Source organism: Ostrinia nubilalis, chromosome 14, assembly GCF_963855985.1.
Source record: "Ostrinia nubilalis chromosome 14, ilOstNubi1.1, whole genome shotgun sequence".
NCBI classification, from domain to species: domain Eukaryota; kingdom Metazoa; phylum Arthropoda; class Insecta; order Lepidoptera; family Crambidae; genus Ostrinia; species Ostrinia nubilalis.
In genome coordinates, this window is record NC_087101.1 from 10,407,808 (window position 1) to 10,551,986 (window position 144,179).

At 38.0% G+C, this 144,179-nt stretch overlaps 9 protein-coding genes and 4 long non-coding RNA genes across 18 annotated transcripts; 4 read left to right on the forward strand and 9 right to left on the reverse strand.

Moving 5' to 3' along the window:
- Window positions 1-3,340: 3,340 nt before the first annotated feature.
- Window positions 3,341-18,225, forward strand: LOC135077863 (uncharacterized). Its single transcript, XM_063972402.1, has 5 exons — window positions 3,341-3,484; window positions 6,255-6,340; window positions 6,951-7,148; window positions 17,809-17,938; window positions 18,155-18,225. The coding sequence occupies exons 2-5, from the start codon at window positions 6,260-6,262 to the stop codon at window positions 18,223-18,225; spliced, it is 480 nt and encodes a 159-aa protein (XP_063828472.1). The 5' UTR covers window positions 3,341-3,484; window positions 6,255-6,259.
- Window positions 18,226-18,666: 441 nt separating this feature from the next.
- On the reverse strand, window positions 18,667-25,629 carry LOC135078131 (uncharacterized). Its single transcript, XM_063972716.1, has 4 exons — window positions 25,263-25,629; window positions 23,740-23,967; window positions 22,541-22,670; window positions 18,667-21,830 (listed from the first exon to the last, which is right to left on the reverse strand). The coding sequence occupies exons 1-4, from the start codon at window positions 25,335-25,337 to the stop codon at window positions 21,700-21,702; spliced, it is 564 nt and encodes a 187-aa protein (XP_063828786.1). The 5' UTR covers window positions 25,338-25,629; the 3' UTR covers window positions 18,667-21,699.
- A 2,650-nt stretch (window positions 25,630-28,279) lies between these two features.
- LOC135078139 (uncharacterized) lies at window positions 28,280-70,772 on the forward strand. Its single transcript, XM_063972726.1, has 23 exons — window positions 28,280-28,375; window positions 28,446-28,635; window positions 31,569-31,677; window positions 32,091-32,260; window positions 36,299-36,459; window positions 37,763-37,916; window positions 38,806-38,973; window positions 39,358-39,415; window positions 39,679-39,899; window positions 40,160-40,262; window positions 40,525-40,652; window positions 40,745-41,032; window positions 41,478-41,639; window positions 45,646-45,768; window positions 46,290-46,565; window positions 47,874-48,094; window positions 50,664-50,847; window positions 51,259-51,454; window positions 51,775-52,359; window positions 52,694-52,875; window positions 55,878-56,070; window positions 70,007-70,120; window positions 70,611-70,772. Exons 3-23 carry the CDS (start codon window positions 31,632-31,634, stop codon window positions 70,679-70,681), a joined length of 3,804 nt encoding a protein of 1,267 aa, XP_063828796.1. The 5' UTR covers window positions 28,280-28,375; window positions 28,446-28,635; window positions 31,569-31,631; the 3' UTR covers window positions 70,682-70,772.
- Window positions 56,445-58,611, forward strand: LOC135078141 (uncharacterized). Of its 2 annotated transcripts, XR_010258571.1 has the most exons (3): window positions 56,445-57,407; window positions 57,750-57,872; window positions 58,236-58,611. It is a non-coding gene; the product is annotated as an uncharacterized LOC135078141 (long non-coding RNA). The 2 variants fall into 2 exon arrangements; XR_010258570.1 differs by lacking the exon at window positions 56,445-57,407 and having other exon boundaries at window positions 57,414-57,872.
- Window positions 60,314-62,002, reverse strand: LOC135078140 (uncharacterized). The gene is made up of 4 exons (XR_010258569.1): window positions 61,817-62,002; window positions 61,525-61,696; window positions 61,060-61,182; window positions 60,314-60,690 (listed from the first exon to the last, which is right to left on the reverse strand). It is a non-coding gene; the product is annotated as an uncharacterized LOC135078140 (long non-coding RNA).
- Window positions 62,625-65,158, reverse strand: LOC135078142 (uncharacterized). Its single transcript, XR_010258572.1, has 3 exons — window positions 64,660-65,158; window positions 64,169-64,385; window positions 62,625-63,634 (listed from the first exon to the last, which is right to left on the reverse strand). It is a non-coding gene; the product is annotated as an uncharacterized LOC135078142 (long non-coding RNA).
- A 51-nt stretch (window positions 70,773-70,823) lies between the features above and the next one.
- LOC135077864 (uncharacterized) lies at window positions 70,824-74,475 on the reverse strand. 2 transcript variants are annotated; one of them, XR_010258527.1, is made up of 2 exons: window positions 74,415-74,475; window positions 70,824-71,959 (listed from the first exon to the last, which is right to left on the reverse strand). It is a non-coding gene; the product is annotated as an uncharacterized LOC135077864 (long non-coding RNA). The 2 variants fall into 2 exon arrangements; XR_010258526.1 differs by lacking the exon at window positions 74,415-74,475 and adding an exon at window positions 73,147-73,214.
- A 55-nt stretch (window positions 74,476-74,530) lies between these two features.
- LOC135078326 (symplekin) lies at window positions 74,531-89,025 on the reverse strand. The gene is made up of 16 exons (XM_063972925.1): window positions 88,797-89,025; window positions 88,475-88,668; window positions 88,038-88,233; window positions 86,550-86,731; window positions 84,762-86,320; window positions 83,870-84,115; window positions 83,340-83,561; window positions 79,437-79,543; window positions 78,649-78,751; window positions 78,205-78,323; window positions 77,153-77,296; window positions 75,865-76,068; window positions 75,368-75,757; window positions 75,053-75,220; window positions 74,637-74,804; window positions 74,531-74,539 (listed from the first exon to the last, which is right to left on the reverse strand). The coding sequence occupies exons 1-16, from the start codon at window positions 88,842-88,844 to the stop codon at window positions 74,531-74,533; spliced, it is 4,059 nt and encodes a 1,352-aa protein (XP_063828995.1). The 5' UTR covers window positions 88,845-89,025.
- A 681-nt stretch (window positions 89,026-89,706) lies between these two features.
- Window positions 89,707-95,945, reverse strand: LOC135077866 (uncharacterized). Its single transcript, XM_063972407.1, has 4 exons — window positions 95,746-95,945; window positions 95,206-95,418; window positions 90,654-90,783; window positions 89,707-89,860 (listed from the first exon to the last, which is right to left on the reverse strand). Exons 1-4 carry the CDS (start codon window positions 95,830-95,832, stop codon window positions 89,739-89,741), a joined length of 552 nt encoding a protein of 183 aa, XP_063828477.1. The 5' UTR covers window positions 95,833-95,945; the 3' UTR covers window positions 89,707-89,738.
- Window positions 95,946-96,097: 152 nt separating this feature from the next.
- Window positions 96,098-99,374, reverse strand: LOC135077865 (uncharacterized). 4 transcript variants are annotated; one of them, XM_063972405.1, is made up of 4 exons: window positions 99,042-99,374; window positions 97,489-97,701; window positions 96,588-96,714; window positions 96,098-96,305 (listed from the first exon to the last, which is right to left on the reverse strand). In XM_063972405.1, the coding sequence occupies exons 1-4, from the start codon at window positions 99,138-99,140 to the stop codon at window positions 96,187-96,189; spliced, it is 558 nt and encodes a 185-aa protein (XP_063828475.1). In that variant the 5' UTR covers window positions 99,141-99,374; the 3' UTR covers window positions 96,098-96,186. The 4 variants fall into 4 exon arrangements, with proteins under 4 accessions (XP_063828475.1, XP_063828476.1, XP_063828473.1 ...); XM_063972406.1 differs by having other exon boundaries at window positions 96,610-96,719; XM_063972403.1 differs by having other exon boundaries at window positions 96,588-96,719.
- A 1,327-nt stretch (window positions 99,375-100,701) lies between these two features.
- On the forward strand, window positions 100,702-107,623 carry LOC135077867 (uncharacterized). The gene is made up of 4 exons (XM_063972408.1): window positions 100,702-100,967; window positions 102,190-102,357; window positions 103,951-104,095; window positions 106,815-107,623. Exons 1-4 carry the CDS (start codon window positions 100,881-100,883, stop codon window positions 106,988-106,990), a joined length of 576 nt encoding a protein of 191 aa, XP_063828478.1. The 5' UTR covers window positions 100,702-100,880; the 3' UTR covers window positions 106,991-107,623.
- Window positions 107,624-107,956: 333 nt separating this feature from the next.
- On the reverse strand, window positions 107,957-111,193 carry LOC135077869 (uncharacterized). Its single transcript, XM_063972409.1, has 4 exons — window positions 110,975-111,193; window positions 109,592-109,747; window positions 109,129-109,303; window positions 107,957-108,430 (listed from the first exon to the last, which is right to left on the reverse strand). The coding sequence occupies exons 1-4, from the start codon at window positions 111,080-111,082 to the stop codon at window positions 108,288-108,290; spliced, it is 582 nt and encodes a 193-aa protein (XP_063828479.1). The 5' UTR covers window positions 111,083-111,193; the 3' UTR covers window positions 107,957-108,287.
- Window positions 111,194-112,570: 1,377 nt separating this feature from the next.
- LOC135077870 (uncharacterized) lies at window positions 112,571-114,970 on the reverse strand. The gene is made up of 4 exons (XM_063972410.1): window positions 114,817-114,970; window positions 114,269-114,409; window positions 113,838-114,027; window positions 112,571-113,144 (listed from the first exon to the last, which is right to left on the reverse strand). Exons 1-4 carry the CDS (start codon window positions 114,922-114,924, stop codon window positions 112,990-112,992), a joined length of 594 nt encoding a protein of 197 aa, XP_063828480.1. The 5' UTR covers window positions 114,925-114,970; the 3' UTR covers window positions 112,571-112,989.
- Window positions 114,971-144,179: the final 29,209 nt, after the last annotated feature.

Sequence of the window (144,179 nt, forward strand, 5' to 3'; positions counted from 1 at the left end):
AGCAATTTATTGCGGGAAACATTCGATGAGCGCATAATTTCACGCAATGGATCTTTGAATTTTCCTCCACAATCGGGTGATCTCACACCTTTGGATTATTTTCTCTGGGGATATGTGAAGTCCACTACTACGCAGATAAACTACGGAAATCAATGCCAACATTTGTCGCGTTATTGCCGATGTATGGCCCCAGTTGCTCGAAAATGAAATTGAAAATTAGACATCTCGATTACGCTACATTTGAGCCAACCGTGGCACCCTTAGGCCCGAAATCATTTTGAAGCATAAATGGCATAAGAATACCTTTTAAACAAAACCAATACCATGTGAATAAAATATAGTTTTATGTATTTTATTTCATTTTAAAGTTCTATACCTCTAAAAAAACACCTTACTAGGTTGAGGCAAAATTTTCTGTTTGGTTTGTTGTTTAGTGGTAAGCCTTGTTCTAAGTCAACCTGGCTAGCTGCAACCGTGTCTTAACTTAAGTATGACCCCATAAAAGAAAATAAACAGCATTATTGTATTTCGGCAGTTGGAGGAAAGAATGCCAGTTTCTCTGTGATTGAAGTTCGAATAAAGCTTGCTTCCAACTTTGGTCTTCTTTCTTCATCACTTCCAAATCGTCGTTGACGAGTGAAAACCTCGTAAGTCTATTTTTTACCAAAAACATTTCAACGCACATTTCGAGGTCACCTATATTATATTTGAATGGGATGATTGTAGTGCCATCTATCGCGTTCAATGAAAACCTCGCGAGTACTCGGTGTCTGGTGTTTTTCGTCTCTCCTGAACAAAATTGTTTTCGCTACTCCCGGGGTTTTCACTTTTCATTCGTCAACGACGAAATAGGGATCCACCACGCTCACCACGCTGCGAATTTAGTTTATTTATTTAATTTAGGCAGTGCATCTTCGTATGTTTTTTATTGGCCTGCAATTATGTATGACGTAGGTATTATGACGAACAAAACTAAAATGAACAGAACAAATCTCATAATTGCGGAGTTAAGAATAAAATCAATAGAAATAGTAATTACATTTATCTTTCGCTCCCTTCAAGTAGGTAGGTAGGTATGTACCTAGCAGCCAAGCGAGACACAAAAGAAATCAATTGTTACCGTGGTCTTATTTATGGATAACTTAGGCTGGGTTACACCATTTTATTTTAACTTTTGCAAATGTCGAAAATCTGTCAAACTCCATACAAAAAACACCGGTCATTATCTTAGTTACGGTTAAAATAAGTTGGTGCAACTCAGCCTTAGGATTCCACGAGTTAACATAACATAATAAAATAAGTGTTTTCAAATACAAAGTTTCAAAAGTTGACACAAATTTTAATTAGCACTATTTTAATGTGAAAATCCAATGAAACCATAATCTAAAATAAGTTCTAGTGGACTCTGGTGCCATCTACGAAAAGCTTTACTGGTGAGAGCAGGCTTTAAGGTAAAAGAAGTTGGTAATGTTTCAGAATAATTTAGAATTTTTACGTTCGTCTGTCTTCTTTCTTCTGACAAAAAATCCACGTGAGCGAAGCCGTATAAAAAAGCTTTATTCATAGCTTTACAAAACGGGATTTAAAATACGCTTTTGACCTTTAGTGACGTCAAGAAATAACCAGTTGTTTTTCGCAAAACGGAATGTAGGAGCCATAAGACGAACTTTTAAAGTATTTGTTTGCGGTGTTTTCCTCATACATATAATTTTGTTGTTTATTATGAATGGCATTATGGATCCAGCATCCGGTTTTATCTAACTATGAATAATTAACTTTGATAATAATAGCTTCGTGTTGAAATTAGTTATGAAAGTGGCATTATTACCATAAAGCATGTTAAAGTAAAAAACTTTTTGTACGTGACTGATAAAATGTATGATGCATTAAATGTTCCATTTCATGTAGGTATTTTATGTATGATGTAAATTAGAAATACCAAATAACAAAGGTCATCAATTCTGATAATTTCGCTTCGTTACTTTGCGATGCGATCATGCGACGCATTGCTGATAGCGTCGCGTAATTTCCTTTCAATAGTAACGCGCTACGTTACGATGCACAGTGCTACTGTGGTACTACGGCACTACGTTACAACGCACAGTGTTACTGTGGTACTACGGCACTACGTTTACGATGCACAGTGCTACTGTGGTACTACGGCACTACGTTTACCTTGCACAGTGCTAATGTGGTACTACGGCACTACGTTTACGATGCTCAGTGCTACTGTGGTACTACGGCACTACGTTACGATGCACAGTGCTACTGTGGTACTACGTACGTTGCGTCGTCGGTTGCATGAATGGCAGCGTGGTGATACGTTGCATCTTGTTGTCTTGCGTTGTGTAGTGATATACATAATGAATGTTTACATAATTTCATAAAAATCTCCTAAATCCCAAAATCAATCAAAAAATAAATGATGCATTTACTTGGTATAGTGGTTCAGAACAGACTACTATGCCGAGAGGTCCCGGGTTCGATTTCCGGCCGGGCAGAAATTGAAATGATAGCTAGCACCTTTATCACAAGCATTTAATTGCTTACTTTGGGGTTAGATGGCGCTGTGTGAAATCGTCCAAAGATATTTATTATTTATATAAAATCTCCCAAATCTCAAAATTACTTAGTTAAAATGATTTTTAAATGTAGTCACACACAACCTACTCCGGTATAGATTAGCGTTTAAAGAAAGATGAAGCTCGGGCGGTGCTGCTTGTACGCCTACCTATAGAATATTACAAATACCTACTTACAGCTATTTTCATTTTACGTCTCTAAAAGTAAATGAACTTTTTTTTTCATGCCGAGACTTTCTCCAAAGGTTGAGTCAGACTTATTGATCCCATAGCTAGACATTTAGACGCCTTGGGCGGCCATAGAATAATATTATACAGACGTGCAGACAAGAGATGCGTTATGGAAAGGTTTTATACCTACGTAAAAATGTTTTAGTGGCGGACTTGATCTCGGGTGGCATTATCTACCAGAGTAGAAGTAACTCTGTCTGTCTTGTTTTCACGCCTAAACCACTGAACCGATTTTGATGAAATCTGGCATAGAGATAGATTCAGTCCCGGGAAAGGACATAGGATAGTTTTTGTCCCGGTTTTTGAAAATTCCACGCGGGCGGAAAGCTAGTAATTTAATATTTATCTTATTTTAATTGAACTATGCCTACATGTTGTTCTTGAGAATAAGTCTTTAAACCTAAAGTATAGCCTATGTCCATTGTGCCCTCCACCAGTACAAGCTATGCTTAATTTGGCAGCCGATATCGCTATGTAAGATATATTACATTTATTTAGGTCCTTCACGGTCTCCTCTGCTCGGGTTCAAGTTTATACTCTTTGCCAGCCGTCGGGAGCGATGCCTGCCACCCACTGGACCACTAGAACGTACACGACTGTGTCGCCGACAGCTGGCATTCGGGGTAACAAGCATTACTAAAAAGTTCCATTACATCGGACATCGTTAGCAGGTAAGTCTGAATTAAGATTGTACGACTAAATTGTGTTGTAGGTAATAACTAATGTTCTTTGTTCTTTCTCAATCCTGTCTCATTGCAAGTGCGTAATATGTGACATGAAACACACATATGTTGTGATTTTCCATTGATTAACATACATTTCACACTAGCCAACAAAGGTCTATTGTAATGGGTTTTCATTTACATTTACTTACATTTACATTTACATTTACATTTACCCCCTTACTAATAAAACTTACACGCTCGTTGAACAGTGTTTTAAAGCGACGTTTAGTATGGAAATGTCATTATAAAACAGTGTTCAACAACTGTGTAACTTTTTATTAGTAAGGGGGTTAATGTTTTGTTAATATGTTAGAAAGTCAGTATTTTTTACCTTTTCGAGGTCTTGTCTGTCGAATGAACAACTCAACGGACAAAAAGTTTATTGCAACTAAAGCGCCATCTAATCGCGTTCGTTATTTTAAAATTTCCTTACTTCATCCATCATCAGTTTGATTGGTCCATCATTTTTAGTTTACCTAAATGCTTGACTGAAATGTAAAATAACTGAATACAATACTGTTTTAAGTGTAGTGTAACTTTATTAGCATTCGTGTTACTTACTAGTTTTCGAATGTTTATCTACAAAATGATTTTAAATTTATATTAATGGCAATTAGTTTAGAGCGCCAATCTGCGTTTGTTGCCTAACGCCTAAACTATGCTTAACTATTCATAATCTATGTAAACACTTATTAATTTATTCATGAAGGTCAATCGTAGTAACTTGTAGACGGTGACTCATCTTACACCCTTTCCATCAACCCCGGTCCCACGAGGGGATAAAATTAGATTGCAAATGTAGCGTTCAAGCCGACTGAGATATCGTTGAAGCAGGTTTTATTACACATTTATTAACTACTCCAATGGCGAATAAATTATGTGAAATAGTTAGGTTAGGTTAGGTTAGATAATCCCCGCGGAGCGAGAGCGCGAAGATGATCCAAACGCGCCCTCACTCCGGCGACGGCGGAGGGGTCAGAGGAGGCGACAGTATGATCGCCTCCAGTTTCCTCTCCTCGGTGATGGCCAGCGGGCCGGGGGCGTGGGGGCGCCCTCGCCTGCATTGCACAGGCCACCACCACCGTCGGACGGGAACAGCTGTGTGCTCCTAGCTGCTCCCGTCGCCCCCCGTCCTGGGGGGCCTGTAGGGCCCACCGTGTAGGCGGGCAATCGCCGGGAGGGACTGTGGTAGTGAAGGCTTTGTCCGGAATCCCACAGTTCCTTCCCACTTAAGGCGAATGACGGAGCACCGGGGTCTTTTTAGTGGGTATGCCTTTGTCCTTCTGACTTGGTGAGCCCCACATAACCTACCCTGTCCCCGCAGGATAGGTATGCAATTCAATGCATTTTTTCCCCGAAAAAAAAAAAAAAAAAAAAAAAAAAAGGTTAGATAATCCAATCGATCACTATCAAATGTAGGAAGGTTTGTGGTAAAACAAAAATTGTGTTGTAATTAGCTTGATTGCTTGATCGAATTTTATAATTTACACGTTATTTAATATGATAAAATATAACTAAACATATCTACCAGAATCTTAGGCCCGGTTTCCACGACTACGCGGAGAGAAGCGGAGCCGAGAGATGACGTATTTCGAATACCAATCAGTTTTTCACGAAAGCGGAGAGGAGACGAGAGGAGGTGTTTTTGAATACATTTACCAATCAGATTTCGTTATTTCTACATTTCCGTTCAGCTTCGGTGGATATTGATTAATTTATCGAGTGAAGAGAAGACGATAATATGTTAATAATAATAATAATAAATAACTTTATTAACACACATTTATTTAGGCTTAAAGTACACTAAAATAATTAGATTTTCAGCAGGTAGCCCTATCGCTATTGCACAATTTGCACATCCCTTCCGGAAGTGCCTGGCGAACTCAATTTTCTATAAAAGACTTCGGACCGGGCGAACTTATTTTGATTTGTCGGGCGGACTCGAGCGGCGCGGGCGGAATCGAGCAGGGCGGGCGGGCCTCGCGCGGTAGGGTTACCACGTTCAAAAACCGGACTGGGTCGGACATTTTACCCTAAAAGCCGGACATTCACTTATGGGTTAATCTGGCACTGCCTACATGAAACATTAGGTAGATTTATGTTAGCCAGTGTCTTATTCCAAAGTTAGCACATAAGGCCCTGCAGCCACATAAAAGCCTAAAAAAAGCCGGACAGGCCAAACGAGATATAATTTGGCCGGACACGTCCGTAAAAAGCCAAATGTCCGACTAAAGCCAGACATCTGACAATCCTTGGCGCGCCTCATCCCCCATTGCCTTAATTCTCCCAGTACCCCGCACACCCTAAAGCTTTACGATTCGAGGATAGCAATAAGTGACAATAGACTGACAGCTGACAGCTACGCACAGGCTGTGCGGCACAGCTCACATCTCTTCTCCTCTCCTCTCCACTTTCACCGGACGACGGACCGTCAAAAAACGGATATCCTTTGTTTGCTCTCAATTTCTCGCAACCCTATTATGTCAGATGCATGTGCACACGTTCATTATAAACCATACACCACCGCTAAATCCGGCGAAAAAATCGGGCCGTCGCGTTGTCCGGTCAAAAAAACGGATGTTTACAAGCAGCCTCATTAACGTAACGTGTCGGGTAACGGGTTTATTCGTCCAAGCGTCAAAGTAAAAAAATGTGACTTCTTGTAATTTCAATAGAGGCTTTAATTTTTTAATCATTAACCTTATTTATGTTTCAGATAAAATGGGACTTCCACAACTGAATTCGTGCTGCTTCTTTTTTGACCTAAAAACTGGGACGATCATATGTGGAGTCATAAATTCGGTAAGAGTTTGGACTTTGAAATTTTAATTGAGTACATAACAGACGTCATTTATTAGCATTATATTATTATCAATGGCACGTCTTAAAGTAAGCCATTGCTATCTATAAAGAAATAACAATAAAATTAATAAATGTAGCTTGTTCCTAACGAGTCACACAGTCACACTCAAACGAGTAACATGTTAAGGTTCAGCCAAACCAACGCGATCAGCCCGCGTGCGCGATGGCGATGCTGGATGGGAAAAAAATCGCTAAGTATTCGCTTGAACGCGCTATTCTAAGGAACTAAGCTGAATGTATCAAACAAGGCTGTATGTTTCTTTAATAAAGATAAATAAAAAAAACTGTACCGATTACAAAAAAAAAATATTGGATAGCCCATTTACCGAAGGCTTTAGGCTATAAGTATAAACATCACCCTAAAGCCAATAGGGACGGAGCAGTAAAAATAAATGTTGCAAAAACGGAAAATATTACTATTTTAACGCGTACGAAGTCGCGGGCACAGCTTGTAGTAAGATAATCGCGCTTAAAAGCTCATTGACACATAAATATCATTGTGAGCTAAGAAAGAACACACTTCAAAACAACTAATAAGTATTTTTTACAGATTCTATCCTTCATTATGTTGGTCGCCTTGATAGTGACTGCTGCGATTTTCGGGAGCCTGCAGAGCAACGAAGAAATTAAAAACGACCCGGATGCTGAAGCGTACATGACCGGTCTATACGTCATATCGATCATACTGGTCCTCATGTACTTGGTCAAGTTCCTCTCTGATTTGGTGTTCGTCTATGGCGTTTTGAGGGTATGTTGTCTATCTATTGTTACCGATGATGTAAAGACAGTTGATCTGTTTTCTTAAGTTTCAGCCAAACCTACTCGATCACACGCGATCAGCCGGCGTGCAGCGATGGCGACCAGACTTAAATGCGTTGATCGCCATCGCTGCACGTCGGCTACTCGCGTCGCGTGTCTAATGTCTTCTTCTTCTTTTCGTGTCGACAACAAACCTACACAGTGTTAGCCCAAAACTCCGCCACAGAAGTGGCGTTGTCAGTAGCACTCATCAAATCCTCCTGAGTGCAGTTGCTTGGGCACTCAGGGCACGACATCAGGTGCTGCATCAACTGGGGAACAAAACCGCACCTGCACTCCATGTTTAAGTCATCCAAGAATCCCCACCTGACCAGATCGTCGCGTGTGATCGCGTTGGTTTGGCCGAACCTTTAAAGGTTCGACGAAACCAACGCGTGCAGCCCGCGTGCGCGATGGCTATGGCGATGGCGATTAGACGTAATTGCATTGATAGCAATAGTCATCAGTAATGGTTAAGTAGACCCGGAGGTTGTCTTGAATATATAATAATCAAAAGATTGATAGAAGAAGTGACTTCGATTGAAAGCTACCCCTTCGGCCGTTAAGGAAACCGAAGTTAGGAAACTAGTTTCCTAAAAGCCTTTTTTTATACTTCTACGTAACTGGTTTCCTAAAAGGCTTTTTTTATACTTCTACGTAACTGGTTTCCTAAAAGTACTATGTTTCTGTTATTTCAGCCGCCTATGAAACTATAACCGGATTTACCCTCCATCCAGTACCCTTTGGCCGTTAAAGTAATAACTATGTATGTGACATTAATTAATAATAAGTATTACCAATCTATTCAAGAATAATAACAAATTCATTAGTCTAGTAGGCACTAGGCACGTATGCAGCCAGTGCATTCCCAGTATTAGACGAATAATAGGTACAGATAGAGATATGTCAATTGTCAATAATTGTCAATAATTAGGTATTACAAAGATAGATGCAAGTATCACAGGATCCGCCGAGCCAAATGGTGGATCAGTGAACTTCAGCGTGCTATTAAATCCACTGATGGATCGAGATAGTAGATCCTACTGGACAGAGGGCGGATTTAACTACTCGACCAATTTTGAAATATTTGGATATAATCAAAACACTTAAAACAAAAAATAATCCATTTACTTAAAACATTAATAAAACATAAATACTCTTTTTGACATGAAATAAAACTAAAATAAAATATTAATCAACTTAAAATAAAAATGCATATGGAGCAATAACTTCTATACAGTGCCCCACAGTTATTAGTCCCTTTTCCAAATCATTTAATTATTCAAAAAAGCCTTTTAGGAAACCAGTTACGTAAAAGTATAAAAAAAGCCTTTTAGGAAACCAGTTACGTAGAAGTATAAAAAAAGGCTTTTAGGAAACTAGTTTCCTAACTTCGGTTTCCTTAACGGCCGAAGGGAAAGCTCAGTTACTTATTCATAGTTATATACTTATGGTAGATGGTTGGTAGGTAGTTAACTGGAGGTAACGCCTTCAAATATGTTTCATTCACTTGCCCGTGTCTGTGACAAATAAAACGGAAACACGTTTGGTATATTATGTCAGGCGCTACAAAACCATTTAGGTAGGTTACTTGGCATTGTAGGATTATGTATTTTCGTAGTATCAGTAGTTCATGTGTATTATTTATTAATTTGTGACAATTTTATAGCATAATTTTCCATGGAGAAGGTTTGTAAAATATTGAAGTTATAACATGATTACATGACCAACCCTGCATTGCTATAGTTATATGTACCTATAACCCCCATATTGATCAATGACCACCATATTCTAGATTTGGTTTATAGCCAGACATTTACCTCCTAATGTCTGGAAAGCCATATAAAATGACCTCACCAAGCAAACTTCCAGCCATAGTAGGGAATTTAGTGCAAGAACCCCTCCACTTTGGTATAGAAGGGTCATTTTTGCACCAGTTGTTCTTTGGGTGCTCCTGAGTAGATTTCCGTCGGTAGACATCGGGAGCCCCCCCTGTGGTAGCAGGGGGAGGGGGGGCAAGTTTCCTTCTGCCGCGCTTCACTTTAAGGCCCATATCTTCAAAACTATGGGTATTAGGGCAAGTGTGGTGTCATTTTCGGATAATTAAAAGATGGCGAATTCATTTCTAGAACAAACTTTTTGCCTTTTCATACAAAAAAATAGAAATATGGAGTAAAATTCACAAAAACCAAAAAGTACTTTTTTAAATAAACGTCGTTTACTTTTAAACCACTGGAGATAATCTAATAAAAAAAATATGTCCTGAAAGCTACATTTATCAGGATTATAAATATGTACCATTGTATGGTACTTTTTTGAAAAAAGTAGGTGAAAAAAAAATTTTCTTCAGGACACAGCGGGCGAATTTTAATGCGCGTCGGAAAAAAATATTTATTTTATCCATGAATTCATACTATTTGGTTCATAAGCAAGTAAAGATTATTATTTTAGAATTTATTTAGAGTTCCTGGCACATCATGCTACCATGATTTGTATTTTTTCTTCAATAAATTTTGAACTGTATGTGTAAGACATAAGGTTGAAAATAGTTTAATTACATTGTATTAATGAAAATATCATAAGAAGAAAGCACTAAATAAAGAACTTTAATTTGTCTAAATGTCTAATGATTATTATTATTATTTTAATTAACATTTTTATTTCTACATACTATTGTACCAGTGATAACGGAAAGGTAAGTGACGTGAGGAAAGTGAGAATTGATTATTATCATAGTACGGGAGATTATTTTTAACACAAAGGCTACAGCTGTGACCATTATAGTTGTTTTTTCAGACAGGACCAGCTTCTGCACTACTTCTTGCACTTTACATCTCACCATTTCCAGGCAAGCTTCGGCAGTTACGGGCAAATCGGTCCATGTAGGCTCCATGTTGCTATCGACTCTGGTCCACACCCAACCAGTCGGATAAAAGGAAGACTGAGTCGGTTGCTTGCAACTGATCCTATACGCGAACCCCTTGAATTACTGCCAGTAGTCAATGCTGATACAAAGCTGTCTGGGTTATTTTATGTAGGGTCACACCTAAGCGTAGTCCACAGCGATCCATTAGGATCTTTATTCTCCCTTTTTTATACCCTATCATCCAAAAAAATCCTATCCATTAGTAAAGTGAATTAAGCGTTTGAGTGAAAGCCACCTAATAGTCTTCTGATGCCGGATATGCTGACCCAAGCAGACCCATCCTTACAGTATTAAGTGTTTCATGGACTCCACATTGTATTCCACATGCTCGAGAGCTTCTGTTGTTAGGCCCATTTTTTGGGACATGTGATTCGTTCCATAATGCCCTGTTTGCGTACCTGTAATTGCTTGGGCATACCTTTGAAAAGTTTTCATGACCCTGTATTTCCCTTTAGGAATGATTTGGAGAGGCTTATATCGTTGGGAGCTTTCCCATTCAGCCCTGTTATTCTTGGATATGGCCATATTATGGCCATGAGGTACCTAAGCTTTTAGATAAAGGTACTATCAGTTCTGACCCAATAGGTATCGTCTCTGACCCTTGTCTATCTATCGCTAGACTGTCGGCTCTCTCATTGCATTCGATCCGTGTATGTCCAGGTATCCCACATTAGGGACACTTTGTCATGCCTTCAGAGTTTGTTCATCTTTAAGATTGCATCTAGAATACCTAATTCTAGACTCAACCTTCACTGAGGCGATGGTTTTGTTTGAGTGCTGCCTGGCTGTGGCTAAAGATGTAAATATTGCGTTTCTTACGCCCCTGTTTTTAATGCACACATAATTATAGCGTAGAATTCAGCTTGAAATACTGTAGCAAACCTCCTTAAACGTTCACTGTGTTTATTACTACGTGCTTGACTATGAACGAGTGCTGTAAGTGCACACCGACCTAGGCAGTTTTATATCAGTATATCAAGGGCAGTAATTATGTCCTTATGATTTTTTCAAATTATTTAAAATTTAGTAGCGTATAGGGTCAGTTGCAAGCAACCGACTCAGTCTTCCCTTTACCCGACTGGTTGGGGGTGGACCAGAATTGATAGCAACATGGAGCCTACATGGACCAATTGCCTGTAGCTGCCGAAGCTTGCCTGGAAAGAAGTAGCGCAGAAGCTGGTGCTGTCTGAAAAAACAACTATAATGGTCACAGCCGTAGCCTTTGTGCTAAAACTAATCTCCCGTACTATGATAATATCAATCCTCTCTTTCCTCACACTTACCTTTCCGTTATCACTGGTACAATAGTATGTAGAAATAAAAATGTTAATTAAAATAATAATAATAATAATAATCATTAGACGTTTAGACAAATTCAAGCTCTTTATTTAGTGCTTTCTTCTTATGATATTTTCAATAAAAAATGTATTTAAACTATTTTCAACCTTATGTCCTACACATAGAGTTCAAAATTTATTGAAGAAAAAATACAAATCATGGTAGCATGATGTGCCAGGAACTCTAAATAAAGTCTAAAATAATAATCTTTACTTGCTTATGAACCAAATAGTATGAGTTCATGGATAAAATAATTATTTTTTTCCGACGCGCATTAAAATTCGCCCGCTGTGTCCTGAAGAAAAATTTTTTTTCACCTAATTTTTCAAAAAAGTACCTTACAATGGTACATATTTATAATTCGGATAAATGTAGCTATCAAAACATATTTTTTTTATTAGATTATCTTCAGTGGTTTAAAAGTAAACGACGTTTATTTAAAAAAATACTTTTTGGTTTTTGTGAATTTTACTCCATATTTCTATTTTTTTGTATGAAAAGGCAAAAATTTTGTTCTAGAAATGAATTCGCCATCCTTTAATTATCCGAAAATGACACCACACTTGCCCTAATACCCATAGTTTTGAAGATATGGGCCTTAAAGTGAAGCGCGGCAGAAGGAAACTTGCCCCCCCTCCCCCTGCTACCACAGGGGGGGCTCCCGATGTCTACCGACGGAAATCTACTCAGGAGCACCCAAAGAACAACTGGTGCAAAAATGAGCTTTCTATACCAAAGTGGAGGGGTCTCCATACAAATCATTGCACTAAATTCCCTACTACCAATTATTTCGAACCAATTAAGATTTTCGTAGTCGAGACGGCGCCGCGTGGGCTTCTTTGAAAAAAAGTTAGCCCGAATGATTGATTTTCGCAGTTGTTTACTTTGATAGCCATAAACGCAGTGGCCAGACATAACTACAATCTACACTAATATTATAAAGAGGAAAACTTTGTTTGTTTGTTTGTTTGTTTAGTTGTAATGGATAGGCTCAAAAACTACTGGACCGATTTTAAAAATTCTTTCACCATTAGAAAGCTACATAACTCACGAGTAACATAGGCTAAATTTTATTTTGGAAAAAAATAGGGTCCCGTAAAATATTTGGGATTTTCATAAGACGTGGAAAAACGCCATCTATCGTCATTGGTTAAAATCTTCTTGCGCCTGACAAAAATTTTTGAGGTACGTAAATATTCATGAAGGCAAAGCTGTCAAACGCCATCTATCGACATCATTAGTAAATTAGTAACTAAATATTACATGTACTATGAATAGCGCTGTTCGTAAATAATATTGAAAAATTAATAAATAAAGATATTTTATGTAACTGAACCATTCACTGTATGTACCTATTTGAATCATTCACTGTGTTTAAACGAGCAAATCAAAGTGTTAATTAGTGACTTTTTACAAACTTCCTTGCAAATTCTTACTATGTGCCGCCATCTACCGAGATGAATATTAGGGTACGGTTCAGCGGCGGACAAATGGGATGGGCGCGTGGGCGATTGTAGTTAAATAGGATAAGAATTACCTACTTCGTTTTTATTTTCTGTATGTAATTTGTTAATTTTTTGGTAGGGTCTTTATTTTAATTACTTAGGTTGGTAGGTACTTACTTATTTGATTTTAATGATAACTACTATAGGTACGTATAATTTTAGTAGAAAGAAAGGTCATTGAATGACTAAGTGACTCACTCACTCATCACGAAGTCTCAGAAACTACAAGTCTCAAAAGAGTTCTCAGGGGTTAATGGTCTATTCCACCTGGCTTTGATCACCAAGATGATCAAAGTGGACTCCAGTTAAATTATATTTTTAGTGTTCTTTGATCACCATAAATAAATCATACCTCTGAATTGTCACATACATGTCCAATTTGTTTATTGCGGTTTTTAGAAAATATCAAAAATGTTACAAAACAAAATATGTAGTACAACAATTGGACATGTGACTATTCAGAGGAGGTGTGATTTGTTTGTAGATGATCAAAGGACACTAAAATAATAATTTAACTAGAGTCCACTTGGCTCACCCAGGTCATCGTATCCGTGGGTGATCAAAGGCACAGAATAAATTCAAAGGACACTAAATTGTCGCTGTAAGTCCACTTTGATCACCTGGCTAATCAAAGCCAGGTGATCAAAGTGGAATACACCTCCTTTTAGAACGTAGGTAGTTACTAAGACGAAATTTTGCAAAATTCAACCCTTATGAGAGTTAAAAAGGGGGTTAGAAGTTTGTATTGCAGTCCTCGGTTTTTAAAGTAAGAGACTTGAAAGTTAAAGTGTATGCTCACTATGATCTCTAGATATTGTGGAGGTGTACATATACTGTTCGGTACACTGTGGTACTGTGTACACATCGGTTTGCCGACGATATTGTGGTCATGGCAGAATCGTTGGAAGATCTTGGCACAATGCTCGAAGACCTTAATCGATTTTCCCAACAGGTAGGCCTGAGGATGAACATGGACAAAACGAAGCTTATGCCGAATGTCCATGTTGCGCCATACCCAGTTTCAGTTGGGAGCTCAATTCTCGAGATTGTCGACAAGTAGGTATGTCTACCTCGGACAAACGATCCAGCTAGGTAGGTCCAATTTCGAGAAGGAGGTCAATCGTCGAATCCAACTCGGCTGGGCAGCGTTCGGGAAACTACGCAACATCTTTTCGTCCAAAATACCTCAATGCCTGAAGACTAGAGTGTATAACCAATGTGTGTTACCAGTGATAACTTATGGCTCGGAAACGTGGCCTCTCATCTCACTATAGGCCTTATACAGAAGCTCAGCTGCACAGCGTGCTATGGAGAGGGCTATGCTTGGTGTTTCTTTGCGAGATCGAATCAGAAATGAGGAGATCCGTAAACGAACCAAAGTCGCTGACATAGCCCGACGGATTAGCAAGCTGAAGTGGCAATGGGCAGGGCACATAGTACGCAGAACTGATGGCCGATGGGGCAGAATGGTTCTGGAATGGAGGCCGCGTACCGGAAAACGTAGCGTGGGACTTCCACCTACAAGGTGGACCGACGACATCGTAAAGGAAGCAGGGAAGCGCTGGACGCAGGCCGCTTCCAATCGATCAACATGGAAAGCATTGGGGGAGGCCTATGTTCAGCAGTGGACGTCCTATGGCTAAATTGGTGGTGGTGGTGGTGGTACATATACTGAAAATGTATCATTAGAAATCAACTACGGGGGCTAAGGAGATAAAAGGAGGGTTGGAAGTTTATATTATGAAAGTCCTATGTGTTTAAAGTAAGAGAGTTGAAATTTTAAATGTATGCGCTATAGATGCTAAGAGCGGATTTTACGAAACCCCACCCCTAATGGAGTAAAACGAGGTCCACGCGTACGAAGTCGCGGGCGGCCGCTAGTAGTAACATAAAGGTATAATAATACTATAATGCCTATGTCTTTTGTGCAAAAGTTCGCTTGGCGGATTTTGACGTGGGTGTAAGTTAGGTTAGGTTAGCTCATTAATTAGTATTGTTATAAGTACATTATAAAGAGTCATGGTGCAGACATGCAGCAGGTATCCACAAAGGTGTACGTCACTGTACGTAGTAACTGTATATTTAGCCGCAGACTAGTATAGACTTTTTGTCGACCAATAGTTGGGGTATAAATGTGCGCACATTGGTATCGGCCGATTTTTCATACAAATTAGAATCGGGCCCAAATAATATTATAGTTTATAGTAGATTTTTGTTGATTTGGTATTTATTTTATTAACTAGCGGCCGCCCGCGACTTCGTACGCGTGGACCTCGTTTTACTCCATTAGGGGTGGGGTTTCGTAAAATCCGCTCTTAGCATCTATAGCGCATACATTTAAAATTTCAACTCTCTTACTTTAAACACATAGGACTTTCATAATATAAACTTCCAACCCTCCTTTTATCTCCTTAGCCCCCGTAGTTGATTTCTAATGATACATTTTCAGTATATGTACCACCACCACCACCACCAATTTAGCCATAGGACGTCCACTGCTGAACATAGGCCTCCCCCAATGCTTTCCATGTTGATCGATTGGAAGCGGCCTGCGTCCAGCGCTTCCCTGCTTCCTTTACGATGTCGTCGGTCCACCTTGTAGGTGGAAGTCCCACGCTACGTTTTCCGGTACGCGGCCTCCATTCCAGAACCATTCTGCCCCATCGGCCATCAGTTCTGCGTACTATGTGCCCTGCCCATTGCCACTTCAGCTTGCTAATCCGTCGGGCTATGTCAGCGACTTTGGTTCGTTTACGGATCTCCTCATTTCTGATTCGATCTCGCAAAGAAACACCAAGCATAGCCCTCTCCATAGCACGCTGTGCAGCTGAGCTTCTGTATAAGGCCTATAGTGAGATGAGAGGCCACGTTTCCGAGCCATAAGTTATCACTGGTAACACACATTGGTTATACACTCTAGTCTTCAGGCATTGAGGTATTTTGGACGAAAAGATGTTGCGTAGTTTCCCGAACGCTGCCCAGCCGAGTTGGATTCGACGATTGACCTCCTTCTCGAAATTGGACCTACCTAGCTGGATCGTTTGTCCGAGGTAGACATACCTACTTGTCGACAATCTCGAGAATTGAGCTCCCAACTGAAACTGGGTATGGCGCAACATGGACATTCGGCATAAGCTTCGTTTTGTCCATGTTCATCCTCAGGCCTACCTGTTGGGAAAATCGATTAAGGTCTTCGAGCATTGTGCCAAGATCTTCCAACGATTCTGCCATGACCACAATATCGTCGGCAAACCGATGTGTACACAGTACCACAGTGTACCGAACAGTATATGTACACCTCCACAATATCTAGAGATCATAGTGAGCATACACTTTAACTTTCAAGTCTCTTACTTTAAAAACCGAGGACTGCAATACAAACTTCTAACCCCCTTTTTAACTCTCATAAGGGTTGAATTTTGCAAAATTTCGTCTTAGTAACTACCTACGTTCTAAAAGGAGGTGTATTCCACTTTGATCACCTGGCTTTGATTAGCCAGGTGATCAAAGTGGACTTACAGCGACAATTTAGTGTCCTTTGAATTTATTCTGTGCCTTTGATCACCCACGGATACGATGACCTGGGTGAGCCAAGTGGACTCTAGTTAAATTATTATTTTAGTGTCCTTTGATCATCTACAAACAAATCACACCTCCTCTGAATAGTCACATGTCCAATTGTTGTACTACATATTTTGTTTTGTAACATTTTTGATATTTTCTAAAAACCGCAATAAACAAATTGGACATGTATGTGACAATTCAGAGGTATGATTTATTTATGGTGATCAAAGAACACTAAAAATATAATTTAACTGGAGTCCACTTTGATCATCTTGGTGATCAAAGCCAGGTGGAATAGACCATTAACCCCTGAGAACTCTTTTGAGACTTGTAGTTTCTGAGACTTCGTGATGAGTGAGTGAGTCACTTAGTCATTCAATGACCTTTCTTTCTACTAAAATTATACGTACCTATAGTAGTTATCATTAAAATCAAATAAGTAAGTACCTACCAACCTAAGTAATTAAAATAAAGACCCTACCAAAAAATTAACAAATTACATACAGAAAATAAAAACGAAGTAGGTAATTCTTATCCTATTTAACTACAATCGCCCACGCGCCCATCCCATTTGTCCGCCGCTGAACCGTACCCTAATATTCATCTCGGTAGATGGCGGCACATAGTAAGAATTTGCAAGGAAGTTTGTAAAAAGTCACTAATTAACACTTTGATTTGCTCGTTTAAACACAGTGAATGATTCAAATAGGTACATACAGTGAATGGTTCAGTTACATAAAATATCTTTATTTATTAATTTTTCAATATTATTTACGAACAGCGCTATTCATAGTACATGTAATATTTAGTTACTAATTTACTAATGATGTCGATAGATGGCGTTTGACAGCTTTGCCTTCATGAATATTTACGTACCTCAAAAATTTTTGTCAGGCGCAAGAAGATTTTAACCAATGACGATAGATGGCGTTTTTCCACGTCTTATGAAAATCCCAAATATTTTACGGGACCCTATTTTTTTCCAAAATAAAATTTAGCCTATGTTACTCGTGAGTTATGTAGCTTTCTAATGGTGAAAGAATTTTTAAAATCGGTCCAGTAGTTTTTGAGCCTATCCATTACAACTAAACAAACAAACAAACAAACAAAGTTTTCCTCTTTATAATATTAGTGTAGATAAAACATTGAAGGTAGGCACAGTCACTAGAAGAAAATGTATTTGAAAATTCAAACCATTGACTTGGCCCGTGGACCAAGCTAAAAGTGGGCCAAGTCACTGGAAGACTTATTTAAGTTTTATTTTGAAACCTTTACAGGAAAATGCAGGCGTCATCAAAGCGTACCTGATCGTGTGGCTTGTGTTCTTCCTGCTGTCAACCTTCCTGTTCTTCCTACACATCGCGGATTTCCACGCAGCTACTATCGTTACGGAAATAATTTACACGGGTGAGTTGTCTTATAGATTAATAAAGCCTAGATATACAATAGATAAATAAGCGCTAGAAAAGTGAGGCAACTCAAGTGAGCCAGAATGGTCCACCAAAAATCCGAAAATAATATTTTTAACGCAGAATAGTTCGGGCTTTTACCATTACTGCTGATAAATCTTAGATTAGCTTATAGTAATGGGCATTGACAGTGACGTATCTGTATCTTTTTCAGGACTGAATCTGTACGCATTGCTCTTGGCCAACAGTTTCTACAAACAGCTCAACTGTCGAGAAGAACTTTAGATTTTGGACGGATAATTAAAAAAATGACAACACAGTTTTTTCTGCCCAGGCTGTTCATTCATACCGGATAGTTGAACCATTTTTAGGGGTTTTTATGAAAAATGGTTTACCAATAGTTTTTTTTTGTTAAGTATTCTTATTTTCACTGAAAAAAGGCTCAAAAGTGTACTTTACCTACTGTAAAATAAAAAATCTAAAAATACTTTTACCTACCATGAAATTGACCCATTCGTCAAAACTGGTAGAATAAAATTTAAAACCTTTATAATACCGTTTTACTAAACGTTTAATGAGAGTGTTTGAAAAAGAAAAGCTAATTGCTATTGGCCTAATATTACAATAAATGAAGCTTACTTTTGACACTTCGTAAATTATTTTTTTTCCTTTGTTAAGTCGTTTGATCATGGCCAGTATATTTGTGATGTTAAAGAAAAATGCATGTAATTTTTTAGTAAAATATATTTATAAAAGCCTATTTACACAAGTACCTTAATAATTAACGATACTGATTATTAGATTCACACGAAATTAGTCAAAAGCTTTGGGATTCATTTTAATTTAAATACACTCAAAAAGTGAATTTTATTTTATTTCTATTTTGCAACAGCTTTTTTTATAATTAATTTAAGTATAGACATTTTAGTGACATTCCGTGTGAATCTAAATTGTCAATTATTACTATTTAAGTGTAGGTAAAAGACGTAATTTAACAAAATAGAAAAAGGGCTTAATAAAATATGCTTATTTTATAGACAACATACCTCCCTACTATTTTTTATTCCATTTTACTGTGGTATCATATAATTATGTTCCTTTATAATCATTATGAATTTAATTAGCTGATACGAATATGAACATACATTTCACTAATGTCCGTTTTCACCATCAATCCCTAATTTTTATGTGACCCCTATGTCAACAAAATTCCTGTTATTTGTCACCATAGGGGTCACTTAAAAATTAGGGATTGATGGTGAAAACGAGCATTAGTTTTTTTTATTACGTTTATATTTCTTATTATTAATCTTCATCTTAATGGTATTTATTGAAATGGTTTATAACAGGACGCAGGAACATAATTGTTATTAAATTTTTTAAGCGTTAAAAGTTGCATCTCAAATCTCAAACCAAATTATAAATAACTTGAAAAAATTTAACTGCGGCGGGAAGCGAACCCACGATTTAAGGGTAGGTTAGTACCTAACCTTTTTTTTCGGGGAAAAATGCATTGAATTGCGGGTACGGAGACAGATCCCTACGGGGACAGGGTAGGTTATGTGGGGCTCACCAAGTCAGAAGGGCAAGGCATACTCACTAAAAGACTCCGGTGCTCCGTCATTCGCCTTAAGTGGGAAGGAACTGTGGGATTCCGGACAAAGCCCTAACCTACCCTTAAATCGTAACTTTAATCGTTGGGTAGTCCCAACATTGATGAAACAATCGCTGACCGTAACAGCGTATTATACACTAAAATCCAGTGTCTAGTAGCTCAAATGGAAGAGCGAGCAGTCGCCCGACAAGCGAAAGGTCGGGGGTCGGGGGTTCGATTCCCGGCTTAGGCAGTTCGACATTTTCGAGTTATTTATAATTTAGTTTAAGGAGCATAATTTATGTAATAGGAGGCATTTTCTTGCATTTTCCGTATTAATATCACCCAAAAATATAGTTATTTTAACCATTTACTATTGTCCTAATAAATAACAAGTGACAACTAAATATTGTATCCTTAATAATAACAATAAATGACGTAGTTATTTAATAATTTGTGCCAACATACCTTTTACTTCAATTTAGGTTTTAAGGAAAATCTACATTTTTAGTCAACATGTTAGCAACCGGATTTGTATGAGTGTTTTAAATTATGGAAATCGATTGGTTTTATTGGATTTAACCAAGTTTAATAGTCACGCAAGTGTCATACTAAAATGTTTGTTATTATTACTTTGGTACCAGCTGATTCTTTCTACAAATTGGTAGACGACCAAAATATCGGCCGACTAAAAGTCCGTAGTCGCATCGTCGCACATTTCTGGTGGGAACGCAGCCTTATGCAGTCGATTTGATCAAGACCAACATTATGTTCTACTCAAATTCTTATGTGACTAGACTGCTTGTGTACCTTATAATCTACGTATAATTAAATTACTGTTAATTTTGTTGTGTAATCTTAACGTGCTCGTGTAAAGTTGAATGAATAACCAACTTAGTTATAGGTATTTGAGTCTTCCAGCGACGTACCACTTTTAGTTTGGACCACGAGCCAAGTCGCCGGTTTGAATTTTTAAATATTTTTTCTTCCGGCAATTGGGGGCACTCTCAATGTTTTATTGTTTAAACACCAAATCAATAAAAATCTACGATACAATCTTAGAGTGAGCCCAGATGCCGGAAGAAAAAATATTTAAAATTAATTAATTATTTGTTACTGATAATAAACATTTGTCATTTCTTTTCATCTGGCTGTCAAACCCAATTCCTCAATCTTTAAAATTTCAATCTGGTGACTTGGCATGTGGACCAACTTATAAAGGGACCAAATCGCTGGAAAACTCATTACACTTACATGTACCTGTAAATAAATATTTATATAATACATGTTACAAATGTATGTCTGTTTATGCCACTAGGTAATGTATTGTATACCTGTCTGTTATTTCAAATAAAATAAACGAATGACAAAGTGTTTTTCTCGTATAATGCTAAATAGGTAACCTACAGTTACTTATTTCAAAAACATAACATGACACCTACATATCACTTGAAAATAATAATAGGGGTAAATCATTATTTATTTCAATTTCATTATTATATTAAGCCCATATTTTCTTCAATGATAATATTCGGTTTTTTGGTTTTATTCTTTGGTCAGCAGTAAATGCAAATTTCAATTAAATTCACCACTGTACATGCCTACGGCTCATTCACTTTTGCTAGTTTGAAGTTTATTTTCAATTTTCTGCAGCTCGTTCCAAATGGGCTGTAGGCTTGTAGTCCGACTTGGTGAATTACTAAAAATACTTCGAGTTTATTCACATAAAATAACAAAGCCTCATTTGAATTCACTTAGGTTCTATTGCTATATGGCACTTAATTGTAACTTTTCAGTGTTTAAATAAAAACCCTAAAGTCTTAGACTGGGTTGCATCATCAAACACCAAAAGTCTGTTAAAATATACTTACAAACAACACAAAGTGTGTAAAGTGAAGTGCTTATTATTTGTGTGAAATGTTAGGTTTAGTTCCGATGTTGATTAAGAGATGGGGCTGTACCTACCATTTAATTTCGCGGTATCATATTTTTTTTATAAACAAGCTATTACAAACAATATTAAAGAAACCTGAGGCATTATTTCTAGTGCTTTACATTTACACTACATTTAAGTATAAAACTTCAAGTTTCTACTGGCGCGAGCCATACACTGGTATATTATACTGTACGTGTACCCTGTGTTCATTTTCTGTGGTTGTCCATACTTAGGCCCCAGTCTCTATTAGTACATCAAGGTCATCACCTCCAGATTGGTTGATCGACTGCAGAAACTCCTTGCCAGAGAGCAGAAGTTCGTAGAACGTGTTCACCACCACCAAAAAATGGATGTAGATTACTGAAATAGGTAAAAAAACCTGAATTATTATATTAAGTAAGTATTACAAATAACATATGTAAAAATAAAGTGTAATGTGTAAAAAGAGTGAGTTAAGGGACATGTTTTTATACTTTTGATAAGTATGTGAAAGGGTATAAAAAAGCCGCCTACAGAAGAATGTAATTCATATAATTATATTAGAGGCTTTTGCTATAATTATATCTTCTGGTTATGATGATTCATAGTGAAGAAGCCAAAATCTTCTTAACCGCAATTTAACTGTTCTCTGTCACAAAGTTATATTCGTTATCAAACAACTTTTGTTTATTCTGCACTCGATTACGTAGCTAGGTAGGTTATTATGTCTTCGTGAGAACTTATACTGAAGTATAAACGATAAGTATTTATTTTTAGATAAAAACTGCTATCACGGAAACGACCGCGCCTTAATGTGCATTAAAACTGGACTAAATAGTCTAGACCTAAAAAACTGATACAGACAAAGTATAAGTAGGTACTTTAACTTGCTCTTAAAAAACAACAACAGCTACTATCCTCCAATCTGGTCGAGTTAACAGCGCACCTGGCAGCCGTGACGTCACATCGACGCTCTGGTATGGTACGGGGCGAACGCGGGAAGGTGTACGGGAAAGGGGAGGGAGAGTCGCATTCCAGCATGGTGCGCAGTTAGCTCGATCGGGTTGTATTAAAAACTGAACCATACTCACATGATAAACCTATCAGAATGAGGGCAAGCCACCACGAGGTTTTCAGCAGCAGAAGCAACGAGCCCAAGATGGTGAAGAATGTCACAAAGATGCCATAGGCGAAGTACGACAGCACCAGACCAGATAAACGCTGGAAAACAAAACACGCAATATTAGGTAGGTTCTGCCGAAGGTGCAGCAGTACGTAAATTAGAGATAACCTCAGGGACAGTCTGTTTCAAGAGGGATTCAACTCTAGGTATACCTTTCTACTCTTAATTTTATGTTGGATTCAAAAAAAGGATAGTGACTCAAAATAATGCTTTACATTTGAAAGATTAAGTAGGTTTAATATTATTTTCAAGACAACACTAACCAAATACATCTATGAATCAGTGATAAGTCATAATACTTAAGTACTAATCAAAGGTTCTTTATACGTGAAAACAATAGAAAGTCCTGACTGTGAAATTTTCACCAATTGTAGAGACCTTACCTTTCATAAAAACTTAGGTAGGACAAATTCAGAATTTTTCCTTTCAATCTTTAGGCAATTACAGACGTATTACCTAAATAAATAAATGTAAATAAAAATAAGGTCCTGAAAGACATTTCCTCATACTGCCTGAAGTAGGTATGCAGCAGAAGGCTTTATAAAATGGATTAATACGTTTGCTATCAATTGTTTTGTGGTAATGAGCAGCAGACAATTAATACAGCGGGTCGCAAAGCCACGATTTTTAAGTTTTTAAAGTGTTGTGATTTATAAAACAGCAGTAAGTTTATTTGTCTCATTATAAGCAGCAAAGATACTTTTGCGGGAGGTGCCTGGATGCGGGCGGCGCAGAACCTTGGGGGAGGCCTTAGTCCAGCAGTGGATATCTTTCGGCTGAAACGAACGAAAAATACTTTTGACCCAGGAATGGTCGTTGTGACAATCGTTGGAGATCTTCGTCAAGCAGTGGACGGTACATGACGGTACTATGTTGAAACGAAGGCCACCACTGTATCTAATGCTGATGACTTCGGACCGACTATTCTCGTAACTCTCGGTTTGCGTCCTCCCTCGTATAGAAATCGACAAAATGATGCGGGTTGCGTTCACAATTGACCTGACCGTTGACCGCAGAACGCATAGAGTGTCGAAAATCCTCAAGAGTTTCTTTGTAGGATAACGCGTCGATTAGATAGGTATACTAGATTAGGAGGAATAATCGAACCTTCTGAACTCCAACAATCAGGAATGTGGAAGTCATGGCCAAAATCAACGCGACGAGCAGGATTATTCCCAGGACCACCTGCTTGGAGCCCGGGTTTACGTCTAGGTGAACCAGGCCTAGGAGGTGCTCGGTACGGTTGTGCAAGTACGAGTAATCCTTATTGTTCGGACCTATTGAGGTTTCGCATATGAAAGTGAGCGACGTGGCCGATATTCCGAGTGAGAGCACCTGAAAAGAGATGATAGATAATTTAAGCTGTATCCGACGCCTTTTTTTTTACGGGGAAAAAATGCTTTGAATCGCATACCTACCCTGCGGAAGCTTTTAAGCCTAGGTGCAGACCACCGACTTTTAGTCGGCCGATAGTTGGGCCCAATTCTAATTTGTATGAAGAATCGGCCGATACTAAATCGGTGTAATCACTTTCATACATTTCCATACTGATTAACAGCCTGACACAACTATCGGCCGACAAAAAGTTTGCAGTCTGCGGCTAGGCTAATGGTAATAGGCGGTCGTGGGTTCGAATTCCCGCACTATTGCGATGAAAATTTACTTTTATTGGTATGAGTGTTATCAACTGTTATGTGTACCAGGCAGATAAACGTCTCGGGTTTGAACCCCGCACAACAATGATGAAAAGTGTTGCTGAGTGTTTTCTGTTGGTTTGTTGTATTCATTAATATCAGCCTCTGTTTTCTATTTATTATGATTATCATATTCTGTTATTAGGTAGGTAATGCATGGAGGATATTTTAATATGTATTTGCCATCCTTACATTTTTACACATTTTGTGTTCTGTGTGTGGTTATGATGACTTAAACAAATAAGCTTCGTAATCTTTAGGTATAGATACTTAGGTGTATTTACCTACTAAGGAGACGCTGACGTCATGGTTATGGAAGGATTTACAGACTACAGCTGCATTGCACAGGCATGTTTACATTTATAACAAAGTATAAAGTTACTCGTAAATACAAGCTCGTTAGATTCAAAATTGTATGTTACAATACAAACAGTTTTATCGTGTGTTATTTTGCGATACTCATGCTGAAACGTGATGGCAAAGAAATATTAAGTATTTTGAGATGGACCTCCCAGGGCCAACTGCAGACCACCCAACTCCTTAAAAAAACTTAAGCAACCCTATTGTGCCTTGTCATGATACTGGCTTCTAGATTATGGTAAAAGCTTGTTTTCAATGGTTGTAATTAAGTTTTTGTAACAAGTTAAGTTTCATAATTAGTTAACTGTAAAATCTAATGCGCGTAGATACGTCTATGTGGCAGAGAAAAGCTCAAACACTACGCGAAAACTCCACTGAATGAAACGCTCTACTTACGGTTAATTGTCACTTACATATTCAAAAACTATATTTAAAGTACTCCACGCAATTAAATATGTGAATAAAACAATGATAGGTATTTTAATAGGTACTAGGTATAAACAAATGTTAAAATAACAATTAAATTAAACAAAAAAGAACTATGAAATTGCAAGTTAACATGCAGATTTAACTTACCAAGGTGAAAATACCTATTAAAAGGCACCCCACGTCTAATTTCACAAAAAAACAACACTTTCCAGACCAGCACATGTTTGTTAATTGCTAACAATAACCACTGTGATACAATACCCAGTGAACTCGCCAGTTTAGTTTATAACTCAGTTTTCCGTACCTAATGACTCAAATGTGGTTAGAATTTAATTATTCCCTACAAGTTCATTTGTTAATAGTGAAATAAGATAGCGTTAAAACAAATATATTGGGAAACATAACATCCGAAATTTGGAATATCTGTTTAAATTAACTGTTGGATAATGATAAGAAAATTTGCAGACTAACGTGGTGAGGAGCGCAAAAGAACTCCTCGAATGTCCTCAACAACAACTCAACATTCGTGGCACTTCATGGGTACTTCCCCTCCTTTTCTTAGTAGCCTACTTGCATAAGGCATGCCGCTGAAATTTGATAAACAGAGACCTTATTGACGCCTGTCAGCGATTCATCCAGGGCTGGATTTAAAAATACGGATTAATTTATTAACCAACTAACTAGGTATAACAAAGGTTTTTTAAAACTTTACAATATTTCTAGAATACTAGAGATGTAGATAAATATTGTTTTAATTGTTATATATTATCGTTTAACTTTTCAAGCGCAGGTTGATTCATACTATCAAGACTGGGAAGTTCCCAGAAAATAAGTTTTCCCAATATAATTTTTATTATCACTCCACGGCATTTTACAACAAAACTTTTATAACGATAAAAATAAGGTATTTACCCTCCCGACGTTATTGTAAAATCCCAATATATATTCCCAATTTCCCAGCAAATACAAATTAACTTATTTAATCTTACTTTTATATCTTATCTATATACAGGGTGTTAGGTAAATGGGTATATGAGCCGACACTAGCCCATGTTAACATGGGCATATAAATGGTATGGTGAAGTCAGAAATTTGATATCATCATTTTATGTTTTTTAATTTTCATACAAAATAAATTTTATAAAATCCGATTTGTATGAAAATTAAAATAATTAAAATGATATATATATATAAAAGAAAGTCGTGTTAGTTACACCACTTATAACTCAAGAACGGCTGAACCGATTTAGCTGAAAATTGTCAGGGAGGTAGTTTAGAGCCAGGAGAAGGACATAGGATACTTTTTATCCCGTTCGAAATTAAAAAAAAGTCTGCTTATTTATTGCCATTAAGGCGGAACAAAGTTCGCCGGGTCAGCTAGTTATGTATAAGTTTTCATTTAAATAAGTAATTAGGTTATGTGTTTTCGAAATAGGGCCCTGTAGAACTATAATAAACAAGTCGTCAGCTATTGGTGCTTATCGCGGTCACAACGTGCTAAACATTCAAATCTTTGAGTCCCTTGTATTTGACAAAAACTATAAATAATCATAAATTAGTTACTTTAGTACAACAACCATCAAATTGTTTTGAACCGTATCTCGAACAGTTAACGATAATTTTACAAAATAGAGAGTTCCGTTGAACTTGTAGACCCGTATTACGAAACGATTCTCGATTCAAACTCCAAAATTATTTTTTGCGATTGGTTTAAGTATGTAAATGAATTTAACGATTAAAGGGCTTGAATTTATGGCGGAAACTGTCGAGTTTTGAGTATGGTTTGATAATGCGGGATGAAATTTATGGCCTTGTTTTTGTTTAGTCACAAAAACTTGACCCGAGTCGCCGCGCGGCGGGGACAGCGCCATAAAAAAATGGAGACCAAATTGTTCCGATATTTGAACATGAAAATAAACATACTTAACTCAAAATAGCCAAATAGATTATCCAAACAAAGAGCCAGCTATGAACGGCAATTAGTTATTTAAATAAAAATGACCACTATTTTTGTGTAGATTTTGTTTCTCACTCATTTCTACTAGCTATTACTGATAAGTATAATGAATAATACAAAATATGATTTATTTGCTTCATTAGCTCACATATTACATTTCACATCTTAATGTATTTGAAAAGCTAATGACTGATTGATATAGGTTTTATGTAATTGCAGTCAGTAGCAGAACGTCTGATTTGTGAAATCTAACAACCACCTTTTTTTTGTTTACAAATTATTACAATAAACAGATTTTAAATTATTGTAATCGGAACCTATCAAAATTTCAAAAATCCTATGAGGAAAAAACATTGAAGGAGACTGAGTTGATAGTTGCTAGTTTCCCGTTAAACTTACTTATCTATCAGGTAAAACCTAAATAACTAAATGCACGTACACATACACACAGCTTTGTTCTAATTATTATTATTTTAATACGAGCATCATTTTATTATGTAGCATTATTAATTTACTATGTATAATTATGTATAGGTATTCATTATTCAACAACTATTCGTACATTATTGTTCATAATTATATTTAAACGGTCTTGTTGATATGCAGTTTAGGTTAGTGTCCGTGACTTCCATTGGGCGTGGGACACACTGAAAAACAACGGTCGTGGCCTTCCCCACCGTGGGCCACGGCATTTATGCTGAGCACAGTCCCATTGCGATGGGCATCGCTGTTGCGACAGGGTAGCATTGCTCAGTTCACTTTTTATTTCCTTGTAATATTTATGTGCTATTTCTGTCTTTTTTCCAGATCATCGTAATAAATGTTTCTTTCTTTCTTTATGAATGCCATTATTTGACTCCTAAATACTCGTAACATAATAATAAACGCTGTCACTTTTTATCAGTAAAGAATTTATTTATTTTGCATTAACAATCATACATAACTCTAATTTTACAAGTTACCTCGTTGTGAGTAAATACAACATAACGCATCACATTAAAAAAGTTAAATAAAATAGATCAGTATTTAAAATGAAATATTTACTTGTAAAAACTACTGGAAAACTTGTTAAATTTTACCGCCACTGCCAGAGAGGTTGTTTAAATTCCAAGCCAACCAATAGAGGGCACTAGATCCGATACATAATTCCACCCACAGAGATCATAATGCTCAACGTGTTTTCACTAACCTATAATAAAAATACGTGTGAGCTTGTTAAAATAACTATACTGACAAAATATTATGTTGTTTTAAGTGTTAAATAAATTTTATCAGTTCGAATGGTAAAGTGAAATTTTAGAACGTAAGTAGTTCTGTCAATAGGTAATATCTATGTCATTGTCAACTGCCAAAATTTTGTTTTTATTTTTCAGCGCGAACTGTAAACTGAAGTTCGATGATCTTGGTAAACTTGAATGTTGATTAATCCAGATTCTTGTATTATTAGCCAGTTTTAAGTGAGTGCAAGGCTAACGCCCTTAGTTTTTTGTGAAGCTTGTCTCTTGCGTGGCTATTTTATAAATTCACTGAAAGTGAAAGGGTTTTTGATCACAAACTTTCCACGTAAGTTGTTTCTTTTTTCTTATCAGAGTAAATAATGTAGAGGTTCGTCTCAAAATAACCTTATAATCAGGTGACTGATTAAGCGAATAACTATACCTACACTCAACATCAAATAAACCGCACCTTCCGCGACGCGAACTTCAAAGATTTTCTTCTGACACAATCATGGTACCCCAACAATATTGGTGTTATTTGAAAGCCCAATAAATATCCTTAAAGAAAAACATATTTAATTTCTCAATAAATGATTAACATATACCATAAATGTGACTTGAAAAAAGACCTCACTTTGGGCTCCCCTCTGGGGTCAATTAGACCAAATTTTATTGTTATAAAACCAAATAATGATCACACGTGTCCTGTTTAACAGATGGATAGCGATTAATCCCAACTTAACAGTTTTATAACCATAAAAGTTGGCTCAAGCGTAACTACCTATTTTTTGAAGAAGTGATCCTGGATCCTTCTAAAGACACATTTTTGGGGTAAAAACCTCTCCTTTAATGAAATGAAGTTTAGAACTAGGCTTTTAAATGGTGCCAATATTGGTGGGAAGTGGGGATGCATACGTTTGAAAGTGCTTGTAGCGGGAGGTGCGATTTATTTGATGCCGAGTGTATAAATACTTATCTCCTTGACAATGATAATAAAGTTGAGATAGATTCAAACAATTTGATTTTTTATTCAACTCTAGCTTTTATTCTATGGATAGGTAAGCAGGTTTTCTAGATTTATTAGCCATTACTTAAACAATCGAGTTTAGTAAATATGTATTTAAAAATAATAAATAGGAGCTTATTTTAAAAATTAATTAATTAATACTGTATGTAATTGTGTGTTTAAATTTATACATAACATTGAACTGTATTTGAATATTAGTATCAAACTTAATGTGCTAAAAATCGAATACCAAGCAAGTTAGAGTTATTATGACTTGTATTTAGTCCAGTCAAATTAGACATGAACCCTGCAATAATTCGCATACAGCTGAAAATTGGTACGAATGTTCGGAGCACCATTATGAAATAACTGTGAAAAGTCCCCATCGATCCGACGTATGCTAAAAAAAAATTCAAGGTCAAACTTAAAAAATACGGGTTTTTGAGATTTTCAGCCAAACGGTAAGTTTTATCACAAAAATATGTATGACAAGGTTTAAGACCATACAATTATCTATCAAAATTGTCTATACACTTTCTCCTAAGAGTCAGCGTTTCTGAGATTCGATGATCCGAAGAGTCAAAAAAGTGCTTTCTTCATAACGGTCTTACACATAAATCCAATGTGATATCGCCTCGTGCCACGACTCAGCATTGTATCATGATGTGTTGTCGACGTCGAATATAAAATGATTAACCTCAATGTCATTTGTCATCTTTAATTGTCGAAAAATGTTTGCAACTTAGACGAAGGACTGCACCGTGAGTTTCTAAGATACGAAGTTTTCGTGTCTATTATGTTTAAGACTCTTATATGCACACGTCACTACTCTACTTGTAACTCTATGGTCACTCTTTTAGCCCGGTCAAGTCAGAAAATCCAGGTTATAATAATTCGCATAGAGCTGAAAATTTGTGTGATTGTTGAGAACACCATCCTTAATGAAATGTCAAAAGTCCCCAGCGATCCGTCATTTGAAAAAAAAATTTACGAAGTCCAAGTTTTTTGCATTTTTCCGCCAAACAGTAAACTTATCATATGAAATGATAAGAAATAGTAGTAGATCATAAAATTATCTAATAAAATTGTCTTTGCCCCTTTTTCCTAAGAGTCACCGTTTATGTGGTAACGATGCAAAAAGTTGGAGAATTCGCATTCTGTTAACTACTCCAAAAGTCCACAACTTCAACTCTATTAAAATAGTTTTGAATTGAACAGGATAACAAATACATCTTAAAAAAGGCCTACTGGGGAAACCTGGTAAAAAAAATACGCCAAATAACCCTCATAGGTGTTGTGGAAACATATGCATACAACGAGAACATCAAAACTAACTTTTTGAATCGTTCTACCTCATAATCGGTGACTCTTAGGAAAAAGGGGTAAAAACAATTTTAATAGATAATTTTATGATCTACTATTTTTTCTTATCTATTTTTATGATAAGTTTACTACTTGGCCAAAAAATGCAAAAAACTTGGGACTTCGAAAACTTTTTTTTAAATGACGGATCGTCGGGGACTTTTGACATTTCATTAAGGATGGTGTTCTTAACATTCACACACATTTTCAGCTCTATGTGAATTATTATAACCTGGACTGTCTAACTTGGTCGGGCTAAAAGAGTGACCATAGAGTTACAAGTAGAGTAGTGACGTGTGCATATAAGAGCTCTTAAACATAATAGACACGAAAACTTCGTATCTTAGAAACTTACGGTGCAGTCCTTCGTCAAAGTTGCACCCATTTTTCGATAATTAAAGATGACAGACGACATTGAGGTTGATTATTTTATATTCGACGTCGACAACACATCATGATACAATGCTGAGTCGTGGCACGAGGCGATATCACATTGGATTTATGTGTAAGACCGTTATGAAGAAAACACTTTTTTGACTCTTCGGATCATCGAATCTCAGAAACGCTGACTCTTAGGAGAAAGTGTATAGACAATTTTGATAGATAATTGTATGGTCTTAAACCTTGTCATACATATTTTTGTGATAAAACTTACCGTTTGGCTGAAAATCTCAAAAACCCGTATTTTTTAAGTTTGACCTTGAATTTTTTTTTTTAGCACACGTCGGATCGATGGGGACTTTTCACAGTTAATTCATAATGGTGCTCCGAACACTCGTACCAATTTTCAGCTGTATGCGAATTATTGCAGGGTTCATGTCTAATTTGACTGGACTAATTACTAAATCACTGATGTATTCTTTGACTATTATGGGTAATTGTTTGTGTTCTCTGCCATATTGGTCTTACAGTGCGTACTGGTTCAGCAATCTTCACTTCACTTCATTGGTTTCAAGTGTTTGCATCCTGTGGATATGGATAAGGTGTATTTCACAATAAACGGAGAACATTATTCTTTATGTAAGCATTACAAAGTGCCTTATAATTTTTAATTTCAAACTTTTTTCCTCGAATCAACCTTGCTCTTAACTTTTGAAATTAGTATCAAATTGAGAAAATAATCTTTCAAAGTTATTTTACTAATTAATTACTACATTTTGAATATTGATTAATTGCTTAAGAGTTCTTATTACTTACATATTATAGGTCATTCTTTAGCTATATTATTTTAAAACTCGCTGACCCGTGAACTTCTATCCGGCAATCAAAAATCAGCCTAAGTTCATTTAGGGAGGATACTACATTACAATTAAATTAAATTCAAATTGGTCCAGTAGTTTTAGCCTATTCAATACAAACAAACAAACAAAAATATTTTAGCACATTCCTTAAAAGCTAGTGTTTTGTTTTTCTTCATATTTCATTTGTTATAGCTGGGTCAGAAGTGAGTCCGACAACCTCTCTGAACGAGTACCTACGTGACTACCTCCAGCTGCATGGCACTAAAGCCATGTGCCGCGAGGGCGGCTGCGGCGCGTGCGTCGTGGCCGTGGCGCGGCCCCACCCTGTCACCAAGGAGAAGCACACCGTGGCTGTCAACTCTGTAAGTGTCATCTAGTCCCCATAGCAGGAACACGACTCTGTAGTTTACCAGAGGCAAATAGAGGATTAAACCTACACTCCCCAGTACCCTTCACTGGCCAGACGTGCTTCATGTTCGCATATTTCTCCTCTAGTCGCCTCCTACACTACGACATCCACGGGAAGAAGACGGAAGGAACGTGGTCTTTATAGTACTTATGATAGTCATGCTGGGTCAGGAGTGAGTCCGACGCACCCTGACACCAAGGAGAAGCACACCATAGCTGTCAACTCCGTAAGTGTCGTGACAGTTTACAGGGTGCCATCTAGTCACAAAGTTAGGTAATAAGCAAAGCTGGTACTAGGGGTAAACTCTTCATCATCATTGGGTTATTAAGTTTCTACTGCTAGAATACGACCCTGTCTTGTTTACGAGATTTGGCCTACCCTCCCCACGCTGGGCAGATGGGTTGGAGAGGCCTGTTGTTCGCATATTTTGTCCCTTAGTTGCCTATTACGACATCCACGGGAAGAAGACGGAAGGAACGTGGTCTTTATAGTACTTATGATAGTCATGCTGGGTCAGGAGTGAGTCCGACGCACCCTGTCACCAAGGAGAAGCACACCGTGGCTGTCAACTCTGTAAGTGTCGTGACAGTTTACAGGGCGCCATCTAGTCACAAGGGTAGGTAATAAGCAACGCTGGTACTAGGGGTATACTCTCCATCATCATTGGGTCATTAAGTTTCCACTGCTAGAATACGACCCTGTCTTATTAACGAGATTTGGGCTACTCTTCCCACACTGGCTAGGCGCTGTGTTGTTCGCATATTTGTCCCTTATTCGCCTCTTACGACATCCACGGGAAGAAGACTGAAGGAACGTGGTGTTTATAGTACTTATGATAGTCATGCCGGGTCAGGAGTGAGTCCGACGACCTCTTTGAACGAGTATCTTTTTCTTTTTTATAACGAGGAAGCTCTTGGCCTGTATCTAACCTGATGGTAAGTACCTACGTGACTACCTCCAGCTGCATGGCACTAAAGCCATGTGCCGCGAGGGCGGGTGCGGCGCGTGCGTCGTGGCCGTGGCGCGGCCCCACCCTGTCACCAAGGAGAAGCACACCGTCGCTGTCAACTCCGTAAGTGTCATCTAGTCCCCATAGCAGGAACACGACTCTGTAGTTTACCAGAGGCAAATAGAGGATTTAACCTACACTCCCCAGTACCCCTCACTGGCCAGACGTGCTTCATGTTCGCATATTTCTCCTCTAGTCGCCTCCTACGCTACGACATCTACGGGAAGAAGAGGGAAGGAACGTGGTCTTTATAGTACTTATGATAGTCATACTGGGTCAGGAGTGAGTCCGACGCACCCTTTCACCAAGGAGAAGCACACCATCGCTGTCAACTCCGTAAGTGTCGTGACAGTTTACAGGGCGCCATCTAGTCACAACGGTAGGTAATAAGCAAAGCTGGTACTAAGGGTAAACTCTTCATCATCATTGGGTCATTAAGTTTCCACTGCTAGAATACGACCCTGTCTTATTTACGAGATTTGGCCTGCCCTCCCCATGTTAGCTGGATGGCGTGATGGGGGAGGAGTAACCGCCCCGGGTTCAATTTAAGTAATTTATTAAAACATTTTTGTAGATGACTATACACAAACACGTCAGATTTCAAAAAGGTGCGAGTTGATGACATAAAATATAGAAGGTGCCAACTCGCGCCTTTAGAGGTGCGAGTTGACGAATAACTCAGGGTGCCTACCCATGCTACGCCGCCACTGAGCATACCGTTGTTGCTGTCAACTCTGTAGGTAAGTATCTTTATCATTAGTCCATCCTTAATTTACCAGAGGCAAAAGGAAGACTTAGCCTACCCTTGCCACGCTCCGGTCAGACGGATTTGGGAGGCCTGTAGGCCCAGGATGTGCGCCACGTTAAACTTTTAATACGGCGTTTCATCGATTTTACGCGACAAGCCCATACATTTGTCGTCGAAAATCAATGATAAAGTTCTATCACGGCGTGCATCTTTGCCGGGCTGATATTCGTAATTATGAGATGTAGGATACTCCATCCTCTTTAGCTGCACTTAATTTGAACCACTAAGGCCCAGTTTTTTGATTCATAGTTAAAATAACAAATTGTTAAATTTTGTTACTAATGGTTAAATATTAACAAAATGTTAACTAATAGTTAAAAAATGTACTAAAAGTCATGGTTGGTTGGTTGGTGGTTAGCCTTAGATTAGACTTTTAGTACATTTTTTAACTATTAGTTTACATTTTGCCATTAGTAGCAAAATTTAACAATTAGTTATTTTAACCATGAATCAAAAAACTGGACCTAAGGCCCGGTTTTTTGATTCGTAGTTATTTTAACCAATAGTCAAATTTGACAGATGTCAAATGACAAGTGGTTAAATAACAGAAGAAAATGTTTTTCAAAAAATGTTTAGCTTGACTTTTAGTACATTTTTTAACTATTAGTTAACATTTTGTTAATATTTACCCATTAGTAGCAAAATTTAACAATTTGTTATTTTAACTATGAATCAAAAAACTGGGCCTAAGTATACTCAATTGATTGGTTAAAAACCACTTAATCTTATCGTACTTACCCTGTGGTTTTGGGTCTGACCTATTTTATCAGGCATGTAATGACTCATTATTATTATTTAGTTTAGAGTGTTGTATGATTACTTAAGTAGGTATACTTACTCATTAATAGATGATGATTTACAATGAATCAGAATGTTGTCTTACTAAGTATAATAATGTCTACTTACACAATTTGAATTCTCCGAAGCAATACAGATAACGAGAGCTCAATAATAATCTTAAGTAGCTGAGTAGGTTTTAATTAAGGATCAAAAAAAAATAGGTTAAAAAAGATGAAACGATCCACTTATTAGTACCGATTCGCCGGCGGCAGTTGAATTTATCAGAATCCGCTCATCTTTGTAAAGCCTTTATATTCTATCTTGATAACCCTACTTGTAGGTACGTAACTTAGTTTTCTAAAGCTTTTGCGGATGAGCAAGTTGATCGCGATTATTTATGCCATTGTTGGCTATTGTCTATGGTCTTTCTGTAAGCCTTCAAGCAGATTATAAATAAATAAATAAATAAATAAATAAATAAACAAGGACGTCTGCTGCTCGAATAGATTATTTTAGGTGAATTGTATTCGTTCGTGAATTATGTTCCAAGGTAAGGTTACATAACTACGGGATACACGTCATGTTTCCTTGTACGTCTAGTAGATTAATGTGTTGAGTTTATTATATTTGATTGATGGTTGTAACTATACCTACATAGATATGTAAGATATTATTATGCACGTGGTGATTACAGACTAGAGCATTAATATGTAATGTAACGTTCTTACGAATGGTAAGTACTTAGTACGATACAGACAGGTAAAATTTACAACGTTTGGTTCGTGAAAACTGACATTAGAACATTTGATTTTCATAGAGCGGTTCGTTGATCTGTTACAAGTAAGTGCTCTAGTCAATACTCACCTTAACAGAACTACTTCGCATTCTCATTTTTCATTGACACTGCGTGGCCAGAATTTACAACTTGATCTCCAATAAATGTGAAGGCCAAGCTTATCCCAGGGTAGGAGGTAGTATACCTACCCTCTACCAGAAATGAGACCCATGTGCGCTCGCTCTCAGAACAGAACCACGTCATTCAAAATGCGTCGCAAAAGATTGCGCGGCCTGCTGCAGGAAACTAGCATACCTTACTTATTTTTAATAACTTTAATTGCATCGCTAATTTGCCATCCATCTTGGGTATTTACATGAATACCAAATTATTAACGGAAGAATCCTGACATTTCCATTCCTCTCTATTTTCTGCAGTGAATAGGCTTATGTGTTTAAAAAAGGAAGAAAAAATTTGGTATCTTAAAAAAATACATTGGAATTGAGAACCCCCTCCTTTGAAGACAATTAAAAACAATAAATTGATACCAGAAACTGGCCCCAGAAGAGCTCTAAAACTCCAGACCAAAAACTAACTAAACGTTAATAATTGTCCGCAGTGCCTTGTCCACGTGCTATCATGCCACCAATGGGACATCACCACCGTAGAAGGTGTGGGCAACCGCAAAGACGGCTACCACGCCATACAGAGCCGCCTGGCTGCATTCAACGGTACCCAATGCGGGTACTGCACGCCTGGATGGGTCATGAATATGTACAGGTAGGGGCTGGTTTAAAGCTTCCACAGACCAAACGCGGGTCAGAAGCAGTGCGGGTCAGTTGCAGCGCGGCTGAGGCACACTGAAAGCAGCGTAGTTTCAAAGCAGTTGCAACGCGGGCGGTTGTCAAAAATGTAAATATTCGAAAACCGCTTTCAACGCGCTGCTACCGCCCTGCGTCCGGTGTGTCATGCTAATATGGCCGCCATAGTAATAAAACAGCGCGGGCCCGCGTTCGCGCCGCTTCTGACCCGCACCCGCGCCGCCTCGTTTGTATTTTGGCAGTTGTAGTGCGGCGCGGTTGGAGCGCGGGCCCGCGTTCTTTGGTGTGACATACCTACTTCAAAGAGTTTCTTGTATTACAACTTGCGCGGGCCCGCATTCAAACTGCGCTGCTACTGCCCTGCGTTTGGTCTGCCCAAGGCTTTAATGGCAAAGAGTTCAGCTATGCCTATAGGTCGCTTTACTGAGTTAGTGTCTGAGGTATGGGAGCGGCACGGGAGGGTGTTTTTGAGACGTCAAACGTAATCAGAGGTGGAATTGTGTAAAGCAATCGTAATAATTTGTCAGTTCATAACGTAGGTACGATACAGTCAGTTAAACAAAGCGTTTGACAGAATAATCGTGCGTTATGAACTGTCAAATGATAACGATTGCTTTACACAATTCCATCTCAGATTTGTATGCTCTGTCAGGTCATAAGTATGCCCCCTCCCGTGCCGCTCCCATACACTCAGGCACTGTCGCTAGACCTACAGTTTTCTACCACAAATAACATGGCTGGTTTTAGTGTCACGCGGACCGTCCGGTGCGGACCCGCTCCGCACGGCCAATCTGTATGAACTAGGGAGCGTTTAGGAGTAATGCGGTCCGGAGGAACTGCTCCGCTCCCTAGCAGTTCATACAGATCGGCTGTGCGGAGCACTGACAGTCCGCGTGACACTAAAACCAGCCTAAGTGGCACAACACAAATAATACAACAAATAACTTCAAATAACGTGCACAAATGTGCGCTAATTGATTATTGGGTCCGACGTTTTATGATTCACATTAACATAAGAGAGTTAAGTATTTATTATTCGAACTGAAATTACCTCACTTAAATTTTTTCTTGAAGAATCTGGTTGGTTCAAGCCCGCAATATCTTTACAAAATGAGAACAATTTGTAAAAGTGATTTTTCAATTCGACTGTCCCAGATCTGGGAATTAGATTCCATCTCCTAGGAGCACTATATTTTGTACCTAGATTCATATCAGTACTTAGAATATACCCTCGTATTTCCTTCATACATCTATCAATCAAGCCTCTACGAAGGCGCCAAGCAGAGGCTATCAACGGGCGACGTGGAGGACTCTTTTGGAGGGAACATCTGCCGCTGCACTGGTTATAGGCCAATCCTCGATGCCTTCAAGAGCTTTGCTACTGACGCTTCCCCGGAGTTGCAGAATAAAGTGCTGGTGAGTGTTAAGCCCTATGTTCTTCATCTTTGTCAGCGCTTTTATTTGTGACTAGCGGCCGCCCGCGTTTCGTACGCGTGGATCCCGTTTTACCCCCTTAGGGGCCCGTTCCCGTGGGAATTTCGGGAATTCCTTTCTTAGTGCACCTCTACGGTACCTAAGCTACGTCCCTTCCAAATTTCAAGTGCCTACGTTTAGCCGTTTAGGCTGTGCGTTGATGCGTCTTTCCGTTCTATACATGGCTGCGTTGATATGTCAGTCAGTCAGTTTCTCCTTTTATATATTTAGATACAGTTACTAGTAGTCCCGTTAAACCTTTGTACTAAGTTAAATATGCTTATGTTACGAGTGGGTTCTTCACCAAAATAGTCGAGCGGCAGCGAGGTTCGAACCAGCGAACCTCGGAACTCAAGTCAGCCTGTCTGACACCTTTAACCTTTCGGCTATCGTCGCTTCCATAAGAAATTTCCCTCAAATTAAAATTCAAATAGTTTATTCAGTACATAGGCCCTTTCCAGGGCAGTTATACACGTCCCAAATATAGCTTGCCCTGAAAATAGGGAGCCATAACAGGTTATCATCCTGGAAAAAACTCAGTCGTCGGCACTCGATGACAGATTGTTACTGGCACCGTGGCTTTCGCACGAAATCGTAGCTTTAGCCATAACTTAAGATATTTCTTCTTCTTCTTCTTTTCGTGTCGACAACAAACCTACACAGTGTCAGCCCAAAACTCCGCCACAAGAGTGGCGTTGTCAGCAGCACTCATTAAATCCTCCTGAGTGCAGTTGCTTGGGCACTCAGGGCACGACATCAGGTGCAGATCTTTCTTTATAACACGTAATAGAAGACCACCTATTGTAATTAATTAGAATTTGTTGTAACCCAGGACTTGGAAGACCTGCACAAAGTGAAATGTGCCCAAAAGTGTGACAGGCGATGCAGTGTGATCGACGACGAATGGTGTGTGCTGCATAACAAACAGGAATCCATGTTGCAACTGGAGGGACCCTCCAGCCGATGGTATAAGGCCTTCACTCTTCAAGACGTCTTCCAGGTGAGAAGTATGTTGGAAAAAGCTTGAACAACAAGCGAATAACGCAACACAAACGATTGAAAGCTTTCGATTCAAATGTATGTTCTACTTCGGCTAATGTCACGAAAAATTACGCGCACACTAATGTGCCCTGCCCATTGCCACTTCAGCTTGCTAATCCGTCGGGCTATGTCCTCATAAAGGTAGCAGGAAGGCGCTGGATGCTGGCCGCTACCAACCGGTCTATCTGTAAATCATTGGGGAGGCCTATCTATGTTCAGCAGTGGATGTCCTGTGGCTGAAATGATGATGATGACATAAAACTTTCTTCTTATTTCAAAACCTTCGTTTGCTGCTGGAATTTCGACTTCGGTCGTTGTCATTTATGCCAATACAACCTTTCAGATCCTCGCCAAAGAAGGGTTGGACAGTTACAAATTATTAGCTGGGAACACCGGTCAAGGTTACTGAAAAAACATTGTAACTTTCTTCATTACTAACATAGGTCTAAATCTGTGTAGCCGCTTTGGAAGTTATTAACCACCCTTCATACATTTAAGTCTGTTTTCATCCAACATACATAAATAACTCCATACAAACTCTTTTCATTTAGCTGCTAGTACAAATGCAGTCTTACTGTAACAAGCCTCACACACTGATTTTCTTCTAAAACCTCGCCCTCCTTTCATCATTCCAATACTTGAGATATTCTTTTGTTTTCTCCAGGAGTGTTCTCCGATCCGACTCAGCCTCGGATCTTCATCGATATCTCATCGATTGAGGCTCTGAAAGACAACTTAATCGATGTCAACCTAGTAATTGGCGCGGGGACCACGCTCACTGAACTGATAACGGTGTTCCGCACTCGGTGCAGTCACAATGACTTCAGTTATATGAAGGACTTTGTGGAGCATTTGGAACTCGTTGCACATGTACCTGTCAGGAATGTAAGTATTTCATTCGGCACTTATTTATTTTTATTTAGAACTTACATGCACATAAGGCGGAGTTAATGTCAGTCGGCATTCTCCTCCAGTCAACCTTAGGGTCAAACTGAGAATATCTTATGCTGATAGTCAAAATCAAAGTCTTCATAATAGCCTTTCGGAGACTTTAACAGCAAGTCCAGAAATACAAAATCAATCTTATAAATTATGTGTAACATTTTAAGACTGTAAAAACAATCTTATTCATTTTTTTCTTCTAGACAGGAACAATCGGCGGTAATTTGGCTATGAAAAACGCACACCATGATTTTCCATCAGATTTGTTCATTTTATTGGAAACCGTTAATGCAACAGTCACTGTAGGTGAGTGTAATTGCAGTCGTTTAGGAAACTAATGCCCGTTTTCACCATCAATCCCTAATTTTTAAGTGACTCCTATGAATACAAAATGCCTGTATTGTGTCACCATAGGGGTCACTTAAAAATTAGGAATTGATGGTGAAAATAGGTATAATTTATTTATTCAATATGTTAAGTAAGAATTAAGGAACACTTTCGTGAGTTGAGGTGTTTCCATTCAAAGCCTACCTAGATCTATAGTGCCTATATTCTGGATGTATTTCAGTAAACCATACGCTATCTGAAAAAACCCTGACAATGCAAGAATTTTTAAACACTGATCTAAAGAATCACGTCTTAACCAACTTCAAAATGCCGCCACTCTCTCATAGCAACAAAATTCGATCATACAAGGTAAGAATACAGCAAACGTATTTACTTAGCTTGGTTTTGAAAAAACTGAACTCTAAGCTATCAATAAAAGGTTGATATTTGCTTACTTTCAGATAATGCCTAGGGCACAAAACGCACTGGCTATTGTAAACGCTGGATTTGCCTTCAAATTGGACTCCAATAACAAGATAGAACAAGCGCGAATCGTTTTTAGCCCCATCTCGTCTTCCTTCATACATGCGACAGAGACGGAACATCTTCTAAAGGGGAAGGAGTTGTTTAACGAAGAAGTGTTGAAAAGTGCTTTGAAGAAATTAGAAGAAGAGATTGTGCCTGTGGATGATCCGCCGGTGCCAACTCCGTTATGTAGGAAGACGATCGCTCTGGGTTTATTTTATAAGGTTTGTGATACATTATCCTACTGTACTATAGGTAGCAACATAGTGGTTTTTATAAAGCTTTTATGAATCCCCACTTTTTACTTCAATACTCAATGGGCGTGATTCATAGATAATTTCTTTTTTTAATAACAAGAATATCAGAAACAAAACAATCAAAGTCAAATGAGTCATAGTATTCTAAAACGGTTAGCTATGAAAGCTGTGCCAAGAAAAATCGTTTGCAATGCAATCAGCCATTCATTATTAAAATTTGTCTGATTTCGACACTTACAGGTATCACGCATTATCGTAGAAATAACACTAGGAAATACTCATTGAAATGTTTTTTTTTTGTATTTTGATAAAATTTTCTTATTTTAAATCCTAATATTTGTTATGCTACTTTATGTGAAAAAAAAAATGCTGGTTAAACCTAGATTAAAGAATTAATAACATCTCTTGACAGGCGGTCTTGTCACTTTGTCCCGCGCAAGCATTGAACCCGCGCTACGCCTCCGGCGCGACTATGCTAACGCGGGGAATCTCGACAGGGACGCAAACCTTTGACACGGACAAATCTCTGTGGCCTCTCAACAAGCCAGTGCCGAAGTTAGAAGCCCTCACGCAGGTAAAAACTAAATAAAAAATATACCTACATACATAGGTATACAGGCTGTTAGGTGAATGGGTTTATAAACCGACACTAGCCCATGTTAACATGTGCATATAAATAGTATGGTGAAGTCAGGAATTTGATATTCAAATGTTTTTAATATTCATACAAATCTGATTTTATAAATTTTATTTTGTATGCAAATTTAAAAAAAAATAATATTATCATCATCATCTGACTTTACCATACCATTTATATGCACATGTTAACATGGGCTAGTGTCGGCTTATAAACCCATTTATCTAACACCCTGTATAAGTAATTCAAAATAATTTATTTTCTGCAAATAGAAGCATACAGGGTGGAAACGTTAAGTGATCTCATTAGATTATTTCTAAACTATACCAGATATCGGAAAACGGAAACATTGAACAACGGAAGCTGGAAACATTGAATTTTCGGATAGATCCAGTTTATTATTTAACCTATTATTGGTACCGTTTGAAAGAGCTTGTGAAGCACTTTCAGAATCAGTAATCAGTTTTTCGATATCTTGTATAGTTTAGAAATAATCGCGTGAGATCACTTAACGTTTCCACCCTGTATACCCGGTCGAGTTAACTGCGCACCTCGCTGGAATGCGACTCTCCCTCGCACCACCCGCACATCTCTCCGCGTTCGCCCCGTCCGTACCAAAACGTCGATATGACATCACAGCCGCTAGGTGCGCAGTTAACTCGACTGGGTTGTGATGGTATTTGCCTAAATTCTTACTGTACTTACGCGCTAATCTGAAACCCTTTGAGCAAAGACTACATTTCTGCCGTCTATAAGCTAAAAGGCCGCTAAATGACAAAATCTAATTTTGAGCTAGAGCAGAAAAAAGCGGCAAAATTTTCAAACCGATGCTGCTCAGTACGTATAAACATTTTGTCATGTTGTCATATACCAAAAAAAAGGTATTTTTTTCAACTTTCACATGAACTAAGTTGATTTTGTAAAATGTTAATAATTAATTCAATAAATACACATTTTCCTTTCTAACCTTGTAAAATTTTAAGGCTTGCTTCAAGTGTGCAGAACTAAATGGCGACTAAAGAATCATAACTGCTTTTAAGTTATGGATTTATTAATAACTGCCAGAAAAGACAGGAAGTTATTAACATATCCATAACAAAAAAGCGGCTAATTACACATAGCCGCCTTCTAGCCAAGTAGATATCGCTTAACTTCTCTTCCAAAAATTTTTAACAACTTTTAATACAGTTATGCATAACTTAAAGGCAGTTAATTACTAAACCTTTTCATATGACTGCTTTTTAGGCTAGCACTATCCACATCTGTATTTTTCGAATCCTGCAAAATTAAACGTTAACTTATAAAATCAAACTAAGTTTTTGCAAAGAAAAGTTCTTTTTTTCCACAAAACTATCGGGAATGGTGATTACAAAATAAAATAGTCCATTTTCTTAGGGTAACATTTTAAAAATTGCCTTTATTCTAGTTCTAACAACCTTATTTGCATGTGTGGGGTATCAAATTAAATGTAATTAAGTGGTGTATAATGCTGTAATATGTGTAATAATCTCAGCTGAATTACAATTACGAAAATATTTATCAAAATAAAATCTCAAGTACATATTTTCAATTAACAGTCTCGAAAATATAAATAATAGACAGAAAATATGTAAAGCACACATAACGAGCAACTCATTATCTATTCAGGTTTTTTTTTTAACTCAATCAAATTCAAAATGTCTTAGTTACATAGTTATCAGTGAGGCGCTCTCTACTCCAGACAGCTGTACTCTATTAGTTTCAACTAATTTCAGTGGGAAAGGAGACGAGCGAATGATAGTATTTTATGTTTCTTAAATTTAAATATATTAGCTACCAACATTATTCAGTAGGGTTTTTATCATTATTACTGTTTTCATTCTTGAGCAAACTTATGTTTCTATGAAACCTAGAAATACCATATTATTGAAATCAAATGAAAAGTAATTATATTTTCTTCAACTTCTCTCTCATGATTTATGCAAATGACCGTGCTGAGATGTTTACTTTCGAAAAAAAATTTTATCTCTGACAAGGCATATCTTTAAGGTTCTAGAATGCTAGATGAAGCTCAAATTGTAGAAAATTTAATTGACTTTACAAAACTATTAAACAAAGACACCTGGAAACATTTTTTATATTTAAAATAACTGAAATAAGCGCCTGAGTTATTCAGTATTATAAATTATTTCCTTTGACTTGCTGTATCTCCAAAAAATTGACTAAGAGCATTGGAATGAACTTCAAACGGTGGCAAACTATATTAAATTTAGTAAAATATGAAGCAACGATATCGACAAAACGCTCTCTTGTGGTAGTTTCCCCAAAATAGTGAAGAAAGCGCCAAAGTTACATTTTGACGCATTGTTGCAAATAAAGGTAAAAACTCTAAAGGGACCTAACAACATCATAAATACTGTAAAAAAGCGTGTTTACGATGTTTTGATGTCGACATTGACTGGCCTATTATGTAACTAAATAAAGACCCCTATAAGCTTAGGTAGGTACTTAGCTTAGATACAAATATGTACTTATTAATCCAAAACAAAGTTTTAAATTATTTATTACAAAATATAAACCGTGGTTACTACCAAGTTTATTTTATTGTAGATTTCGAGGAAAAACTGATTTATTTTTGTATTTTCAATCGATTTTATTAATGTTCTTTTTTAATTTATATCCATTTCAATACTGTGGCATTTCTTCTTTCTTATAAGTTTTATAAACATACAATATTGTCATTCACTCGTCTTATTTCCCACTGAAAGTAGTTAAAACTAACAAACTACACGCGCATGAAGTAGAAGGAGCGCCTTACTATCAACGATGTAACTAAGACATTTTCAATTTGATCGAGTCACAGTTTTATTCTTTGGATAGCTAATGAGTAGCTTGTTATGTCTGCCACATGTATTTTTTGTCTATCTTGTATAGTTTCGATGCTATATTTAAAAATATTTGGTTTTTATAGCTGTAATTTTCATTTAATTTGAAATATTTTCATTATTGTACTATTTAGTTGATATTGCGTATCATACCTTTATAAAACAGTTATGGTATCATTTGACACCCCCCACATGCATGTAAGATTCATAGAATCAGAATCCTTTGCATTTATCAAAATGTTGCAGCTGCTGTTTTGACGATGTCTTTTCTCCGGGACCAGACGTTTTACAGATGGGCTCCGACAGACATACTTAAGAACATACTAAAATTTGGTCCGGTTTCACAGAATACATAATAGTCCGGTATCACAAAGTGAACTATACTTACAAGCGAGATGGGTAGTTTGCGGCTTTTTAGCGATGTTTTGTTATTTAACGGCTTTTTTGTTATGCAAGACACAGAGGAAAATATTTATTTTACTTTACGTACGGTCTAATAAGGCTTTCTATAATAGTATATTAATTGTAAAGGTAGTAACACTACAACGTTTAAAGGCCGCAAAATTATTTTAACTGCTTTTTAGTTCGGTAAGAGCGTATAACCGCCTTTTAGTTAAGTATATGCCAGGTATTATACTCCGACGTAACCAAGCTAAAAAGCCGCAAAAATACTTTTGCTACCTTTTAGTTAACTGTTGAATATTAACTGTTTTATAGCTAAGCATTGATAGTAAAAATGTTCAATCGATCCAAACGTTAAAGTAGTATAGCTGCCTTCTAATCTAGTTGTGCCGTTTAACGACCTTTAAGCGATGTAAGGTTTTTGTTTTTTGTATTTAGCTGCCTTTTGAAAACAAATATCTTGAGAACGGTAAAAGATAGAATAACCGTTCCTAGACAGATCGATAGAGATTTTTTTTTTATTACCGTTACATTAAAAAAGTGAAAAATGACCAAATGACATTTAGCGGCCTTTTAGCTTATAGACGGCAGATTTGGCAATCTGTGGTTAAATCTATCAAGGAATTTAGTTAATGCTTTATACGGGTAATTAAAGATTTGTCTACCTTTGATTCTAGTGCTCAGGGGAAGCGAAGTATGCTTGTGACGTCAGCTCTACGCCGAGGGATGTCCACGTGGCCTTCGTATTGTCCAAGATATGTCTGGGAGAAATTGAGAACTTCGATGCCAGTCAGGCTTTGGTAAGACACCATTTAGCATTATGTAGGTACTAGATTATTAGACGCAGACCACCGACATTTAGTTGGCCGAAGTTGGACCCGATTCTAATTTGTATGAAGAATCGGCCGATACCAAATCGGTGTAATGTGCGCACTTTCATACATCTCCATATTGATTAACAGCCCGACCCAACTATCGGCCAACTAAAAGTCGGTGGTCGGCGTCTAGGCTTAATTTTAGATATAAAACATAGATCTATAACATTCTTCTATTACCTACTAGCTGACCCGGCGAACTTTGTTCCGCCTTAATGGCAATAAATAAGCAGACTTTTTTTTAAATTTCTAACGGGATAAAAAGTATCCTATGTCCTTCTCCTGGCTCTAAACTACCTCCCTGACAATTTTCAGCTAAATCGGTTCAACCGTTCTTGAGTTATAAGTGGAGTAACTAACACGACTTTCTTTTATATATATAGATAAGATGTTTTTAACTCAACCCGACTAATTACTTTTAAAACAATAATTGGGTACAATTCCAGAAAATTCCCGGCGTTGTAGCCTTCTTCACAGCTAAGGACATCCCAGGGAAGAATACCTTCGTCCCTACCAATGTGCCTTGGGCATCCTTTGAAGAAGAGATCCTAGCGAGCAAGGAGGTGTCTTACTACGGCCAGCCGGTCGCTTTAGTGGCTGCCGTCAGCCATGCTATAGCGCTGAAAGCTGCTGACTTGGTCAAAGTAAAATATAAGAAGAGTTCTGCTAAACCAGTGCTGAGCATCGAAGAAGCGTTGGTCGCACCGGACAAGGATAGAAGGGTAAGTATTTCATGACTACATTTCAATGAATAAAGAAGGCATTCTTGCATTGTTTTGAAGCCACGATAGCCCAACGGTGAAGGGGTCGGACTGGCCGACACGTGATCGAAGAAACGCGGGTTCGGTCCCCGCCGCCGCTCGACTATTGTGGTGAGCTCACTCGTGACACAAGCATATTTAGCTCAGTACGAGGGGCTAACGGGACTATTACTAATTTGTGTAATAACAAATAACGAATAAGTAATCTTTATAAAAAAAAGCTGACGCTTTTGAGAGCTTGAATTACCCAGGAAGAGTCGTGACCAAAAATAGTTACTTGCCTAGGTCTTTTGTAATTAGGGTTGCTGATTTCTCGACCTATTTTTTTTCTCGAGTTTCGAGAATTCTCGAGGCAAAAGTCTCGAGTTTTCTCGGGTCTCGAGTCTTTTAATGAAAACTGTTGAAATCGATTGAAATTTAATAAAAACATTAGGTTTTTTTAATCTAATATACCTACTTTTATTGCACAACAATCAATATTAGAATTTAGTACCACTTATTTTGGTTAGGAAAGAAACAAAAAATAAAATCTTTCATAATTAATATTAACTAATAATCATAACAAAAGTCATAAAGTCGCGTGTAATTTAATGATAAATAACAATAAAAATCTGGAGCTACAATTAAATCACTTGTTTTCCAAAGAATACAAGTCCAAATAGCAAAATTATGATGAATAGTTTTTTTATAAACAAAAAAAAATAACTTTTTAATAAATCTTTAAAATTCTTAAAGATAACGACTTGATAAACTTTACGAGGAGGCACGAGTACCTAACCTAACAGACAGTTAACAAAATTTTCAGTTTTTAAATCAGTCAGAGTTAAACATACATAATAATAAATATAGCATACTCGTTGGTGATCATTATTACTTAGTTTCGATTGAGATCATTACTTGCAAATAAAATCGGTTAAAAAAGGAAAGACTAGGCCAGTCTAAAAGCAACGTTTACCTATTAAATAATTAAAAACTTACTTTTGTCTAAGAAAATAGGCATTCAAGAATATTAAAGCTTCAAAATCGAAACTCGAGAATTCTCGAGCTCCGATAATTTTTTTCTCGTCTCGAATGAAGCCAAATTTCTCGAGTTTTCTCGAGTTCGAGAAAGCTCGAGCAGAAACCCTATTTGTAATATCTTCCTTATCGAATCTTGATTCACGCCTGTAAGGCTTCAAAGGTAGTTTAAACAATTTCTGACCCACCCACTGCCACTTGATATTGTTAGAAGAATATCTGTGATAATATCTTCATTCTAATCTCAACTAGATACGCGAGGATGTCTCAAAGACCGCGACTGGGAAAGGGGAGAACACCAGCCACGTCATCAAAGGCAGCTTCATTATTCCGTCGCAGTACCACTTTACTATGGAAACTCAATGCTGTTCTGTATCCAATACGGAACTAGGCGTCCATGTACGTTCGGCCACGCAGTGGATGGATCTAGTGCATGTGGCTGTTGCTAATGCTTTGGATATTGAGCAGAATAGGTGAGTTTTGTAAAACTACCAGTCACGACATCAAAGAAAGCCTCGTGATTCCATCGCAGTACCACTTTACCATGGAGAGTTGTCTCGTGTCTAATATGAAGCTAGGCAAGTTTCTCAAAATTATGTTTTTTATCTCGGGTGGGAGGAGTGCCCCCTCTGAAAATTGGACACCCCTATATACCTACATATCTTATGTTTCCACTTCAAATGTCTAAAAATCTACGCTTACGCTGCATGTTCATAGGTTGCATGTTGGTAACTTGCATTGTTGTTGCGTGCTTGTGTAGATCGGTATTTAGTTTCGCGATTCAATATCAAGACAAAAAATTGCTGATATTGGCGTGTTTGTTTTTCTGCTGTCATTGATTTGATTCTCGTCATGTTTTCATGATATTTTTATTTTGAGTGATTTCTTCAAGATGCAGCAAAAAATTGTCATTGATAGACCGTTCGATTGGATGGTTTACATAGTGATACTGTTTGTATTCCATTAGGAATACAAGCTCAAATGTAATATTGTAACACATCTCGTATACCAGGGCGTCACCGATTCACCGTTCGATTGAAGGGCTTATCTTCATGTTCATTTCCTGAAGCTAGTCATTGATCAGTCATGAATGAATGGATCTTACCCCCAGCCATTGTCTCCAACCGGGCTACCGGCACACACTGGATCGAGCCCATACAAAGCGTTGGACATCGCTTCCTTACTCAGTGTTTTTAAAATAAAATGAGATTGCGTCAACGTAGTAACTTCAAATTTTTACAGTGTAAGGTTGACAAGTTTATCTTTCTAATGTGATAGATTTTACTTATTAGATGGCAATTAATATAAGTGAAAAAAATTCTTAAAATATAGTGATGAAAAACTTGTATTTATTGTTCAATTAAAAGCAAATACTCACTCATTTTGGTCTGTTTCCATATTTAAAGAATAACATAGTCTAACAATACTCTAAATTTATTCTCATTAAGTGTTAAAATTATTAAAGAAATATTTTTGTAAACGCCTGATTTTTCATTGCACACAATCACTTTGTTCGATTTTGTCGAGCTTGATTTCATATTCTGTTAACTGTTAGATACATAATCTAACAATACTCTAAATTTATTCTCATTAAGTGTTAAAATTATGAAAGAAATATTTTTGCAAACGCCTGATTTTTCATTGCACACAATCACTTTGTTCGATTTTGTCGAGCTTGATTTTATATTCTGTTAGCTGTTAGATACATACTAATGCAATTTTATAGGGACTTAGCGGACTACAAAACTGACTCCAATCAACAGATTGCCTAAGCCAATCTACGTTTGTAGCTAAAAACTGGTTCTCATTATAATGACACTACTTCTTCTTGCGACAAACAGTGTCAATGAAATTATTGTTTTTTTTTTATAGTTATCTGATAAATAAAATGTGTAACTCAGTACCTACCTAACACAATCATAAATTAAGAAAAAAATACATACAAAATGTATGTATGGTATGTACTAAATTCAACGACAATCTTTTGAGATGATGACAATATGATTTTTTTACTATATCTGTTTTATAGTATTTCTTTATGTTCATAAAGTATTAACTACGTTAGTACTTACCTCTGTTTATCTGAAGAGAGTATGCGAAAACAGCTCTAGTATCCTAGCTAAAGAACTAGCGCGATCTTTCATCGTGGTTTTTAATAATGCATACAAATCTCTATTTGACTTGAGGTTTTTCATTTTAATGAGTATTTTTACTGAATTGCACACGATAAACAACTCATAAACCAAAATAAACATCTTTGGTTTACCTGACATTATTTTAGTGTAACGAATTTTACCTAAGTTAATTTTGCTATGCGGAAAAATGAGGCGCTTTTATTTAGTTTTTTGTGATTTTCTCGAAAATATGGATGAATAAGGGTCTAAAAACTGAGTAATAATATCGCCCACGTTGTCATCTATCATCTCTCATTCATGGTTTGTTAAAGATCGCCCAAGATGTCAACTAAAACACGCAGTTTTCATTTTAAAAAATACCTTTTAAAAATACGTCAAAATAGCCAAGCTAGAAGTTTTTTAGGCACTCATTTTAACACACAGATTAAGATAAAGGTATAAGCTAATACATTAATAAGTAATAACATAAAACCAGTGAACGAAATTGGATAAATTGACAATACAAACAGAAGTCAGAAAATCCATGATTTTGACTTTGTTCACTTTACGGTCGCACCACATAACTATGATAGTAGATCATGACTTGATATTAGTGATATTTGATAGAATGAAGTCTCATCTTTCAATTTATATGCAAATCAATCTTGTTTTAAGTAGTTGCATTTAAAGCACCATGTCCAACACCTTGTATGGGCTCGATCCACCGTGCGGCAGCCAGGTTTTTGATCAAATCAAATTTCTTTATTTGCGTAATTCCAGGTACTTAAGTGGTCTTACATAGATTTGGTAGGTTTCACTGAAAGCTCGAACTAGGAAGCGTGCAGATATTAAAAAGAGTAGTAGACTTTATATCGAAAATAATACCAACTATTACATTGATTTTAGACGAGAAATGTGTGGGTTTCAGGGTGATAGTGTCAGTCCCACGCGTGGGCGGCGCGTATGGCGGTAAAGCGTCCCGCTCGGCGCTAGCAGCGTGCGCGTGCGCACTGGTGGCGCGGAAACTTAACAGGACCGCCACTTTAGTAATGCCTCTGACGCACAACATGGCCGCTATAGGGAAGAGGCAGCGGTGCAGAGCTGATTATGAGGTTTGTTTCTGTATTCCTTATCGGTTAACTTCAATGAGGTATATTTCTTCTTCATAGAGATAAGTAGTTCCCGGTTTTTTAAACAGGGACGCGTGCGATAAAGTTTTTCTTCGGCAGAAAAAATTCACGCGGGTGAAGCCGCGGGCAATAGTTTATTTATTTATTTTTATTTAAAGACTTTATTGCACACACATAACAATGTTCAGTACAAAAAGACGAGTTTAATGCCATAAGTCATTCTCTACCAGCTGACCTTGAGCAAAACAGATCAGTTATCTATTATGAACTATTCAAAAGTAATAAATGTGATTTTTATAGCAACAGAAACTTATGACGTCACTTATTCATAAAAAACATGAAACAAAGGACAACAACATTAAATGTAAACTTACACCTTTTTTCCAAATACAGCTAGGTGTGGACGATGAGGGGGTCATCCAATACCTAAACCTAACTTACTATATGGACTGCGGGTTCAACTTCAACGATACAGCCGGCAGCGCTATCAGTGACGTCATGGCTCTAATGTACCAGAGCTCCACCTGGACAGTTAAAGGATACAGCGTGCTCACGGATACGGCTGGCAACACTTGGTGCAGGGCACCCGGTATGTAATTCGGTAGTTTTTGTCTGTAATTAGCGACTGAGTGAGTGTGGATCTGACTAGCTGACTGATGATCCGAGGAACGTACATTTCAAATCCCCGCTGCCGCTTGACTATTCTAGTGAACCCACTCGTAACAAAAGCAAATAGCTTACAACGAGGGGTTAATGGGATTATTTTTATTTTTTATTTACAAATAACTAATATTCTTTAAAAAAAAAAATACACCGTCAATCGGTCAGTGAATAAAATTCGTTGACGTTCATGTAGCAGATGCACAGAATTTTGTTGTATGAAATGTTTTATATGTATTTTGCTTTTAGGAACCAACGAAGCCACTGCTATCGTCGAACTCCTAATGGAGCGAATCGCTCACGTCACCAAAAAGGATCCAATCGACGTTCGCATCAAGAACATCACTCCCGAACATATCTCCATCAAAGACATGATAGATACGCTCAAAAACGACTCAAATTACAACGAGCGTAAGGCTCAAATTGCGACCTTTAATGCCGAGAATGCTTGGAAGAAACGCGGCATCAAGCTGTGTATAATGTCGTTCCCAATTGATTACTCTTGGAACTTCCCAGTGACAGTTTCAGTGTACCATGGAGACGCAACAGTAGCTATAACCCACGGTGGTATCGAGATGGGCCAGGGCATCAATACGAAAGTGGCTCAAGTGTGTGCGTATACTCTGAAGGTACCGTTGGAAAAAGTGTCAGTTTTCGGCAGTGACAGTCTGTCGTCGCCCAATGCGATGGCCAGTAACGGCAGCATAACAAGCGACTGTGTCGCATACGCTACAGTGAAGTCGTGTACGGAACTGTTGAAGAGATTGGAAGCGGTGAAGAATGAAATGAATGACCCGTCGTGGGAGCAGCTAGTGCAGAAGGCATTTGAAAAAGGTAAGCTTTTGAAAACATCTTACATTAGAGCAATCCTTCAAAATACTTAAATGCTCTTCTATTTATTACGTACTACAGAAGTTTTCATGGTGTAATTTCCCCGGCAAAGAAAAAATGTTGGTTTACAGTTTGTTAGTCTAAAAAATTCTTCAAAAAAAAGAAAGGTTTTTTTAATGTCTTATTTTTTCGAGCAAAGCGACAGCAAATGCAGGCAATCTAGCGCATTTATTTACCTCACCACAGCCCACTTCTAAATAATATTCAATTCAGTCTTTTAAAGTGACATAAAAATAATGTTTAGTAACCAACCTTCAAATAAAACTGGTATCCCCAGGAGTGAACCTCCAAACATCATACATGACGGGCCCTCTGGACTCACCGGCCGGTTACAACATACACGGCGCGTGCGCGTGCGAGGTGGAACTAGACGTGTTAACGGGACAGCACTCCGTCACGCGCGTGGACTTGATTGAGGATGTGGGCGTCAGCATCAGCCCTGATATCGATGTAGGACAGGTAATTTGGACAACTCTTGAAAATTGCTTCTCCAGATGTAAACTTTTAAACAAGTCTTAACTTGAAGTGACGAGCCCGCTATAGCGACCACGGCACGTGCGCGTGCGAAGTAGAACTCGTGCGAGATGGAACTCGACGTTCTAACAGGACAGCACGCCGTCACGCGCGTGGATTTGATTGAAGACGTGGGCGTCAGCATCAGCCCTGATATCGATGTGGGACAGGTAAAGTGGAGGACAGTTCTTGGAAATGGAAATTCCAGGTGTAAACCTCAAGCGGATTACATGATCAGCCTGCTATGGCATCCAACGCGTGCGCGTGCGAACCAGAACTCGACGTCACGCGCGTGGACTTTATAAAGGACGTGGACGATATCGATGTGGGACAGGTCAAGTAGAAGAGAACTCTTGAAAAAGGTATCTCTGTTGAACCTCCAAGCCTCATGTACCTACGTGACGAGCCGGCTATAGCATCAACGGCGCGTGCGCGTGCGAGGTAGAACTCGACGTGTTATCGGGACAGCACGCCGTCACGCGCGTGGATTTGATTGAGGACGTGGGCGTCAGCATCAGCCCTGACATCGATGTGGGACAGGTAATGTGGTGGACAACTCTTGAATATGGCATCTCCAGGTGTGTACACCCAGCGTCATACATGGGAAGCCTGCTATGTCATCCATGGCGCGTGCGCGTGACATTGATGTTGGACAGGTAATGTAGAAGAGAACTCTTGAAAAAGGCATCTCCGTTGAAACTCCAAGCGTCATATACGTGTCGAGCCTGCTATAGCATCAACGGCGCGTGCGCGTGCGAGGTGGAACTCGACGTGTTAACGGGACAGCACGCCGTCACGCGCGTGGACTTGGTTGAGGATGTGGGCGTCAGCATCAGCCCTGACATCGATGTTGGACAGGTAAAGTGGAGGACAGTTCTTGGAAATGGAATTTCCAGATGTAAATCTCAAGCGGATTACATGACGAGCCTGCTATAGCATCCGCGGCACATGCGTGTGCGAAATAAAACTCGACGTGTTAACGAGACAGCACGATGTCACGCGCGTGGACTTGAAACAGGACGTAGACGATATCGATGTGGGACAGGTAATGTAGAAGAGAACTCTTGGAAAAGGCATCTCCGTTGAACCTCCAAGCGTCATATACGTGACGAGCCGGCTATAGCATCCACTTAACTAGACGTGCTAACAGGACAGCACCTCGTCACGCGCGTGGACTTGATAGAGGATGTGGGCGTCAGCATCAGCCCTGATATCGATGTAGGACAGGTAATTTGGACAACTCTTGAAAATTGCTTCTCCAGATGTAAACTTCTAAACAAGTCTTAACTTGAAGTGACGAGCCCGCTATAGCGACCACGGCACGTGCGCGTGCGAAGTAGAACTCGTGCGAGATGGAACTCGACGTGCTAACGGGACAGCACGCCGTCACGCGCGTGGACTTGATAGAAGATGTGGGCGTCAGCATCATCCCTGACATCGATGTGGGACAGGTAATGTGGAGGACAACTCTTGACAATGGTCTCATCAGGTGTGTACACCCAGCGTCATACATGGGAAGCCTGCTATGTCATCCATGGCGCGTGCGCGTGACTTTGATGTTGGACAGGTAATGTAGAAGAGAACTCTTGTAAAAGGCATCTCCGTTGAACCTCCAAGCGTCATATACGTGTCGAGCCGGCTATAGCATCCTCGGCGCGTGCACGTGCGAGGTGGAACTCGACGTGTTACCGGGACAGCACGACGTCACGCGCGTGGACTTGGTTGAGGATGTGGTCGTCAGCATCAGCCCTGACATCGATGTAGGACAGGTAATTTGGACAACTCTTGAAAATTGCTTCTCCAGATGTAAACTTCTAAAAGAGTCATAACTTGAAGTGACGAGCCCGCTATAGCGACCACGGCACGTGCGCGTGCGAAGTAGAACTCGTGCGAGATGGAACTCGACGTGCTAACGGGACAGCACGCCGTCACGCGCGTCGACTTGATAGAGGATGTGGGCGTCAGCATCAGCCCTGATATCGATGTAGGACAGGTAATTTGGACAACTCTTGAAAATTGCTTCTCCAGATGTAAACTTCTAAAAGAGTCATAACTTGAAGTGACGAGCCCGCTATAGCTAGCAACTATGACGCGTGCGCGTGCGAGGTGGAACTCGACGTGTTCCGATATCGATGTGGCACAGGTAAAGTGGAGGACAACTCTTGACAATGGTCTCATCAGGTGTGTACACCCAGCGTCATACATGACAAGCCTGCTATGGCAACCATGGCGCGTGCGCGTGACATTGATGTTGGAAAGGTAATGTAGAAGAGAACTCTTGTAAAAGGCATCTCCGTTGAACCTCCAAGCGTCATATACGTGACGAGCCGGCTATAGCATCAACGGTGCGTGCGCATGCGAGGTGGAACTCGACGTGCTAACAGGACAGCACGCCGTCACGCGCGTCGACTTGATTGAGGATGTGGGCGTCAGCATCAGTCCCGATATCGACGTGGGACAGGTAAGCGGACGAATACTTTTGAAAATTGCATCTCCAGGTGTAAACATTGATGTGGGACAGGTAATAGAATAAAGCTTTTAAAATACAAATCTAATAACTGAGTTGTACTGGAAGCTGGAAACATTGAAGTTTCGGATAGATCCCGTTTGTTCTGCGACCTATTATTGATATCATTTGAAGGAGCTCGTGAAGCACTTTTAGGATTAGTAACCATTTCTTAGATATCATGTATAGTTTAGAAATAAGAGATCAATTATCGTTTCCACCCTGTATAGAGCTCTATAGCAATGCCATAATCATCAGGTCATTTTGTCTCTACTGTAATATCCATTTCTAATTTACCAGAGGCAAATGGAGGAGTTGGCCAACACTCTCCACGCTAATAAACTTTTATGAGCTAACTAAACGCGATTCTCTCATAAATTGAAATTCATCAATAGTATCGTCATAAGTAGTTAACACAGATTTTAACACTAAAATTCCTTAGATCGAAGGCGCGTTCATAATGGGACTCGGTTTATGGACGAGCGAGCAGCTGGCTTATGAACCATCATCGGGCCGCCTGCTTACGGACCGCACCTGGACCTACCACCCGCCAGGTGCCAAAGACATTCCCGTGGACTTTAGAGTGGCCTTCCAGAAGAACTCCATCAATACTGCCGGGGTTCTGAGGTCTAAAGGTAAGTTGATTATGATCAAGCGGCCGCCCGCGAAATCGTACGCGTGGATCCCGTTTTACCCCCTTAGGGGTGGAGTTTCGTAAAATCCTTTATTAGCGGATGCCTACATTATAACATCTGCCCATTTATCGAGGAAGGCTATAGGCTATACAACATCACGCTACGATCAATAGGAGCACAGCAATATGAAAAATGTTGCGAAAACGGGTTTTCACGCGTACGAAGTCGCGGGCACAGCTAGTATTTACATATTTAATGTAGAATGAGAATCTGTGTTGCAGTTTCACAACTTTACCATTTTTGATGAATTTTGATAATAATTACAAACATTGATCTGAATTCATGATTATTACTTCAGTCATTAGAAACTGAGGTGCGATTGTGTAAAGTTGTTCATGGATGGACAATGAATACAATTGATCATCGATCGTATATCTAAATTCGAATTGTGTAATTTTGTCCATTCCATGAAGACCGAAAAGTGACCGGTCGTATATAATCGTTTCATGGATTTGCGTTTTATTAATGAAAAACATTCGCTAAAACTCATTATTTTTTAACAAATAACAAATGAAATCCATGTTCAAATGCAGTTTTTTTTAATAAAATTTTATGATTGCACCTTAATAACATACTTTTATTCATAAAAACATTGAATTCGAATTAAAAATTTACCTCTGCAAATCATATAACCAAACGCATAGAACGAATGAAATACGAGTTCCACTACCCGCCCCCAGGTGGCATACATACTTTAAGGCTAGGCAGGCTAAGTTGAATACTACTCTACAATAGGTGGCGTTAATGGACTACGAAAAACGACGTGAAATGCTTACTTCTTTTTATTTATTTATACTTTAATGCCAAAATTTTAACCTAAGGCGAACTTAATCTCACATTTAATAAATTATACATAAATAAGTGTTTTGAGAAGTAGTATTTTAATCTATGTTCTGTGAATGACAAGTGTTATCTGTCAAGTGTCAAAAAACTTGAAAAACTTTTACGAAGTTTTTGAATTATGTTAAATTTGTTTATAAACACAAGTAAGTATAGATTATTACACTAAATTAAGGCATTCTATCAAAAATGAAAACAACCCAAGTTTCAATAACTACTCCTGTAACTTTGGTTTCTTCATATCAAATAATCAATTTCATTTTCAGTGCCAAAGGCAAGAAAATTGCCCACGCCAGATGGAGACCCAGCTAAATAATGTAGTAACAGCGCGTGGTCATGTGATGAGGGTTCCTTGACTTGAGTTCTGGCGCAACACGTCCTGGGCACTAAACAAGATTGGGGATTGGACGTCTAAAGAGGTGCAAGCCTGGAAAACGGTAAGGCCTATTTTATTGACATTAACCAATAAACTGTTCAACATACTTACACAACATAACATTATTATGACTCTTATAATGCGAACAGCTAGGGACTGGAATTTGTTGCCTGCTGCTGTCTTTCCCGAAGACTATAATCCGGGTGTTTACAAGGCGAGAGTGAATAGGCACTTACAGCGCAGATATGTACCATCCTAGACTGCATCCCACTTAACACTTGGTGCGATTGTGGTCAAATACCTGCCTCGTTATGCTTAAAAAAAACAGTGACTAAGATTTATCACAATTTTTCAGCCACATTCTAGCTAGCAGCTAACATGTTTTTTTTGTTTCTCATTGCAGCTCTCGTCTTGCTCTACAGCACTTGCACTTGTCCCACCATCTACCAGTGTTGGAACTCTTCCGATAATTACCCACACCCAGGTGGAGAATACTCCAGTTGCTGCTACTGCTACTCTAAAATATGTAAGTTAAATAATGGAATATGATAATGTATGTTTATATTATTATTATGTATGAACAGTATGATTTATGTTGCACAAATAATGAAGGTATTTTTAGTAGCTTTTGCCAGCGGCTTCACCCGCTTAAAATTTAGTTTGTCACAGATTGTCATAAATTATAGACTGTATGTTAATCTAGGTTACAAACAATAATACTGTTAAGTTTACACAAAATCCGTTCAGAAGTTTTGGCGTGAAAGAGTAACAAACATCCAGACATTATGACATCCAAACTTTCGCATTTATAATATTAGTAGGATAATAGATATGTGTTGTAGCTATATCCTAGCTAGCAGCTAACATGTTATTTTGTTTGTCATTACAGCTCTCATCTTGTTCTACAGCGCCTGCACCTGTCCTACCATCTACCAGTGTTGGAACTCTTCGAAGTGTATTAATGATTATTATTTTAGTAACCATAAAAGTTTAAAACAATACATTTTATTGCATAATTATTTGTTAGAAAAAACGACAAGTACAAATGAGTAGGGAGGCTGTTGATTTTTCATGGTTATTTTATATCTTGTTGATTGTTCCAAAAAAAAACTAAGTTTTCAAGAATGCTGTGATTTAAAGTACCTATAGTATTATATTTAAAATAAAAACTTAGTTTGTAAAGAGACGAAGGCTGACCACAAAAGAAGTACTTATAGCTGTCTGTGTCTGTGTAAAGAATTTAAATAAAAAGATGTGTACCTATATTTGAACAGTTTTCTTTATTTTATTAGTCATTTATTCCTGTAAATAAGCCCACACAGGGTACTTTTACATGTCCCAACATAACTTTACCCTACCACTTTGGCAGTATTGTGGGTTAAGGCTGATTAAAACGTGTTAAGTAGGTACCTACCTAACTACTTTATTGACTTAATTTCAAGTAATTAATTGCGTAGTAGTATAGTACAAAACTTAGTGTTGATGAAAAAGAACTCTTGTGTCTCACTAAAACTTATTTCCATTAACACCAAGCACTCACCGCTTACCACACTTTATCTTTCAAAGAAATAAATTAACAATTTGCATACGAGGACGAGGATAGAATTACACCTCCTATGAGAATTTATACGATTATCATGAGTTACGAGTCACCGCAATCATTTGACATTAGCAATGGGCTCATGAAACTTAGACAATTCGAATTTTCTGTCAAAATCATATTCATCATTCACTCATCGTATAAAATTACGATCAAATCGTTATCATATCGTTATCGTTTTATGAACTCCTTACACAATTAGAATTAGCCGTTTGACACATCATAACGTACGTTATGAACTGTCAAATCAATACGATTGCCTTAGACAATCGCACCACTGATTAATCTATTAACACGATTAACAAGCTAGGATGATCATTCCATATTATTGGAGATCTAAATCTAAATGTTTAGATAAATAGTTCTTTAAAAACCAGGGTGCATATATCCCTGTCTTTTATTCAGCCTCCAAAAAACTATTTACTATAGGTCAAACGCTTAATCACTCAATGCCTGATGATTTATGCCGGTCAAACGTCAGCGAGACCTCAGGGGTGGAATTGTGTAAAGCAATCGTAATCATTTGACAGTTCATAACGTACGATAAAGTCAGATAAACAAAGCGTTTGACAGAATAATCGTACGTTATGAACTGTCAAATGATTACGATTGCTTTACACAATTCTACCTCTGTGGTGCGATTGTCTAAGGCAATCGTATTCATTTGACAGTTCATAACGTACGTTATGATGTGTCAAACGGCTAATTCTAATTGTGTAAGGAGTTCATAAAACGATAACGATATGATAACGATTTGATCGTAATTTTATACGATGAGTGAATGATGAATATGATTTTGACAGAAAATTCGAATTGTCTAAGTTTCATGAGCCCATTGCTAATGTCAAATGATTGCGGTGACTCGTAACTCATGATAATCGTATAAATCCTCATAGAGGTGTAATTCTATCCTCGTCCTCGTATGCAAATTGTTAATTTATTTCTTTGAAAGATAAAGTGTGGTAAGCGGTGAGTGCTTGGTGTTAATGGAAATAAGTTTTAGTGAGACACAAGAGTTCGTTTTCATCAACAACTAAAGCACTTAAAGCTGAGTTACACGTGTTAAGTAGATAAGTGTTTTTCACTTAATTTTACGTGATTAAATTGCACGTACTTAAAACACAATCACAATCTAAATTTTGACTTGAAACTTACTACTAAGTTTTGTACTATACTACTATGCAATTAATTACTTAAAATTAAGTCAATAAAGTAGTTAGGTAGGTACCTACTTATCTACTTAACACGTTTTAATCAGCCTTAACCCACAATACTGCCAAAGTGGTAGGGTAAAGTTATGTTGGGACATAAGTGCCCTGTGTGGGCTTATTTACAGGAATAAATGACTAATAAAATAAAGAAAACTGTTTAAATATACACATCTTTTTATTTAAATTCTTTACACAGACACAGACAGCTATAAGTACTTCTTTTGTGGTCAGCCTTCGTCTCTTTACAAACTAAGTTTTCATTTTAAATATAATACTATAGGTACTTTAATCACAGCATTCTTGAAAACTTAGTTTTTTTTTTGAACAATCAACAAGATATAAAATAACCATAAAAAATCAACAGCCTCCCTACTCATTTGTACTTGTCGTTTTTTCTAACAAATAATTATGCAATAAAATGTATTGTTTTAAACTTTTATGGTTACTAAAATAATAATCATTAATACACTTCGAAGAGTTCCAACACTGGTAGATGGTAGGACAGGTGCAGGCGCTGTAGAACAAGATGAGAGCTGCAATGACAAACAAAATAACATGTTAGCTGCTAGCTAGGATATAGCAACAACACATAATATCTATTATCCTACTAATATTATAAATGCGAAAGTTTGGATGTCATAATGTCTGGATGTTTGTTACTCTTTCACGCCAAAACTACTGAACGGATTTTGTGTAAACTTAACAGTATTATTGTTTGTAACCTAGATTAACATACAGTCTATAATTTATGACAATCTGTGACAAACTAAATTTTAAGCGGGTGAAGCCGCTGGCAAAAGCTACTAAAAATACCTTCATTATTTGTGCAACATAAATCATACTGTTCATACATAATAATAATAATATAAACATACATTATCATATTCCATTATTTAACTTACATATTTTAGAGTAGCAGTAGCAGTAACTGGAGTATTCTCCACCTGGGTGTGGGAAATTATTGGAAGAGTTCCAACACTGGTAGATAGTGGGACAAGTGCAAGTGCTGTAGAGCAAGACGAGAGCTGCAATGAGAAACAAAAAAAACATGTTAGCTGCTAGCTAGAATGTGGCTGAAAAATTGTGATAAATCTTAGTCACTGTTTTTTTTATGCATAACGAGGCAGGTATTTGACCACAATCGCACCAAGTGTTAAGTGGGATGCAGTCTAGGATGGTACATATCTGCGCTGTAAGTGCCTATTCACTCTCGCCTTGTAAACACCCGGATTATAGTCTTCGGGAAAGACAGCAGCAGGCAACAAATTCCAGTCCCTAGCTGTTCGCATTATAAGAGTCATGATAATGTTATGTTGTGTAAGTATGTTGAACAGTTTATTGGTTAATGTCAATAAAATAGGCCTTACCGTTTTCTAGGCTTGCACCTCTTTAGACGTCCCATCTCCAATCTTGTTTAGTGCCCAGGACGTGTTGCGCCAGAACTCAAGTCAAGGAACCCTCATCACACGACCACGCGCTGTTACTACATTATTTAGCTGGGTCTCCATCTGGCGTGGGCAATTATTCTTGCCTTTGGCACTGAAAATGAAATTGATTATTTGATATGAAGAAAGCAAAGTTACAGGAGTAGTTATTGAAACTTGGGTTGTTTTCATTTTTGATAGAATGCCTTAATTTAGTGTAATAATCTATACTCACTTGTGTTTATAAACAAATTTAACATTAATTCAAAAACTTCGTAAAAGTTTTTCAAGTTTTTTGACACTTGACAGATAACACTTGTCATTCACAGAACATAGATTAAAATACTACTTCTCAAAACACTTATTTATGTATAATTTATTAAATGTGAGATTAAGTTCGCCTTAGGTTAAAATTTTGGCATTAAAGTTTAAATAAATAAAAAGAAGTAAGCATTTCACGTCGTTTTTCGTAGTCCATTAACGCCACCTATTGTAGAGTAGTATTCAACTTAGCCTGCCTAGCCTTAAAGTATGTATGCCACCTGGGGGCGGGTAGTGGAACTCGTATTTCATTCGTTCTATGCGTTTGGTTATATGATTTGCAGAGGTAAATTTTTAATTCGAATTCAATGTTTTTATGAATAAAAGTATGTTATTAAGGTGCAATCATAAAATTTTATTTAAAAAAACTGCATTTGAACATGGATTTCATTTGTTATTTGTTAAAAAATAATGAGTTTTAGCGAATGTTTTTCATTAATAAAACGCAAATCCATGAAACGATTATATACGACCGGTCACTTTTCGGTCTTCATGGAATGGACAAAATTACACAATTCGAATTTAGATATACGATCGATGATCAATTGTATTCATTGTCCATCCATGAACAACTTTACACAATCGCACCTCTGATTTGTATGCTCTGTCACGTCATACTTCAGGCATTGACTGAGCAAAGCACCAGACATATAATCTGCCTAATTAAAAGAACTGGGATAATTGTACAAAATAAAACTCATTTAATCACTATCACTATGTATTAAAATAAAAGAGATCATTATACTATCACTATGTATTACAATAAATGAGATCATTCATACTATCGCTAAGTATTACAAATACAATAAATATTAATATCTAATGAGATTATATAGTTTTAAATTCTACTCTAAATAAGCTTAGCGTAAATAAGAATACATATACATAATTCACCAGTTGCAAAATAACATACAGAAAATAGAAGCGAATTAACTGTTTTATGAGCACATTCACATTTACCACATCAGTTTACATTTTACTTCAAAGCTTCCTCTCTTTTAGTTGTCATTTTGGAACTTCCTATTCTCAAGATGGATTGAGTTCCATTTTTACTTGCACGGGCTGGTGCTTGTAGTGACTGCAGTTTTCAAAATAGGTGGATAGTTTTACACTTCTAAGTCACCTCAAAGTTGTATAGAATCGTTACATCGTCAGCCATAATCATGCCACAGTTCTTTACATTAAAAGGTGTTTTTGAAAAAATTTAGCTTACTTCAATATAACACTCAATATTTCTAACATATACGTTTTAAAGCCATAAATATAATGTTGGCTTTATAAAGTAAGTACATAGTATATACTTAAATTTATTTCATTTCTATTTCTTGTGAAATATTAATTACGACTTTATCCGTGTCCATTCCAACTGCTTGTTTAATTTTAATGACGAATTTTTGTTGACCGTTGTTCTCTGACCATTGCATTTCTGTAGATGATGATGGGAAGTTCGAGCGAGTCTCAGGTGGTGTGTGGAATGATGCATCATTATCAAACGGCTCATCTTTAATTTCTTTTTTGATGTCCAATTCTTGATTGAACCCTTGTACATTTGGGCTACTGTTTTGACTTGATGATACAGTATTTGTTTGAGTCTCATATGACTGTTCTTCTTCCTTTATTTCCGGAAAATCAGTCTGTGTACTTTTGTCTTGGAACAAAATACGTGCAAGACATTCTCGTAATTTTTGGTTTTGTGTTTGATTGATTAATTGTTTGAATGATGCAAGGTTCTCTGAAAGAAATAATAATTTTTATTAGGTTTTCATGTTAACATACTTAACACGTCATCTATATATATAAAAATGAAACCCGTTTCGCGTTGTCACGGCATCACGTGTGAACGGCTGAACCGATTTCGATAATTCTTTTTTTTAAATGTTTGTGGAAGTCCAAGGATGGTTCTTACGGAAAAAAATATTAAGAAAATCTCTACGCTAAGGCGGTACGAAGTTCGCCGGGTCAGCTAGTATTTTATACAATCTATATATATAAAAATGAAACCCGTTTCGCGTTGTCACGGCATCACGTGTGAACGGCTGAACCGATTTCGATAATTCTTTTTTTTAAATGTTTGTGGAAGTCCAAGGATGGTTCTTACGGAAAAAAATATTAAGAAAATCTCTACGCTAAGGCGGTACGAAGTTCGCCGGGTCAGCTAGTATTTTATACAATATAACATTATAGCAGAATAAAAATAGAGCTAATCTGATCAAATGTAAATGTTAACACTAGTTTCTGTTCAAGTTACGTTTTACAACCAACTTACCATCATTAAATACTATCTTTTTTTTGGGTTTTGACAAAATATCTATTAAATTTTGTTCCCATTCTTGTTTTGTTTTTTCCTTTTTGGGTGTAATGGTGCTTTTGTTTCTCATTATTCGCGTTGCAAATTTCGATGGCACACAACCCGCTCTCATTCGGATCTGTGACACTGCACCCATCGAACGATATTCAGAATAATTCTCCATATCATGTGGCAACTAAAATAAGTTACAAAACATTAATTTTTGTGTACTTACTTCTAATCTCCTTGTAACAAATACTTGCCATTCCACAGGCACACAATGCATTTACAATATAGCATAATAAATGTATTAGAACAAATAAATTATATTTATAAACAAGATATTTTGTCCATTTAACGATAAAAAAAATTCTTGACACCACACCCGACTACAAAATAATTACTGTTATGATCTATCAGCATTTAAATAAAACAGTTAATGTTAATGAAAAAAATAATGAATAACTTACATTAAAATGATCTTCACAAAAGTACAATTTAGATTGTGGAGGAACATGCTTTGGATCCCTTTTGGCAAGCTGAAGCCACATTATCCTGCGTTTCTCGGTGCGTGGAACGTGAATAAACAACTTTTCCGGCGTTTTTATTGTAGTACTTGCACAATCAGGCACCGCACAAGACTTGAAGAACATAGAATTCATCTTTTAATTCAACAAATCTACAAATAACTTCAGAAGAACTCGATTGTGTTTCTTTGCTAGATGACATCAAAATGGTCACTGGTCACGTGACATAATTTATTGATGTTTTTGTTTTTATCAGTGTTGTTCATCACAAAATAGAATTCGCGTCGATCAATGGGGGCATTTAGCCGAAAATATAATTGTTAGCGCTAATAAGAAAAAAGGCGTTCGTTTAGCGGTAAGCATTTATTCACCAGAATAACGTAACCTATCGATAGGTATTTTTTTCAAATAGAAATTGTGAAAAAAATCGCTATGTCCATAAATCTCAATTTCGATCCATAGTGCCTCACCGAAAACATGCTAAAACGGCGATTTTCATGGCGATCGCCATTTTGCTTACAATTTCCAACAAATTCTATTTTCGTCTAAACGCCCGCAACCTTTAGTCTATGGTCTAACATTTCGGTGTTTTTTAGGGTTCCATAGCCAAATGACAAAAAACGGAACCCTTATAGATTCGTAATGTCTGTCTGTCCGTCCGTATGTCACAGCCATTTTTTTCCGAAACTATAAGAGCTTGAAACTTGGTAAGTAGATGTATATTCTATTAACCGCATTAAGATTTTGATGCAAAAATAAAAATATTGGGGGATTCCCATACTTAGAACTAGAGGTGGGCGCCGATATAAAATTGGCCGGCGGCGGCGCGCCGACTTTTTGACCTCGGCGGCGGCGGCGTCGGCGGCGTGACCTTGTTTGACCTTTGTTCATTAGGTTTTTTTTAAAATCTGCATTTTTAATATCTGCCGTCAATACTAATCAGATGATTTGCAGTTGGTTGGGGTTCGAGCCACTAAAGCAGTGGTTTACCCTAGTAAATTAGCTCTCTTGATCATAGATACTTTGATATTTGGATAGCGGGTTTGGCTGAGATCAGGTTCTCGTGTATTTTCTAAATGCGAGCGTACCAATGTACCGATAAAAGTACCCTTAACATGTAATTTTGAGCTCTTTGGAGGCACATAGTTAATGTTGGATTAGCTGGCTGTAGGTGGAATATTATATTCAGTTCTGTTTTATTTATATTTATGGTCTTTCCATGTGATCCTACGGTCCAGGATTTTAATGCAGGTTGATTGTAACAATGTGTCGAGGTATAAATATAAATATAAATATAATATTATGTAATCAATCGACATTATTTTATGATCAATTGTAATTTGCATGCTAACTGACATTAGCCAAATAGGAATGCACTTTTAATAAAATTCCAACACCACTTATGTATTTACCCTATTTTTTGAGCAAATAAATAATTTGAATTTGAATTTGAAAAGGTCTAGATTGGTCGGAGGATAAGTTTCACGTCTTAAATGATAATATGGTGAGACTTCGAGGCTTAATTACATGCGCCACTTGGTCAGCCAAGCAGCTGACATTGCAACAGTCTAGTCACTTTAAGATCACAGTTACATTATTTTGAGGAATGCCGCAGCTTTCTGGTGTCTGGGCTACTTTACTAGTAGATGTTATAGAGTATCGGACTAAGTACAGAGTCCTGGGGTACTCCAGCTCTGCAGCTAAAAAGAGAAGATTTTGTCACCCAGTTTGATTTAAAACTGTCTGTCACTGAGATAGGAATCCATCAGCAGGTAGTAGAAGTGTGCTAGAAGGTACTTTTTAATTTCATAGAGTAGTCCTTTATGATAAACCCAGCTGAAGCAGCAGCGAAAGCAGACGTACAGGATCCTTTCTTGGTTGGTATGGTTTCTGCCAAAATTTATGGTCAGGTATACTATATTACATGGGTCATACTTAGGCAAGGGAATAAACGAGCAAGAATGATCCTTTTCCATAATTTTAACAATACAAATGTCCGATTAATTGAGCGATAAGAGAATTCGTTAGGCAACTTGCCAGCCTTATGGATCATTTCCAAAGTTAAGAGACTTGCGAGGTTCTTCTCACTCAGTGTGGTCATTGTCAAGACCATGGACTTCATGGTGATCAGATCAAATGCAAGTGCTTTACGAGGGTCCATTTTGGCTATTTTTTTAGCTTAGCCATCTCTCTTAGCGTTAGTTCTTTCATTTCTGACTGAAGATGTCCGGCGCCGCTCGCGTACAGGCACTTCCTGCGACCTTTCCCAAATCGTCGGTCCACCTAGTGGGAGGCCTGCCCAAGCTACGTCTTCCGGCTCGTGGTCGCCACTCAAAAACTTTACTGCCCCAGCGGCCATCAGCTCTACGAGATAACATGTGCCCCGCCCACTGGCACTTGATTTTAACGAATCTGTGGGCTATGTCAGTCACTTTGTCCTCCTGCGTCTTTCGTCCTCAATTAGCGTAGTAGGAATCAATCTTCTACTTTGAACTTGAGGAGCGTAAGCGGAAACATGGCGGTCAACTCCTCAGATAGTCAAGTACAAAAATATCCAGAAGCAGCATACGAAAAGATGCAAAATGAGCCCTCTCAAATCACAATGGGAAGGTTTGGCAGCACAGCACCTAGAATGGCGGGAGATTGTGTTGTGTAGAGGCGAGGCCGCGAATTAAACGAGCAGCGCACAACTGAACTCGACGCAAAACGCGATGATGTAAATCCCGTCCATCTGCCGCCATTCACTATAATTATGTTGGCGGCGGGTAATTACTCTCAATGTGCGAGGAGTTTGCCGCGAAGATCGGCTATGTAAGCCATCTTCGGGCGCACCAGCGCCGCTAAGACAGCTAAGTCGAAGTGGTCACCATGACGGAAATCAGTCGGATGAATCATCATCATCAGTAGGAATCAAAGGCAGGCATAGCTGCAAGTCTCGGATCAAGTCCAATGCTTGATCTTATTTTTTTGATTGAATTGTGGATTTTTTGGATTATCCGTGTCAATGGGTTTAAATAGACCGGCTTGTCATGTAGCAAAGGTCTGTCATTTTTCTTGTCAGTTTGCACTCATGTATTACCGGACCTAATAAGCAGAGAACACTTTGAGGTAGGTACTTTGTTGCCTTCCAGAGGTTTTGGTTCCCATTTGCATTCCGAGACATATTTGCCAATCTCTGTGTGACTGATTCGCTTAAAGTATAGTCCAATAGTGTGGATTATCTGCCAGACGAAGGCAGGGATTTTTTTCTTGACAGAAAAGGGACCGGCGCCTCTCGCGATCAATTATTTACTAGACTAAGCAGTAACTTGAATAATGTACTTGATTAACTGTTAATATAGTTAGTATTAAGTTATTCAATCAATTTATTAGTATATCAACGACATTAAGTTCGCCTTGTGTACCAATTTATATGGCATTAAAAATAAATATGAGTTCTTCTGTATATGGTTTACTGATGGGTCAAAAATGGGCCCTAACGTAGGCTTTGGCGTGTATGGAGAGCAGCCAAAGCTTAGGCTATCTCAAAGCCTGGGCTAATTTGCCTCTATCTTTCAGAAGTCTACGCCATTATTGAATGTGCGGAAGCTAACCTGCGAAAAAAATATGCCAACCACATAATTTACATTAACTCAGACAGTCAGGCCGCGCTGATGGCCTTAAACTCCAACTTAATCACCTCAAAGTTGGTAGAAAACTGCATGAGTCGACTGAATACCCTAGGAAAACGAAACAGAGTAACGCTGAGATGGGTTCCAGGTCACGCGGGAATCGTGGACAATGAAAATGCCGACGAACTGGCCAGAGCGGGAGCGGAGGGAACACAATATGGTCCAGAACCCTTTTGTGGCATTCCCAAAAGTCTCGCTCGAATGACCCTGGAGAACATCTATTTAAACAAATCCTTTAAGGCATGGTCAGACACGCTAGGATTAACTCATTCCAAAGCTCTTATAAAAGCCTATGACCGAAAATGCTCTATGCAGATCATAGGACTGAGTAGGATCAAAATGCGCATCTTAGTTCGAGCCTTCACTGGACACAGCAGCTTAAACAAGCACTTGTCCACTATGGGACTGTCCGAATCAAGAACGTGCAGGATGTGCCAAGAGGCAGATGAAACGCCACTACACATTCTCACGGACTGCGGACCTTTGATGCGCAAGCGGAGCCTACACCTGGGCAAACACATCCTAAGCCCACAAGATGTAAAACATATCGCCCCCCAAAAGATACTGCAATTCCTAATGGATGCAGGACTCGGAGGCGAACTGTCAGGATAATAGCGGCGATCAGAATAGATCGGTACCGGTCGCAGTGATATTAGGACTTTATTGAACTAGTATAGTGGCTCAACTCAATAAAAAAATCTTCTGCATTTTGAAACACAAATTAGTACAGTATGGGAGAGGAATACATTTCAAATAGTTTGTACAGTATCAGTATCGGCGCGCCGACAGCTGGTAAAAAATAGTTCTTCTGCGTTTGAAACACAAATTAGTACAGTATAGGAGAGGAATAAATTTCAAATAGTTTGTAAAATATCAGTATCGGCGCGCCGACAGCTGGTCGTCGGCGGCGGCGGCGTGAAAAAATTCGCGGCGGCGGCGGCGCGCCGGCGTGGCGCCCACCTCTACTTAGAACTGAAACTCAAAAATTTTTTTTTCATAAAACACATACGTGTGGGGTATCTATGGATAGGTCTTCAAAAATGATATCGAGGATTCTAAAATTTTTTTTTCTAAACCGAATAGTTTGCGTGACAGGACAGACGCTACCAAAGTGGAAAAAAGTTGCCCCCCCCCCCCCCCCCTCTAACTTCTAAAATAAGAAAATGAAAAATCTAAAAAAAAACATAATAATATGATGTACATTACTATAAAAACTACCAACGAAAATTGTTTTGAACGAGATCTAGTAAGTAGGTTTTTTTTAATACATCGTAAACCGCTTATTACCGCGTAATCTTTCTTACAAATAACTTAAATAAAAAAAAAACATAAATCAATGGTACGGAACCCTTTGTGCGTAAGTCCGACACGCACTTGGCCGGTTTTTTTTAGCGTTAGCGTTTTTGGAGCGAAATTTGAAATGACTGTAAAATCAATTTATTGATTCCGTATAAAAAAATGTATAACGGGATAAAATATGTGAATATAATAGTAATAAATAATGTTGATTTTTACGCTTTATGTGTGTAAATCATTGAGCATATACATCAATGGTGTAAATCATATTCGTATGAGGTGGATAATGTGAAAAAATAATAAATACTTTTGTAAACTTTCAGCAACGGGAGAGCCCGCGCTGACGCTAGCGGTGACGGTCCCCCTCGCGCTGCATGACGCTATTGTCAGCGCTAGGAAAGAGTTCGGCTACGCAGACACGGAGTGGTTAGACGTTGGTCAGTATATTAATCAATAACATAGTTCAAAAAGCTGCAGTTAAATAAATGAATGTCGTGGATAAGAGGTTTTTGTTAAATACCTTTTTAATTTGGTCAACCAGTTATTTCACCAATAGTTAATAGATGAAATAGCATCATAGCAAATTAATACTATTGTGATCGTTCATTCCTCTATGATTGTGATAGTGGACCGCTGGAGAAATTACTTTTTGACATGGAGGTACTTTTTCGATGACATTTTATTGTCCCAAAGTAAAAAAAACTGTTCAGCTATGGATTGAACTTCAAGAATAAAATTATACCTTAACTACATAATTGACAAATACTCTAATTCACTGTGAATATTCGATTGGACCTGATACTATTTATCGATTCGATAAAAAAAATCTTACATTCAATAGTTCACGGGAATGCTCTCGTAATCTCGTTAAAAAAGCACCCCTAAGGAATGTCACTAATGTAGTAATAATTTTTCTGTTTGTTTCAGATACACCATACAGTGTCGAAAACATTCTAAAAGCAATCTCGCCTAAAACAGAAAGTTTTCAGCTTAAGTGAAATATACTCATTAAAAGATAAGATTAAGTAAGCTTTAAATATTAGTTCAAAACTATATTTCTTTTACATTAAATTATTTACCTTCAGCAACTATAGCCGTTTTAATTATCATATTATTACCTGTAGTTTAAGAATGAAACACTTGTATTACATACTTAAATTATTTATTTCTTAAACATATTAATAAGAAAATAATAACCATGTTCTATTTACAAACTTGTTTTGCTATCTTTTTTACTTTTCTGACATTTATGTCGATTCATCATAGAACACTCCATTTATTTTTATGTCGCTACATTTAGTTGACCTCTATAAGTTCTGTCGCCAGCACATCTTATTTTGTTTGTAAGGCGCTCCGCCTTTAAATTAGAGGCGTGCCGCGTGAGGAAGCGCTGCAGTGATACCACTGATAGTTTTCATACATTTTCTACCAGCGCAGTTGCAGCGCCCCTACCAATGTGACACCGCTGTGTCGTCATAAAGACACGCGGTTGTTGCGCCTTTAGAAATTGTATGCCACTATGGGCGCTTCGTTACGCCTCCAATTTGAAGGCGCCCTAAAATTTAACTTATTACCACTGCTTATGAGACCAACATTTAGTTTAATGTACAGTCTTCCGTAGAAAAACAAAACATATTCGTTCTAGAGTAACAGCATAATATTAAGATTAAACCAGTAACAATAAATATGTAAACGTTGAATGTTCTAGAATTTTACTACTCATAATTTCATGGAATTTGAACTATTTAATTTCATAATTTGCACATCTTAGAAATTTATTTTTACATTTAACACTTGATGCGAGTTCAAGTCGATAACATGTCTTTATTTACCTTGTACTTTTCGAAATACATATTCGCGTTTTGAATATAGTAAGCTTGCGTTCTACTACATGTCTACATGGCCGCAAACATAGCAAAGAATACAGAAAGACACTATCATTGATTGTGGTATTATTATAATTCTTTGATTCAGGGTTTAAAAGTATGTAGTAATAAAAATAAGGTATATTGAAAGTAACTTATAACGTTAAAAGAACAGGTTAATAAAACTTGAACAATGGATAAAATATGGAGCAATTTCACGACCTGCCCGCAGGATATGCCATAATTATGTATTCACGTTTGTGTATCTGTTGTATTAAGTATAAGCATAACCAGTGAATTTCGTGTAAGGAGTCAGTTTGTAAGTTGTAAGGCCTTTCGTCACTCCATGCCGGGTGGCAGCGGTTCCAATGGATTGGGCACAGGCGGTGGCGTGTACTGCGGTTCTGGCGTCTGAAAACAAATAACATTTAATTTTAATATTGAAAACTGTCAGAAAATACCGGCTACAGTTTGATCGGTAGGTAAGATAAACAGATGTCGTAACGAATAACAGGATCTGTACCTCTAGTAGGAAAAACTTTCGAGTTCGTTTCGTTGCGTATTCAAAGTGTCATCGAAAAATTTTGTATGAAAAATTAAACAGCGCCCCCTATATTATAGCCGCCCTAGGGGGCGCTGTTTAATTTTTCATACAAAATTTTTCGATGACACTTTGAATACGCAACGAAACGAACTCGAAAGTTTTTCCTACTAGAGGTACTGATGGGTTTTTTCAACGAGCCAGTGTTATAAATTTCGGTATGACCGGTTGGGAAAAAAGGATATTTGCCTACCAAATTCAACACTTACGTTCTAGAATTTAATTATAATCTTCTTCTTTACTACTTGATTACGACAGATCTACTACCAGATGAGGGATAATATAATAATACTAGCTTTCTGCCCGCGGCTTCGCCCGCGTGGAATTTTGTCTGTCTCAGATAAACTTTACCGCGCGCGTCCCAGTTTCAAAAACCGGGATTTAGTGGTTTAGGCGTGAAAGAGACAACAGACAGACAGACCGAATTACTTTCGCATTTATAATATTAGTATAGATTGTTAAAGGAAGTTGAAGATACTTTTGGGCCAGCAGTTAGGGGAGATCCCTGACGGGGGTATCCCTACTTACCTCCAACCTCACAACATGAGGCGGAAATAACGACAGCTCAGCCGGCGTGACACAAGTAAGAAGCACGCTTGCGGCAGCATGCTTGAGGAAGCACGCTTGAGCAAGCAGATGCTTGCAACACTTCGCTCAGCCCTCCCACGTGACTGAGTGGTCTCCCATTACTGTCGTGCTTACCTCCAACCTGGCAACATGCGGCGGCAATAACGCCCGCTCGGCCGGCGACAGGCCCGCAGCGTGCGCGCGCAACGCGGCCAGTAGCGCGGGCGACGCGGCCTGCAGCGCGCGCGCCGGCAGCGACACTAACAAGAAGCAGGCTTGCGGCAGCATGCTTGAGGAAGCACGCTTGTGAAAGCATGCTTGAGGAAGCACGCTTGTGAAAGCATGCTTGAGCAAGCAGATGCTCGCAATACTTCGCTCAGCCCTCCCACGTAACTGAGTGGTTTCTCCTGTCTCTGATGGGCGTGCTTACCTCCAACCTCGCAACATGCGGCGGCAATAACGCCCGCTCGGCCGGCGACAGGCCTGCAGCGCGCGCGCCGGCAGCGACACTAACAAGCAGGCTTGCGGCAGCATGCTTGAGGAAGCACGCTTGAGAAAGCACGCTTGTGAAAGCATGCTTGAGGAAGCAAATGGTCGCAACATTGCTCAGCCCACCCACGTGACTGACTGGTCTCTCATTACTGTCGTGCTTACCTCCAACCTCGCAACATGCGGCGGCAATAACGCCCGCTCGGCCGGCGACAGGCCCGCCGCGTGCGCGCGTAACGCTGCTAATAGCGCGGGCGACGCGGCCTGCAGCGCGCGCGCCGGCAGCGACACTAACAAGAAGCACGCTTGCGGCAGCATGCTTGAGCAAGCAGATGCTCGCAACACTTCGCTCAGCTCTCCCACGTGACTGAGTGGTCTCCCATTACTGTCGTGCTTACCTCCAACCTCGCAACATGCGGCGGCAATAACGCCCGCTCGGCCGGCGACAGGCCCGCCGCGTGCGAGCGTAACGCTGCTAATAGCGCGGGCGACGCGGCCTGCAGCGCGCGCGCCGGCAGCGACACTAACAAGAAGCAGGCTTGCGGGAGTAGACGCTCGCAGCACTTCACCCAGCCCTCCCACGCCACTGAGTGATCTCCCATGCTATTGAGTGATCTCCCACGTAGCTGAGTAGTTTCTCACGCCCACGTCACTCAGTTGTCTATGGTGGGAGAGTGTCTGTGATGATGGGGTGGTCGTGCTTACCTCCAACCTGGCAACATGAGGCGACAGTAGCGCCCGCTCTGCTGGCGACAGGCCCGCAGCGTGCGCGCGCAACGCGCCCTGCAGCGCGCGCGCCGGCAGCGATACCAGTAAGAAGCACGCTTGCGGCAGCAGGAGTGTGGAAGCACGCATGTGAAAGCACGCTTGAGAAAGCACGCTTGTGAAAGCACGCTTGTGCAAGCATGCTTGAGCAAGCAGATGCTCGCAACACTTCGCTCAGCCCTCCCACGTTACTGAGTGGTCTCCCATTACTGTCGTGCTTACCTCCAACCTAGCAACATGCGGCGGCAATAACGCCCGCTCGGCCGGCGACAGGCCAGCAGCGTGTGCGCGTAACGCGGCTAATAGCGCGGGCGACGCGGCCTGCAGCGCGCGCGCCGGCAGCGACACTAACAAGAAGCAGGCTTGCGGCAGCATGCTTGAGGAAGCACGCTTGTGAAAGCATGCTTGAGGAAGCAGACGCTCGCAACACATGATTGTGTTTACCTCTAATCTTGCAACATGAGGCGGCAATAACGCCCGCTCGGCCGGCGACAGGCCCGCCGCGTGCGAGCGTAACGCTGCTAATAGCGCGGGCGACGCGGCCTGCAGCGCGCGCGTCGTCAGAGACACTAACAAGAAGCAGGCTTGCGGCAGCATGCTTAAGGAAGCACGCTTGTGAAAGCATGCTTGAGGAAGCAGACGCTCGCAACACATGATTGTGTTTACCTCTAATCGTGCCACGTGGGGCGGCAATAACGCCCGCTCGGCCGGCGACAGGCCCGCAGCGTGCGCGCGCAACGCTGCTAATAGCGCGGGCGACGCGGCCTGCAGCGCGCGCGCCGGCAGCGACACAAGTAAGAAGCACGCTTGCGGCAGCATGCTTGAGGAAGCACGCTTGAGGAAGCAGACGCTCGCAACACATGATTGTGTTTACCTCTAATCGTGCCACGTGGGGCGGCAATAACGCCCGCTCGGCCGGCGACAGGCCAGCAGCGTGCGCGCGCAACGCTGCTAATAGCGCGGGCGACGCGGCCTGCAGCGCGCGCGCCGGCAGCGACACAAGTAAGAAGCACGCTTGCGGCAGCATGCTTGAGGAAGCACGCTTGAGGAAGCAGACGCTCGCAACACATGATTGTGTTTACCTCTAATCGTGCCACGTGGGGCGGCAATAACGCCCGCTCGGCCGGCGACAGGCCAGCAGCGTGCGCGCGCAACGCTGTTAATAGCGCGGGCGACGCGGCCTGCAGCGCGCGCGCCGGCAGCGACACAAGTAAGAAGCACGCTTGCGGCAGCATGCTTGAGGAAGCACGCTTGAGGAAGCACGCTTGAGAAAGCACGCTTGTGAAAGCATGCTTGAGCAAGCAGATGCTCGCAACACTTTGCTCAGCCCTCCCACGTCACTGTGCACGTGCCATGTCATTGAATGGTTTGTCACGCTACTGAATGACTGTGTTTACCTCTAATCGTGCCACGTGAGGCGGCAATAACGCGCGCTCGGCCGGCGACAGGCCAGCAGCGTGAGCGCGTAACGCGGCCAATAGCGCGGGCGACGCGGTCTGCAGCGCGCGCGCCGGCAGCGACACTAACAAGAAGCAGGCTTGCGGCAGCATGCTTGAGGAAGCACGCTTGTGAAAGCATGCTTGAGGAAGCAGACGCTCGCAACACATGATTGTGTTTACCTCTAATCGTGCCACGTGCGGCGGCAATAACGCCCGCTCGGCCGGCGACAGGCCCGCCGCGTGCGCGCGTAACGCGGCCAGTAGCGCGGGCGACGCGGCCTGCAGCGCGCGCGCCGGCAGCGACACTAGTAAGAAGCACGCTTGCCGCAGCATGCTTGAGGAAGCACGCTTGAGAAAGCACGCTTGTGAAAGCATGCTTGAGCAAGCAGATGCTCGCAACACTTCGCTCAGCCCTCACACGTCACTAACTGGTCTGCCATTACTGTCGTGCTTACCTCCAACCTAGCAACATGAGGCGGCAACAACGCCCGCTCGGCCGGCGACAGGCCCGCTGCGTGCGCGCGCAACGCTGCTAATAGCGCGGGCGACGCGGCCTGCAGCGCGCGCGCCGGCAGCGACACTAGTAAGAAGCAGGCTTGCGGGAGTAGACGCTCGCAGCACTTCACCCAGCCCTCCCACGCCACTTTGTTCAGCCACACCTAAAAAATCATAAAGAAAGTTTATTTACATTAAAATTATTTTTAATATGATATGAATAGCAAGCGTAAAGCTAGAGCGAGTGGGTTTATGTCACTTTTGTCACCGAAAACAAACCTATATTTGCTCATAAGATCGGCGACGCAACGGAGAGCGTCATCGTGACTAGTTAGCTATACGACGGATGGTGTGCCTATGTAGCAGTATTTATTGTTTCATTAGAAGCTAATACAGTGCAGTTTATTTTTTTAGACAAAAGACCTTAGTCAGAGACGTTCACTTCGCAGTTTAGATAAGTCTTAGGCCCAGAACACACGGTGAAACGCAACTGCAACGAAACTGCAACTTCTAGTTACTTTTGAGCTGCATCTAAGTTTCTGCCATAGCGTCCGTTGAGAGAACACACATGACGCGACCTGTTTGAAACCGATTTGAACTGGTCAAAATGGTCGCGTCATGTGTGGTCTCTCAACGGAATCTATGGCAGAAACTTAGATGCGACTCAAAAGTAACTAGCAGTTGCAGTGCCGTTGCAGTTGCGTTTCACCGTCTGTTCTGGGCCTAAGCTAACTGAATTGCACTTTATTGCGTGCTGTGAACTCCGCTATTCTTCGGTTTGTAAAGGACTTAATGATAAATCTTATTAATTCTATAGTCTGGTTCGTGAACACGTAGAATTTTGTCCAATAACTCCAAGCTACCCATTCTTATCGCTCGCGCGTGATTATATTGCTGTCGCGCTCGCACACTCACTGCGGGCGCCCGTCGCACAGTCGCGACCAGACTATACAGGGTGTTAGGTAAATGGGTATATGAGCCGACACTAGCCCATAACATAGGCATATAAATGGTATGGTGAAGTCAGAAATTTGATATAATGATTTTATTTTTTTTTAATTTTCATACAAAATAAATTTAAAAAATCCGATTTGTATGAAAATTAAAATAATTAAATTTAAGATATCAATTTTCTGACTTCACCATACCTTTTATATGCCCATGTTAACATGGGCTAGTGTCGGCTCATATACCCATTTACCTAACACCCTGTATATCGATAAGCTAACCGATGACAACATGACTGACCTCCTTCTCCACCAGCAGCTGCAGGATGTTCAGCACGAGGGGCGCCAGCGCGGGGTAAAGTGTGAGCGCTTGCAGGACAGAACGCATCATCAGCACCGGGATCTCATTCTCTTCGGCCAGCCGCTGCAGGACCGCTGACAGCACCTGGATGTTCACATCAGATAGTATTAGCACAGAATAATAATAAGTACTACGTACAGAAGTTTTACTTCGCGAAGGTATTTAAAAAATGTGCTCAATGTCATTAACAATATGGTATAATTTAGCTTGTCTCAAGAGTCAAGCACCATTTTGTTGACAAACGTCAGTGATCGCCACTGCGCCGAAGCTATAGGGCTGACTTCGGTAAAATGATGTGACGTGAGGTGCCAAACTGCAGAAATTGACGGAGGAAATACATGATTTAGCAAATAATATTAACTACTTATTTATCTCTCAGTGTCTTCAGGCAACTTAAAAAAGTACATTCTGTGTTTTTATTATTATTTAGTCAGTTAAATACTGCACAGTATTTAGTACACTATTTTCTTTATTTTTTTCCATCATACACAAGAATACGCCTGCGTGAGTCAATGCTCGCTCGTATGTGAGGCCTTGTCGAATAGTAATCCTGTAGGGGGCCATCGTGCGTGTTTTCTTTCGATATAAACTCGCGGAGATGAACAGGCCTGGTATTAGCAGAAACAAAGGTTATACTTCTCGTGGAAGTACATTCAGAGTAGCTTCGCGTACATCAGAACCGAACGAAACCGACGAAATTGAATCTAGAAATCTAATTGAAGAAATCGGATGACAGAAATCGGATTCACTGCGTAAAGTAAAACTACATTGGATCTTATTTTCACGGATTCGGAAGTAGTGTGAACTGCAAAACCCTCTATTAGTAAGCAGAAAACTGATTGAGTGATCATAATGAGTAATAACAATCTTTTAAGTTTATATCTTACGCAACTAATAACGGTCCTGACAATTAAAACACATTTCACACACACTACACTAGACATTATAAAAATATGGTAAAAGCATATAAGAAATAAATAAACAATACTTACATCTTGTGTATAAGTCTGTTTTTCGCCGAAACATAAGGCAGTGGCCTTAATTATGTACTTCAAGTCGGCTTTGCTCGGATCAATCAGGTGGAGAGCGATCATCAGTTCCACTGGGTCGACTGCAAGCGATATATTATTTATATAAGTATAAGATAATAGCAACTAAAAAGACGATGTTTCAGCCTTCTCCCGTAAACAATAAAAAGCAATCAATTTTCAAAAGTTCAAACAGTGTTTCAAAAGTTCAATACTCTCAATCTTGTTGAATAAAATTTAATAAAAAAACATTAAAGTGTATACAATATAGAATCAAAAATCTCAAAGATTCTGTTATGTACTTACAAATCTCACAGACTGTAAAATAGAGAGAATTTATTTCGATTATTTACTTATTATCTTTGGTAAGTTAATAAAAAATAGTTGCCAGTATTAAAAAATGCTTACCTGGTGACTCTTCGTTAGGATTCTGCAAGCCAAGCAACTTGTTGAAGACTTCTTTCACGACCACCGGGTTTAATTTTATTAGTTTTGGTAAAGCTGCTAATATCTGAAACAGTTGCATAAATTTTTTAAGTCTCGAAAATGTGATTTCATTGAATTTTGTATAAATCATAGGAAATGTATTAAATGTCACATATTATTATGTGTATGTTGGCATCACTGGTAAGTGACAAAACTTTACTCCAACCAAACTGGTGTCATTCTGGTAAGTGCAAATGCTATAGTCCTCCAATCGCTTCAGCGCTCACCCCTTGACGCCACTAGTGAGTTACAGGACCTTGCTCTACCTACAGTAACAATGACACTCATTGAATCTGTCACGAAGGCTCAGGCTTGAAATATCCGTTTTCTTAAAATGTATTTTTCGCAAAATGTCTGCTATTCAGAATGTGACCGTCTTTTGCATAATGTCAGCTTCTCAAAATGTCAACTGTTTAAAATTGTCTGTCTCCAAGAATGACAGTTTTTGTACAATGTTCACATTGTTCACTTTTCAGATTATAGAAATGTAAACATTATGAATAGAAGATCTACTAAAACTGCACACATTTTAAATTGAAGACGTTTAAATCGAAGAACATGATGAGTACGTAGACTTTTTGAGAATTTACATCTTAAGAAAACAGATATTTCAGGCCTGAGCAGTCACGAGCTGCCCAGAATGCTACTTTGTTTAAGGGGGCTGTCTTATACTATTCTATTTAGGGCTAACCTCGTTAATGTACACTTACCTCCTTCTTGGAGAGTCCGGTGAGCACGGGGATGAGGAAGCGCACGTCCGACACTCGCGTCGCGTACAGTTCCCGTACACGCGACACTAGCTCCGCGCTCGGCGCCGCTGCAAGTGTAAACAAGTGCAAAACTTTATAAACGGCGTACAGGTACGAACTTGTATTTACAGGGTGTAAGGCCCCTGTGAGTGACCTAATTGAAAACAAAATACGTGTTTGACAGTCAAAATCTCGCTGGCGTTCAGAAGTCGTCCCATTGAAAAACAGTTCTAAATCCGTGATCACAAGGGTCATTTTGAACGCAACTCAGTGTTTTGTTGTCGTTAAAGTTTATAGTCCATTCAGCGTAAGATGGTGATTATGACAGTTCTATTTAGTGAGGCGCTCCTTATAAACCTAATCGATATTTTTTAGAATCGAGAATATTTTCTATAGAAATCTAATCGCCTTTTGTTTGTTTGATTTTTAATCTTGATCAAAATTATATCTATGAATTTGAACTATCTGGAAATGGAATAAACGTGAATATTCTTAGTGGTACAAAATAAATCACAAAGAATTAAATATATGCATTTTATTCAATAAAACATCAAAATAACAATAACAAACAATACGTGGAGAAATCGCATAAAACAAAACCGTCATCAAAAGCAAACGCACACGTACTGACTTAGCTTTGACCTGCCTGAGATAATAATCGTGATTCGATGGTAAGATGACCACCATGCCGATTACTGATTTATTGCGATTGTTTATGTCCCATCCCTATGAGCAAAAGTTCCGACTAACGCAGAAGCAATTCATTTAATATTTTTTCACATTTTTTTCTAAATAATAAACTAATAAATAAATAGAAATTCTTGTTTAGGTTAATTGAGAAAGATTAGTGATTGATATTTTGGAAGGATGAAAACACACAAAAGTAATTGATTTTTACAACTCAATATTTTTATTCGTAAAAAGTTAGAATCATAAAACGAAACGTTTTATCTGTCTAAATCACCATCATAAGTTGAATGAACTATAGTAACGTGAATAAGGCTACTGGCCCACGGCGATTTTTTACAAGCTTTTTACAAGCTTTATATTGACTTCACTTGTTAGTGTGTGGGACAAATCTTGCAACTGAATTTAAGACCAGTTCTCCTCAACCGATTGAGCTGAAATTTGGTATACTTATGGAAGTACGATGACAATGCAATATTATGGTACCATTGAGCTGGTCTGATGATGGAGTCAGGAGGTGGCCATAGGAACTCCTAAACGAAACGGCGGAAATTTATCGAGTTTGGGTTCGTTGGATTCGACTTCCCGAGCACTTTTATGCTAAATGATGACCAGGCCCAGATATTGAGATAGTTACAACTAAAAAGTGTAAAATAAAATTATAATAAAAAAAAACTTTTTTAAAAACAAGTTTTATCCTGAAATGCAGTTGTACTAAAACGAAAAAAATAATTGTATGCTAGGTTCAAAGAATTTCGAAAGCTTGTAGCGCAAACAGAAAAAAAGAGGAATAAATTCCATGCGCGATACAAGCTTTCGAAACTCTTTGAACCTAGCATACAATTATTATTTTTCGTTTTAGTACAACTGCATTTCAGGATAAAGCTTGTTTTTAAAAAAGATTTTTTTTATTATAATTATAGCGATGCAGTCGCGCTGCTGTAGCGCGTTGGTATCACTTCTGTAGTGCGATGCAAACGCGACTAACGCGCGTTAGTAGCGATGCTGTCATGCATTTGCCGTAGGCGAGGGCTCTAAAAGATAAGTTGGTAAAACTTTAAATGTTATATCGTTTCACATAATAAACTAGATTCAGATCACATTTTCATTTGAAAACAATTGATAAAAGGAAAATTCGTGATAAAATACAGAAAATGACGAATGGTACAAATCGCTCAAGTGACATTGTGGTCAATATAGCTAAATTGGTGTGACAAGTTTAAAAAAATCTTATTAATTATTATTTGACTTATTGTTTGGGAGGCCTATGTTCAGCAGTGGACGTCCTGTGGTTGAAATGATGATGATGAATGATGTCTTTTGTTAAAATATTTTAACTTACATTTCTCCGTAAATATATGCAGCTCCTCTGGGACACTCGTCCAACAGTCCTCTGAAGGTGGGACGTAGGGCGGAGTCCCGGACCGGGCTTTCCACCACCACGCCTTTGGCTTCGCGCAACCGTTTAATCGAGCCATTTTCATTCATTCATTCATCATCATCATCATTTCGGCTATAGGACGTGATTGCATCGAATGATTTTCAGATTGCCCGGTAGTTAGCGGCCTGCGCTCAGCGCCTTTCTGCTACCTTTATGAGGTCTATCCACCTTGTAGCTGGACGTCCTACGCTGCGTTTACCGCTCCTATTATTTATCAAGATATTAAACTTACATTTCTCCGTGAATATATGTACGAGCCTGGTCAGCAGCGTCTCAGCTCCTCTGGGACACTCGTCTAATAGCCCTCTGAAGGCGGGACGTAGGGCGGAGTCCCCGCCATCAGGATATGGCGTCGCGAGATTCGCCCGCACAGGGCCTTATACTATGCCTTTGGCTTCGCGCAACCGTTTTCATTTATTCATCATCATAATTTCGGTCATAGGACGTGATTGCATCGAATGATTTTCAGATTGCCCGGTAGTTAGCGGCCTGCGCCCAGTGCCTTCCTGCTACCTTTATGAGGTCTATCCACCTTGTAGGTGGACGTCTTACGCTATGTTTGCCGCTTCTATTATTTACCAAGATGTTAAACTTACATTTCTCCGTGAATATATGCACCAGCCTAGTCAGCAAGGTCTCAGCTCCTCTGGGACACTCGTCTAATAGCCCTCTGAAGGCGGGACGTAGGGCGGAGTCCCCGCCATCAGGATATGGCGTCGCGAGATTCGCCCGCACAGGGCCTTATACTATGCCTTTGGCTTCGCGCAACCGTTTTCATTCATTCATTCATCATCATTTCGGTCATAGGACGTGATTGCATCGAATGATTTTCAGATTGCCCGGTAGTTAGCGGCCTGCGCCCAGCGCCTTCCTGCTACCTTTATGAGGTCTATCCACCTTGTAGGTGGACGTCCTACGCTGCGTTTACCGCTTCTATTATTTATCAAGATGTTAAACTTACATTTCTCCGTGAATATATGCACGAGCCTGGTCAGCAGCGTCTCAGCTCCTCTCGGACACTCATCCAACAGTCCTCTGAAGGCGGGACGTAGGGCGGAGTCCCCGCCATCAGGATTCGGCGTCGCGAGAACCGCGCGCACCGGGCCTTCCACCACTCGTAGGACCACGCGTTTGGATTCGCGCAACCGTTTAAGCGAGCCGTTTTCATTCATTCATTCATCATCATCATTTCGGTCATAGGACGTGATTGCATCGAATGATTTTCAGATTGCCCGATTTTTAGTGGCCTGCACCCAGCGCCTTCCTGCTACCTTTATGAGGTCTATCCACCTTGTAGGTGGACGTCCTACGCTGCGTTTACCGCTTCTATTATTTGTCAAGATGTAAAACTTACATTTCTCCGTGAATATATGCACCAGCCTGGTCAGCAGCGTCTCAGCTCCCCTCGGGCATTCATCCAGTAGGCTTCTGAAGGCGGGACGTAGGGCGGAGTCCCCGCCATCAGGATATGGCGTCGCGAGAGCCGCCTGTACCGGACCCTCCACCAATCGTAATACTACGCCTTTGGCTTCGCGCAACCGTTTAAGCGAGCCGTTTTCATTCATTCATCATCATCATCATTTGAAATCGAATGATTACCAGATTGCCCGGTAGTTAGTGGCCTGCGCCCAGCGCCTTCCTGCTGCCTTTATGAGGTCGTCTATCCACCTTTTGAGTGGACGTCCTATGCAGCGTTTACCACTTCTATTACATATTTATCAAGATGTTAAACTTACATTTCTCCGTGAATATATGCACCAGCCTGGTCAACAGCGTCTCAGCTCCTCTCGGGCATTCATCCAGTAGGTCTCTGAAGGCGGGACGTAGGGCGGAGTCCCCGCCATCAGGATTCGGCGTCGCGAGAGCCGCCCGTACCGGACCCTCCACCACTCGTAGGACCACGCGTTTGGCTTCAGAGCCCGCGCAACCGTATACGCGAGCCACTTCTATTATTAGTTCTGTAAAAAACACATAAATCTATGTAAATATTGATAAGCGCAGTGGCTGTACGGCTTTGACAAAATTTTGTTTATAAAGTACAACGGTTATGATGTCTCGAAATCCGAGGAACGCTTGTTCAAACCCCGTTTCTCGCTGAACTATTGTGGTGAACCTACTCATAACACAAGCATTAAGTATTTATATCTTACCACAAAGGAATATACTTTAAAAAGAAAATAAATCATCCAACTTGCTGGCTGAAAAAGATGTCTCCGAAATAAACACCCCCTAAAGTTTATAACTCAAAGATTTCAACAAAACTCACCCTCATTATACGGGAACAGAGCCATAACCAAACTCAGGCAGACCTTCACCATCTCATCGTTCCACGGCACCCTCAGCCCATGGTGCCTTGCAGACACCAGCTCGGGCGGCGGACTGGACAGCGAAATAAACCCGAGGTATAGGAGAGCATGCTTCTCAATGACTTTCTTGGCTGCCTCTGTACCGCATTGGTAAATCTTCACGACCGATTTTAGAGTTGCGTCTCGGATCTCGATGTTTTCGTTCACTGAAAGGGTAAATAGGGATGTTTCCTGGGTCAAAAAGCAAGAGTTTTAATTAGTCCGTCAGTTAACTTATCAAAAAATACTCTACACGTATTTTTCACTTTTTCAAACTAATGAAAATTTAAAGAGATAAAGCGCGCCAAAGTTCATAAGAAGAGGCCCGTGACGTCAATGCTTGCATAAAAGTGCCGCACGTTGTGACGTCGTGCGGAACTTCAACGCACCATAACTATGTAATTATTTGTTAGATTGACAAATAAAAATATATGTGTCCAATATATTTTGATATTAAACATGACGGACTAAAAAAATTTTTTTAGGAAACTAGCCTATTGTGATTTAGATGGCAGCATTCAATATAAGAGAGGGAAGGAGCGCTTATGATGCGTATCTATGTTACAGTCTGTGTTTGAAATGACGAAAGAGAGACAGAAGCGCAACCCACATTGCGTTATCGTCACGGTATCGTCTTCGTCACTGCGACTGCGCTTCCTTAAGTCTCTAATTTGGAGATAAGGGATTTGCAAATTATCAATGTTATTCTTGTTTTTAAATTAAATCATTTTTAGCTAAACCTATAAGCAAAAACTGTCTCAAATACTTTTTATAGCATTTAATAGTAGGTGACAAAACAGTGTTTATACTTACAAACATGGCAAACCAAAGAATTCATGAATTTATGCGAGCGCGGCGGCCTCATTATGCACAACTCCTCCAATATTTCAAGCGCTAGGAACGCCACTTTGTCCTCGCTAACCAAATGTTTGAGGTAGTCCACAGCTTCACTCGTTATCACAGGTGCTTCCGCGTATATTTTTCTGAGCAGTACATCCTTGCTATTCTCCATAGTAGGATCCCCTCTCTCTGATATTTGAGTGATCAAAGCGCACAGCAACTGATTGTAATTCTGATCGTGCTTCTCGTGTAATTTCGGCTGCAATGTCACTGGATGACGATTGAAGCCCTGCATGAAAGCATACTCCTCGTACAACCAAGATAATGCTAACTCTATTCTGTTTGCAGGATCTTCCAAAATGTAATTCAGAACCAATTCCCTTATCTCTGGCGTGTAACTTGATGCAAAAATCGTTATGAATTTCGCCCTTATTTGCGCCGCGCCGCCTATCGCGCTCTCCTTTTCTGCGTGCAAAATTCTGTTCACAGCCTGTATCATTAATCTCTCCTTTATTTCTTTGGGGATAGGACGGGTTATTTCCTGCAGTTTCAACAATTTGACCTTTTGCTTGAGCTTCGGGACTGACGGTGTGGGTGGAGGAACAGGTTTTTCCTTCTCTTTGGCTTTTCTCTCTTCCTCCTTCAGATGCTCTTGTCGTGTTTCCTCCATGAGTTTAGAAACAGCACTCTCCATTTGTCTGTCTGCTTTCGTGGATTCTTGTAACTTTGCCACTGCGTTTTTGAGGGTGGTCTTTTCGTCGTCATCTCTGAGCAGCGGAATTTTCGCAGCCAAGTCAGACAGCGTGGGTTGTGAGGGCGGGGGCACTGGAATGACCGCCTCGTCTTTTATAAGCGCCAGCATCATTTTAGCCAAATGCTTCTTTTGAACTTTGCTACCCGAATTCGGTATAGGCTTATAAGCAGTAACGAAATTAGAAGGCATGTCGACCGGTAGTTGATTGACTAATGTAGTCGTAACGAGATTGACGACATTCTCAACGTTGTTCAGTCCCTCGTAGATAGTGTCTTCAGTGACTGCTGGTTTTTGTGCACCTTGACTGCTGTCCTCTTCGAACATGTTAAAGTCGCTGCGACTATTGCTATTGCTGTCGCTTCCCTGACTGACACTTTGTGGGGAATCTACCCTGAATCTTTTAGATGGAATTTCTCCAGATTTCAATTCACCTACGCGTTTGTTTCTTCGTTCTTTAGGTATAACCTTGTTTATTTCCTGAGTGGTCATGCCTATATCAACCAACAGTTGAGTGAGTTGGGGCATCATCTCGTTTGAAGAGGGATGCTTTATAATGTTAATGAGTAACATCTTCAGGTGTTTTCTGACTGAGTTAACTTGTGACTGTGATAGCGTAGGCGGCAGGGTCGTGTGCAGATCGCCTAGAGCTTGTATGACTCGTGGCATGTATTTGGGCCTGAATTTGGCCAGTAGACATAGTGTTGTCATACAAGCCATCAAATTCACGCTAGAAATGTGTTGAGAATTGTGGAACTTGACTAGCAAGTCAAAAATATGTCTGGAAAGAAATAAGACATTAGGTTAATAATAAACATGTAATAAAAGGTAATTTAGAGACCACCAAAGACCAAAGTCATTGTGTCTTTCAGATCTGTGCTCACTGCATAGGAGAGATCAATTCAATTATAATTGACAGATCTTTTTTACACATGGATGGATAGATGACAAAGTGACTTGTTGATTTATTAATTGAAATTACCAACTTGATGTGGCTACTGGCTACTTACTCTGATTCTTCTTCAATAGCTTTTCTATTTATAAAAGGCAGAGTGGCCGGGAAGCTCTCGAGGCTGAAGTCATCCTCCGTGCCCTCACCAGGGCTCTGCAGCAAGACCACCTCCTCCAGGAACTTGATGGAGTGAGTCCTGATACCTTCGTTATCGCTGTCTATCATATTTAGAACCATGAGCTGAGGAAAACAGAGATAGAAAACTCAAATTACAGAATAGTAGTAACTAAATGAATCATGGAAATGAAATAGTTTATTCAGTACATACTTAGGCCCTACACCAAAGTATATTAACACTTAAGGACTCGCTAATGGGTCTAACGGACCCAGTACTTCAATTTTTGTGTAATAACTTTTAAGTTTTGACGTTTGCGATGTTGTCGCTCTTAGTACCTTTCCACGACAGTATAGCACGGCCAATAGCGGTCGTACTCGTCAAATAGCCCACTGCACGTGAGTGCTACAGACGAAAAAGGTAATTTTGAGTTCGATGGACCCGGTAATTAAGTGAATTTTTTAATGTTCTATACTAATTTCTTATTAATTGATAATTATTATAAGTAGGCAAATCATAGTAGTTTACGAAAATATACAAGGTATTTTTTAAAATAATTAATTACAGAAATTTTCAAAAATAACCTTCATTTTGCCAAAAAACCTTAATTTTTTTTAAATAAGTTGTTATTTTAGAAAAAGGCAATTAATATTACTGTTTGGTTTACTATTGTCTTTGTTTATATCATATTATCCTTCTAATAAAGTACTTTTCACGTTTATTTAGTGTTTTTGAAAAATACATAGGATTTTATATACTGGGTCCAGCGCACCCGGTAGCGAGTATGGATGTTACAAATTAAGGCGCGAGTCCTTAAGTGTTAAGCACCAGTAGCGGCGGGGGGCGGTGGGGGCGGTCCGCCCCGGGTGCCAAGCATCAGGGGGTGACACAAGTCGCGCAGATTAGTACTCACTGGCACATCTGCATAGCAAATCTGCGGTCTATGTCATGATACGGGGGGGGGGGGGGGGGGTACGATTGCCTTTCAATCTTCGAATCGGTAGGTAACCCCAAAATCCTGGGGGGGTACCAGGGGGTGCCTTAGGATTTATGACGGGGGGGACGGGGGGGTGATCGCCCCGGGTGCCAACCCATGCTACGCCGCCACTGTTAAGCACACATGAAAAAAAAATAAGTTTAACATTCTTAATACTTGTGATTGTGACCTCTGTTTCCACAGTTGAAACCAAGTGAGATAGAAGAATATTAACAACTTGATTTAGATATTTATTTAATAAAAGCTTTGTTGGGTCTTCAGCTTTTCACAGTAGTAACATAATTCAGACACTAACAAGAATATACTTGCAAAAACCAACCTTTACTAGGCAAGCATGTTTTTTAACAGAATATTAGTAATTTATATTGCCTGTATTTGTGTCACGAGTGGGCTTACCACAATATTGACATTATTTATAAGATTTATTCATTTACCTTTAGTTGAGTAAGGTTATCCCAGACGTACTGCATTTCGGACATCTCCGCATCGGTCTTGCATATCCACAGCAGCGTGTTTCTGTAGACTATACTAGCGGCCTGGATGGCTCGCTTCTGCACTGCGATTACGGTGTCCGCTACAAGTAGCCGAAGCTGTCCAATAACTTTTGGTAGATACTCGGGATGTAGTTTGCTGTAATTTTAGAGGTTTGATGCATGATGATTTAAATGGTAAATATGATAAAACTTGGATTAATAAGTTGAAAATGTAGGAAAATTTAATAAGTTTAAAAAGTCAAACTCAACGAACTTGAGTGTAGTCAAAGATAATAGATAAGTTTGTATGATGAGAGAGGAATCATACAATAAACTCTTGTAACCCTAGCCCAAAAATATTGCCCAATAAATAACATTCACATAGTGAATGAGCTAACCTCATTTCTTCAATAAATGTGATAACTTGTTTCTTCACGTCAGTAGACTTATCGTTAACGTAACTCAAGATATTCTCCATGTAGACCGGTATCATTTGTGAGGCAGAATGGAGCAGTAGCTCTATAATCTTCCTCAACAGGGCAGTTTTTTTGCCACCTTCGCTCATACCAGCTTCGTTGATCCATTGTACAAGCTGCAAATGGAATAGGTAATAAAAAACGTTTTCACGTAGACAAATATATTAACAAACAGTTACAGAAATACAATTAAACTCAATTTCTTGATCTTCCAAACGCATTGCCGCGCTAGGTGTCAACAAACCTGGTTTTGAGCCGTAACATTAGCGGCCTGATGAAATTTAGACGACATCTTGGCTTGTGCTTGGCCAGAAAAGCAAATAATTAATTTATTTTCATTTCGGTTTGCATTAACTTGGGCAAAAGTAATATTTTCCGAATGACAAAATACGTGCGCTTCGCGAATCGCGAAGTCAAATGAAATAATTAACCAACAAAATTGTATTGCGGGTTATTTTTGTATAAGCGAGAACGAGGATGTTTTGAGTTATGCGAGAGTAAAAGAGAAATCCGAGAGACAATGATCACGTATGCTGCCTTCCTGATTTAATTGGTTAATACGTCACTTTGACAGTTTTATTTTTAATTTTTATCGATGCGTTCAAGATTTTATTTTTTTGTGTAATGTATGTATCTGTGGTGTAATGTATGAAATTATTATAAATTACTAAAAATATTATTGCACAAAGAGGAGACGCCATACCTTCCCTAAATACGTGTTAAGTGAATATAAATAGATATAGCAGAAAATGCGTCATTTTCTTTGATAATATTGAATGTGATTGTAAAGCAATCAAAAATTTTTTTAGGAGAATGTGGATAAACAGTACTGAATAAAAGGATCAAACAGTTTCCGCCAAAGAATATTTTACTCTGACGAGAAGAACGGTGGTTTCCGCACTGTAACTTGAATAAATTAATAGACTCGTAGTAGTAAACTAAAATCTGCATTTTAGCCGTAGTTTTACTGTTTTATTTCTAGCAGAATTAACGATAAAAGATTTTGCAGTTGACTTACCAACAGGAGATTGGAATAATATTTAAGGGTAGCTAGTATGAACTTTTCCATCTACCCTCTACCCCTGAAAAACTAAATTACTAAAACCATTCTACAGAAAAAGGCATTGATAAAGTACATGGAAAAATAAAACGGATTGCATCAGTCTTATATTTATTTTAAATAAAATTATATATTTATAGGTGCCGGTGGGCTGTAAAGGTGCTGCATTTCGAAGGATTTCGGTCGGCTTTGCTCTTCCATTTCGAGGTATGTGCTTCGTACGATAAGAAGGCAGAAGAAGTGGGTCACTGAAACAAATACGAACTTTATTATTTAAAAAAAAGGTATTTAATTGTAGGTACCTATCTTCTAAGTATCTTTTCTATTCTATTCGTTATTTGTTGTCATTAGCCAATTCCCAATACCGCCTCCATTATCTCATGACAGGCAACCTACTTAAGTAATGGTTGGAATATAAAATCATGAAAGTCAGACAGAGTTAGATTCCATAACAAATTTTAATTATACTGGCAATTGTCAGGTGGAAAGTTCAGTTTATAAGGGAGAAGGATCAGATCAAGGAATCGGGCTGAATGTATTAAATACCTATCATGCATAAAATTCATCCTGATTTGGGTTCTTCTTTATGTTATAACGACCGACCTACACGTGTCAGTCCGATTGAGCCATTTTAACAACTTCCCTGTCGGTATGTGACTCACGACGTCTATTCTTAAGTTTATTGTGTTTACTAGGTAGTACGCTAAAGTTTAGTGCTTACTTAGCCATCATACAAAGACTTTTGTAAGCCGCTAGCATGCGCGTATACAGGGTGTGGTTTTGTAAAACAACGCCCATCTCAGAGATGGTTGTTACACATGAAAGTAATTAAAAGAAAAATATATAAATACAATTTTTACTTTTACTTAGAAAAAAATCTTATTCAAACGTCTCCTAAAATTTTCGAGACGACGCGACGCTTGTTACCGCCCTCACAACATTTCAATTTATTTCTGTTGTGTCTCGATTCGCTCACTTGAATGGCTACAGGAGCTAACAAGTAGGTGTGGTACTGATTATTAAAATAAAGGCAATACTTACTACACCACTTAAGCAAGGGCAAGGTGCCCAAGAAGCCCACGAAGACGAACGACACCACGACCAAGGCGAGCGCCATGCCGAACAGGAAGAACCCGCTGTACACATAATACCTCAAAAGGTGGTGATTGTTCTGCAATAGAAAACATATTTTCAATAGAAAAACAATTGAAATTACTACCACAGAATAATAATAAGTACTACGTACAGAAGTTTTTCTTCGCGAAGGTATTCAAAAAAATGTATGCTCAATATCATCAACAATATGGTGTAATTTAGCTTGTCTTAAGAGTCGAGCACCGTTTTGTTGACATACGTCAGTGATCGGTACTGTCTTGATGCCATAGGGCTGACTGCTACAAGAAGCTACTGTGTCGCCATCTAGCGCACCACACTTGCATTCACTGCTCTTCGCGGCAACGCGCAGCTACATGCGGCCGCCAGTTATATAGTGTAAGAGCTAGCACCTAAATATTTTATAACACACATAACTGTGACAATTTATTTCACGTGGGCGAAGCCAAAAAGCTAGTAAGAAATAAAAATTCAATTCAGTAGGAATTTCAAACCAAATTTTATTACATAAACAAACATTATACTAATTTCATTATGGGCCCTTAGTATGTGAAAACTGCAATTTACGATATTTCGCACTGTTTTCAATATTATGTATTACAGAACGTATGTGTGATGGGATGATATTTTCGAAAAAACGATTAGAAAAAATTTTTCTCGAAAAAAAACATTTACCTCTGGATTTTTTTATAAAAGTTTAATATGACCGTGTTTTACAATAAAATTCCTATAAAATCGCAAAGGTATCATGTTTGCCTCTTTGATTTCCTGGCTGTTTTAGATTTCAAAAACCTAAATATATTAATTTATTAACTTTCTGATAAAAATGTGAATGGCTCTTACGATGTCCCCCCCTTAAATCAAAATGTCTTTATTTGGTCTATATGCCCGTCATCACTACGTAATAATTATAAAAAAAAGTCGCTTTCCTGTCTGTCTGTCCCTATGTATGCTTAGATCTTTAAAACTATGCAACAGATTTTGATACGGTATTTAGGGTTCCGTAGCCAAATGGCAAAAACGGAACCCTTATAGATTCGTCATATAGTCTGTCTGAACATAGAACGTTTTTGTGCACTTTTTAAAATGAGTTAACCAAGTATATGGCTATTAGACTTGCACACGTCCGTCCGTTTTTTGTAGGATTAATATTTAAGTAACATTTATTTTTTGCATTCGGCTCTTGGTCTAACCCAAACGAAACACGAACAACTAATGAACTAACAATGAACAAAGTTGATAAATTAGTATTACATATAAATAATGAATTTGTTTTACGAGCTGTCCCGGCGTACTTCGTACCGCAAATTAATATAAAGTTGTTTAAGTGATTTATAAAATCGCAATATTAATTTTTGAAAGTAGGGTCATTGTGCTGGTTTTCTATCTATAGCCTGACCAGGAACATAAAAACCCTGGCATAGAGGCGCCTCAATTGCATTTGATAGTGCAACACTGAGTACAGTCGTACATGTGTTAAATTAATAGGCTAAATTTATGTATCAGGATTAAGGATTACGGGCTAATTTGATATTTTCATAAATTACCAAAAAAATATTATTAAAGGTAACCTGGTTTAAATAAATTAAATGAAACCATCAATCGAGCTAGTAGTATTTATTTTATTATTCATCAATAATCAAATTCAGAACTTGAATATTCAACTGCAATGTCTGCTCATGAACGCTTCAAACTCGGTACTTCTTTCCCAATTCCATAAAATTCAAAACTTAGAAAGTAAAAAAAAACTTTAAAATAGGTAGTTGAAACAGACTACAGCTAATTTTCATAGTGGACTGTACTATACCATAAACATGTCAGTCAATTTGACAACCTTTGTCGGAAACATTATTCAATGAAAATATTGTCCGAACCGTTAGTATTTCTCTTCGACAAATACATTAACACATTGTGAACCACTTTTCTTTCACGACTATAAAAATATTTTAGCAATATAATTCACAAAATCAATTGCACACATTTAAAATAAAGTTTGTTTACACTTTGACAACAATAGACTGACATGCAAGGTGACATGTCAATGAAGTTTTCAGTTACTGTTGCCATTAAAAGAAATTAGTACCATTAGTTTTCCGCAACATGGCGAGGGTTTTTATGTTCCTGGTCAGGCTATAACTTCGGTTTTCGTCCATTTCACTGAGCTGCCATAAACACATGCGTAAAATTTGAATACAAAGTATTGTATTCACAGAAGGCAGTAGCCATCCCGCGCTAGTTTTGTTGCAATCTATAATGCCTAAGCAACAGTTCTACCTAAATGAAAATGTAATTTAAAAAGTAGTGAGTTCCAAAAAATTAAGTAAATGCGCGGCCATACACCGGTCACCGGTACATTGCAGAAATCATCGCGCTAGAAAAAAAACGTGCTGACAGGAAAAGTTTTTGGCACGTATGTCTTTAATTGATAGCATTATAAACACAATTGTAAGTGTTTATTAAACTTCTTCATACAAAATTAAATCTTAGATGACTAAGGGTCATTTTTTTAAAGCATAGCTCAGGTCATATAGCAGGCAAATCAACTCGGAAAGGGATCAACAACGTATCGCCTTTTGTGGCATGGAGGTAATAGTGGAGAGGAAATATAGATCTATACAAAAATTCGACAAATTAATGACAAACAGCTGTTTATCTCTTTCTAACTTATCCCTGGTGATGTATAAAAAAAAGAAATAGATAATGTTTGGTCAGTACTCATTCTGGCAACATTTTCATGTGACGTCACTAACTACCTGACTTGTGCCGAGTAGGTACCTACATACAAGATTTAAGAAAACAACATATTTATAGGCAATCAGCTGACAACTACACACACACACACAAATACCTGTCAGCTGATTGCCTATATTGCGGCCATGTTGTTTTCTTAAATCGTGTATGTATTTATAATGCGTGTAAATGTGTGCGTAATGTACCGAGTACGTTTATTTTAAAGTTACGCCAAGTCCATGAGACATTGATATACGTCAGTGTTTTGCGAGCTGTCATTGCCCTTCGCGCACTGTCATCGGCGAGGCAAGGCGTTTACGTTAACGTTACGGTGCGGATTGTGTGTGCGTTGCAGTATGGACTTTAGTTGACTGCCTTTATGAGCACTCGAACGACATAAAATAATATGATACATTTATGTAAGGGTATTTTAAGATCACAAAGTTGTCAACTCCGATAGTTGGACGAAAACCAGCGCAAAGACCCTATCCTGTTTGACACCTATAATAATTGACAATAGCTGGCTCGGCGAACTTCGGCAAACTAATGTGTGACGTGAAGTGCCAAATCGCGGAAAATGTCGGAAGAAATACATGAATGCATGAATTATCATGAATAACAATAACCACTTATTTACCTCTCAGTGTCTTCAGGCAACTTAATTGTGTGTTTTTATTATTATTTAGGTAGTTAAATACTGCACAGTATTTTTTACACAGTATTTTTTTATTTTTTTCCATAATACAAGAGTACGCGTGCGTGTGTCAATGCTCGCTCGTATCTCGTATGTGACGCCTTGTCGAATCGCCTCCTGTAGGTGGGCTATCGTGCGTGTTTTGTTTTCGATGTGAACTCGCGGAGATGAACAGGCCTGTTACTACGTAGGATACGTAATATGCGAATTTTGATAAGGAAACTATTCACAGAGTCTAGGTAGGTATCAATGTATGAATCAGTTATAAACATTAGACTCATTTTCACAAATCATTTTTGCCGAAAACTATCAGTCATCATGACTATAGGTACAGTGTGTCCGGGCATGTAGTGATCAAACTTTAAGGGCGAAATCTAGGGACAATTTTATCGATAAAAATACTTCAAATTTGGGGCTTGACCCATTTATCGCAAAATTACAAGGATATAAGTTTTTAATTTTTAATTTTCACCTCTTCCTTCAAAAACAAGTGAAAGCGTGGGTTCGCTATAGAACCGGCTGGGAAGCAGTATCTTTGTTCAACAATTGTATAATCTTTTAAATGGAGTTTTTGAGTTGATAGGTTCATAGGACATAGTTATTAATATGATGAATTTCATTAGGTACTTTCAATAACAGCGCCGGTTTATAGGTTCTTAATGTAAACTGTAGAATAGTTTGATGACCATGTTCAATATCTACTTACTTACATGGAAAGTGGCCCCCACAAACAAAAAATAACTTTAAATGAATTTTGAATTACATATTATGGAATTCCTCAATCACACTGAGATTCCGTGTAAATCCTGTCAAAATGCGGCAGATAACATTGGCTATTTTTATTTATCAACTTTATTTTGAAACGTTTATCATTCAGGGTTCTGCTTAATCATATCGCTACTGTCATGCGATGGAAAACATTTCCGTCAAATTTTTGTAGTTCTAGTCAATTATCACTTCTATGTGGAATACTAAATTATAACTAGTTATTACATATAAATAGTAATAGTAGTAATTATTCTGTGTCTAAGTATAGGCACATAACAAACAACTTACCATATGCACTCCTACGACCAGCATCACGCTGATCACAATCAGGTACAGATACACGAGCAGGTAGTACGCCTGGGAGACGTAGAGCCCCAGGGCCACCTGCGCCAGCTCATCTGGAGGGTGCTCCGGGTTCGGCTTGTCTTTATTTTCCTCCACAAACTTCACCACCATGTATAGGAAGTAGGACGTTGTCGCCATAAACAGTAGGGAGAGCAACTGAAATTGTAATTTGTATTTTATAGACCTGATTTTTCGCTCCCTGTGTACCTTCAGCATTATTACAGTTTTGCAGTGACATTTTTTTAGAGTTTGATAGCATTTAGTTAGGTACGATAGAAATTCGATTCCCTTAATTGCTTTCAAAACGATCTACTAAATACTGAACCTAGTTTACGATTTACTAGTACTCTATCTTTTACTACATCTCATAAATTCACATTTTTCAAATTATTATTAAGACTCACAAAAATTCATGGAAGGTTTTGTAAATAAATCAAATTACAAATTAATTCATTAAAGTTCCAAAAATCAAAGATTACTCACGATTGAAACATATCCGATAATCAGTGAACCAGTTCTTAGTGATAAGCAAAAACAACATCTCGTGAGCCTGGGCAGACTCAAAGGCATGTTTACTCCAAACTTCAAAACACCTCACTCACACTTCCACACCCAAAATTATTTAATTTGTGGCCCAAACAAATAAGAACCAAAAATTGTGTAGATGTTTTGGCTCAAGCATTATGCGACTGGCTTCATGCATCGTTATCAGTCGATTCTACTGGGCGTTATCATTATCATTTTATCGGTTAAAAAGGCCGTACGCCGTACATAGATAATATGACCGAAGAATTTCAACCTTATAACTGAGGATAAGTATTAGTTTCTATAGTAGGTAGTTGCCGAAATCTGACTCTATGATGACGTACACTCTTCTAAAAGCTTCCTCTTGATAAATAATAACGCGGATTTTGAGCTGAGTCCTTAAGAGCTTGAACAAATATTAAAATGGCTGCTGTCGTCTTCCTGCTTACAAGGGTGGTCACAATCCCACAGCTCGCAGTAATAACTGTACACCACGATGAATGCGTAGAACTCGAGAACTGCAAGAAATGTTAAATTAAAAACTTTTCAACTTTTCCTACGTCATCATCATCATAATTTCATCAGCCACAGGACGTCCACTGCTGAGCATAGGCTTCCCCCAATAATATCTATATTGACTGGTTGGTAGCAACCTGCATCCCTCGCCTTCCTGCTTCTTAATGAGGTGGTCGGTCTACCTAGATAATTAGTTCTTAACAGTTCCAAAAAGTAGAATCAAGGAGTTTCTATTTTCATATTACAAAATTCAATCTGCTACGAGTTGCTAGAAACTTACTAACGAAGAACAGTATTCCTAAGTACCAGCCAATGAGAAACTTGTGGATGATGCACAGCACGACCAAGAGTAATACTTCGACTGCCCACGTAGCCATCCGACACACCAGGTAGGGGACGAAATAATCTGATCTATACTGAAAAATGAATTAAAAATTAGCATAGCAATCACTAGAAAAAGAATACTCCTTTTTAAATGTGAGCTGTCCCGTACTAGATATAAAGACCTCTGTATGAATCGGGACTAACCCATCTCTTCCACCTTCCACCATTTCAACTCCTGTAAAGTCAGGATTTACAGTTTGGTCTTCAATGAAACCCAACCAGTAAAGGTTGAGCAGTTTCATGGAATAGCTTCTACAGAGTCTCTGACTCTAAAATACCTTGATTGGACCGATGCTGTTAAGCAGCTGTCCCCCAAATTCCCAAAACGTTCATCATCTTTATTATTGAGCTGTACTGATAAATAAGGAGTTTCAGAAAGGGATATTGCTAAAAAAGTGTTAAATAAACATGTTCCTGATAAACTATAGATAACTGGTGCACTATCACAAGTGAATGAGATATGGATGCACTGGCTTAATTTGGGTTAGCAACTAAGTAAAAGTACTGAAATATTTTATATAAAAATAATATAAGTAGCAGTGCTTTACAGATGTTTGACACCTAATGTAAGTGAAGATGTTATTCTGATTAATTTAGTTGCGGGTCTAATAACAGTTGAACTTTCCTCCGGCCGGGATAAACTTTCATTGATTTTGTTTTATTGGGTGCTAATTCTGGCTATACAGGAGTTGCAGCGGAGGGATCGAGAGGTGGGAATTCTCCCGTTGATGTATGATGTAAATGTAAGTGAAGGGACATGAACTTTTTCAACAACTAAGCTAATTAGAGATTAAACATTACCAAATAGAGTCCTCTTGCAAGGTACCACGACGCGACAAATAGAAAGGACTCTGCCAGCAGCATTCCTATGTAGATGAAGTAGACAATCATGATGCTGTCTTTGTCTATGATCTTCGCTTTCGGGTCGGTCACCAGTATTGGCACCACCTTGCGTTTCAGTAAAATCTCCAATATGGCGTCCACGAAAAATAGGTAGCAGAGCAGTGAGCGGAGCTGAAAGTAGATGACTTGTTGTGAATGGAAACGACGGCACATTGAACTAGACATAGTGACAATTCTTATCTGGTGCTATTTTGAAACAAAAGGGTGTAATCTGCGCAATAGGTAGACGACTTCGTCTTTTGTGTTATAAGAACAATCGTTTAATGTAAATTACAAAAAAGAAGGAGCAATGGTTTATTATTTGATAAATACGAGTAAGGTGACTTATTTGCAGATATTCAAAGGTATTATTTCTTTATTGTGGAGATAAAGATAAAGAAGAAGAAAATATACCAAGACAACATGCACTTGTTAAGTTTGTAAAATAGCTATTTGTCGGGATTTGGTTTTATTTCGAAGTCGGAAGAAAAACACAGGTTATTTGAAATCACAATAAAATTATTCCAAAATTGTATTTTGCATGAAATTGAAATATTATTTTTAGAGTTACAATGAAATATGTTTCTAAAGAAGTTGTGCTTTGGAAATTGTCGCAATTGGAACCGCATTTTCCTCAGTCATGTAGAGTTCAATATTACTCTATCGTATGTTCTTCATTGCAGATTTTTATTCATTGTCACAGTAGGAGACCTTGATTTAGCGTGAAAATAAGTATTTACAACGAACTATAATCACTGTTATCATTTGCATAGGCTACACAGAAATTGCTGCTATAATAATATTGTTTGTCTGTTTGTGCAACAAAACTATGAGGTCACTGCTTGTTTACTAGCGATGTTCCCGGAACATTACATCTGTGTCTCAGCCGCTTCTAAAGTACTATTATCTCCAATATTGTAGAGAATATTTACAATACAGCATATACTTAAGTTAATATTTATAATTAATTCAGATTGGCAAACATCAATAGACGTCATGAAAGCAGAGGCTCTATCTTTTTAATTGTATTGTATTGTAAAAGGTTCCTACTTCCGCTGAAAATCGGTGTCGAGGCATGCCCATGGCATGCCCCTATACAATGTTTCTTCATGTACCTAATTTATGTAAATGTGATGTCGCTCTGTTTGTCAAATAAAACATTTTTTACTTTTTACTTTACTTATTGTTGCTGTGTTATAAATCTAAGTAGGCTAGATTTTCATATCCTTATGTAATATAATTATATTAATACCAGCTGAAGTTGCGGGTTTAAATTACACTGCTGACTGCCTGCAGCATATTAAGGTTTTGTTTTCGTGCTTAGTTTGGAGATACGGTAAAAAAAATGAAAATGAGGACTGCTAGAACTAAATCATGTTATTTTTCTTGAAAACGTCTCTACCCCTCTGATACTTCTGTGATACACCTAGCCTGTAACTGTAAGATATACTCCAAAACTTAAGAATACTTACCATTGTCCAAACGAGAATTATAATGCATCCGACTCGTAAAGTATACATCAGTAGAAATTTTTCTATAGTAGGTAGAGTCACTTCTAACTTCAGACACATAGTGAAGTGAATAAAATAATATGAATAATAAAAATTCTACATGTCGAAGATAACGTGTGGTGCTATGACGATGTCCCAAACACTCAGTTATAAGAACCGAGATTAAATAATTAACAAAAACATTATTCATAATTTTCGTAACACTTTCAGTGGTTTGTAAACATGGTTATCAATTTACGGAATAAATTAAAACAAATATTAAATTAACCGCAAATTTACGTCTTGACTTGTGATTATTGTCTTTTTGACATTGTTGATAACCGTTGACATCAATTTTCTGGCAATATTGACAAGACCATAATCTTTATCTTGTCTCCTCAGCGTTTTTGAAATAGTTGGTATAGGATTGGAGGTGTACAGTAGGGTACAGTGGTAGTGAAGGCTTTATCCGGAACCCCACAGTTCCTTCCCACTTAAGGCGAAAGACCTTCTGACTTTGCGAACCCTACATAACCGCAGTTTTCCCCCACAAAAAAAGATTGCAGCTGTGATCTTTTTCTATGGTTCCAAATGATCCAATTTTGCGAAGTAGGTCTGAGAAATAGCCTAGAAGAAGCCTAAAATTAGCACCCACAGAAGAGTAACTAAGCCCGAAAGGCTGAGGTATTGGTTTAGTCAGAAAGCTCGTTGCTGAAGGGGAACGCCCTAAAATGAAAGCTTCTGATTAGAGTGAAATGCAAACATCCTCTCTACTTACTCCCATAGTAGAGCGAGATTACGACAAAGTCCACTTGCTCGATGGACAGACGACTTCAAGATAGCAGTTGATGGATGATGGGGATATCGTGTTTTGCTGAAATGATGATGATGATAAGACTTGGTGGTCCACTCGAGTTCTACTGCGGATAATAATCAGCAAGGTTATGGAGACTTAACATGAAAAAAAACAAAAAAACTACTCGTATTTGCAAGAGAAACTTACGGAGCAATTTAAAAAAAAAGATACTTATGGCAATTTATTTGCTAAGCTAGGTCATCAGTTAAGTTTCTTCATTAGGCGTTCAATTTTCTTAATTAATTATAGCAATATTATTTTAGCATTTTTTTGGGGATAAGTACCAAAACGAAGTCTGTTTTCCGAATCAAGACTGAACGATTTTCCCCTTCCAACAAAAGGAACTACTTAAAACGCGCGTAGTTTCTCTGGATCTTTTATTGAAACGTCCTCAAGGTAGGTCAGCCAACAGGTATGCCGTTTGAAACATTGTAACACGTACCAATTTAAGACCAGCATAATGAGTCATATAAATGCCACACATTTTTCCTAAAAGAACATCTCAAGCGATATTTTCCTCGAAAAAATTAGCTTAAAAGCGATAGGGTAACACTTCTAAGAGGAACCACTTCTAAGAGCCGATTAAATAATTAGTTTGACCATATAAATATTCTTATCGGACCCTGTGCAAACTATTGAAAACACCAATGAAGATAAAATCAATGTTTCAGAGTATTTTTCGAATTCGCTAATCAGGTATATTAATTAATGCTGTAGTAATTAAATGTTTACATTTGATAGTGTATCGCCCAGAGGCCAGAGGTCCGCAGCATATAAAGTGGACAGTTTTCGTTTGCATTTATAAAGGAACATTACGTGTATAGCGGCCAGACAATGCCGGTCTCCATTAGATAAATGGTGTGACAAGTAGTTGATTCAGTGTAGGCACAAATTGAGCTGGACGCAGTGGTGATCGTATTTTGGTGGAGTACATTTGTGTTTTGAAGTGTTTTTGTAACGTGAAGATGTATTGCGACTGGCCTGTGCTTCAGAGGTGCTGCTTCTGCATGCCCTTACGAAGGGGAGTCCTGGTGGTTGCATATTTAAATGTCGTAAGTGCGAACTTCCTTATTGCAGTTGTAGTATCCTAAACATTGTGTTGTAGTATTTACTTGTCACAAAAAAGTGTTACATAATTACAGTATCACATAGATGATTCTACTTTTAAGAATGCAGTTCTTTAATTGTGTTTAACAAGAATATTCATTTACCTATGTGTACCTAGCTAGGCTTTCATTAAATTAGACCTACGTCTTAAAAGTTATTTATTTATTTATCCAATACTTAATTAATAATCCTCATAATCATAATCATTTATAATTGCAATTAAACATGGTATTTAAAGATGTTAGGTACAGACAGTGAGAACGATGTTTAAGTAGCTAAGATTTATTAGCATGCAAAAATTAACTCAGAAACACCACAATAATTTTGCGATGATTCTAATAACGTCTCACTCCTAACGTCTATGATTGAAGGGGTTATTAGTAAAACGCAGAGTTCCTTTTCTTGTTTTCATTACTTTGTTTATTGGTCAACGCCATGTGGCATTTAACATGTTAAATGCGAGTAGGTATACCGTATCGTAATAGTCAATCATGTTTTACTATTCAATGGAGTTACCATGGTAGGATTGCCTGAAATCCAGATTTTTATGATTTTTACTGAAGTAGGTAACTAATTACAATAAGAAGTGAATACGTTGCATCTGTATAAAACTACTGTGTAAGGTAAATAAACCTTACCTTACCAAAATCCCTCGATCCTTTTTTTACCCGACTGCGCTAGAAGGAGGGTTATGTTTTTGTTTGTTTATTAATAAAACTCAAACGTAGGTAACTACCACCTAATGACTACCTATTCCGTTACAGTGACGATGTTTCTTGATAGCATTAAGTGAACTTGACATTGTAACTAAAGCTGCAATAACAAGTTAAATGTAGATAAATGAATACAGGTACTCAATATAGTTATAGTTACCTCAAATATTTATTGATTTTATCATTTGCCGAAAGTTTCCAAAAATTTTACTCTTATCGGTGTTGCCACCTCGGATCTTATTAAAAGCGCTGATTAAAAGCAAAATTCTACCAGATTCCATTTTGGACCTAAAATAACCATAAAACAACAACTATTGAATGCCGGATTAGACTACTTGATACCGAGCGACGACGGATATCGAACCCGCGTTCCTCGGATCACGAGTCGGCCAGTCCGACACCTTGACCATACGCCTATCGTCGCTTTACATTATCTTTAAAATGTTTGTTCCAGCTGTTCTGCGGGTTCATGGTGGGTGTATACAGCTACGCCGTGCACATCAGCCTGGGGACAGACCTGGTGTACCACGGCACCAACGTCGGGCTGCCGGCGGAGCTGTGCATCTTCATCTACCTGCTAGAGCTAGGATTCAATGCGCTCCTCATATACGGCGCTCATATGGTTGGTATTTTTTTAACAAAAGACAGCATAATATGGAAAGTAGTCCAAGAATTAAATGCAATACTGTTGTGGTATTAATGGATACCTTAACTACACCCAGGTATGAAAGGGAGCCAACGGTATCGCTATTGGTTCTTGGGCCATTTCCGCCCAATCTCTTCAATAAATCATTAGTAAGTTTTGCTACCATCTGGCAATTTGGGATTCGTTGGGGGAGGTCTATTTTCAGCAGTGGTCGTCCTGTGGCTAAATGGTGATGATAATGATGAAGCTTAGCCTTCCCTAGTCGACTGGCCAGGTCATCTTCCCCTACCAGTCTAGCCAACGGTTAAGGTTGTAGGCCAAACCCGGCATAAAAAAATTAGAGAGGGTCGTCCTCCTACAGGGGAAACTAAATTACTTTTAATGATGATGAGGAACTTTGCAAATTGTAACAGACTGTACCCGAAAACAGAACAATCTTTGAAAATATGTAATCATACAAAATACAACTTTGCCTATGAGTGGCACACCTAAAATACCTACTTTACCTACATGTAATGAACATTGATGCTATAATAACTTTACTATAATATTGTTTTCAGAAAATAAAATATACTCGGAGTACTTTGAAAAATATGTTTTTTCCTCGGCATATGCTGACCTTTAATCATAATAATAATATACATTACAGCAGATATGTGCAGTCACAAGTGATAGAAAACGGGAAATGCCACTGATAATAAACGTCATTCAAACTGCAATAGTGCATTATCTTGGTTTATCGTAACAGGGTCACGGGCTACTTTAAATAGCCTACGTCCAATGCGATACTTAGAAAATAAAGAGTTCAAAGAATCATTATCTTTTTTGAACACTAAAGAGGGTAAAAAAGTTTAAAAACATGTTTTCCTCAAGACAATATCCAATAACTAAAGTACCAAGTTGCTATTCCTAGAAATTGTAATTTGAACGTAGGTTTATCAAGTTCTAGGATGATCTGGTCATGCTCAATCTGGCTAAACTGAATTTAATGAAGTTGGTGTACATATTAATTATCTACTCGTTATGTGTAGCTTTGTAGGTAAAAAACAAATGTTTATTATTACATTTTCGCAGCATCTTTGAAGTAAAAGAAAATCTCTTATGGACCCCCTTTCATTATCTCTCTGAAGTATTAAGTTGACCTTTCCTACAAATCCTTAAGAGTTTTAAAATCCATAAAGCTTATGACTGCTCCCATCTTTCGTTCCCTACTCCTGTGTAGCCAGGATCTACAGCTTGACCGCCAATAAAAACCCTATCTTTCCTTTTCTCCCTTATCCTCTCCTATCCTCCCTTACCTCTCGTCATCCATTTTATATAAATTATATGTATGTATTTATGTATATACTTTGTATAAATATATATTATAATATTTTATGTATTATATTGTGTACATTTTTGTAGCTTTTTAGCACCGCCTACTAAATATCTCTGTTTTGCTCAAGGTCAGCTGGTAGAGAATGACGTATGGCATTAAGCTCGCCTTTTTGTACAGAACATTGTTGTGTGTGCAATAAAGTCTTTAAATAAAAAAGCTTTTTAACATAATACTTAATGTTTCTTTTACAGAGAATAAAAAAATATGTGCGAATCTATTACTACTTCGCCCTCTGCACCACTCTAACGACCGTCGTCCTGGGCTTATTCGAGTTGACGGCCATAAAGCACATGTTCGTGGTGGTGGAGCTGGTCCTGTTAATGTTCGCTGGATTATGTAAGTCGGTCATTCTCACGATCAGGCGTTCTCAGCCTAATTACCATATCATTTTTGAAATTTGGCTTAGTTGACTTAAATGCATTTAAATATAAAACACATGAAAAGTACGAATTTGAAAATAGTAAAGGCGTCAAATTATTCAAAGCGGTTTTCGCGTAAATGAGATCCAAAAATTTTATGGTCACGGTAATTAGATAAGGCTAATACTTAATCTAACGGTAATTAGAAAAGATATGTAAAATAGCAAAAAAAACAACATCTTGCATTGATAAATTTGTACACAAATATATGTACATATAGCGTCATAAAAAACGCTGTAGGTACACTTAATAACCCTTTGCAAAAAGAAAAACATTAATTTCTTTTATTTATTGTATCAAGATATTTTCAGTATACTGCAAGAATCGAGGCTATAGCAGGATATTAGTTTCAACAAGAAGGGGCTACGGGTCACATTTCAAATGAGAGCATTTAGCTGAATCAGAATCTTAATCATCATTTATTTGATTGAAATGTGGTACAAACGATTTAACGTACAGATAATGGATCAGGAGGTCTCACAAATTAGACTTTTCGGATATGCATATATCGAAAAAGTAATTAATGATATAAGTGATTTTTCCTCTTTTTAATCTATCTGCGATCAGCTATCACCCATTATCAGATTAAATTGAATTTGTAATAATGACAGTTCCAGCTCTGCGTATCCCATGATTTGTCACCTCGATTCTTTTACAATAAGTTTTCAGATTGATGCTATTCGCTTTCTCCGGAGCCTGAATGCAGAATTCTCAGAATTTAGAAGGGATGTAGCAACTACACCCTCTTTGACGTTTGATATCACTTCAGTGGACTTTGTAAACCAAGGTGCACAGCTCAAGATTTTTAATACTTCATTTTGAAAACGTTAAAGTATTTCTACATTTGCGAGGCTGGGTCGATGCCATATGTCTACATGGGTCTTAGGATGCATTTGTATATAGTTTGTTCTCCAAGCTTCTTCTGCCCAGTATCCAGTTTTTTCTATGCATAACAAAGCAGTTAGGATGCAGTCTAGGATAGTACAAAGTGCCTATACACTCTTGTCTTGAAAAGTCCCATTATCTGTTGATTTTTTCCCTTTTGTTCTTAATGTGATCACGCCAGGTAAGTGTTACTGTTGGACAATCTCATCTTCTTAGGGCAAAGGTAATATGGATAGATTTTAATGGTATTATATTAGAATTAATTAATGATTTAACATGTAAAATAATAACATTAAAAATAAGTATCTGGTACGAGACATGTTTCACGCAGGGGTGACATCTCCTGACCATCAACTGAGCAACTGAAGCTGAACATTAGCCATGAAATCGAATCTATATCGAGGTTACTCTAACGAAAGCTTTTCAAAATTTTGATGTCAGATTGGAAGAAAAGTCCGTAAAGTTGTTATGCAAAAGTCTAGGTATATTTCGTATTTTATCATCATACTTATTCAATCGTGAGCGTAATTTGTAGGTAATAATTTCATACAACGGTGATTATAAATATATGGTAATTAGTACATGGAAATTATAAAACGACAGTTTTTCTTCAAAATTTCCAAAATCTGCAGCGTATGCAAATACTGTCTTACTACAACGTATGAAGGCCAAAGTACTGATTCTATTTAAATTAACAACGTGGAACTACCTTCAAAAATCGAGTATAAAAATAAGGACATGGTAAATAGAAAAATTGAAAACCAAAAACATGGTAATTATACTCTTACGCAATTCATCGACGGTACGCCAACGCAATAGACGTCTACTTGCTAACAGGTCTTAGAACTAACTAAGGGCTCGCGCCGCGCGCGTAAATGATGTGTCAAATATTATTATTTAGGCTTGTGTGCCCAAAAACAGAAAACGTCACGGGAATTAGGACTTTCGCTCGGACAAGCAGTTTTTTAATTCTAATTATTTACAGAATGGCTCTATTGAATAGATATTTTGCTATGCATAAGACAATCTTTTGTACTCTTTAAAATGTTGAATGGAGGGAACCAAATCTATACGACATAAAAATTACAGCCAACTTTTAACATTAAGTCGGTGTGCGGACGCGTAACGGTAATTAGAGAACAGAGGTTCATGAAATTAATTAAGTCACAAATACTTAAAATAGAGGCCTATGATTTAATGCACAACTGGATAGGGTTGTTAAGTAACATATAAAAATACTTGCATGTCTCTAATCTGTCATTTTTAACGATTTAACAGCCCGGACACGCAAAAACTAGCTCATCTGAGAATGGCCGAAGTATTTAATACTTCTTTAACTTGCTTGTACACACTTGACTTAAGGTCCTATGTCCCCTGAATGGGACAGAGGGCGTCCACAACAGTCCTCCATCGCGTTCGGTCTTGCGCTTCGCGTTTGATCTCGCTCCAAGTCATGCCGATTTTCTTCGCCTCGTCTGCTATAGTGCTCCGCCACTTAGTGACTCTACTATTTTTTCCCTTCAACCAAGGAGGATTCCTGGACGAATCCTCCAAGGAGTTCCACAACGACCGACTGCGATGTTTGCGCGCAAAGCAGCTAGATAATATAAAAACCAGTAGATAACTCTTTTCCATAACTTGAAGAGTCTTGCAGCTCCATTATTATGTGGCAGAGTTTAATACTTTTTCTAAGCTCTTATGTATACCCAAACCATTACCGTAATACAACTTGAATTTCAACTTCTTTTCAGGCATACAAATCTACATGCTGGTCCTCGTGTGGAATTTACTTCAGAAGCTGGAGGACGACGGTCCCAACATATACGAGAACCAGCTGCACCAGATCATCAACGGTCAGGTCAAAGTTGAGGCCAATGGGGTCTACAACCCCAGCACTACAATACCACACGGTGTTGTCGAAGTGTAAAAGTCTAATACTTAAATTACATTTAGTCATAAGGCAGCAGTGTCAGCGAAAATCCGCTAAAAGCAATGGAAATCTTGCAAAAAATTTACTAAAATCAATAATTGAATGTGCGGATTTCTTCCCTAGAGATTCAGTACTAATTATCTTTGAATGAACAATGAAATAATTTTGAACAAAATTTATGAATTTGAATTTTTCATATTCAGAATATTGAACATTATTGTGAAACTTTTAATAGAATTCATAACAGGACGAACGCGAACGGTTCCTATGTTCTTAGATATTACACGTCATGTTATGATAAAATCTAACAAATTGGCCTTAATACAAATAATCATCCTCTGTCATGTGGTTTGTAACCACTGACGTCACTATATTCGTAGTAGGTAAGCAAAGTAGTGTCAGATATAACGAGCCCGACTTTTTAAATTGAATTTTATTTACCTTCGTCAAATTGCTGCACCTGTATTAAGGTTGTAAAGAGCATTGTAAAAATGTAAATAGGTACCTAAACATTTTAGGTAGCTCTTAGAAATTTAATTTATGTGTGATATTGAGATATTAAATAGTAGTTATGATTAATTATAAGGACATTGAGTACATTTAAGACTAAATTAAAATAAGTGATTCAAATTAAGAGAGTCTTATTTTATAGTGCTTGTATGAGTACCTAGTAATACCTTCACCTAGTAGTACCTACACGATGAAATTACTTATTGGTAAGTATTTTATTCCTCAATTCTGAAATATCAAGTAGGTACCAATATTCCAAATATTCTTAGTTTAACTTTAGTCTAGTCTGATCCAGACAAAAATGGACCAGGAACCATGTATGTATGACATATGACATGGCGATTTTTATTATGGTATCGTTTTAAATCGAATATCTGCTCTGGAGACACGTAAGTTGAAGATTTTAAAGCAATTACATAATTGTTATGTTATTGTTTTAATGTGGGTAATTAATACGCAAATAAGTCTGTAAAATAACCAAAAAAATACTAAGTTCAACAAGTAGTGCAGTGCCGTAACTAGACGGTGCGAGGGGTGTTCATTGTTCAGATATAAGGCGCCAATCGTGGAGGGCGAATAAAAGACCTGACTGGCTGAAGCCAAGGGTTGGAGAAGTTTGCACCGGGCATAAGAGTCAACACAGACTTTTTAATTAGTACTACTTAATTATTTAATACTTTGTTGTAGTAGATAAGGATCTACTATCGGCCGACAAAAAGTCTGTAGTCTTCTAGGACTCTAAAGGCTAGTGTACGGCACTGGTCGCGCTGCTACATCATTTTTATCACGGCTCTGCGGCACTAGTGACGTTGTTTAGGTCCAGGGAGCAGCTGGCCTCGGCTGCGGTGTTCACGAACTGGAAGTTGGAGTTGTTGGACAGTTTCCGGAGCTCGCTCTTCACCAGCAAAGACAGGTACAGTTGTACCACTGGAACAAATACACGAATGGTCATTTTTCACACGCTTGTCACCACATATCACAGAAACTAAAGGGAGACATGACATGGGAACGGAGCCAATGTAGCAGTAATATGCCCAAAAACAGAAAACACATTGCTCGTGACAGCAATGAAGACAGCAGCGACTTCATAATAAACAGTTTACATTGCTTGCGTAGTACTAAAGATTATTTGAACGTTGAGTACTATTACCGCAGTGGATAATGAGCACATAAAATATTTGTGTAAGAATTTCTAATGCGACACTGAGTTTCGAACTTAGCGCATTAGTTGGCATCTCTCTATATCTCTATGCTTGTTACCAACCAGTCATACCGAAACGTAACACTGTTACTCGTTGGGAAAAAATCCTATCATCTCACACCGTTACTCGTTTGGACATTTGTTTAATCTTTCCAACCGGTCATACTGTACCAGAAAATATCAACTGTCTGAAGGACAGTAAGCTTTAGATTAAGTAATCTAATGGTGCAACTTAGACTAAGTACCTAGGCTGAGAGTTGCACCATCTTACTTTAACTTTAACGAACGTCAAAAATCTGTCAAATTCCATACTAACTTCACCGGTCATTGTCATAGTTGCCATTTAAAGTAAGTTGGTGCAACTCAGCCTTAGGGTTGATTTTTCAATCGCTGGATAAAATAATTGGTAAGTATTTATACTTACAGATTAAAGGAACTGCCGTGTATAACGAGTCAAGAGTCGTCCAGAGGAATATGTACGCTGGCAAATTCCTAAAGGTGTAGAAATACACCCCTAACACGATCATGTAGCCAATAAAAAAAATACCTAGAGACACTAAGCTGTAGTAGTAATACATTCTGAAAAGTTGCGGGTGTTTCTGAAAACAAAAGTTACAAAAGTGGGTATTAAATGATCGTTTTCCAATGAAAAAATGGTTCCGGAGTAGGTAGGTAAATAATATACTTACGCCCGTATTCACAAACATTATTATGAGGTCTTACAGTGCGCGTGGACGCACAGGGTGACACACGAACCAAACACAGAGCTCTATTCAACGCTGTGCGTTAGATTTGCATCGTTTGTGAATACGGGTGTAACTTAATTTTAAAAGAGGCTATTCTAAAAATGTATTTTTAATGTATTAAAAATAAATTAAAAATCTTACCATATGCCCAGCCACAATGAACCCTATGGTAAACATGATGTCAATCACCACAAAGCAAACAAGAAGAATCATTACTGTAGGGACTCTGAAGTATGAGTGACTCATCATTCGTATTAGATCTTCGATGAGAATGTAGCCAAACACTGAAAGGGCGGCCTGAAATTGTAATAAATGTTTAGTTACACAATTTGGTTAAATCTATTCACTAATTTTGTAGATCATCTCAAATTAGAGGTTAGAGTTAAGTTAAAGAGGATAGCCAGTTCCTCCGTGGTTGAGGATTCCGGGTGAAGCTCACTTCCACCTTCGGCCTGATCATCACTTACCATCAGGTGAGATACAGTCCAAGAGCTTCCTCGTTGTGAAAAAAATATTCATAATCTCTCAGTATCAATTTTCTCAGCTAGCACAAGGTCTATAGTTATATTGACGCTTAGCTTCGAAGTCCAATTCAAATTCAATTTTAAATATTTATTCCTCTATTTGTTTCTTTGTTGTTACGGTAGTATGGCCACAAAATAATACCTAGTAGGTAGGTAATAATAATAATTATTGGCTTTCGCGTATCTAATAAAACGTGGCAATAATCGCCTAACCGCAGAATCATCTTTTCCTTCATTTGCCCCAAAACACTCTTAGGAGGATTTCATCATCATCATTTATTTCATCCACAAGACGTCCACTTGCTGAACAAAGGCCTCCTCCAATGATTTCTTTATAATGTAGACCTGTTGATGGCGGCCTGCATCCAACGCCCTTCCCGCTACCTTTATGAGGTCGTCTCACGCTGCACATTAGCCTTAGGGAGGACTTAAATGCATCCAAAATCTTCATGATCCCAGTAGCCTAAGACTACTAAGTAGGTAGGTATATGTTATTAGTGCTAGTTTGGTATTATTGTTAGTATATGTTTGTAATACCGCCCCTTTCTAACTGACTCCTTGTAATCTGACTATGCGATAAGGATTTAATCTCACTTTGGCTTATTTCTTGTTTAACATGTTGATAATGTTTTTGATGCTAAATCTGACTTACCCCGCCTTTACATTGTAAGTTCCTTCTGTCTCTACGTAAGTACCTATGTAAGTAACTTACGGCTGTAGCTACTTACAAATGTTTACATTCGCAAATATCATCATCATCATCATCATTTCACCCACAGGACGTCCGTCCACTGCTGGACATAGGCCTCCCCCAATGACTTCCACATCGCACAGTTGGTAGCAGCCTGCATCCAGCGCCTTCCTGCTACCTTTATCAGGTCGTCGGTCCACCTTGTGGGTGGATGTCTCTCTCTCTCTCTCACTCTTTTGCAAATGTACCTATCGTAAGTTAATTACGTAAGTAAAACCTAAAGGCGGCCTTAAAATAGAGAAAACTCACCATTTTGATATACCCCCAAACTAATAATCCGGGTCTTAGTGGTAGACAGAAACAGCACCTGTTGAATTCTGGCACTTCCACACGAGGTCTCCATGGTATTCTAAACATTATAAACAACAAAAAATCTGAAAAGGTCTGCTATGACTGTTGGCTGATTAAATAATGAACAACTATTAAAATATTTCCATATGCAATGTCTGTTGTCCGCAGATAATATTAATGACAAAACATTATCCATATTGGGTTATGAGTTATGTAGGATGTAGTTACATCATATCATCTTCTATTGTACATTAGGATGGGCTGGTATTGCAAAATATCAAATTTCCGTATCTAACTGATATGAAATATTGTAGTAGTAAGTAAACTATAAACTGTATGAGTTTATATGTTAAAAAAAATACACAAAATGAAATCTAATCTAACTTTTGTTATAATCTTCGATAAAGTCGGACATAGTTTCGACATCGGAACATGTTCTTATCTATCAGGCTTTTTCTTTAGGGTTTGCGTGCACTCTAGTGGGGTAAATTTGATTTAGCAATCTCTGCCCGTAGAATAGCACCGACTCATTGTCATGACTTACTTACTTGACTTAAGGTCCTATGTCCCCTAGATGGGGCAGAGGGCGTCTACAACAGTCCTCCATCGCGTTCGGTCTTGAGCTTCGCGTTTGATCTCGCTCCAAGTCTTGCCGATCTTCTTCGCCTCGTCTGTCACAGTGCGCCGCCAAGTTTGCTTGGGGTGACCACGTTTGCTCTCTTTGTCATAATGGACCTAATACTGTTTCTTTTTTTATTATGTAAAATTGCTTGCTTGAGCCAAGTTAGACGCCTGGCGACGATAGGTAGGTACTATATTGTGGTTAGGTATAAGAAGAAAAATACCGATAGTTGAAAACACTTGTTTCTCTTTATTACATAATAAAACAGCACATAAGCTCGTGTCCAGGTGGAGGACTCTCAGACACAGGGACAAAAGGGCAGGGGAGATCAGCTCTCTCGCGCCATAACCTGCATCTCTCTCTCTTTTGAATAGACTTCGGACGCAGGTTGGCCGTAGTAAGGACAATTTGGTCAGGTGGGGATTCTTGGATGGCTTGAACATGGAGTGCAGGTGCGGTTTTGTTCCCAAGTCGATGAAGCACCTGACGTCGTGCCCTCTAGGATGCCCTCGAGGATTTGATGAGTGCTGCTGACAACGCCGCTCTTGTGGCGGAGTTTTGGGATGACACTTTGTAAGTTTGTTGTCGACACGAAAAGAAAAAGAAGAAGAAACACATAAGCTGCAATAAACATACCTCTGCCTTTACATTAACAGTAACTTACACGAGATTAACTTCTAAGGAACTACGCTACAAGGCTACGTTGACATAAACTGAATTAAAAAATCTCGAAACGAAACAGTTATTTATTTAGACTAATTTAAATAACTTTAAAACAAATGTAACATAAACTAATAAAAACAATAGTTGCCATTTTGAACCCGGATCAAATGTTAAATTTTCTTCAGGCTCTGAAAATTCCTCGAACTAAAAATAAAACTCATTTGTTTTCAGATAACAGTCTATAGTTTAGTTAACAATTTGACCTTAGAGACTATGGGGTTAGTTACAATGACTTTAAAAATATGTTAGGTACTAATAAAATATAGTATGGGTTTAACAAAATGTATCTGTGAGAACGAAGAAAACAGTCCATTATATGAAAAAAAATCTATATTCTAATAATTATGTACTTATGCAGGTCATTAACGCCCGTAGTCACAAACATAACTACAACTATGAGGACTCACAGTGCGCGTGGACGCACAGGGTGACACAGGAACCAATCACATAGCTCTATACTCAACGCTGTGCGTTCGATTTGCTGCTTCACTTATGTGTGTGTTTGTGAATACGGGCGTTAGTTTCCACTGCAACGTCGCGCAGTATAAATAAACCAGAAGAAAATGAAGGATTTGACCTAGACCCCCACTGGCAGTGGAGTCTAAATGAACTGCTGATGCTGATGATTCTAATAGACTTCTTTAGAAGTAGTAGAGTGATGATCCTCGTCCTCAAGGCACATGGGGCTGTTGCCATCGTTCACCTTGTTTACGAACTGAATGCTGGCCCTGTCAAGCTTGAGCAGCTCGCTTCTCACCAGCAGAGTGACGTAACCATGCAGTGCTGGAATAAAATTGAGAAATTCTTCTGATTTAGAAGTGTCTCTATATTTTTAAAATAACTTGAAAAAATCGCTGAACGCCCCAAAAACAATTAATAATTGTCTCTATCTCTACACATCGCCAGCACATCAGACTAACATTTTAATAACCTATCCTAATGATTAAATCATTATAAAAAGTATAAGACAAAGTCGCTCCCGCTGTCGGTCTTTCTAAACGACGCAATTGATTTTAAAGCAGTTTTCAGCAATCGTTGTTAAAAATTTTTAGCGATTAGAGTCGCTTCTCAAACTAAAAATTATTTAAAATTTAGTTTTCAGCAATAAATAGAGTGATTCAAGTTTATTACAATGTAACTACTCGTACGAATTAGTGATATTGTAAATGCGAAAGTTAGTGAGGATTAGTATACCTAAATGGAATGAACGACTTTAGATGAAGAGAACTAGATATAGTTTAACATCGGTTGAATGTTTCGACTGCGGTACATATACATATTCGGAGAAGTTATTAGGTATTCGATTGAATATACATACGGTCCATCTTTAAGTAGCACAAGGAGGACAAACGACATCGTAAAGGGAAGGCGCTCGACGCAGTCCTCTACCAACCGGGCAACATGGAAAGCATTGGGGGAGGCCTATGTACAGCAGTAGACGTCCTATGGCTGAGATGATGATGATGATGAACTTACCGATCATAGGGATAGCTCCCAATAGAAAATACGACAAGTAATACACCAAGTAAGTGACATCTCCACCTCGGTCTCGGCCAGTCTCGATCTCAATGATGTCATCTATTGTATTTGCAAGAAACACAACTATAAATATAACTAGAAAGCATACGCTGTACTTGTAATATAATTTAAACAGTAAGCGATGTTTCTGTAAAAAAAGAGACATTAATTTATACAGGATGTCACAAGAAGAGCTTGCCAAACTGTAGGAGATGATAGACTAATGGATAATACTATCTATTATGTATTACATCTGTATGTATCTGATTTTTATTTTAGGGCAAGGACTGTATTACACGGACCTACACCTCAAATTATAAAACCCGTTGTTTTCTTTACATAATTTGTACTATTTTAACATTGTGTTTTTCTTAAACAACTGAACTTACCATATGCCCGGCCAGTATAAAAACTGCAGTCCAAATTAGATCAATTATAGTAACTGCTGTAGTTATGACCCACATCGGTGCAATTTTCTCCCTATAAGATTGTTCTAGAAACTGTTCGAATATGAGAACTGAAAGTAAAACCTGAAATGTCAAATTCATGAAGTATTTGATTACTTTCTTACGTCGCTTTACACCTGGTTAGACGGCTGGTAGAGCCATTAGACTCGTAGACAGTAGACCAATTCGGGATAACATTTCAGCTGGTATACTCAAAAGTGGCGTAAAAAACTCAATATCGTTTTCAGCCGTTTGTTTATTATTTTGAGACAGTAATGTTACATGATATTAGGGCTATCATAGGTACCCATTTAAAAATACAAGTTCAGCAGCCACCTATTGTTTTTGATTATTTACACCCCAAACCAGCTCGTTACTCCACTGAACCCATAAAAGTTAATTAAAAACTACTTATTACTTTAATTATAAGCCACAGAGAACTCTACATCATTTTAATAGTAATTAATAGATTTTTATCTTTATTCACTTACCGTTTTCAAGTAGCCCCATGCGATCAATCCGTGTCTCAGAGGTAGACAAAAACAACACCTTGTGAACTCAGTCACGTCAGTGCGTGGGCTCCACAACCCCCTAAACATGATTGCAATATGAAATACGCTGTGACTCGATTCCTCAACCAGTTGATCCAAGTGCCAATGATTCAATACAGCAACATGTGAAATTGAATCTGCGCGCGGAATTGATAACAAAAAATGTGTAATAAACAGCTAATTTTCATGACAAAATACTGCGATTTCATGTACTCATGTAGGTTACTCAATAAAGGTCATTGAGTTATTTGGGTTAAGTTATTTTTATTTCTTTTTATCCACAACGAGGAAGCTCTTGGTCTGTATCTCACTTGATGGTAAGTGATGATCAGGCCGAAGGTGGAAGCGAGTTTCACCCGGAATCCTCAAACACGGAGGAACTGACCATCTTACCTCTAACTGCCGGAACACAAAAAATCTGTTAACATTGTTGTTATGGCGACAGACTTAGGTAAGATGGTGGTAGCTAGCCAGGCGGACTTAGAACAAGCCCTATCACCAACCAAACCGAACAGAAAAATCTGTCCCCACTGGGAATCGAAACCGGGACCTCTGCGTCTGAAGCAGGTGGTCTTACCAGTAGACCACAGAGGCGGTTAAAAGGCGGTCGGTTTGTAGAGCAAAAATGGGAAGACATCTTTAATCTTTAGATCATTTAAGATACTTAAAAAAAATTATGTTTATTGTAAATAAAGATTTGGCAGTAGTAATTACAACTACCTCTAATACATTAATATTTTTATTTATTATTGGTCTCATAAAGGCGATAAATATAAAATTCATTATATTATGCCTATGAAGCTACACATAAGTAAGTACATACTCGTAGTTTACTTTTCTTTTCTTGTCTGAATTACAAAAGTCCTTCACAATTCACAAGTAGGACTTTGCACGTTTTAGAAGATAGGTCATACGAACTGTAAAGAAGTGAAATTCTTTGGATAGATAGTTTTTTGATGTTGAGTCATATACCCACTCAATTTGTTTACTAACTTATTGCAATTTTTACATCAATTTAGAACTGTGATCTTATATTGTTGTGATATGCTGTTTTGCTACAAAAATGTATTTTTTCCGTGAAAAAATTTCCGTGCTTTTAAGCGATTTTGTGAAAAATATTATTGGCAGGTAGTTGCTAATTGCTCATAAGATAGGTCCCCTTAATTTAATTTATTGTCCGTGGTGCATAATCTTTTTCTTAAAGGTTTTAAACCTTTGTTTGTCACCTGTCATCCGCTTTGCAATGGAGGGAAGTCGAACCTTAATTTCGAACTCCTCCTATGTTTTTCTGATTAATTTCGTTGCGGGTCCAATGACAGTTTAACTTTCCCCCGGGACAAACTTGACCTTCATTGGTTGGGTTTTTGTGGCGGTCAAGCTGTAGATCCTGGCTACACAGGAGTTGCAGTGGTGGGAACGAGAGGTGGGAATAGTCCCGTTAAAACTGATGTGTTACATTTGAAGCTCCATTCTATGGGCAGGAAGCGTCTTATTTAAATCTGTATTCAAAAGATGATCGATGTTTGCATTTCGTGGTTCAAGCACTCTAATATTTAAGGATTAAAGGCTACATTGCAATAAACAGAACATGTAAGTTTGTTTGGCTGGTCTTTCTCTAGGGCAGGGATGGCAAACCTTTATGAATTAACGTGCCACTTTTCTAAAGAAAATGTTTGATGTAGTCTTAGACGTGCCATCAAATAACACAAACATAATGCTAAATGAGGGTTATCGTATAAGTGGCGCCACTGGCGAGCGACAGGACCTTACTCTACAGTGGCACCAACTGATGAGGGCAAATACGATAGACCTTATTTAAAACACATATTTACTATGTTATAGTGAATTTTGTGATTGGTGGCGTGGCGTGGTCAAAATATTGTGGTGCGTGCCATTGGTTCGCCATCCCTGCAGTCTAGAAGGCGAGTTGACTCTCTTTGTAGATAAGTAAATCGGTTTTGATGTCTACGACGAATGCTCACAGTAAGGATAAAAATGAAATTGTGCGTGTCAAAATGTTCAGCCATATGGATTACCAGCAAGTGCTGCTTTTGTGTGCCTCTCAGGAAGGGTGTTCTCATATTTGCCTACATTAATATGGTAAGTAGAGATTGCTCTTATTTTATGTTATTGTTAGTTTAATAGAACTTCAAAAGTAAGAATAGCTGTTTTTTTCAAAAATATGACATTTTCAGTAATTTCAGTTGACATTAGATGTTCAAAAACACTCAAGACAATATCGCTGTATTTTCGTACATTTCTAAGTTTTTTACTTTAAAGAAACATCGAATCTTAAGTAGTATTTGAGTTTACTTTTTTTTTAACTACAGGTTCCAAAATTGTGCAATAGATGGCATGTAGAGTTACATTTTCCGATTTTTAGGTGATAAGTTTCCAATATTTTTTCAATTCCAATATGGTTCTGGTGGTATATTTCCAGGCGGCTACTCTGCTGACCGTACCGGCGATGCTATGCGACGTGGTGACGCGTCTGACCGCTGCTGACGCTGCGTACAACCAGTACAATGTGGTTCTGATCGTGACCACCGTATTCTTGTTCGTGGACATTTTCGTGCAAGCTGTATTGATTATAGGTGCTCATAAGGTAATTATATCATTTGATTTTGCAGCGAATGCACTGATGCAAACGTACTAGAGTGATGAGTAACGCAGAGCAGCGACGACCGGTCGTTGTGGAGATCCATGGGGATAGGGGAAGGCTTTTGTCCAGCAATGGACAGAATTCGGTTGAAACGAGACCCACAACGAAAGTTTTAATTGAAGTTTAAATTAGCTAATTTCCTGTAGTGTACTTATTATTTTTAATTCCAGAACAAACGATTGCTCCTGCAAATATTTCTATACGTCGGATCTGCGGCGCTAGCACTCTCTCTCGGCACGGACATCATTATCTTCGACCATACACAGTACATCGCCAACACTGTTTACTTCTTCCTCGTTTGTAAGTATTATTTGTGTTACTTAATACCATATCATTTCAGCAGAATGCAATAGGACCACTCCTACTCTTCCCGTTGGATGTCGTAAAAGGCGACTGAGGGACAAACATGTGATCATCAGAACTCCCCAACAGTCTTTCTCACGTAGGAAGTGCAGGCCAAATCCTCCATTTGCCTCTGGTAAATAAGACAGTCGATGTGAAAGTCATTGGGGGAGGCCTATGTTCTGCAGTGGACGTCCTGTGACTGAAATGATGACGATGATGATGAAATAAGACACTTTCGTTGTCCTGCAAAAGAGACTAAATGTCCTTTAGGAATACCCATAAAAAATCGATGAAATCTCTAAAAATCGTATCTTTGACTGTTACTTTCCATGAAAAATTTACCATGGGAACTTCTTCTACATAGAGATCGACTTGACTTAACTTTTTTTTAACTATCAGTTTACGTTTATAATATTTTATTTATGAAACTTATATAGACCGTTATAGGCTTCTAATTTTCTCCCGATATTTTTGAATAGGTATAATAAAGTTGCATCATTATTAATTCAATGTTTCAAAATCAACATTTTCAAGTAAACATTGGTGTCGTATTTCAACCCCGTTAATTTTAATAATGTGTGCAACGTGCATTATTACCGATCCTACACTGTTTCAAACATTCTGTCTATTTAGGAAAGTTACGATGTTATACCTACTCTTTGTTTTCAGGCAAGAATTATTTATATTATTAATGGTGCTGAATGCGAGTCAATTTTCGCTATTATTTCTTTATTTCCCATTAAATACACTCCCTCATTTTCAAGAACATTGAAAATGAGGGAGTGTATTTAATGGGATAAGCTACTGAATTTTACCATAACATCTTTTCAACTGATATTAAATACTTACCATAGACCATAATATCTAATTTACGACGTCATATGTTATAAAAAAGTACCTCTTATAAAATACCATATAAAAAAGTTTAAAAAACTCTACATACCTACGGGTATTAATAACTATCAACAGAATAGTTAGCAAAAAACCGTAACTATACCTACCTAGCTAGCGCAAATAATGTGCGACTGATAAGTAGGTACACACATTACACACTCCTAAGCATTTTAGTTTTTTTTTACTAAACTATTGCTATTATGATTGGATTACGGGGGTTTACCATCGAGTTTAGTAATAACATAATAATGTCACAGTTATTATCACAAAATTATGGTAGAATCACTGTAGGCTATCAAGTTTTTTTCTATTTTTTAATAAATACAGGGCTAAATCCATAAAAATATGTAAAGTTTACGTTTTTTTTGCATTAGTATAAGAAGAATGCTCTGTACATTCAATCTGTTTTATTCTTGGTTTTTGTATGTCGTTAAGACCTCTATGGACATCATATAATAATGTACGCCCCTTTAAAACAAAAGGGACTTTTGTTTTTGGGCGCACGTGTACCCATTACACTTTCAAAAGAAATAAAAATAGCTTTAAACAAAAGCAAGTTAATATGTTTCAACACATGGCAAGGGACATTTGCCTTAGAAAAAGGACCTTGACAAAAAAGGGTCACTTTCCCATGCCTGAGTTGTTTAAAACAAAAGACGACCCATGTTGTAAGTTGTAAGCCGCAAAAATTACACAAGATTTACAATTACGTTTTAGTCATAATTTTAAACATTCTGACGTTATTTTTCATCGGACTCAAATCTTTCTTCATCTGTAGGCAATCTATCTATCTATTTAAATAAAAATGAATTGCTGTTCGTTAGTCTGATTAAAACTCGAGAACGGCTGGGCCGATTGAGCTGATTTTGGTTTTAAAATGTTTGTCGTAGTCCAGGGTAGGTCTAAACGGTGAGCAAATAAGGAAAAATTGCGATGGCTTATTTATTGCCTTTAAGGCGGAACAGAGTTCGCCGGGTCAGCTAGTATAAAATATATTTTTTCGTGAATTATAACCATTTAGTCACAACAGTTATCTCAATTAACTATGTTTTCAGATTTTGCGAGCCACCTGTGGCCTTAACACAGCCCTTGAGCGCGGAATCATATGTCTACAATCGATCAAATTACGTTTTGCCTATAGTTAATATTTTATATTGATAAACTCCGACATTCTAGTTATTTCCATTGCAATTTTACTAAGTAACAGGGAATCCGGAATAGTTGTTGCTGTCAAAACATGACTCTCCTATAAACTTTTTTAGGCTAACTAGGCTTTCAGGAATTTTTGGTTAGTGAAGATGTCAATAAATCAACTCAATATACAGAAGGAGAGTGTGTTTATCATAAATGCAATGTGGGGTTGATTTCAAAAATGTTTTTCTTAGATACTTTTCTATACATACTCGTATGTGGGCCAAACTTTTATGCAAATAGCATCGCTTGATTTCTCGATAATGGTTCGAGGATGAGGCGCTTCAGGGGACAACAGCGTGCAGCGTGATTTTCGTGTATTTTTTTTTCGAGAAATAAAGCGTTGCTATTAGCAAACATTTTTTGCCCAATCTATCATACAATTTATTTTTCTAATAACACAGATCTTAATTTCAGTTTTAGACGTGTACCTTTTTGTGCTGGTGTACAACCTGATACGCATTGTGGACGAAGGCCTGGAGGTCCAGTACATGGCATACCAGCAGGGGAACCAGCTTGGATTGTGACATATTCGGTAAGTCATTATATGTATGTAATTTTAATTAACTTATGACAATCACGGTGCAGTATTATCATTTTTTTATTGGCTCGCGCGGCTTACGCGTTTGTCAATTGAAATAATTTTAAATATTTTATGCTTGAGGTTTTCATCACAAATATCCCCGGGTATTATGTCTCATTTAATTGATTTTATCGAGTGAAATGTGTTTTTACGCTCGATATTTTTTGCAATCATAACATTATCAGTCCTTAATTGGGAATACGATTATACTTATTAATTATTCTGAAAAAAAGTTTTTTATATATTTAGTTTAGAGCCAATTTCGCAAGTTACAAGCTTTGCTTAATTTGGGACTAAATTTTTTTTTCGGACTTTGAACGAACCTAGAATAATAAACCTCTAGAACCCCTTAAAGTATCCTAAGGCCACACTATTGGCTAGAGAAACCAGAAGCACACAATGCTAAGGCCCTTTTCACATGTCCCGGTTGCCGGCTAACCGGCGCCGGGTACCCGGTGGTGAAGTGTATGGGCATGGTACGTAGCTTTCACATGTACCGGCGTAATTAATCCGGCTGAATCCGGCATGCCCATACACTTCACCACCGGGTACCCGGCGCCGGTTAGCCGGCAACCGGGACATGTGAAAAGGGCCTTAGGATACCTCAAGTAAACTTCGCTGAAACTGGAAACAATCGCGATCAGTGATCTTCCCACGGTGTTACTCTTATGACTGTTTACCCGTGTATTTTGATATTTATATAGAGTTGCTCATATTTTTTAATATTGTACCCCCAAATCAAGATGCATACAGGAAACATCAAAATTAAATCATGAACCATGTCGAAGCCAAAGTCAGGCCTAATACATACATACACATAATTAGTGCAATTTTGGGGATGTAGAGTCAATCAACTTCAATAAAAGTTCAAGATAAATAACTAAAATGTCCCGGGTAACAATTTTGTCCTAAACCAGAAGCTTTCAAATAGTACGTGTTATTCATTATCTTTTATTGGGTGACACTAATTTGCTACGATTTGCTACGGACGAGGGCTCCACGAGAAAAACTATTTTCGTCCACCATCTTTTCAAACTACCACGTAAACTAAGCGTTGAGCGTATCAATCTTTTGTGTGCTCAGCTATTTTAGGAGAAAATTATCAACTCCAAATAAATCGTCTGAAAGACAGTCGGTGCTTCGAGTCAGTGTTTCTCGCGACGTCCGACGCGCCGCCCGTGCGCACGCGATCATGTCGGCCTCAGTCGAAACGAGTTGGAAGTAAGTGAGCGAAAGTTTTCCCTCCATAACACGACCGACTTCTGCACCGAGATGCACTTTAGTAGGTCGTTGTGCAAGTAAAAGCAAAAGTTACGTCCATACGCTCATAAGATGCATTCTGTGATGTCACAAACTTTGTTCAGCTGTAATTTTCATTCAATTTTTACGTTTTACGGTCACGGTTCAAATTTCGCATAATGGCCCCGGAATTTGTATGGTCGATTATGCTGATGCGACGAGTGGATTGCCTTTTTTTAATGCTGTCATTGCGTGTTATTAAACTGAAAGTAAGCATGCTTAGGAAATAACTATGTTGTGGGCATAAATGTACGTTTTGCGCCCATAGTGAGTAGGTAATCATTGCGACACAAAGATGTTTTCTGCTATTCTGTTCAAACTATAGTCTTTTTCACGTAAGATGATCCGTATGACACTTTAAGGTTATCCATATTACGCATACTACATATGCAGAATATTTTTGAAAAAATATTTGTATTTTATTTGCAATATAATAAAAATAAATTAACTACTTGTCTTGAAATATATAATAAAATCTGAGTCTATTGATTATACTTTAATTAAATACGAAGTAAAAATATTTTTTATTTAATGTACGCAATGTGTGAAACGGAATAGATTTAGTGCTGGGGTATTTCTTGTATGATAAAATCGATTATTTCGGCGGTTCATTAATCGATTGCAGTGAATACTTAGTTATTAAAAACATCACAAAAATAAACTATATTTTTCGATTATTGACTTTAATAAACGCATTGAAAATAAATTAATAGTTTTTAATTTAAAGAAACAGAACCAGTACTTTTTAGGAATCGTTTTTTTTAACACGAACCATGAAATTTGAATATTATCAATAAAAAATTGTTACAATAATATTTGTAATTAAAAATAACATGTTTTTTGTTAAATAACACCTATACAAAATATTTCTCCAAAAGTAGGTTTTACTAACTCTTCGAAAAAAATCGATAGATAAATCGCTATGGTTTAGTTATGTGACATCTCTAAATCTTTCAAACTCGAAACGTCATACGGATCATCTTAGGTGAAAAAGACTATAATATGCCTAGCTGAAAACTCGGCTAGCAAAACACATTTATCTGCATAGATAAATAATTATCAATGTAAATAAGTTCTAAGTAACTACTTAACTACTGTTAATTCAATGTCAAGTGTTTCTATCCAATTTATTTCTTGTTTGAAAGTTAATGAGTCCATTTCAATTGGTCTTTTGTTTGACGTAAAATTTTCCACTGAAAACGAGATAAACAAGTAAAGCTATATTGAGCTTTCTTGGCCATGTAAAAGGTTTGCTTTTGCAGTAAATTAATCTGTGAACTACTTTAGACAAATCAAAACAAATACCGCTCAAAACGTTTTCCTAACTATGTTTCTGCCGCCATTTGCATTTTAATAAGGCGAAAGTTGTCTTCATTCTGATATCACTCACTCACTCAAGCAATATGAGTTTTTCACATAAAGTTTATTTTCTTTACTTAGGTACATAGTTCATTCGAGCAATATCGTAAGTGCATTTACGATATTGTTCTTTGACTTGGCGCGTTGTTTGGATAGATCTATGGGATATACCTACCTAATACACTTTTAGTCCAGTCAATAAAGCATTATAGATGGAAATCTGTGGAACACTATTTCTGATTTCGGGACTTTATTTAGACTAGTTAGGAGGTGAACATAGCAAAAGTGCCCGCCCTTAGCCCTTGAGCCGGCGGGGAGAGGGGGGTTTAAAGGTACCACTTTTCGGTTTTTCGCTTAATCCTCGGAAACTATGCGTCCTAGTGACATGGCTACTATGAACCAAAAAAAGCTTATTCAATTTGCTACAGGTGAGATAATCAAGATTTTCTATATTTTGTATAGTTTTCGCGGCATCTGCTCTAGAAGGTCTGTAATATTGGAAATTTTATTTTTGTCTTACAGGTTTCCATCAGGAGAAAATCGACTAAATCAACATTGACCTAATATTCTAGACATGCGGGAGCATGTTAAGCCTAGTTCCAGGGAGGGGACTGCACCGTGCGTATATTTAGACGAACCAATTGGAGCCACTTTTGACTGCTCATCACTCAAAAAGTACTGTGCATTAACACTTCAAATTTGGCTCATGTGTTGAGACTTGCAAGATAAACATCAGCCTCAAATTTCATAAATATACCTCAAACGGTTCTTTAGGTATTGACGTCTAAAAATCTACATGGCTGACCTATAAGACCAAATTCTAACCACTTCCAGATGACCTTGAAGGTTCAAATTTGGCATCCAGATAGGTAGTTGTGTAAATATAAAGGAACAAATAAAAAACCAATAAATTTTAACATTTCACAGGTGATAGATAGATTTTAGTGTCCTAAATGTCGATTTTTGAACGTCAATACCTAAATAACCGTTTGAGGTATATTTATGAAATTTGAAGCTAATGTTTATTTTGCAAGTCTCAACACATGAGCCTAATTTGAAGTGTTAATGCACAGTGCTTTTTGAGTGATGAGGAGTCAAAAGTGGCTCCAATTAGTCCGTCTAAATATACGCACGATGCAGTCCCCTCCCTGGAACTAGGCTTAACATGCTCCCGCATGTCTATAATGTTTGCTCAATGTTGATTAAGTCGATTTTCTCCTGATGGGAACATGTAAGACAAAATTAAAATTTCAAATATTACAGACCTTCTAGAGCAGATGCCGCGAAAACTATACAAGATATAGAAAAACTTTATTGTCTCACCTGTAGCAAATTGAATAAGCTTTTTTTGGTTCATAGTAGCCATGTCACTAGGACGCATAGTTTCCGAGGATTAAGCGAAAAACCAAAAAGTGGTACCTTTAAACCCCCCTCTCTCCGCCGGCTCAAGGGCTAAGGGCGGGGACTTTTGCTATGTTCACCTCCTAACTAGTCTAAATAAAGTCCCGAGGTCAGAAATTGTGTTCCAGGGATTTCTCTCTACACCGTCGTTAAAGCATTCATTGACTGGACTATTTCTTGCGATTTGTCTGTAGACATAAGGCTTGGTTATACCATCTTACTTTAACAAACGTCAAGTCCGTCAAACCCGGTTAAAGTTATAGTTACGGTTAAAGTTAAGGTGGTGCAACTGAGGCTAAGCATTCCAACGATAGTGTATAACTACGTAATATCATAGTAAGATAATGCTAAGACCCTCGGAATAACTACTTAGTTCATTAAACTCACGTTTATCTACAGTTTATTATATTATAACACCGTCTGTTTACTTAGTTAAATTAAGGTTATAGTGCGTAATTTGAGTTTGAGTTTTGAGCTAGTAAATAAGTTAGTATTTTTTCCTACGAGTATATTGAAAGAAAGAAAGAAAAGAAAGAAAGTATTTATTTGATGCGAGTATTAAAAGCATATTGGATAGTTTGGTACGTATATGAAATGGTTTACATTGGTTGGAGGGCAAACGATTCACTGATTGTTATGCACTAGTTAGTTAATAATTTATATTACCTCAAACGTGGTTATTATAACATAACGAATACTTTGTGTATTCAATTACTAAATTTTAATCTACAAAGCCTTTTTTAATATTAAAAATTTCCTTAGTACAATTAGTACTAAAATTAACTCATGAAAATTGGAGAAAAAATTACAATATCATACATAAGTCAAAGGCCTATTGAAACCAGCTAGGCTTAAATCTCTTTTCAACCGACTTCAAAAAAGGAGGAGGTTCTCAATTCGACCCGTATGTTTTTTTTTTTTTTGAATACATATAGCTATACATTCATAATAATACGGGTCGTATAATAGTTGTGGTTGTGTACATAATACTGTCTTCTAAATCCGACCGCTGATCTAAACCACAGACATCGTCACGGTCAGATTGTCATTAAGTAATTAAATTCTACTTGAAAAGTGTTTGTTTTAAACTAAATATTATCCTCTGTTTGTGGTTATTAAAAACAGCTTGGTATACACGGGACTATTCCCACCTCTCCTTCCCACCGCTGCAACTCTTGTGTAGCCAGGATCTACAGCTAATAAAAAAATCTAACCAGTGAAGGTCGAGTTTGTCCCGGTGGAAAGTTAAACTGTCATTGGACCCGCAACAAAACTAATCAGAAGAACATAGGAGGAGTTCGTAGTTAACAGCTTGGTATGTATATGTAAAACATTTAATGACCCCTTATGTAATTAGCATGGCCATGAATTTGTATGTTTTGCCTACAAACCTACATAGTCGACATGTTATCGTAGCCGGTGGATTAGTAAGTTTAAAGTCATACATTTGTACAGCTGCTGTGGAAATGGGTATTTTGCCCCTCTACAACTACAAACAACTTAAAATTGAAGAAAAGATATCATCTTAATATTAAATTAACTAACTGTAGTACTAAATGTATTTAGGCTTTATCAACAGCCCTTTACAGTCCACTGCTGGAATATGAGCCTCCTCAACTTTAGTGGGGGATTTTACCATAAACTCCACGCTTGGCGCGGATTGGAGTTCGCAGTTTAAAAGATTAATGTTTATCAGAGATCACTGCTGCCCGTTCTCTGTTTAATGTGTAGTTCTGTCGCCTGTTACTACGAGAACTTTTACATTTAGGCTTGTTTGCTCATAATTAATTTGTTTTTGATTCAAACTTGCTGTTCTGTTTGATTCAAACCTACAAATGATTAAGTAAATGGGCTTTAATTTTAATATTATTTCAGGAATATTGTAGAGTTGCTTCAGTTTCGCCAAAGCTGTTAATTAGTCATACAGATGACTCTAGCTCCTCTATACAGTCTGGCAAAGATTTTACCTATTTTCTGACTTTAGGTTTTTGCAAAATATCCTCTATTACACACCTATATAAGATGTCAGATACATTGTAAAGCGGTGAGGACGTTCGTAACTTTCGGGTTAATTTGTTGTAATCAAATTCGCTGAACAACTTTAGGAAAATGCAACTAATATTAATTTAATATAACATTTCGTAACAAAAATAACTTTCAACGCTAACATGTTGTAGGTATAATTTAAAAATAATAACATTTTATATTTCAAAGTGGTTTCATAAAATATTTTTTATCAAATTAATTTAATAACTGTGGTCATACTTTATTCAACTCTTTATTTTCTTAATACCGACCATTGAGTTATAATGTACTACGTACTAGAGAAGACATGTCAACTAGACTGTTTCTGGCACGCAAATAGGTCCATGGACCGAAATTCAATTAGTATGTGCTCAGCGGTTGCTGTGACAACACGCTTGAGTGCAGTTTTGTTTTTTGAAATATGCCATCCTATAGACGAAAATACTGTTCAAATAACTCCAGAATACTCCAGATACATATTAAGTAAAAATCAAGGAATGACTTTTTACCATCAAGTTGTACATTTATGCACTCTAAAACACTAATTTAATTTTAATTTGTTGATTACAAGGCGTCACCGCGACGGCAGCCATTTTACGAAAATTTCAAAGAATAAAAATCGCAGACTTGACACTGACGCATAAATTAGTATACGAAAGGAAGGTTAAATACAGCAATAAAAAGATTTTTTTAAATATTATAAGCACTTTGTATTGCACAAATTACTAATAGTCCCGTCCAGCCCCTTGTGTTAAGCTAAATAAGCTTGGGTTACGGGTGGGCTCACACTATAGTCGTGCGGCATCATGGATCAAACTTGTTTGAATCTAACTGCTGTTGTTCGTATGCGACTGGTTAGTTAGTAAATCACCCTAATTATTGACACCTAGCTCACGAGATAGGCTAAAATTATAATAATTGTACAGTGTGTCTGGTCACCAGTGTCCGACCCGTTAGGGCGCAGTAATATGATCAATTTAATCGACAAATCCAGTATTAAAAAATTACAGCAATTTTTTAGTTTCTGAGTCCGGATGGATTCATTTATTTACCAAATCTACCGATGTACAGGACCTATGAGTATAAAAGTGATTCGTTCGACAGCTGAAAAAGTAAGCAATACGTTGTCATCAAAAGCTTCCATTTAAATTTCTTAGAAACACTTGAACGTAAAAAAAATGATGCTTCTTTTTAGATTTTTCAATGTTACAAAAAACTAGAAAGTTTTACATTTTTAGATGCACTAAGTCATTACCTAAAAACTGATATACCTTGGCTTTAAATCAACTAGTCTAGGTGCTAGCTACACAGGAGATGCAGCGGTGAAAAGGAGAGGTGGGAATAGTCCCGTAACTTCTACCTCACAGCTATTATACGTGGACTCAACCACTGAGATAGTTAACAATAGAGACAATAAAATAACTGAAAGTTTCTGACTTTCAGTTATTTTATTGGTTCTGGAATGAAGGCGTGGGTCATCCCTAGCTTTGTTCCTACCGTGACGAGTGGGAATTTTTCTAAAATCTCAAGATGGACTGACTGAAGATAGCAGGAAGACGCTGGGTGCAGGCCACTATCAACTGGGCGATGTGGAAATCATTAAAGGAGGCCTTTGTTTAGCAGTGGACGTCCAGTAGCTAAAATGATGATGACGATGTTTCCTTACAGTATCCAATTCAATAGGCAGAAACTAAACGTAAACGAAGTGTCGCCTCTGTAATAGTATCATTATCTATAACTCATAATATTTCGTGCGCTGTTGGATGACAGTTTTAAACTAGAGATGGGTAATTTTTTTATCGAATTAGAAAATACCAGTTAACGATTCTCAAGGCAATTATCGATTACATTAGATTTTAATCGGGAAGAAAAATAATTAATGGCTTAAGCATCAGTATGAAGCCCATACGCACTTGTAGCACAAGTAACACGATTAGCCTCAGTCGTGAATTCGGAATCGCCAGTTGTAATTTTAAAATCGCATCACAGAGTGAAGTAACTAACACCAAAAAACGGCAGAGCGAAGTGATTTCGAATGTTTCAACTGCTACGTTTTGTCACTTGTCTAGGAGGGCTAATTTTAGTCTAAGGGAGGGGCGCTTAGATTACATTACAGGAAACGCACAATATAATAAAAGAAAATAATGTAAGTAGCTGAACCTTTTTGCTATTGAGCACCATGAAAATTTGACACAATTTAGCCGATTTTTTTTATTTTCACAATCGATTCACAATGTCTATGATGAGGCGACCGCAAGAACGTCACTATTCGTGCAATCCTATCAATGAAGTACGACATTTTCTGGTGCAGATTTTATCGCCATAAATTATGAAACTTGATAGTCATGGATTTGACTGACAGCTGTCCGTCAAATTCCCGCCCCGCACCCCGCACTGTACATATTTTGTTCGCGATGTCTGTTCTATACGTAGTAATATTACTTCAATGATACCGACAAACCAAATAATTATTTAGTATTATAATAATGTTTTCAACAATAATGATGACTCCTAATTTTACTGTGCATTTAACCTTAATTAATGTCAATAAGGTCAATTATGAAGTCAACAAACAAGCATAAAAACTGTTTCCTTTTTGCATTATCTTAAACAAAGTCGGGTTTGGTCACCATTTATAACTCCAGAACAGTTGGACCGATTTTCATGTTTTTTTTTGTCATATTTGTCTCCATCCCTAAAAGAGAAAACTATTAAAAACATAGGAAAATGAACGAAAAAACAAAATAAAAGAATAACACATTTTCTTATTCAAAATGTTTTTTTTTAAATATTTTTGTTAATTATATAAAAGAATATACCCGAGCGAAGCCGGGCGAGTCGCTAGTAAACAATGTTATATTATTATCTGCTCATTGAAACACTTACTCTTTAATTCAATCCACTTGCAAGTGCATTCGTTCAGTTTGATTCATAGATATTAATAATTTTTAAATAATTTTCTTTGCTATTTCTAAATGTTTAACTTCGCTCAATTGTTATGGAAAAGCAAGTGATCCGTGCGGTTTAATGGATTTCAAACAAAAGTATAAAATATTATCATTTTTCAGTCATACAGAAAAATGAAGCTAACGATTGAAACACGAATATAATACGAGAATTAAGTAAGTATACTTTCATTCACGTAAATTATACATAATCAATTATATCAGTTACAGAAGTATACATAAGTTTGTTAATCATCCGTGATTTATTAGCTCAATAAAGTTAGACACATACTCGTAACTGTATTCAAAAATAACAATATGATATTAACACCTATTTGAACCAATTTACACTATTTAATATTATTAGTAGTTATTGTATGAGTGTAAATTAATTTATTGACTTCCGACATCTAATTACAATGAAGAAGTCGATAATACCTCCTCGGTTAATGCTTGCATAAGGCGATTGCACCATCTTATTTTAACAGTAACTATAACCATAACCGGTGTTTTTCTATGCAGTTTAACAGATTATCGACGTTTGTTATATGGTGCAACCCAGACCTAATTATGACTCTTTGCTTATAAAAAGATGGTGACATTTTTCTATCAACTAAACCTACGATTAATTAGATAGGTACCTACTTTTAGTAATTCGCGCCGTGACTGCGTTTTAAACTGCTATACTTTGCGGTTGTTTGTGTTATTATGAATTCTAGAGGATCAATTAATTTGCGTGCGATCCTCAGTAATTAGCTGATAATGTTTTTTTCCTGTTTTATATTATGGTTGTTGTACTCCTAGTATTTGCTATTAAACTTGAATTGAAATAAATGTAGCACACACATTAGGTATACCGATTGAACTATGATTTCAAAACTTTTTTGCTCAAATCCTGGTATAGATTAAAATAAAATCTAGAAAGGAGTGGTTTACCTATTTATAATAAACGTAGAAAGTTATCATGCTATTGCGTTTATCTAAAATTTCACTAATCCACTCCTATGGTAACTTTAACCGGTTTATTACAACACGTAATAAACTTTTAGGTACCAATAATAACGTAAGCTCGGTTCTTTATACATAAACTTAAATCTCATACAAAAACTGATTTATAAACGTGAGTACCAAATGGTATTAATAGCCTCTGCCTGCCTTTGGTAATTTGGAAGTAAATGATGAAAATATCACAATACATCATCATTTCAGCCATAGGACGTTCACTGCTGAACATAGGCCTCCCCCAATGACTTCCACATCGCACGGTTGGCAGCGGCCTGCATCCAGTGCCTTCCAGCTACCTTTATCAGGTCGTCGGTCCACCTTGTGGGTGGACGTCCCACGCTGCATTTTCCGATACGTGGCCTCCACTTCTGATGAAAATGTACTAAAACAGTTTTCAAAGGAAATTGTTTCAGTGATTTTGCAATATATTTCACTTTCATACTTACTTTGATTTTAGCCAAAGGGCCGAGAAGCGAAAAATGTATTTCACCTTGTAGGTATGAGGGGTTTAAGATTTTATACATTAGGGACAGTAGTGTAAGTGACACAGTAATCGGTGACAACAGTGACAATGTGAGTCAGTTTTTATTCAACCGACTTCAAAAAAGGAGGAGGTTCTCAATTCGACCCGTATGTTTTTTTTTTTTTTCTATGTTTGTTACGCGATAACTCCGCCAATTATGAACCGATTTGAACAAATCTTTTTTCGGCGTATAGGTAATACCTCAAGGGTGGTCCCATTTAAATTTAATAATAGAAAAAACAACCCCCAAGGGTGGAAAATTGGGGATGAACTTTTTTATACGCAATATCTCCGCCGATTATAAATCAATTTGAACGATTATTTTTTTGTTGAATAGGTATTATCAAAAGGGTGGTTTCATGCGAATTTGAAGAAAATATTTCACCCCCAAGGGTGGAAAATTGGGGATGAACTTTTATATACGCAATATTTTTAATTTTTAGTTTTTTTTTTGTGTTCACGCATTTGAAGTCGGTTTTATTTTTTTTAAAAGTTAATTATGATTTATCAATTTGAATGTGGAATTGGACACCACCAGTCGATTGGGATACTTTATGGTCTGTCAGTCAAGTGCTGTTTCTCCACTGGCCCCAAAATGCTTTTTCTTTTGTTTTCAAATTGAGGTCAATTATTTTTAAATTTTTGCGTTTTTTTTACTATAACACAGTCGCTTCTTCGGTCAAAGATCAGTGAGAGTGACAAATGGCCACCCAGTAGCCGGCCAAATATTATGAGGGTCATGAGAAAGTGTCGCGATGTTGTCTGGTCACAACACCGGGTTCGATAGAAAGCGATTGTTTTATGGCGCACTCCGTGACGTAGGGCGAACAATGACAGGTCGATTTGGTGGAATTTTGAATACCACTTGTATCTAAGTTCTGATCTGGCTGCACGAAAGTGGGCCGAGATTCATCATTCAAACTCTTTCCTTAAAATTATTGCGGTATAGTCTGAACCAATCAGTCGAATACAACTTACGAGTATTCATAATTATATTTATTTCAGTTTCAGTTTCATTAGGTCAGTTAACTTGGATAACAGAACAATTATTTTTGAAGTCAAACTTGGGTGTTTTTCTGTGCCAAATATTGGTTTTGCATTATGGACAATAGTTTAATTTTATCCAGCGATAATGCGTGAAAATAAACAAGAAACATTGTCGATGTGTGGTAATCTAACTCTGTGTGGTCTAGCAACTGATCAGAAGTGATCAGAAACACTCACACTAATTGACCAGCCGGGCTAGGATGCGCGCCGTGATATACTCTTATCAACGTCAAAATGTAGGTATGGAAAAATTCGATAAAATGGCGTGACAAACCGTTTATCGCGGCGCGCATCCTAGACCTACAGAAGGATAAAAAAAAAGTCGTCATTAAATATGTACCTATTACTAACCTATTTTGGTGACACTATCTCATCACGTCACGATCGTCATTTTGTTCTGTCGGGTGAACACAAGATTGATCTGTCACAAATGTGCCATAAATTTTTACAGTAGATCATCACTGAAATATCAAATCACTGACATATCGTTTGTGTTTATTTCTTACGTGATCTAACATCAATTCAATAACACGATGTCGCAATAGATTTATTATTTTCGAGAAAACCCACGAAACGATAGATGACGGCATACGGCTTGTTAACTCGCCAAATTCCAGAAAACAATAGTCTAACGCATAACGTCTCGTAGTCAAATATTTGTACTTGCAACAAGAGCGTTATTGTCTCTACATCTAATGTATCTTGCACTTGTCACAAATAAAAATAATCAGTCCCTACGTTCAGAATAGTAAAACGTAGTGGCAGTGAAAAGCTTTGAGACCACCTTCTGCATGCGAAAGGGAGAGTCCCAGTCCTGGATCTGTCAATAGGCCGCGGCCTAGGGTCGGTAGATTTCAGATGACGCTTACTCGATTTCAGAAGATGAAAGTTAAATAAAGATCCGACCCCACCCTAGCCTGCGGGCGGCAAAACTGTAAATCCGCCACTGGAGAGTCCTACAGACTAAAATTAACTATGTCTTCAAAGGAAAAATGAGAAAAACTTTAGAATAAAATCCTTAAATTAAGACATTGTGAGTAGTGAGCACTCGTAAAAAAGGTTAAAACTTCCAAAATAATATTGGGCATATAAAACAGTTTTAATGTTGCAGTTAAGATTTAAGAGTTTTGTTTTCAGTCGGTTTTACAAGCAGGCGATCCAGTCAGTTAAGATTCTCGTAACGGTGTAGTTTTCCGTTTTCAAACAAGTGACGCATAAGTAGATTACACTTTAAACTTAATTTTCTTTTTCATTAAATTACTCACCCAAGCCAACCCATACTGAAAAAAAATAGCCTACGTTACAATACAAAATGGTGTTTTAAATTTTCACATCTCATTAATTTAACAATACACAGAATTCAATAGCATTTCTTAACTAGTCGCCAAATTAGTAAGTTTCACGTTGACTAGCTGTTCAATTCAGGCTGTGGCTTTGTAGTGCTGTGCTACTAATAACAGCCAGGCCCATGTCGTACCATTGTGCAACCGCACTGATGAGGTATATTTACCTCACAATAGAATCTGCAACGTAACTCTATAATAAGTCAGGTATAGTTAGTTTGTCACATGATGTATGATGTGCGACACGTGACTGAGTTGCACGTTTTCACAGACAATTTTGCGGATCATTATAAGCTGTGTAAAGGAACTGAGACTAAACTAAAACTAAAAATATTTGTTGTCGATTTATATTCTTTGAAATATAACTTTTTTTTACTTAGATTTTTATTTTTTTCCTATTTGACTATAATATTTTCCATTTTTAACATCATTGCAGTGCTCTACATACGCCTATAACGGCATTATGCATGCAGATTGCAGGTATCTTATTTATAACAAATCTTTAAAACATAGATGCACATAGATTCCTATTGTACAAAAGCCTTTTTTTGTGAGATTCAAAAAACTATCGAATTGAGAATGAACGTTGGTCGATGAGGAAAAAAAGATCAGTGCATCGACCAAACTCCATGGCCGCGATGTGGCCTCAAGAATGATTAAAATAAAGACGTTTTTCACGTCAATACAATAATTATATAAATAAATTGAAGTTTATTAATAGCTTAGAGATATGTCACTCTTTTATCTCGTTGAGTCTAATGGTGCTTGTAAACCTTACATTTCTACTCGTAGTAGGTGTAGATAATGCTGCAAAAATAGTGTTTAGAAATCACAATTAATTAGATAGAACCCTAGTAGAGACACATGTTCGCCATGTTGAATTATGGCTAAAAAATTAAAGCCAATAAGTAGGGCTTAATTGTGATCGTATCTTACATGGAAGGATTAAAATTGATTTGATTTCTCTTAACTAACGATAGGTTAATAATTAACTAATAGTACCATGTAGGTACCATATAGTAGGTACCTGGTATAGTAACATTATTGTCAATGTTCCCATCATCTGAACAACATGCTAGGTCAGTTTCTAATATCAATATTCTTTTAAATGCATCACAACTAACGATTATCCTGTCTCGATAACGCTATCAACACGCCATTAGTCTTGCTGTATGTTAATTGTACCAAGAATAATTATTTGTATTGTGTGTCCGTTGCCCAGTTATAACTACTGTTAGAAGATCGTCTTACATATCCATTAGGACAAGTAACTAGGTATTATAACGTCGAAACGTTATTAGTTTTAAGAATGAATAAGAATTTTTAATTTGGTGTCCAATATTATACTTATGCTTCCTTCACAAGTTTTCTTCTTTAGTTCTTCGCCGAAATGGCATCCAATTGAGATAAAGGTTCCTGCCTATTCTATTACTATTACATACACCTGTATTCAAAAACGATGCTTGCTTAAGTGACGCAGCAAATGGAACGCACAGCGTTGAATAGAGCTCTGTGATTGGTCCGCGTGTGACCCTGTGCGTCCACGAGCACTCTGTGAGACCTCATAGTAATGTTTGTGAATACAGACGTTAATATTCTTATTGATACTTAGTTACTTAGACACTTGAGGTTTCTTAATGTCTCGTATTAAATCATTTTCTTTCCTTCCTAAATCCTTACCATCACTTTTACTGAGAAAGGTTGAAGTGATTTCAAGTGACTTTACCTCAATCTTCCATATTACTGACCTTGGCTTTCCATTCCACTGTGACAAGGATTTACGTAACGGTAGTGTACAACCGTCTTTTGTTTCTGTTAACCAAGCTAAGACTTCATTAAGGTCAATGATTTTATACGTTAATGAATGTAGAGAAAGAATGCAAAAACTTTTCTTATTCATGCGTCCTTCCTTCAACTTAAGAAGTTTGTTCAGCTGTTACAGTTTTTTGTAAGCTTATGAAAATATCTGTTCACATGTAGCTACCTATTTATTAAAAATGCAATTCATTGCTCTACGTCTATGAACAGTTATTTTATCTGCTGAAAGGCTATTTATATGGAAATAAAAACCTGTATTTACTGTCTCTACATAATTTATAACCAAGAACATTGAATATCACGGCAAAGCACGCAAGTTCTTGTCTAGACAATGCAACCGGACTAATGACTTACATTGTAAGTTCAAGTCTCTACTGAATCATTTATAGCCAGGACATTGAAGATCACGGCTAAGCACGCGAATTCCAGTGCATATACCAGGGCTTCTCAAACTTTTTTTTTATTGTTATGCCCTTGGGATTTTGTCATAAATTTTCTACAACTAACAAATATTCAGAAAAACTCCAAATAACTTAAAAAAATCTAAAATGATCATGAAATTTAAGAGATAATTAATTTTACTTTATTGAATGGTTACTAATGAGAAGGATGTGTTTGCTTTACTGAGCATAGCTTCTCAAAACAGTGTTTTCTTTTGTTTTTTTCTCTCTACGTTTATTTCGATCGCCTCTTGACGCCCTTGGAATAAAGACGCACAGTTTGGGAAGCCCTGGCCTACACAATGCAGGACTAATGACAATTAGCCAGCCCGAGTGATGACCGATCGATGCTCAATTAGATAATAGCAATAATAGCTCGGATTATGATGGCTGCAGCTAAGTGCTTACAAGAAGAACAAGGGTATTTGGTATAATGGTGTTCGGTTCTGCACATACATATTACATACCTAGCTATCTTCATTTGTCAATCATCATCTTCAAACTCCTTATTTATTCTGATGAATAGTGCGTTCAATGAGAGGTTAAAGTTCTCAAGTTGTTACTAACTTGTCTTCACTGGTTTTATTGGAGGTTAAGCCGTAGACCTTGACTACACTGGAATAGTGCGGTACTAACCTAGTGGAAGTTATTTTTAGTCAGGAACCCCCTATACCTACGTAGAAATGTTTATTCATGCAAAATCGGAGCATTTTAACTAAGTAGGTACTAAAAATGTTATAAAAGTGCACAAACAAGCAAGTGGATGGTAACTTAATAACATGAACCCGCATATAAATGAGATATTTACAATTGCAATTAACTTCTGATATCTCGTAGAGTTAATTAGGTACGTAAAAGTAAGAAATTCCATCCTTCGGTATTTCGCAAGTAATTCTAACTTCATGAATAATGTTATTTGGTGTACGTAGGCTTACTTTTTGTTGACAATTGTAGTTTTTTCTGCAAACGGCATCGAATTAGAATGGCATTATTTGACGCTTTTAAAACTAAGGCGAATTCTAGTTTTTCTTGGCAATCTAGCAAGATTAGGTCTCTGGCAAGACTATTGAACTCTAAAATGTACGTGGCCTAGCTAAAGTAAAATAGATTCTGTTGAACGAAGACATTATTGTTTACTAGTAAATTATTTTTTGTATCGTAATCTTCATCGAAGATTCGAAGATCATAATAATAATGTAAAGTTAATAACCAGTAGGTATCATAAAACGCGTATAAAATCGATCCCATGTCCAAACATTTTAATACAATAATTGATTGAAGTCGTGTTTGAGTAATCGATCTGTGTGAAGATTATTAAGCCTCAATAACTTATTCAAGGTTATTGTAGGTGTTTACTATAATTGTAATAAAAACTTACCTATGTTTTTGAAGGATGATACTTTAATGATACAAAATATGTTACAATAGGTATGCAATATGACTTAATGCAATATGCCTTATAAAGGGCGTCCACAATCAACAGTCCTCCATTGCGTTCGGACTTCAGTTTCGCGTTTGATCTCGCTCCAAATCGACCAGACTTGAAGCGAGATGCAATTAAAAAGCATTCTTCATTATTTCAAATTTAAAAAAAATATGGCTATATCAAACACATCCTGAACATCACAGCAATGTTTCTATCAGTAACTATAGGTAAAAAAATAGTAGTTATGTTAATACAAATACAAATGCAGCAATGCAAGATTAAAATGCATCCTGTTATGTGGGAATCTGTGGTCGTGAACTAACAATACTATCTAGGCGTCAAACGTTTTATTATTCTGGTTATTTCCGATGGTTTTACAATTGTTTTACTTATCACTATAACAAATACTGAGCGACTTTGATTTATTTTTGTCACAGTAAAAAACTAAAGAGCCGGTACGGTAGCTTACATTAAAATTATATCATCGTAACCTCAATACAGTTCCCATGGGTACAGCTCAAATAGTACAGCCTGTATGGCTGCATTGCATACCTACATAATTTGAGTGTAGGTAAGTAGGTATAGTCATTCTGGAAAAATCATCAATATTTTATCGACCGAAGGGCTGAAGTGATAATTTTCCTTACAGAGCCTAATCTGAGACAATCTTGCCCCACGTTCTAGTATGTTTGAAATTGAATAGGGTGGGATGATGCTCAATGACTTTGTGATTTTTCCACTTTAAACTCAAATGGCAACAACATTATCTGCTTGACCAAACAAGACATCTCGTAATTCATTTCATCTCGTAAAATAAAGCCTCTCGTACTATCTGGGTAGGATTTTCCCGCTGCACTGTGGTTCTAGGTATGTGATGGTAATATACGAGTACTTATATACCGTGGAACAACCTGCGCCGGCGGCTGTTCTGCGGTGAACATTATGTAACGAGCAAACTGCATGACATAGAACCGCAAACTCAGTGAATATAGTCCATTAACCATGTAAATTCTCAATACAAGCTTAAAACTAGTAGTTACCTACATATTTGACTCAAAGCGCTTACTTAAATGCTGAAGATATGTAAAGAGCCTTGGGCTTATTATTTAAATAAAATATTATTTCAAGGGTAGAGTAGAGAGTCACTGGGCTTGTTTTATTTCATAACTAACGTGTTCAGCGATGCTGGGGAGTCATCGCGTAGTGTATTAAAAATAACTTTATCGCTTTGCATCCTCATGTCCTCAACAATCTCATAAGGATCGATTCAAACAAGGAATCTAGGGTTTTTCGCAGTATTTTTTTTCAATGCATTTCCTTGAAAAAATCGCAAAATCTGATCTCATCCTACACACACGTTTTTTATGAAACCCTAGACTGTGTTTTACTCGTACTTTATCACCCACAGAAACTTTTAAAAATATTTTAATTCTATCTGTTTAAACTGCATTAAATAATTAATTTATCACAATATGATTAAGTATTTAAATAGTTGTGGAATAATGTTACACAACTCTTCACGTCATCGACACACAAGTAACACACGCAAGGTAACAAGCATTGAACTCGGCAAATTAATCATCATATAAATGTGTTGCTCAATTAAGTTACAAGACAATAACATTATTAAATGCGTGTCAAAACGTTTCGTCGTTACGATTCTTCGCAATATTCATACTTTCCATTCGCGATAAGTTTACCACTGGCGATATGAGGTCACTCGAAGGGAAGCGTTTATAACTACGTAGCAAACTATATTAAAATATTTTTTATTTATTAATATTGATAAAAAAATGTGTATTTGCGTAAAATAAGACACATTAATTGCGTTTAATCACTAACTAATTGCGTTTAATCGCGGTTGGGAGAGGGGACGCGCATTCCACGGACCGGCAAACTTAGCGCAAACGGTTAGTACCTACTCCGTTTTCCGTCCTGTTTCTAATCAGTATGTTTGTTTTCAAATTAAATCAAATTCAGTGCCTAGCCCTTTTCAGGGCGCTCTATACACGTCTCAAATGTAGCTTGCCCTACCACCACTTCGGGACAACATACGTATTTTGGGCTAAACTTGTTTATACACGCTAAATGTCTCTTGTTAAGCCAAACATTGTAACGTCTTCGTTCTAGATTCAATTCCCAGATACGACATACCTACATAGGTACATAGTGTAAAATGCTTGCAGAACTGGGAAAAACCTGGAAAAATTGCTACAATAAAAAGGCTGATTAGTCTATTTTAATTAAAACTGTTTGAGTACGTTTGTTTATATCGGTTTGTAAATAAATACTTATCAATAAAATGCACTCTTAAATGAACCGGAACCAATGATAAGCTAATCAATGCAGCTGCATTATCGAACGCATCCTCTAACTATTGTGTATGTTTATCTATACTAATATTATAAATGCGAAAGTAACTTTGTCAGTCTGTCTCTCTTTCACGCCTAAACCACTGAACCGATTTTGATGAAATTTGGCATAGAGATAGTTTGAGTCCCGGCATAGGACATAGGATAGTTTTTATCCCGGTTTTTGATACAGGGACGCGCGCGATAAAGTTTTTCTGTGACAGACAAAATTTCACGCGGGCGAAGCCGCGGGCGGAAAGCTAGTATGTTATCAATAGGACAAGGTCTTTAGACTTCTCTTATCGCATCCCTTTTTAGAAAGCTCTTGTCAACAGTTATATGGTCACACTCAGGGTAGTAGACGTTACGAGCTTCAACTCTCCATTCCATAATTTATTGTGACCAAATAAAATTTAGTAAGTCATTTGGTGACTGGTGAAGGTCGCGTGAGGGGCCTGGATGGGCGATACAGGACCGGTCGTTGTGGACAGCCTTAGGAGAGGCCTTTGTCCAGTAGACGTCATTTGGCTGAACGAACGCAAAGTAATTTATTTTCTAAAAATAGGCTTTTGTAAAGCGCTTTTAATAAAAGCTCCTATAACAATGTAAGATAACTGACTCTGGATTTAATGGCCAATTGCCCTTGTGGGGTTCAAACCCACAACTCTGGTGCTTTTGACCGATGAAACCGCCACCACCACGAAGCCAGGCGGCCATTTGTAGACCATATCTAATCCCCGGGAAGTCTACGTCACTTGGAACTAAGACAGTTTCTTTGGAGCCAACATTTAGAAATCGTGTCCTGTTTTCTTTGCAGATATTTGTTTGTACAGTTGGCAGCACATCATTCTATTTGTTTTTGCTGCAAAATCAAACACTGTTTTTAGGAAACTTTTAAATGACGTAAAATTATTCGCAAAAACTCGTTATATTAACTACTTGCTATGCAATGTACCTACACACGGCCACACTGTTAACTATCCATTTCCGTTTTTGCTCTCGCTCTAATCAAAATAATGGTGATTCTTTGCGATAGAGATGACATGACTGGATTGACTGGCAAAGGGCAGTTAACACTGTTGCCGATAGTACATATAAATCATTGTAATCTTTGTACTTATAATAATGTACTTAGTTTTCAATTCAAAATATTTTAATTAGAATAAATCGTTAACTATACTCAACATCAAATAAACCGCACCTTCCGCGACGCGAACTTTAACGATTTTCTTCTGACACAATCATGGTGCCCCAACAATATTGGTGTTATTTGAAAGCCCAATAAATTTCCTTACAGAAAAACACATTTAATTTCTTAATAAATGATTAACATATACCATAAATGTGACTTGAGAATATACCTCACTTTGGGCTCACCTCTGGGATCAATTAGACCAATTTTTATGGTTATAAAACCAAATAAAGATCTCACGTGTCCTCTTTAACAGATGGATAGCGATTAATCCCAACTTAACAGTTTTATAGTCATAAAAAATGGCTATAGCGTAACTACCTATTTTTTGAAGAAGTGACTCTGGATCGTTGTAATGACACATTTTTGGGGTAAAAACCTTTCCTTTAATGAAATGAAGGTTAGAACTAGGCTTTTAAATGGTGCCAATATTGGTGGGAAGTGGGGTTGCATACGTTTGAAAATGCTTGTCGCGGGAGGTGCGATTTATTTGATGTCGAGTGTAGTTAACAATCCGTAGTTTTATGATGTAATTGGACGATCATATTAAAAGTTATTTTGCAACATACATAACACAGTCACAATACTCATATTGTATGTACAGGTATGTACATAACATAGTCGCGATACAAATATTTAGAATAGGCAACTCTATTACGTATAATAGATGTTTAAGTTGATTGTCTACTTACATAGTCACAATTTAAAGTAATTTAGATTACACTAACAATATAACGAGCACTTAACGGTGACTTGGCGTTCTAAACACACGTTACGTTCTCAGTTGTTGTTATTTCTTAATTATTATACTGAGTGACGTTTTAACTCAACTTTACAACTACAAATATTTAAAAAGCTTTGACATTTTAAACTTAATGCCTTGGCCAATTCAAAAATAGGGAAATCCTAGTTAAGATCACAAGGTAAAATATTTATTAGGTAACAGTTAATGTTCATTAGAAAAAAACATGGCACATTACAAATTGCATCAATTTAGCGTACCTAACTTGTATGTATTATACCACAGAATAAGTAAACTCTACATTTTGTATAAAAACTATATCCATATTTTAATGCTGTGTTATTATCTTTTCAGAGAAAAAATAAAAAACTCCGTAGAAATCCCGATCCTCTCCAGATGTTGCTTTTGCTTTCCTCTTAGAAAAGGTCTCATCGCCTTCGCTTATATCAATTTGGTAAGTATTCTTGATATTATTCATTACATTTATTAAGACATCGTACCGACATACAGGATATAAGATGAACAGGAACACATAGCATTTTCGGATAGATCCAGTTTATTTTGATAGGGCTCGTGTAGCACTTTCAAGGTAACCAGTTTTTCGATATCTTTTAGTTTAGAAATAATCAAATGAGATCACTTATCGTTTCCTCCCTATATAGTGTTTTGTAATGTCATATTATAACAATAATATCTAGGCGTGAGATAGGTATAATCGTTCTACTTACAAAAATAAAACCAATTTTGTACCTGTGGTTTCTTCTATAATCTATTTGTGCTGTTACCAAGTGTGTCGTGGTATGCGGAAAAGCCCCGATTTCCAGGAAAGTTTCAAATACTGCATATTTCATTTGCCTGCATTTTTAAACAACTGACCAAGGAATGCTTTAGTTGGAAACCTGCCAAGTTCTATTTAAACAAAGTTGTCAAATGCAGCCGGCGTATATTTTTGCATCGTCGAAAGTATTTAGAACACTTTCAAAGTCACGAAATTCATGAGTAATTAAAAATGTTTAGAGATAATGTGTGGATCCCTTGACCTTATACCCCATTAGATCAGTCTTACCATTTTCTTATAGTAGAATAGGAAATAAGTAGAAGATCTTAATTATTTATCAACAGACGTAGTGTTACCTATGTCTTTTGTTTTCTCATCGTTTTATAAAACGATGAGAAAACAAAAGAAAAATTATGCCTAGTCAGCTAGAGTCACTATAGTGACTCTAGCTGACTAGGCATAATTTTAGTTCCTTACTACACCTAATGTTTCTTAATGATCAACAAGGTATCTAGATTTTTTAAATATTGATACCAATTAACGTTTCTATTTCTATTTGTATATTATTTTCATTTCTATATTTCACCTCCCCGAACCATAATATTTTCACGCGATGTCCCATTGCATCGACCGCAATTAAAAATTTGGGACATCTAGTTATCTTTGCAAATGTTATGGAATAGTTTTTCTGTGATATTTTATTCACCCTATAAAATGATAATATTCCAGGTGCTGTCTCTCACCGTAGCAAGTTTCCTGTCTTTGTACATATCGTTCGCGAGGAAATCTGACGTGCCCGAGGTGGCCGCAGAATTCCCGCGGCTGGTCGTGGACACCGTCGCGCTGGTGATAGAGATCTCCATGACAGTCACCTTCATCGTCGCACTACACAGGGTCAGTATCATATTGTAGTAATATTAAAGGTTCCAGCTGCTGTATCTCATCGTAGTCAGTTTCCTGTCGCTATACATATCGTTCGCGAGGACATTTGACGTGCCCGAGGTGGCTGCAGAATACCCGCCTCTCGTCGTGGACACCGTCGCGCTGGTGATAGAGATCTCCATGACTGTCACCTTCATCGTCGCACTACACAGGGTCAGCATCATATTACTAATATCAAAGGTTCCAGTTGTCTCTCGACGAAACCAGTCTCCTGGCGCTGTATGTACATCTTTCGCACGGACTTCAGACGTTCATGAGGTCACTGCAGAATACCCGCGGCTGGTTGTAGACACCGTCGCGTTGGTGCTCGAGATCTCCATGACTGTCGCCTTTATCGTCGCTCTACACAAGGTCAGTATACCTACCAGCTATCCCTCACGATAGCCATTTTCCTGTCGCTGTGCCTACATATCGTTCGAGCGGACATCGGATGTGCCCGAATCCACTGCAGAATACCCGCGCCTCGTCGTGGACACCGTCGCGCTGGTGATAGAGATCTCCATGACAGTCACCTTCATCGTCGCACTACACAGGGTCAGCATCATATTACTAATATCAAAGGCTCCAGTTGTCTCTCGACGAAACCAGTCTCCTGTTGCTGTATGTACATCTTTCGCACGGACTTTAGACGTTCATGAGGTCACTGCAGAATACCCGCGGCTGGTTGTAGACACCGTCGCGTTGGTGCTCGAGATCTCCATGACTGTCACCTTCATCGTCGCTCTACACAGGGTCAGTATACCTACCAGCTGTCCCTCACGATAGCCAGTTTCCTGTCGCTGTGCCTACATATTGTTCGCGCGGATATCTGACGTGTCCGAATCCACTGCAGAATACCCGCGGCTAATCATGGATACCGTCGCGCTGGTGATAGAGATCTCCATGACTGTCACCTTCATCGTCGCACTACACAGGGTCAGTATCATACCGTACTAATATCAAAGGTTACCAGCCCTTTGCAAGCCAGTCATATCAGTCTGTAAGCACACGGT

Excerpts from the sequence above, each read along its gene's own strand:
- LOC135077863 (XM_063972402.1), top strand. The coding sequence starts at position 6,260 with ATGGGACTTCCACAACTGAATTCGTGCTGCTTCTTTTTTGACCTAAAA. Across the intron at positions 6,341-6,950 it reads TATGTGGAGTCATAAATTCG|ATTCTATCCTTCATTATGTT; the intron begins GTAAGAGTTTGG and ends TATTTTTTACAG. Across the intron at positions 17,939-18,154 it reads TACGGAAATAATTTACACGG|GACTGAATCTGTACGCATTG; the intron begins GTGAGTTGTCTT and ends TATCTTTTTCAG.
- LOC135078131 (XM_063972716.1), bottom strand. The coding sequence starts at position 25,337 with ATGTGCTGGTCTGGAAAGTGTTGTTTTTTTGTGAAATTAGACGTGGGG. Across the intron at positions 23,968-25,262 it reads TAATAGGTATTTTCACCTTG|GTGCTCTCACTCGGAATATC; the intron begins GTAAGTTAAATC and ends ATCTCTTTTCAG. Across the intron at positions 21,831-22,540 it reads CATTCTGATAGGTTTATCAT|TAATCTACATCCATTTTTTG; the intron begins GTGAGTATGGTT and ends TACCTATTTCAG.
- LOC135078139 (XM_063972726.1), top strand. The coding sequence starts at position 31,632 with ATGGATAAGGTGTATTTCACAATAAACGGAGAACATTATTCTTTAT. Across the intron at positions 31,678-32,090 it reads CGGAGAACATTATTCTTTAT|CTGGGTCAGAAGTGAGTCCG; the intron begins GTAAGCATTACA and ends CATTTGTTATAG. Across the intron at positions 32,261-36,298 it reads ACACCGTGGCTGTCAACTCT|TGCCTTGTCCACGTGCTATC; the intron begins GTAAGTGTCATC and ends AATTGTCCGCAG.
- LOC135078326 (XM_063972925.1), bottom strand. The coding sequence starts at position 88,844 with ATGTCGTCTAAATTTCATCAGGCCGCTAATGTTACGGCTCAAAACCAG. Across the intron at positions 83,562-83,869 it reads TCTGTTCCCGTATAATGAGG|AACTAATAATAGAAGTGGCT; the intron begins GTGAGTTTTGTT and ends TGTTTTTTACAG. Across the intron at positions 76,069-77,152 it reads AGCTGCTGGTGGAGAAGGAG|GTGTGGCTGAACAAAGTGGC; the intron begins GTCAGTCATGTT and ends ATGATTTTTTAG.
- LOC135077866 (XM_063972407.1), bottom strand. The coding sequence starts at position 95,832 with ATGCCTTTGAGTCTGCCCAGGCTCACGAGATGTTGTTTTTGCTTATCA. Across the intron at positions 90,784-95,205 it reads TGGTCGTAGGAGTGCATATG|AACAATCACCACCTTTTGAG; the intron begins GTAAGTTGTTTG and ends TTTCTATTGCAG. Across the intron at positions 89,861-90,653 it reads GCCCTTGCTTAAGTGGTGTA|TGACCCACTTCTTCTGCCTT; the intron begins GTAAGTATTGCC and ends TATTTGTTTCAG.
- LOC135077865 (XM_063972403.1), bottom strand. The coding sequence starts at position 99,140 with ATGTGTCTGAAGTTAGAAGTGACTCTACCTACTATAGAAAAATTTCTA. Across the intron at positions 97,702-99,041 it reads TAATTCTCGTTTGGACAATG|CTCCGCTCACTGCTCTGCTA; the intron begins GTAAGTATTCTT and ends ATCTACTTTCAG. Across the intron at positions 96,720-97,488 it reads TTGCAAGAGGACTCTATTTG|TATAGATCAGATTATTTCGT; the intron begins GTAATGTTTAAT and ends TTCATTTTTCAG.
- LOC135077867 (XM_063972408.1), top strand. The coding sequence starts at position 100,881 with ATGTATTGCGACTGGCCTGTGCTTCAGAGGTGCTGCTTCTGCATGCCC. Across the intron at positions 100,968-102,189 it reads TGGTTGCATATTTAAATGTC|CTGTTCTGCGGGTTCATGGT; the intron begins GTAAGTGCGAAC and ends TGTTTGTTCCAG. Across the intron at positions 102,358-103,950 it reads TCATATACGGCGCTCATATG|AGAATAAAAAAATATGTGCG; the intron begins GTTGGTATTTTT and ends TTTCTTTTACAG.
- LOC135077869 (XM_063972409.1), bottom strand. The coding sequence starts at position 111,082 with ATGTTTAGAATACCATGGAGACCTCGTGTGGAAGTGCCAGAATTCAAC. Across the intron at positions 109,748-110,974 it reads TTTGGGGGTATATCAAAATG|GCCGCCCTTTCAGTGTTTGG; the intron begins GTGAGTTTTCTC and ends TTACAATTTCAG. Across the intron at positions 109,304-109,591 it reads TCATTGTGGCTGGGCATATG|AAACACCCGCAACTTTTCAG; the intron begins GTAAGATTTTTA and ends TTTTGTTTTCAG.
- LOC135077870 (XM_063972410.1), bottom strand. The coding sequence starts at position 114,924 with ATGTTTAGGGGGTTGTGGAGCCCACGCACTGACGTGACTGAGTTCACA. Across the intron at positions 114,410-114,816 it reads CATGGGGCTACTTGAAAACG|GTTTTACTTTCAGTTCTCAT; the intron begins GTAAGTGAATAA and ends TTGACATTTCAG. Across the intron at positions 113,145-113,837 it reads GGGAGCTATCCCTATGATCG|CACTGCATGGTTACGTCACT; the intron begins GTAAGTTCATCA and ends ATTTTATTCCAG.